Raw genomic sequence first — 140,237 nt, forward strand, 5'->3', positions numbered from 1 at the left:
ATGAATCCATACGAGAATGATCTTGAGCCACCTGAATCTGGGTTTCCGATAAAATAAGACTCTGCATCCGAGGCTGTTTGGGGACTCTGTGTTCCGGTTGATTTAATTTCCTGGTTTCATAAAAGCCAGGCTAAAATGTTGGTTTCAGCTCCTGTTGAGAATCTTCTAAAATGCAGTGTTTGGAAAGCACAGAGGATCCCCTCCTGAGGGAGAAAATGCGGTTCATTCCGGCAGCCCAGCACGTTTATCGGGCCGCAGGGAAGGCGCTCTGAGGACTTGGGTGCTAGGGCTGCCTGGGGTGTCTGCCCAGCTCAGGAGGGCCCCCGTGGACGGTCGCTCTCCGGTGCGCTCTGGCCGGGCTGTGCCGTAAGAACTGACCCTGCCCTCTGGCCACGTGGCGAGGGCCCCCTCCCAGGAGACCCGCTCAGAACCCAGGGGATCCGGAACAAGAACCAGCGGTGAGAGGTCAGCTTCTCCCAGGGGCGGCGCTGTAGCGCGTGAACTTGGGAGCCGGGGCAGCCCTTCCGTGTTCCGTGTGGACGAAGGCAGGGAGGGAGCCCGTCTGCTCAGGAGAAAGACGGAAACAAAGGTGAAAGTGGGTGTGTCCACCCGGCTCCCTGCCGGCTCTGCCTGAGGCCCACGTGCGTTCCTGCCCTTGGCTAACATGGTCCCCCCGACGGCCCTGGAGGAAGCCGCCCACCCCAAAGGAAGCTGGCTCCGCCCACCCCCAGGGAAGCTGGCCCCGCCCACCCCATGGAAGCTGGCTCCAGCCGCGGGGTGTCACCCGCTCTCCGAAGAAATGCACGCTCCCAGGTCCCGAGGCCCTTCACGCGGACCGTGGTCCCCTGGTCCGGCCCTCCAGGAGGACCCTACACGCCCTTCACACGCTCTCCCGAAGGGGGCGCCGTGCACACCCGGGGCACAGAGCCACAGCTGGGAAGCGGCGCTGATGCTCGCAGACCCAGAGACGGCTGAGGGAAGACGGGCGGGCAGCCGGCCCGATGGGGCTGCAGGGAGAGCCTCGCGGGCGGAGCGAGGACGGGCGCAGGGCAGAGACGGGAGGGCCAGCCCTGGGTGGGGGTGGCCGACGTGTCACCTGGAACACACCTGCCCCTGTCCGTGTCCCGTCACGCTGCTGCCGGGCAACAGAAGAACATCTGACACCACCCCAGTGGGGAGCTTCCCAGGAAAGCTTCCGACTGCCACTCTGTAAACCACAACATCCATTTTAACTTCAGTTAAACATGGTATTTCTGCCCTGGCTGGCGTAGCTCAGTGGATTGAGCTCGGGCTGCGAACCAAAGCATCGCAGGTTCGATTCCCAGTCAGGGTACATGCCTGGGTTGTAGGCCGTGACCCCCAGCAACTGCACATTGATGTTTCTCTCTCTCTATCTCCCTCCCTTCCCTCTCTAAAAATAAATAGATAAAATCTTTATAAAAAAGATGTGATTTATATAAAAACAAAAAACAAGGTATTTCTGCGTGGTGCGGGGTGCGGGTGGACTGGGCTTGGAGGAGGTGGCAGCCGGCCTTTCCACTGCTGCCCCCGGGAGCAGGACGGAGACTTCCCGGTCAGCCGCCCGGTTAATGAGGGCGAAGAGGGGTCTCAGAGGCAGGAGCGGGTCCTGAGACATGAGCGGGAACCAGCTGAGACAGGGCCAGCGCTGGCTGCGGGGGGGATGAAGCACCGGGCGACCTCCGTGGGGGCCAGGGAAATGGAAACCAGTGTCCACTGGAAAGTCAGACCTGCCGGACATTTTTCCGAGTGGCAACCGGGGGTGGCCACAACCGACAAGACAACTGGTCACAGTGAGGGCAGGCTGGCCCAAGACTTGGAGGGTGCGGGTCGTCCTCCACGGGGGCTAACCGGTCATCGCACTGCTTCCCCCGGGCGTGCAGCTGCCGTTCGATGTGCACGCCGTCCCGGCTGAAGCTGGGCAGCCCAGCGGGTCCTTGAAACCCGGACTCCCCGAAGTGTGGTTCACAATGTCAGCTAAAAATCCAGTTCTCGTGGGGCTCGCCTGTCCCCTACTGTCTGACCTCGGAGCGGTGTCTTAGATCGGGGTCCAGGGAAGACTGACCGAGGAGTCACCGTGTGGAAGCCTGACACGGTGTCAGGCAGCGACGCGAAGGGGTCAGATGTGAGTGGTATGCGCATGTCCGCCTTAGCACAGAGCCGGGCGCTCGCTGGCTGGGAGTCCAGATCCCTTCCCGGTGCCTCTTCCTGAAGCCACGGAGCACGGCTCCCTTCTGCAGCCTCGGTTTCCCTGGAAACCATTGATAAGATTTCAAAACATTCCAAAACAATGTAACCGTCCTCCCGAGATGTTTCCCGGGTTGCCGAGGAAACCCGCTCCATATTTTGGCTCCGCGGTGGAAGCCAGGGCGTTCCTGTGCCTGGAGCTGACCGGCACCTGAAATTCCCGGGAGGGAGGCCCCGCCCTGCGTCTGAGGGTCCTTGGAGGGTCCGTGCCCCTCCTGTGGGGGGGTCTCTCGCCCCAGGGCCAGAGCCCTCAGCCCTCAGCCTCCTCGGGCCCACTGGAGGCGTGGGCGTGGGAAGAGCGGCGTGTGGTGTCTCCCACCCAAATGACAAACTGCAGGTCGGGTCCCCCCTGGTCTATCTAGGTCCCACCTGGTCTTTCTGCTGCAGGCCCTCCCTGGCCGTGGGCACGGCGGTGGGGTGGGAGGCAGAGAGGTTAACACCACGGGGAGGAAGTGGACTCAGGGGTCCTGAGACCCACCCTCCTGGGCAGGTCGCTCCTGCCCGAGTGCCCTGGTTTGGTCAGACGGCGTGGTGGGGCTGCCGGGGCGGGGCTGGGACAAGGGCACCCGGGGGCGGGGGTGGGGATGGGAGTGGGGACTGGGACAAGGACGAGGGGTGAGCAGAAGGCAGGTGTGGAGACCCGCTGGGCGGTATGAGTCCCGGACCTGGCTTGGCTGGGTGAGCCCGGAGGGAGGGAGGGAGGGAGAGGGCCCTGTCCCCACGGGGGGTGGGGGGGTTCTACAGGGGAGGGAGGGGGAGGTGCTGAGCAGGGTGTTCCCAGGACTGCTCCAGAAGGAGCTGGGGGTGTCTGCGTCCAGCCGCAGGGTGATGCACCTGCCCACAGACGGGAAGCCCGCTTTTTGGAGACAGAGCGATTTTCGGGAAATGAGAGCAGGCATCGCTGGGCACGAGTCTGACTCAGCGTGAGGTGTGCTTCCCGGCTCCCCACCCCGCCCCCGCTGGCAGCCCCTCCCCCGCTGCTGCTGCGCAGGAAGGGGGGAGGGGTTTGGGGTCCAGCTGCCTTTGGGCACCCAAGACGACTGGGTCCTCAGGAGACAGCAGATGGTGCGGGGGCGGGGGAGGTGGGCAGCACTGGAGCTGAGCCCGACGCTGCACCTGGGGCTCCTTCCAGGGGGGCAGGAGGAAACCCCCTCCGGGAGCAGCAGGGTGGGAAAGCCCTGTGCTCTGCTGTCTGAGGCCAGCGTTGGGGACTGGAGACGGGGCAGGGGCGTCTGAGCAGGGTTGGGGGGTCCCGGGGCCCCTCCGCAGACAGGCGGCCGAGCCCACAAACCCACAAGCCCACAAACGGGGCGGTGGCTTAACCGATGCCACATGCACCCCCTCGGGAAACATGGGCATCTTCCCCTCCCAGGAGAGTGGGGACGAAGGCAGGGTGCTGGGGGATTTGGGGAGGGGGAGGGGGGTGGTTTGGGTCCGTGGGCTCTCAAATCCCTGCAGATGGGAAGGTGCCACTGAGTGCCGTGTGGGTGGGCTCGATTGAGGCTGCCCCGTGTGAGTGCAGGGCAGGAGTCTCAGCACCTGGCTCCCCTTGTGGGGGCAACACCTGGACGGTGAGGGCAAGGCTCCTCCGAGGGGACACTGGGCGGGGAAGAGAAGCACCTGTTCTCTACTTGGGCGCTGGCTCACGCTCCCCTGCCCCCTGCCCCCTGCCCCCTGCCCCCCATCCCAGGTGTCACCCCGAGGCTCCCTCTCCTGCATCATCAGATTTCCGGCTGCTGGGTCCTTCCTGCCCGCAACTACACTAAACACACGGATGCAAGCCTGCCTTGTGACCTCACTCCCTCGCCCCCCGCCCCTCGGCCTCGGTGGGGGGTGTGGGCGGGTGGGGCGCTGTCTCTTCTGCCTGCTCCCCCTTCTCTCCCCCACATGCACCCTCTCTCTTTGCTCTCGGGCCTCGCGACGCCCACAGAGCCCGGTGCCTCCCGACAGACGCTCACCGTGGCCCCGTGAGTGACCTACATTTGCTCATTTGCTCCTCTGGTTATTTTTAAGCACCTGAGACCTCACCATCCAGAGCACGAGCTCACGCTTTGCCGCGGCCCACCTGCAGCCGCGTGGGTTTCTGCCCCGCACCTCCCGCCTCCCGCCCCCCGCCCCGAGGCTGATCTTCCCCTGCTCGCCTCTCTGTGGTGCTCTTGGGCGCCGACGCAGCAACGACCGGCTCACTGGTCCACGCTTCCTTAAGTGCTTTTCCCCGGCCTTTGCCAGGGCCGCCAGGGTGGCCGTGGACACGCTGGTACACGAGTCTGGTTGCTCGTGAGCACTCTCAGCCGGCCTGCGGGCGGGAGCACGTCTGCGTGGCCTCCCGCGTGGCCCCGGCCTCCTCAGAGCGTGGCGGCCACGAAGCGATGGGACTTCTCACACGGCGGCGGGATTTCCAGAGCAAACGTGCCCGTGGACGTGGCAGAACTCCGCGGTCCCCTTGGTCCTGGCCTCAGACGTCACGTGGCATCTCTCTCTGCACCCCCGCCCCCCCCCCCCCCCCCCCGGCCCCAGTGGAGGCGGCCGCGGCCGTCCGGGCTCAGGCAGTGGGCGGAGAGTGCGGGTCTCACGGAGGGCGTGGTAGCCGGGCACCGAAGCGGAACTACGGAGGGGGAGGGGAGTGACCGGACTGCGCAGGAGAGGGAGTCCCAGCCAGGAGGGGTGGGGGCCGGGGCAGGGGGGGTGGCCCCACCTGGGAGCTCTGTAGACGGCGGGCCCAAGGCCCGCCGTCCCAGAGCACCAGAGCTGGGAGCCCCCGGAGAAGGGCCCGTCGCCCACACGCAGACCGCTCAGCGGCCCCCGGTCACTCTGCGCCCGGCCTCGCCCCTGTCATTGCGGCCTGGCGGCGCTTCCTGTGGTCTGACGGAGTGGGGTGGAGTCAAGCCCTGCAACGAATCCGTGCTAACAGAGGGGACAGGGTGTTCCCGAACACAGCGAGCCCGGGCTTGGGACCCACCGGCTTTTGGCCGGAGGGGAGAGCCGGAAGGAGCCCCGGGGAGCCAGCACTCGGTGGCAGATGGAGGCGGGAGGCGTCCTGGGGCATCGGTGGGGCGTGGGGTGGCGGCGGGGCAGTGACCGAACCGCAGGAGGGAGACCGAAGGCCTCTACAGTTTGTCCCAAAGGCAGAATGAAACGTCAGGTGATTAGCGAGGGAACCCTGTGTTCATCGTTTTGGTGGCTTTGACGGCATTCCCCTTTTCCCTCTGGGGACCGTTTGGGAGCCGTGCCTGGGGCCCAGGGCCAGTGGCGGGGACAGTCTCTGCGTCAGCGGCACTTGGGTCTCACCGTGACGCCCTCTGTGCTCCGTGAATCTTCACACCGTGACCGTGACCGTGACCTCCGGCTGGGGTCTGCCCCTGTCCCTGGCCACTCCAACTGCACCCTGGCTTTGGAATCCCTCAGATCCGCGGGCACCAAGCCCACCGCACGCCAAAGCTCGCCCTCGGTCTGGACCTGCCACCCGGGGAGTCTGTCGTGGGAGGGAGCAGGAACACCCGCCTTGTCGGCACCCCGCACAGTCCCCGGGGCTGGAGAGACGGCCGCCTGTCCTTCCTGAGGAACCCCTAGGGAGATTCTCAACATTTTTCACAAAGATACTTGGATTACAAAAATATTTTTCACATTGTTTTCGTTCGAATAAACATCGTTTGGGAGAACATCCTTTCGGGGCCTGGACAGGCGGCTCGTTGGCTGGCCCGTCGTCGGCCTGTGCCCCCAAGTGTCGTGGGCCCCAGCCCCGGGCTGGGCGCACACCTAGGATGTGGGGTCCGTCCCGGGTCAGGGCGTGTGCGGCCAAAGGCAACCGATGGGTGTTTCTCTCTCCCTCCTTCCCTCCCTTCCTCTCTCCCTAAAATCAATAACCCTTAGGAGAAGATTAGGAAAAGCAAAAGAAAAAGATCTTTTGGGGCACACCGCGCCTCTCTGAGGGTGTGACCTTGCCTCTCTGTGTCACTGTGTAGGCGGGGGCAGGGTCCCCCAGGCCGGGCTGACCTGTGTTGGTCCTGGGCAGCCCCTCCCCCTCCCTCCCTCCCCCCACCCTCTAATCCCCCGACCAGGAGTATTTGCTGAGAGCCTTCGGACCTCTCTGGGAAACAACTCACCGCAGAGGAGGGGGAGTGGACGGGCACAGGACGGCCCAAGGCCAACGGCCCGACTCGAGACCCGTGTGGCTGAGGAAGAGCATCTGGGAACTGGACAGTGGCTGGGCCTAAGCAGGCGTGCTCCTCACTGACCGCTCTGCAGTGCTGACCACGGTCGTGAAAGGACGTGCAGTGGGCGGTTCTGCGGCCTCTCCAGGGGTCCCTGCTGACCTCAGCGGCTTCCTAGGACAGCCGGTGGCCTCGGAGACATTGGCAGCCTCCACGTGCCCAGCAGTGGCCCCCGTGGGGAGCTGGACCAGGGCCCGGGTCTCATACCTCCCTGTGGCCTGGGATGCAGAGCGACTCCCGGGAGCTGTGAGTGGAAAGGTGGCTGCGTCAGCCGACCGCAGAGCGTGGTGAGCTGGGCAGGAGGCGGGCGAGCAGCCGGGCAGGACGCCGGAGACGCGCCAGCCCGGGGAGGAGGCCTGGCCAGGGGGTGGGCAGGTGCCTCGTGGAGGAATCAATCCCCCGACTCGAAAAACAAGTGCCAAATCACCCTGACCAGCAGAGACAGATGGGCCCCATTTCTAGCCATGGAGTTGGCGAAGATGTTTAGCAACGGCAGTTCCACGGGAGAGCTAACACCCTGAAATGCAGAGCTGGTGGGGGGGCCCTTTATCAGGACAGACCAGTCTGAAACGGGGGAGCCCTCTCATCTTCATGTCGCCGAAGGCGGGACCCCCAGACCCACACCCCCGGACGCCCCATGACGACGGGGAGCTGCAGCGCTGCCCAGGAAGTGTCATTGTCTGCACCTCGAGCCTGGACCTGACCGGCCTCTGGCTCTCACTGCGGGCTCGCGGGGAAGGGGAGGTTTAGGGGAAACTCCAGTGACGCCCCGGCGATCCTACCAGCCCAGTCCAGAAGTGAGACGACCTCTTGGGCAAATGACCTGGAGAGTCACCAGGCTGCTTCCAACGAGTACCGAGTGCCCGGCGCGGAGGACCCAGAGGAGGGCATGGGGCAGGACAGTCCCTGGAGTCAGAGCACTGGGTGAGGCCCAAGCCGGTGGGGCACGTGTCCAGCCGGGGAAGGGGAGAGGAGTCACCAACTCTGCCCGACAGGGAACCTGAGAGGAACAGGGCAGGGAGGGGCAGGCCTGTTGCTAAGCACCAACCTGCCTGTCAGTCCTGTGGCGTAGTTTGTATGGGAGAAGGCTCCCCCAAAACAATTGCCTGGGTTTTAATTAAAGTCCAGCAGGAAGGGACTGCGAGAGGGCCAATGAGCGGCGCTGTGGCTGCTGGAATATTGAGAGATCACAGAGCAGGATCCGCACCCACCCCTCCTGCCCAGACGGGGCAGGCATGCACGAAGCCCTAGTGTTTTACCGTGAGATGCGGCATCGAGCCGGCCATCACGCCCCAGGGCTCCTGAGAAGCAGGTGGGGACCCCGGTGAGGTGCCGATTCACACGAATCACGGCGGTTACATTTTAAAAGCGATCTCAGCTAGGCGGATCCTTTCATTTTCAGAACGTTACTAGGCTGGCACCCATTTTACCACCCCCAAGAGCTGTGGGCGGAAGAAAATATGTGGGAATCCAAAGAATAATGATTATTACAGCCAGAGCCCCATCGTGATCTGGTTGATCGACTTGCAACATACCCAAATGAGAGTGAATATTATATACATTCCAATGATGCAAACTAGAGTATTACATTTTAAAGGCATCTTGAAAATAACGAGACTAATAACCCGCCTTGTTTGCAGTGAAACACACCAGGCAAAGCCCTTCCGTTTCAGGAGAGACGGTTGCCTGGTGACAGCCAAAGTATCTAATAATATTTTAAACAGAAATTTTTTGATACGTTGCATGCCACACACAGAAAAGGGAGTTAAGCGGAGTTGCCTTTACTTGGGTAGGATGTGCATTTCTGCATGCAAAACAAATTTATTCGTGTTTGATGGCTCGAAATATCCTGGGCCTGACGTGGCGACGCCGGCCGCCAGGACAGCGCTGTGTGTCCGGCACAAACTTAATATCTGAGAAACGACAGCTCTCTCCCGCGTCCTGGGAAAACGTACAAGTTTCCGAGTGTGCACTGCTTCTAACTAGGTCGAGGGCCCTGAGGCCCTCTGCAGGCACTCGTCACCTTTTTCGTCTTTAATTTTTCAACTCGTCTGTCACATGCAAAACGTGATAATTAGGAACACAGGAGGGTGTTTCTGCAAAAACGCCTTGAGCACTGGACTCTGGATACTCAGAGATTTTGGACACACCGGGGTGTTCTTACACAGTCACCAGCCGCACGAGGAACGCACCTTCACGGGGCACGTCTGTCTGCACACGCGGGGCTGCATTTGCACGTGTCGGTGTTACGGTGGCCAGGTGACTCGTCAGCGTGCAATTTGCTATGAATTCTTCCTTCCATAGGTACAGACTCTGACCAGGCTCGGGGCAGAAACGGGAAGAGGCTGGATCCTGCAGACCCCTCTCTCCCGGACAAGGAGGACCGGGGCCCCTGATTGCCGCAGCTGCCAGGCAACCACCCTGCCTGCCTGGGGGGCCGGCACACCCTCTTGCCTCCTGCTTTGCTCAGGTGCCCAGGTGACTCTCCAGGGAGGCCTGTGACATAAAGACAACTCACCTGAGGCTATATCGATGCTCACCACGTCACCAGGTGTCTGCTGTTCCCACCCGGGCGCGAGCATCCACACCTGGGGTGTGAACTGATTTTGCACTTGAAGTGTAGAAAATATGTGACTATGTGAAAATACAGCAAACCCTTGTTATTCCAAAGGGTGAGCTAAACACGTATCATATTATCATGGGGAGACCACTGAACTAGAATGAGCAGACAGAACTTTCCAGAAAAAAAATCCAGCATGGACCCTCCCCCCCGCCCTGCCCCATCACACTTACATTTGTTTGCTAAAAGAAAAATCACTACAATTTCAAACAAAGCTGCCCAGGTAAGTAGCCTCCCTTCCCCGAAATAACTTGATCCGCCCTGGTCGCTGGGAAGATGCTCATTCAGTGTGTCAGCCACCCAAGAACTTCCTGAGTGTGCCTTGGAGCGTGGTGAGTGTCAGTGTGAATTTACTGCGTGTCTGTTGGGCACAGCGGCCTCTCCTTGTCCGGTGTCCAGTCTGGCCCCAGGTGAGCGCACGGCTCCTACAGAGAGACTCGGGTTACCTGCATGGTAAGGGCGGAGGGCTGCCCAGGTGGGACACCAAAAAGGTGCCCCAGAGGCGTCCGGCTATCAGCTCAGAATCCTGAAGGAATAAAAGTAGCCAGGAGTCAAGGTGCTGATCTGCAGGTAGCAGAAACTGGCAACGCCTAAATCTTCTGAGAAGGGATTTGTTCAAGGGTAAGCAGGGGTCGGGAGACCTCAGGACCTACGCTCTTGAACTTGGAACTTCCAGCACTGGCGTGCTCCTGCTGCTTAGCCCTTACCTCCACCTGACCTTGCAACGAACACCGATCCAGTTTGTCACCCGTGTCCCCACCCGTGTGGGCTCTGTGGGGACAGGAATCACACACACCCCGGGGCCTGGGGCAGGGCCGGGCACACACGCGGCGCTCAGGCGTGTCTGGCTGTCGGCAAACCCTCCCGGTGGTCCTCTCAGGGTGCTCGGGCTCCTACCTCCCCCACCCCCAACCTTGGGTGTCTCTTCTCCACACACCCAACCATCCCGCACCGGAAGCCTGTCACCCCGCAGGCTCCCCCCGTTTCTCAGGCTCTTTCTGGTGAGCTGACCAGAGCGCTTAGTCCCCTCGAGTTTCAGGAGTCGGCTCCTGGGTCTGGTCGCTCCTTCCGAGGGGTCCCCCTCCACACCAGCCGCAGGCCCTCCTGCCGGCCCGCCCCCTCCCACCGAGGTTTGTGCCGGCCCCTCAGTTCCGGGGGCTCTTCTGCTGCCCCCCGAGGGGGAAAATGACACTGAAATGGGAAATTAAGACAATTAAAAAGTGCATTTAAAAAGTCTTGGGCACAACCAACATCAATTAATTTTCTCAAGTGTCCCTTGTCCCCCATTAAGTAGAATATTAAAGAAGCCAGTCTTTAAAAAGACCATTCTTGCCTTGGCTGGTGTGGCTCAGTGGACTGAGTGCCGGCCCGCGTGCCCAGGTCGCGTCCCCGGTAGGGGGCGTGTGGGGGCAGCTGCATGTGGATGTCTCTCCCTCTCTCCTTCCCTTCCCCTTTCTCTAAAAATAAGTAAATAAAATCTTGTTTCAAAAGCCAATCACTTTTTAAAAAAAGAAAATAAAAATACCATTGGCTAATACCATTAGCCAACCTGGAGCAGAAAATAATAATAATGCAAGCAATTCAAAACAAGGGGGAGGAGAAAGCTGGGTGACTCGGTTTCCTTAGGAGGAGCTTTCTAAAAAAAATGGGGAGAACCCCATCGTTTTCATGACCCTCTGCCCGAACAGCAGCCTTCACTTCATGCACGCGTGCAGACCGGGAACACCGCAGTGTATTATAGAAACGCAACTCGGACAATCGCTAACCCTCAGGTACTTGTGTTTCCGTGCTGGGCTGCAGCTTTCACCACGCTCGGCCCGAGGCTCAGCTCACAGGGGACGCGCCACCTGCCCCAGACTGTGACTTCATGCACAGAAAGCACACGCCATTGAAACAGTCTTCTGGGGACCGTGCATGGACAGAATTGCTCCCGTTTGCGACCTCGGGTTCATGTGACGCATCTCTGTCGTTCTGGGGAGCCCACGGGCTCCATCGGGCTGTGACCAGGTCCCGGGCAGGAGCAGCGTGGAGTCGTGTGTGCCCCTCCCCCCTCGGACGCGGTCACGCAGCAGAGGGCCGGGAGCCGGGGACCAGGCATTTGTTCGTATTAAGAGAGATTGTGACAAAACACACCTAGCGAAGGGTGCCATCCTGTTTTCCTGCAGTTCACGACGGTTCAGCGGCGTCATCACACACACCCACCTAGTGCAAGCAGCCCCTGATGGGCTCCTCGCTGGGAGTGGCTGGGGCTCAGAGAGGGAAAACTTCGTCAGTTACACCTTGGTAAGGCCGATGTTTGGTTTGAAAAAGGAACGCTTTGATGAAGTGCCGATATTTTAAACACTAAGGGTTTCAGGAAGATGGCCACACAATAGCAGTGAGGCCTCTCCAGCGGCGCGCACCGGCCAGAAGCAGCCTGCAGGGTGGGCGTGGAGGGCAGGCAGCCCACCCCTCCCCCACCCGATGCGCAGGTGCCAGCGGGCTGCCCCTCGCTGGCTCCGGGCACGTGCGCCTCCTGCCCCGTCTCCAGCGCTCTGTTCCAGGGGACACGAGGGCGCACCTGCGGGTGGACAGGGCTCGGCATTGGCCTCTGTGCCAGCTGGGCCTCTCGGCCCTCCCTGAGTCTGTTTCCTCGTGTTTGAAGCCAAGGTCATGGTGAAGGTTGAACAGCACAAGCCCTTCACAGACCTGGCGATCACTGGGCACTTGGTGTCACTCCGCCTCCCCCCAAAATCCAGGTCATTTGTTACTGTTCAGGATGCGACCGCTTCCATCTACTTTATGTGAAAGGGAATTTTATTACAGCATAAATCATGGAGCAAACTGACAATGTTTCCCTCGCGCCGGGAGATGAGTCATTAGGAAATGTAATTGCTTTTGGTGTGCACACCATTGCGCTCCATCCCCGCCCGGGTTCCTCTTCGAACCCTTCTTCAAACTGAAGCTGGTGCTGAGGCATCTGCGGCTGGGCAGACTTTCATTTATTTTTATTATACATTGGCTGTAAACACAGCACGAAGCCCATTCTACCCCCTCCACCAGCCACAGCCATCCTCCAAGATGCATTTATATATATATTTTATTTATTTATTTATTTTTGGAGAGAGGGGAAGAGAGGGAGAAAGAGTGGGAGAGAAACACCAATGTGTGATTGTCTCTCACATGCCCCCAACTGGGGACCTGGCCTGCAACCCAGGCACGTGCCCTGACTGGGAATTGAACCAGCGACCCTTTGGTTCGCAGGCCGGTGCTCAGTCCACTGAGCCACACCAGCCAGTGCTGAGATGCATTTCCAGCCCAGACAGAGATAGGGTCCATTCCTTCACGCAAGAAGCACTACCGCGCCAGGCTCTGAGGATTCCGCCGGGGGTCTCCGTGGGCCGGCTGGTGGGAGACGGAAGGACAGGTGCCCCAGCGCCGGCACAGCTCAGAAAAAGACAGGGAGGCTGAGGACGCAAGGGGGTCCGGGGTGGGGTGCTCCGCAGGGCAGGACGGGAGCCTCCGCCCGGAGGAGACCCCACCGCCGGAAGCAAGTGGCTCTCCGGGTCTCACTCTTGCACCGCACGGATGCGGAGCCGAGAGACCGCGGGAAGGCGGCCTGGAGGGTGGAGTTAGAGCGGGTTGGACAGAAAGGAAAGGAGAGCCGAGGGAGGAGGTCGTAGGTCTGATCACGGCGGAGGGAACGGCAGCTGGGACCTGGGGACAGACACCGCGCGGAGGGTGGGGGCTGGGCGCTCTCAAAGGAAACGATTCCCCGCCCATGGGAGACAGCGGCAGGATTCACCCGGGACCAAACTGCCCTTTCCTCGGGAGACCGGGTTTTCTCCCAAGCTAAATCTTTCCCCTCGTGTTTGATCCTCAAAAACACCTACCAACACCAAAACTTCATGTGCCAGTTTTTATCATTATCGACGTCAAAATCAACGTCCATAAAGCACTGGACGCTTGAACTGACTCCTTGGACCGGCCCAGCGCATACTCAGTGAAAATAGAAAAGCCGTTCCTGTTCACACCGGCCCTGGCCGGTTCCGGACCTGCGGGGCCCGGAGAAGGGCCAGACTGGGCTCTTCTCACCTTTACCCGATGCCCTGCAGATGGGGTAGGGACGCCGCCCTCTGAACAGCAAGCCCCTCTCCCCTCCGGCTCTTCCATCGCGGCCACGATCCCACTGCGCTGTGCGTGGGGTTAAACTAACGGCCTGTAACTCACAGCCCTCCCGTCCTCAGCGCCTCGAGGGTGACGTCTCGTCCCGATCGACAGAGACGCCACTGCACAGAGCCTTCAGGGACTGGCCGTCCCTCGTCCTCAGGTCCTTAGGGATGTTTCCGTGCGGCTGGGGGAGTGGAGCAGCGCCTGGAGGCTGGCTTCTCTGGGCCCAGCGGGAGGGCGGCCTGCATCCCTTCTGCTCACATCCCATTGGCTACACGCAGTCAGTGGCCACGCCTACTTGAAGGGTGGTTGGCAAACAGCCTGCAGTAGTCCCGCCCCCAGCCCTCAACTGCAGGGGATACGTTCCTCCCAGACCCCCAGCGGTGCCTGAAACCAAACCCTCCGTGCACTGTTTCAACGTCTCCACCCACACCTGTGATAACGTTGCGCTTACGTGTCAGGCACCGACCAGAGTAGCAATCACTCAGAATAAAACAGAACCATTTGACCCCAGTAAAGTCTGCGAATGCGGCCTTACCAAGTAGAACACGGGCTGCCCGCACGCGTGTACTGAGACCACGTGTGCTCGCTCTCCCCTTGGCCAGGGCAGACGGGTGGGCAGCCTGCAGCCTGGACACCCGGCCAGGGGACGCTTCCCGTCCTGGGTGGGACGGCCAGATCTCATCACGCCATGCGGAACAGCTCGGAACTCGAACTCTAGGAATTATTTATTTCTGGAATTTTTCCATTTGATACTTTCAGATGGGGGCTGCCTGTGGATAACTGAAACCGCGGGAGGGGGCCCGTTTGAGAGGGACTAATGTCGTGGCCACTGTGGTTTCCCCGATGAATTGGGCAGAAGACTCAGAGATGGATCACCCTGGATGCCCCACCGCTTCTCCCGAGCGAGCCTCACCAGCAGGCCCTGGTGCTGGCGGCCTGTGCAGCGGGTGGGCGTGCGGAAGTCCCAGGCCCCCGACCTGGGACTGTGGCCCCAGGTGGACACCGGGTCTCCACAGACGATGCAGCGCCGACGAGGCCGTCTCAGCGCGGGGCCCTCGTGCAGCACTGCTGTCCTCACAGAGGGAAGACGGCTGCGGGACGCCTCCGTTTCCTACCGACTTCTGGCCTCATTGACGGGTGACAGAGCACATCTCTGTGTCAGGACAGCCCGGGCTCCAGGCCGCCGCTCTGCTGTTAGCTGTGATGAAGGATCGCATCAACCCTTTCCTTAAGTGCAAAACGCGTGCCCGCAGGCTGGAGTGAGTGGGCAGGGAGACGGGTGAGGCCGCCCCAATGCTGGGGGCGGGGCCAGCCTCTTGCGGCCCCTGTACCCTCGCTATGCTGCACACACACCCTGGTCCCCAGGACTGGCCTGGCCTTGGACCTTGGGTCACCTCCCAAAGAGGCTTTCCTGAACCCCACTACCCCACTGTTTCCACGCGGGGCGGGTCCCCATCAGTGGTGCCTCCACCCGGCTTTCTCCCTGCCAGCACGTGTCCCTGGGGCGCACGATGGGCCACGGGAGCCAGGGGTGCTGCGGTGGCTAGCCCCTAAGGGATGGCTCCAGAAACCTGGAAAGTGCTCAGCCCCAAACTGTGTCGTGGGACTGGGGCGAGGGCCAGGAACAAGAGCCACCCCACCCGACCCTTCGGGCACCACTGACTGCCAGTGGCCAGTGTTGGCGGAGACCCCAGTGTTCCAAGAGCAATGAAATCACTACCAACAAAACAGACACCTGGAAACCCACTTGTCACACTGACTGTCCTGGGGGTGGGGGTGGGGCACTGTTCCACGCACAGGTGCTAAGACGAGGTTCCACTGTTTTATTCAAAGTCTGGTGGGTATGAGGAAAAAAACACACACTCGCACACTTAACAGGTCAAAATATCCAAATAAAGTTTACTGCAACTTTTGTAGAATTTCGTTTGTGCTACAAGACATGTTGCATAGGAAACGATTTGAAGCCCCTGAGGAAAAATATCCATGGTTTAAGGTGCAACTGGTTCTGTGTCTTCTTTGGGGAGAAGGGGAGGGGGGTCTCTGGAGGGAAGGAGGGCGGGTCATTGGAAAGCGGGGTTTCAGGTCATCTCGTGGGATGACTAGGGAGTTGTGTGTCTTGATTCTTGCAGCATAAAATACATAGTGGTTTTTTTGTGTGTGTGTCGTTTTTCCTAGCCCGTTGATCTTCAGGACCCCAATCAATAGATGCCTAAGAGTGTTTCAGCCCAGTAAGGGATTCTTCATGGATTACACCCAGTAGTTCTCGTGATTCAAAGCCGCCGATTCAGAGAGTGAGGTTCTGGATCTGGGCGTGTCCAGGCACGTCCCCGGGGACCGACTCTGGGGGTTCGCCGGGTACTGGCGGCGTTTCTCCCGTCTCCCTCCGGGACGCCAGGACTACGGCGGCAGCGTGAGGCTCAGCACAGCCACTCCATCCGCAGCCGTAACGGTTGTTGGTGGGACGTGCGGCCAGGTCCCCCATTTGACGTGGGAAGCCTTCCCATTGTCCATACTGCTCAGACAGACAATCTCTATGTTGTCAAGGAAAAGGCTTCCCCACACCATTCATTTTCCAGGAGACGTGGGAACGCCAGGAAGGGAGAGGGGATCCATCTCGACAAAACGAGGCGGAGAGAGTTTGGCAGACGACAGCAGGCACCTGGCACAGGGTGTCCCGGGCGGCCGAGGCTCCTTCAGGACCCTGGGGTGGGGGAAGGGGCCGTTTTGTGGGGGCCGCCTCACTCGCGCCTGGGACTGCTCGCTGGGGCGAGCGGGGGCCCTGAGGACGCCCGGCCCCGCTGCTCCCTGGGCTCCAGGGCGCTGACGCCTCATGTGGGACTGAACTCTGCCCACAGGACGGTCCCCGAGCGCCGTGGCCCCTCCCTCACTGCACCACGAGGCGAAGGCGTGGAAGATAAAAAAAAAAAAGAAAAAAAAAAAAAAGAAAAAAGAGGGCCCAGAACGTTCTTGGAAAGGACGGGCCTGAGCTACACTCACTGACGGACAAATCACGGTTCCTCCCCAATTCACTGTTTTGTTTTGTTTTTTTTTACAAGTACAAAGTGAAAAAAGGCCCAACACGCGAACAAAAGTGGCTTCCCGTGCCAGGCGTGGAAACGCGTGTCTGAGAGTAGGAAATGCCCCCGAGGACGTTTAAATACCTATGTACACCTGTAACATAATTTAAAAAGGTCTGCAGAGAACGTAAAAACCTCCAGAGCGGCTGCCCCGTGACGTGGTTTTTTTTTTTGAACCTTTGTGGTCCATGAAAAAACTACGATTACCTTTCTCATACATCCCCTCCTCCCCACACTTTAAAAAGGGGATTTTAAATGTACGTTTATACTTAACACAGAGAAAGCTATCTGATTGGCAACGACCTGACGTGGGCGTTCCCCTCGGGCCTCCCCCGCGCTGGAGGCGGTGGGTGGAGCGTCCATCCGTCCGTCCGGTGTGCTTGGTCCTGGGGCGCGGGGCCGGCCCGGAGCCGCCGTCCTCTGGTGGGGCAGTCAGTCCCCCGCTCCCAGCAACGTGACTGCTCGGACCCTTCGGCAGCGGCAGCGACAGTGGCAGCAGCGGCGCGCTGGCGGGGGCGGGGAGTCCGCTCAGATCACGAAGTCGTCCTGGTCGGCCGGGCTGAAGGCGGCCGCGCGCAGCACGTCCAGGGAGTTCACCAGGATGAGCGTCCCCGTGAGGTGCTTCCAGCGCTTGGTGACGGGGTTCCTCATGCGGTCCAGGCCCGTGTGCAGCTCCTGGATGACGTCGCGGTAGCTGTCCCCGACCTGGTGGCTCCAGGTGAGCAGAAAGTCATACGCGGGTTTCCACATGGCCTGCAGGGGGCGCCGTCCACACAAAAGGAGGGAGAAGAGACACAGGTGAGGAACTGGAAGACAGTCTGCCCGGCCCCCTATCCCAGACCCCTGTCCAGCTCCTCTGTGTGTTAATGCTACTCTAGCTGCTGGGCTGACTCTGTCCCAGGCCGGCACACTGTGGAGGGAACAGTGCCTTTTGCTCGGGAGTGGGGACACAGCACTTCCTAGCGGGGCCGTTTATTTAGAAATGCGCCCTGCTAACAAAGGACACCCTTGTGCTTGGAACTTCCCGCCTCCTAGGCCTCCAGACGCGGGAAGCGGCCCCTGCATGGAACTGAGAAAACAGCGGCTGAGCGGGACCCCAGCCAGCTCTGGCCCACACACCACCACCTGCCAGGTGCCCGTGCAGCAGGGACCTGGGGAGAGACCCAGGTGGGACCGCAGAGCGCCAGGGAACCCGCGCCGTCCCTCTGACGGAAGGTCATTCAAGGTGGGGATTAGCCAGCGACGGGCAGTTCCACCAGTGCTGTTCCAGGGTCCCACGCCAGGGCAGTGGCCTTGCCCATGTCACAGAGGGAGTCACCACTAAATGCCCGGAGGAGGACAAGACCTGCCCCCCTCAGGGAGGACCTACTGTGTGCTAGGCAGGTGCTCGCACGCTCTCACTCATTTTGCCCTCCTAAAAACGCTAGGAAACAGACAAGGCTATGCCTGCATGCCGCAGGTCGAGGGGCACGCCGCCCGCCTCACCTCGCTGTCCACGACCCCGTTCCGGTCCCGGTGGGGAGACTCGTACGCGTCCATCTGCTGCTTGGACACCTTGGCCAGCTTCTCCGCCAGCTCCCTCCAGCGCTGCGCCACCTCGACGGCCGTGGTCAGGAGCACGAAGTCCTGGATGAGCCTGACCACCAGGCCCTGGCAGTCCATCTTCAGCAAGGCCTGGGCAGGAGGAGCAGAGCGTGAGTGGGGGCAGCTCCAACGGCCTGCGCCATGTGACGCACGGCGGGCGAGAGATCGCCGACGTGTGGGGCGGACGCCCCCCCAGCGCCTCCACCCGTGCCCGTGGTTGGAAGGAAGTAAGGCCTCTGCAGGTGCACTGGGGTGAAGCGAGGTCACCCTGGATCGGGGTGGCCTCCAACGACCGGGGCCTTACGAGGTGAGAAACAGAGGCACAGGGGCAGAGGGAAGAGGGAAGGGCAGAGACGGGGCGATGCAGCCACGTCACCGGAGCCCCGGAGCCAGGACAGAGGTGCAGACGGAGCCGCCCTCGCAGCCGCCAGGAGGAACCAGCCCTGCCGACAATGCCAGGAATACAAGAGAATACACTGGCAGTTTCTTTTTTTAATCCCCACCCGAGCACGTTTTCTCACTGCCTTCAGAGAGAGAAACATTGATGCGAGAGAGGAGAGAAGCATGAATTGGCTGCCTCCCACATGGGCCTGATGGAGAATTGAACCCACGACCTTTTGGCTTGGGGCGATGCTCCGACCCACCGAGCCGCCCGGCCAGGGCTCCGCCGGCAGGTTCGAGCCCCCGGTGTGTGGCACGTTGCTGTGGCAGCACCAGGACAGCGGCCCCCCAGGGAGGGTGCGGATGACAGCTGCTCCCACTCCCACTGGAGCAACCGAGAGAGGCGGTGCCCTCGGCCGAGACTGACAGTGTGGCCTGGGGCTCCGAGGGGGACGGGCCGGTGGGCTGGACGGCTCAGTGGGACCTGCCGGCGGCCCCAGCCGGAGGGAGGGCTCCGTGGGCAGCAGAGGTGTGGGGCTGGGGACTCGCATTGTCCAGACTTAGCAGGACCGGTCCTTGTCCAAGCTGAAGGGGCTTCCTGTGTGTCTTTAGGACAGAAGTGACTGATACGAGGGGACTCGGGGGGGAGAGGCACACCCAGCACCCCAGCAAGGAGGCGACGGGACAGAGCCCCATCCAAGTCCCTGCCGCGGTCTGGGCCTTGGTTCCCTCCTAGAAAGGGCCTGGCCCCGGCAGGCCCCCGACCCAGGGCTCAGCGGCCTGATGGGCTCCGTGCAACCCCAGCATTTCTGGCTTCAAGAAACGAAACCAAAACAGCAGGCTGGCTGGCCTGCGCCTGGCGGGACATACCAGGTCGGACCCACTCTGAACGCGGTGGGCAGACGGACCTGCTTCCTTCCCATCGCCCTGCAAGCCTGCTGTCCAAAACCTTCGCCCCGTCTGCTTTATGTCAGCAGGATCTCCAAACCGAGAGCACGTTAGTGAACAGAAAACCTTGGGGGCAGGCAGAGGGGGGGGCGGGGAGGGCGTGGCCCGGCAGGGAGAAAGGGCGGGGAGGGCGTGGCCTGGCAGGGAGACGGGGCGGGTCAGATCCCAGGAGGTGGCGCCGCAGGAACCTGACGGATCCGGGTTTCCACCTCCCTGTACATAAAACACCTGGCTCCCGGCAGCTCCTCCAACACGCCGGGATAAGCCCGTCTGTGGTTTCTGGAAGTCTGGCCAACCACTCAGAGGAGACGTGGCGAAGCCAGTTTCACTTCAGCACCGCTCCAACCTCCCCGGGGCACCTTCCTGCCAAGGCCTGAGTTTCACTTCCGCCTCCCTGGGACTCCGGAGCCCCGGGGGTGCGGGGGTGCAGGGCTGGGGGAGGGGCAGAGGTCCAACACGCAGGGAACCCCATCCTCACACCGACGAACCTAAGGAAGCCTGCCAGAAAAGCTTTCCTGCGTTCCCCAAGTTGCTGGATAAGCCCTGGGTTCCCCACGTTGAAAAAAAAAAAGAAGTGATCACTTAAGTTTTCTAAAAAGAAACGAGGAAATGAGATAAAAGCCAGCTCCTCAGATTTCTGCACAGTGGGGAGGGGGCTGCCCGGGCCGGCTCCCTGCTCACCTCTGCCCACTCACGGGAAGGCAAACCCACTTTGTGCTGGTGTGGAGGCAAAATCAGTGCCGTTTCTGCTCGCACGGCATTCCATCACCGGCGGAGAATTCCAGCCCGGGGCGGGCGCGAGGGAGGCCCAGCCCCTCGCCGTGTGAGGTCCGCCCAAGGGGACCAGCAGTGTGGGCGGGACCTGATTTTACAGGTGGGCTGGTGAGCTGTGCCCTGGAGGGACAGGAGGGATCACCGAGGGGACCACACCTGGTACCCAGGGGAGCTCCACTCACCCCCAGCCACAACAATCCCCTGTGCTCCCCACTGAACCTGCCCACGCCCCAGTGACCCCCTGGTGGCCAAGGCCACCCCTTGACCCACCACACCCAGTTCCTGGCTCCCTCCTCCAGGTGAGGCCAGCTTCCTGCTGTGCCCCACGTGTCCAGTGCTCACTCCTTTGTGTGCCACCGTCGGGGCCTTGCTTCAGGCCCCACCCCCTGCAGCAGAAGCCACGCCACAGCCGACCCCATCCCTTCCATCCCTGACTCAAGGGGGCGGTGGAGAGACAGAGGTGACGTGAATGAGCCTCGGGTGCACACCTGTGCCCACACAGGCCCCCCTGGACACACAGGGACACACCTGTTCCGAGAGGTGCGGACACAGAGTGGCAGGGGGGAGGAGCGGAGGGGGTGCAAGTGGCAGGAATGAATGCCAGGGTGCTGAGAGTCACCCCTCGCCCAGGTCAGGAGGCGAGAGAGGCTGTCTGGCGTTGGCGGAACACGGAAGGGAAGCGGGTGACCAAGTCACAAAGGCCTTCCCCCAGGAACCGCCCGGGAGGACGGGGCAGGGAGCTGAGCCGGCCTCTGCTGCAGAGCGAAGGCCAAGGCGAGGCCACCCCAGGGCTTAGCCAGCAGCTCAGAGCGGGGCTGCCTGCGGGCTTGGCGCTGGGGCGGAGCCCAGGCCTGCCGGAGCCGTGAACGGTCCGGTGAAGGCCTCCCGGCGGGCCGGTGGGCGGGGTGTACCCTACAGCAGTGTGCCACCAGCTCCCCCCTTTTCACTTCCTCGGGTCCCAGTTCCCGGCTGCGCTGGCGAAACAGGGTGTGCTCACCCTGACTCAAACACACGTGGAAAGGAGGAAGAGGAAACAACACAGAGGCCCGGTGGAACCTTGCAGTGAGACGTGGAGAGAAACACCCGTTAAAATAGAGCCAGACAAGGGGGCCGTGGTTCCTCACGTTTGTGAGCCCCAGAGGTGGTTGGGGAGCAGGTGAAACACAGGGTTTCTCCCGAGAGATCTGAAGGGAGGTGGCTGGAGCACAGGCCCCCGGGGTCCCAGAGACGCATTCCAAGACCTCGGAAGGGCCCCCAATTCTGCGGGGAAAGGGCCCCGAGTGAGCTTCACCGCAGTGGCTGCTGAGCTGTTTGGGGCACCCCCCCGCAGGTTCCACGTGAGTGCCTCTTCCCATGCTTCATTCAAACCCTGTCCCTGCCTCTCGGAGAGCAGGGAGGGTGTCAGCCTGCCCTCCCCCCGCACCAGCCCCAGCCCCAGCCCCAGCCCCGGGGGGACTCACCATCATGAGCTCCTTCTGGAAGGATTTCCGGTCCTTGTTCTCGGCGTTGTTGCAGTCCTCCTTCAGCTTCTCCAGCACGGACGCCACCCGCTCGGGCTCGCTGTCCAGCTCGGCGCGGCAGAAGAAGGTGAGCGGCAGGCTCCCGTAGCCCAGGGCGTCGGCGAAGGCGCGCCAGCTGCTGATGTTCTCCATGAGCAGCGTCCGGACGGAGGCGTAGATGTAGGTGAGGAACTTGCAGGGCCGCAGGATCTGCTCCAGCAGCACCGAGGTGCTCAGCTCGGGCCCCGGCAGGAGGCTGGGCCGCGCCCGGCCCACCACCAGCACGTTCTTGGCGTGCACGAGGCCCACCTTGCCCTGGTGGTAGCCGATGTACCACTCCTTGGTCCACAGCTGCCCCTTCAGCCGGATCTTCTCCTCGCTGAGCAGGGCGATGGCGTCCCCCTTCTTGTACTCCAGCAGGTAGTGGTTCTTGCTCTGCCGCACCACGGTCTTGAGCAACTTGCCGAACTTGAGGCTGGACACGGGGCGGTCCTGGAAGGTGGGGTACTTGGTGGTGGCGGCAAACGGGGACAGGATGATTTTGCCGACCTCGTTCTTCTTGAGGAACCGTCTCTGCCCGGACGGCTTGATGGCACTTTTGGGGGGCGGCTGGGGGGTCTGGACGCAGAACTGGGTCAGGATGGCCTGCTGGTCGTCCTTCACCTGCACCCTCAGGGTGAAGTCCGAGAGCTCGCCGGGGCTCTGGCAGGTGATGGGGAAGATGAGGCGGCTCACCTTGCCCAGCTTCATCTGGAAGCCCCTCACGACCTTGGCCTGCTCGCTGGCCTTGACCTCGTAGTGCGTCATGTTGGAGAACACGCAGACCTGGAGGTCCTGCGGCCGGGACAGGACGAACTGGTGCCTGCCCCAGAGCTGCAGGGCCACCGGGGCGGGGCTGGGGGCCTGGCGGGGGACCTCGCTGACCAGGAGGGTCTTGGGGGCGCAGTCGTGCCCGAAGATGGTCACCACCGTCTTGAAGGATGGGTGGACGTGTTTGGGGCCGTAGAGCCCCACGGTGACCTTCTTGTTGATGAAGTCCCACACGGTGGAAGGGTAGAGGATGTTGGGGCCGTGGGCCACGATGGCCAGGTACATGCAGGGCTCCAGGTTGTCCAGGTGCACCTGCACTGTGTCGCCGTAGCTGTAGGTGAGGGGGACGGGGACATAGGGCCCCTCCTTCAGGTCGCTCCGCAGGCACTGCAGGCCCACCGTGCTTTTGCTGAACATGTCGCTCTTCACCTCGGCCGACACCGTCATCTCCAGGACCAGGACGGTCCTCACCTCCAAGGTGCTCAGCTTCACCTCCAGCACCGGGCTGACGCTGCAGCACCTGTCGCTGTTGAGTTCCAGGGGCGGGTCCAGCAGCGCCCTCATGGAGATCTGCTGGGTGTCCCCCGGGGCCACGTGGCCCTCGGGCACGTGGATGCTGATGCCGGTGTCGGGGAGCTGCACGGAGCCCCCCGAGCTGTCCAGCTTGCACACGATGTTTGTCTCCACCGCCTGGGTCTGGCCCCACCCGGGGCTTTGGCCCAGCAAGTCCAAGTCGTGGCAGGACCGAGCCAGCTTCCGATGGCTCAGCCAGGCCGCCCGGAAGTCCTCCCGGCTCTGGAACTGCTCGGGGACCGGGGACTTCAGGCCCGTGAAGAACCCCGAGGAGGCGGGCGCGTCGGACTTGGCTTGGAGGACGGAGAGCTCCGACAGGCTGTAGGAGCGCTTGCTTCTGAAGAACGGGTTGTCCCGCCTGGCGGGCCCCTCGGCGAGCAGCTGATCGGCGGCCGGCGGCCCGTCCAAGCCGGGGCCGGGGCCGTTGGTGGCGGCCGAGCCGCCATTGGTGAAGGCGGACGGGCCCGTGTCAAAGAGCAGCAAGTCCACGGTGCTCTTGGGGGCCAGCTCCTCCACGCTGGGCCCCACCGGCAGGTGCCCGTTCAGGAACGGGTTGGTCTGGGCCCCGTTCCAGAAAGGGTTGTTGCTGTGGGTCCTGCCGGACCCTTTCTGGTCATCCGTCCACCCCCCGGGCGCGTCGAACTCCCTGGCCGCCTCGTCGGGGCTGTCGGGGAGCAGGTCGATCATCCCGCTGTCGCTCAGGGTGGAGTTCCGGCAGCTCAGGGGCCGCACGTGCGAGGAGGGGATGTAGCCCATCTCCGTGGTGTTGTGGGCGTACCACCACTCGCCGCCGCACGTGTCCAGCACGTACAGGTGGTCGCCCTTGGAGAACTTCAGGGTGGTGAAGTTGCTGGGCCGGTAGTCCTTGATGGCCACCACTTCCTTGGCGTTCCCGAAGGGCGTGGGGTTGTCTCCCAGCAAGGCACTGGGGGAAGGCACTGCAGGGGACACGGGACAGAGGGTGAGGGCCGGGCCCGGGGGGCCGCCCGCACCGGGGAGAGACTAGGGGCCCGAGAAACACCCAGCCACCTGTCCCGGTGTCAGACACCTGGTGTCCAGGGTTGACACACACCACCACCCACAGAAGTGCAAATCAGCACCAGGAACGGCCACCTGTCCCGGTGTCAGACACCTGGTGTCCAGGGTTGACACACGCCACCACCCACAGAAGTGCAAATCAGCACCAGGAACGGCCACCTGTCCCGGTGTCAGACACCTGGTGTCCAGGGTTGACACACGCCACCACCCACAGAAGTGCAAATCAGCACCAGGAACGGCCACCTGTCCCGGTGTCAAACATCCGGTTTGAGTGGAACTGTTCTTGATCCCACTGAGCGATCGGAAACTCGGCGAGGTGGTGAGGTGAAGGGCAGGCTGCCCCACAAGGCGCCCCCCTTTGGCGCGAGGATTAGGTCGACCAGGAGACCACCGAGGCCCCCACCACTCGGGAGGAGCTGTTTTCCGTCTTCCTCACTTGCTTACAAGAATTCAGACAGAGGGCTCGCTCCGGGAAGAGAGCCATCACCAGAGAGGACTACACCGACCTCCCAGGGGCCCTGAGACACAGACTCCTGCCCCAGTGTCTCCGCACGGCGGGGAAAACACTCGTTTGTCCGCCACGCTCTCCCCACCTCCTTGTGAGTCATCTCCCTCCCCTTGGAAGCCCCCACCCCCACCCCTCCTTACCTCAGCGGGGCACAAAAGCCTTTGTTTGCCTGACTGCCTGGCCTCCCAGTCTCAGGGGGCCCCCATACGCACGCAGTTAAATTCTCCTTCCGCTACTGTCCAACGTCTACCTACCTGTGAGTCTGGCCAGAGAGCCTGGGGGCGCAGAGGGGAAACTGCCCTCGGCCAGAGTAGGAGGGGACAGTGAGGGGGGGTTTCCTCGGGAGCCAGAGACGGTCTGTGCTCAGCGACCCCTCGGCCAGTGGCCTGGCCGTGGGAAAGCCCCGGGAGGGCCCCTCGTGGGCAGGAGCCGAGTCCACGCTCTGCCCGCCACACGGAAGGTGCCCCCCTCTTCCTTCCAAGGCGAACCCGTCCTTCATCTAACCCTTCCCGTGACAGAAGATGTCTCAGGCCCTCTCTCCCTTCCAACCCCCTCGAACCGACCCTTCGGAACGACACCACCGCTGCACGGTCCCTCCCGCACACACGGTGGAAAGAAGCTCAACGGTGTGTGGCTGGCAGGGGTCACATCGTCCCTGAGCAACGGTGGAAGCGGCCTGAAAAACCCCGACCCTGGGAAGGGTGACTCCGAGAATTCACGGCTCTAGGCATCCGACTTTGAGTGTCAGCACAGCGGACAGCAGTGGGAAGGGCAAACGAAGCCACCGAAACCAGTGGCTTTGAAAAAAAAAAACACGGATGGTTTCACATCTGCGTGGTTTATCCGCCTGCTCTACAGGGCGGAGTGCACTCAGGGCCCGAGGTTCCTTCCGATGGAAATCAGCCTCCCCCCCCACCCCCCGAACGGGCCTCGTTCTGCAGTCTGCTCACATTCTGCCTCCCCGAAACAGACAACGGGACAAAGGAAACTTGTTTCTACGCCGCGTCATAAACAAGCAAGGACCCCTGCACTCCCAGCTGGACTGCAGGGGCGTGTGATGAAGCCAACGGGCCTTCTCTTCTCCTGAGCCGGCCTCCAGAAAGCCGTCTCCCACCGCTCCCCTCCCCCTCCTGTGAAAGGAATAAGGAATAATCTGACTGCCTCTCCTGGGCGGAGTCCACGGCAGCAGGTGTGGGCTACCTGCAGGAACCAGGTGACAGGGGCAGGTGTGTCTGCCAGAAAGCGCAGCTGGCCTCCAGGACTGCCGCCCTCGGCCCTCCCCGCCTGGGGGCCGGGGGCTTCTGGCTGCGGGGCCACTCGGCCTGGGCTCTCCGTCCGGGCTTCTAGAAGCTCTCTGAGCCCCAGTGCCTGAGATGCGTCACGATGGAGACAGGTGTGTTTCTCCAGCGGGCCCCGGTGGGGATCACAGGAAATCGTGCCCCTGAAGGGCTCCTCAGTGGAACGAGGCTCAGCCACAGGACCAGGGCTTGTCGGACTTTTCCTTACAGCCAACCTCAGCGTTCCCTCGTCGCTGCGCTTCTCTCCACGGCCCTTGTCACCAACCGACACACCAGACACCCTGGGTATCTGTTTTGTTTGCTCCTGGTGGGGAGGAGGGCTCCAGGGCCCCTCCGGGTATAAGCCCCAGCACACAGCAGGTGCTCGACAAACACATATGTGCAGAATCACGGATCATCTTCTCCTGTCTGCTTACAACAGAGGCCTTGTCTAGGCCACTGGGTCAAGGTCAGGACCAAAGGCAGAGTCCGAATTCTGTCTGGGAGTGCCCTCTAGTATGAAACCACCCTGAACTCGGAAGGGAGGCGGCTGAAGGGGAGGTGGGGGGAGGGAGAAGGGTCGGTCTGGGGCCAGAGATAATATAAGACCGTCTCTCCCACTTTGCCGCTGTCCGGCCACGGGCTCCAGGAAAATAGAAACCATTTCTGTTTTTTTGACACACCTAATGAAAACGTCACATGAAAATGAAAACCAAATGAAAATTAAAGAAAGCCTGCGAGCTATTCAAGTCTTGTTAGAATCCCTCAAAGGTTACAACCCTATAATGTGCCCCCCCAGAATCGTTCCCTGACAGCCACATTTTTTAAATTAAAAAGCAAAGCGATTAGGGTGGCTTTGTGCATAGCCGAAGAAAACACATCAGAGCGAATGACCGCGTCAGCCTCACCAGACGGAAGAAGGACAACGGCTTTACTTGAAATTCTAAGCACTCTCCTCAGAGGGCTACAGTAATAGATCCCACCCGAGGGTCAGGCTCCTTCCCACGGGGCGCCTCGTGGGAGTGGGCAGTCGCGTGAGCCCCCTCTGGAAGGGGCCCTCCATCCGTCACCTGCCAGAGCGCCCCGGGACGCCCGGCTGGGGCCCCGCCCCATCGGGTGCAGGGACGTCCCCACTGAATTCCAGCTCGATGAGCTCAGGAAGTGCCGCCCAGGTCCTCAGCCACCTGGATTTTAACACTGAAAAGCTCCCGGGGCGTCGGGAGGTTCGGCACACTGGATAATGCATTTCCCACCCCCCTGCCCCGGGTCTTTGGCAGGTGAGGCATCCGCCGGGAGCCGCAGACTTCCCAGCACAGGTTTGGGCTGGAATCCCCTCCCACCTGGAGGCCTGTTTGCCACGTGCAGGTGTGTGCAGCTGCTGGGCTGTGGGATGCAGCCCGGGCCCCACACTACCCTGGAGAGTGAGTCCGGGGGGTCTCTGCCCCCCGCCGCCCAACACACACACACACACACACACGCACACGCCCCAGCCCCTACTCACATCTCAGCTGCCTTGCCTGTCATCCTCCCCGCATGCACTGCTGTTCTTTTACGAATAACAGCTCCTCCCAGATTCTCACTGGTGGTTAACAATCAGCTCCCTGCCCCTCAACCCTGACCGAAACCTCACACTTCCCAGCTTTCCCCGAGACGAGCTGGGCTCACGTGAAAAAGAACGCCCACTCCCAGCCCACGAGAAACGAATGTCCAGTGAGTCACAGCGCCGGCCGGCAACGCCGCTGCTCTCGTTAACGGCCCTCGCGATCCCCTCGGCCAGTCTCTGCTCAGAGGGCATTCAAAGCCAAGTCCGGGGCGTGGCAGGGAGCACGGAGAGGAGGAGGAGGAGGAGGAAGCAGCAGCGGAGAACACAGCAGGAGAGAGAGAAGGGAGTGGAAGGAGAAGCGATTCCGTGGTGTGGTTCTCTGCACATCGGGGGAGGACCAGGACTTTGTCTGGGAGAGGGGTCGGGGCGGGGATGGTGTGTTTGGCTGGGTCTGTGCCGCGGGCCACAGGTACACAGGCAAAGACACAGCTCCCTGCACGCCGAGCGATTTCAACAGAATGCGGCAAAGGCCGCGGGAGAGTCAGCTCTCGGCGGTGAGGGTGGGGGTGGAGGGGCGTGCGGCACCCGGAGAGCTCACAGCGACACTGACCGTGGCCCAGCGAGGTCGGGGCGGGCTTCTAGGGAGAAGACCACCCACCAGTATCACCCCTGGTGTCCAGAAGACAGGCGTTCTCATCAGCCCGGTTTCTGGGTGGAGGTTAGAGAGACCCATGTGCACACGGCGCTGGGACCCTGGGCCGCCTCTAAACCAGGGGCCGGCAAACTACGGCCCCTGGACCACATCCCCCGGCTGTTTTTGTCAATAAAGTTTTATTCAAACACAGCCATTTCCGTTTGTTTGCTCTCTTCAATGGCTGCTGTCAGCTACCCCGGCAGAGTCAGCAGCTGTGGCTGACGTCATGGGTCCTGCAAGACTTACAGCATTTCCTGGGTGACGCCATTGGACTGGACTGCTACCCCACCCCCCCCAACCCCCTTCCCTCCTCCAGAGCCTGCAGCAACCCAGCCCCCACCCCCCGTCCTCAGTGACACCAGCGTTCCGGTCCCAGCGTCACCAAAACGCACGACAAGAGAAAAGGAAGATATTCTGTACCAAGTCTCATTACTAACGGGAGCACTCAAACCAAACCAACTTCCCCACACGCCCAAGAAATGACAGGACACGCGGTCACTGTCCCCGGGCCGCACTGGTAACACGGCGACATGCTGACCGGAACGTGGCCAGGGCAGCCCCCGAGCCCTGGGCCCCAGGCCTGTCCCTGGGAGCTCACCTTTGACATCGTTAAAGCTCGCCTCCGAAAATCCTTCGCTCAGGTCGATCAGCGTCCCCTCGGACCTGCACCGGGGGAGGCCGCTGGCGTTGGCGGCGCGGATCCGCTGGGCTGCCATCCCGACGCTCTACGGCGCCATCGCTGTCCGCCGGTCGGTCTCGCCAGCAGCGGCTAAGGCCTCTGGCTCAGGCGGCCATGCCGCCCGCGCGGGGTGCCGACCGTGCCACGTGCTTCTCCCTGAAAGCAGAGGAAAAACAATGTCCTTGAGCAGGCGAAACGTGGGCGAAGGGGCAGCTTTGTGGGAGGGGCACCCTCTTCCTTCCAGAGGCCATGCCAGTGACGGTGGCCCCGGGGTGGGGAGCAGGCCCCCGCCACACACGGCCCAGCGGAGCGGCCGGCCGGCCACTGTGGCGCCCTCCGCTCTTGTGCACGGGGGTTCGAGCAGCTGGCCCCGCACCCCGCTCACCCTTCGCTCCAGCCACACAGGAGGGCAGCCCGGGGTCTGCGCAGGCCGCACTGCCGGCGCCCCCGCCGACCCAGGCAGTGGCTGGCTCCTCTGTGGGAACAGCCACCCCGGCCCCAGGGCCTCGCTTGCTCCCTGCCCGCACGCTCCTTACACCCTCCCCGGACCCCGAGCGCACACAAACACTCATAAACAAAATAGACACACGGGTCCATCTGCACACATGAGGTGTGTCTGTGAGACCCTCCCTTGACTGGGCCGGGGCGCCGTCGCTAAGCGAGCCGGGGCGTTCCTGTGGGAGGGAACACAGGACTCCCTCCCGGGGCCTCAGCTTGTCTTGGGAGGGACGCATGGCATTTGGGACTTCTGGGGACACAGACGAGGCTCCCACACAGGCACAGGTGGACACCCCAAGGCTGGCCCCGCCCAAGCACAGCTGGGCCCGCAGGGCAAACTGCGTGCAGGCGGGTTCCACCCCAATGGAACCGGGTTCCTGCAACCCAGCGTGAGGCCCCTTGTTGCTCCACCCCGAGACACCTCGAAATGAATGCAGCTTCTGACCCGTGTGTCACCGTCACCTATCAGGGGGACCTGGAGGCCCGTCTACCACCCCTTCCCCTAGGGCTGGGGGGGGCAGTGAGCAGCCGCAGGCCGGCACCCACGCTGAGGACGACCTTGTGTGAACAATGTGCCCCTCTAAGCCTCAGTTTCCCCATCTGTAACACGGGTGATGAGCGCCCTGTCCCAACTGGATCTGTGTGAGGAGTTCATGACCCACGAGGCGTGCTTGGAATGAGGAGTGGGCTCGATGGCTGCGGTCCCTGAAGCAGGGGCGTCCGCAGCCCTGGTCCTGGTGCGGGGTTTAGCCTCAGCCCTGGGGGCCCCGGGGAGGCTCCCGATGGCCAAGAAAGAGCGTGCTGGCTGCAGCGATGGCCTCAACTTCGAAAGTTACTGAGGCAGCTGAGGGCGGGGAACGTGGGTGGGCGGCAAGGAGAGGAGAGACATCGGGAAGAGCCCCACTGTCCTCAGAGTCCTGCACGGACAGCCACGTCCTCAGCAGGTGAAGTGGGCAGAGTCCGGGTGGGGCCTGGCCACCTGGGGCTGGGAGGGTGCCGGCCAGCGGCTCGCCGGGGCACGGACAGGACACTGAGACGGCTCCCCAGGGAGCACCCGGAGGGGCCGGGAGTCGGCAAGATGAAGGGAGGGAAACGCGTCAGAGGGACAAGATCCTTGGCCTCCGCCTCCCCTGGGTGCAGGCAGGACAAACCACAGACCCCAGAGTTTTTAGGGGCTGACCACCGTTTCTGTTCATTGTCGATGGGGGAACACGGCTACGGCCCAGGGCCAGTGGGGAGGCAGGAAGGGTCAGCGGTTGTGGGAGCTCTGCTGCGGTTGTGGGAGCTCTGCTGTCCTTGTGAAAACACAAAGGTGCCCTCACCGGGGCTGCCCGCCAAGAGCCAGGTGAGCCGCTAACTGCACCGCCAGGTGAGCCAGCTGTGCACCCAGTCTTCCGAGAGAGGGTTGCTTTGTCCCCCGTGGGAAGTCTGGAGTGGCGGCTGTGTCTCCGGTGGCCGTGGGAGACAGGCCGTAAACGACAGTGCCGGCGTCCACCCGCCCCTTCTCGGTGAGTGCAGGGCGCCGTCACCACTTGGAGATGTTATTTTACAGCAAGGAGGAGGGCAGCCGGCCCTGCGGGACCAAGCCTGGCGGGTCCCTTCCACGTAGCACCTCCTAGAGCAGATGCCGGCAGGTGAGCGTTCGCGGGGGGGGGGGAGCCCCGCACCTCCCCCAACGCCGGAGCCAGGTGTGGAGGGCGCCCGGAGTCCCCCGCCCCGCCGAGAGGGCAGCAGGCGCTGCCATGTTCTCCCGGGGTCTCTCCAAACGCGCAGGGGTCAGCAGGCCTCGCAGAGGCTGTCCTTTGCCCTCAGGCCACTCCCCCCGCCCCGCCCCGCAGCTGCTCTCAGACAGACTCCAGGCAACCTTTCCGGTTTGTTAAGCTCCACCCACAAGCTCCGCCCCCAGCAGGTCCAGGATCTCGCTCAGGCTCCGCCTCTCCGGCGGGCCCCACTCCAGCTCCTGCTGCCAGAACGCGCTCCCCGCCACCCCGGAAAACCTCTCCTGCCTCCCTCTGCTCCGCCCTGCTCCGCCCTGCTCCGCACGGCCCTGCACACCCGAGCGACTCGCCCGCGGGCCGCACACCCGCACGCAGTCACCGTCCCCGCCTCCAGCCTCAAATTCAAGCCTCGTGAGCTCACGTACCGCACCCTTCCAATCGGTCCTCGCTTTATTACCGAAGTAATGTCGGGGGGAATGACTGGGCGCTGTATTTTACAAAACACTGCACTATTGCCACAGACACACTTAGGCGCACTGATAAGTACGCAACTACATCAGTGTACTTACCATATATTGTTTCCCCAACTTATTTACGGTTTTCCTACTTCATTTATTATCTTTACCACTTCCCTATTTCTGCACACGGTTCACATGTCTGCAGTAAAACATTACAAGAATTAAGCACTATACCCGCCTTCCCAGACACGCGCCGGGGTGTGAGGGTGTGTCTCCCCGTGAATGGAAAGCCTGTTCGGAGCCTTAAACTCAGGCGCCCAGGCGCTCTGACCCCTCCCAGCACACGTGGGCACGGCCGGGTTCCTGCACAGTTGGCAAGTGGCCCCTGAACCCAGCACTCAGACTGACAAGGGCTCCCCTTCGGGAGCCCTGATGGGTGTCGAATCCCGGAGGAGGAAGAGCTGACCCCTCCAGGCCCTGGGCCCCCGGTGCACCCGCAGAGGCCGAGGTGCGAGGCACCGGGGTGGCTAGGGAAACAGGTCCACGCCCGCTGCCTGGCCCCGAAGCCCCTGCTGGCCGCTGAGGAGGCTAGCTCTGGCTTCTGTAAGATTCCGGGCGATCGTACCGTGGAGGAGCTCTGTGTTGTGGAGCTATCTAGGGTCAGGCCAGATCTCTCCAAACTCTGTAGTTACTACACCCAGTTATTTTCCACCTTGACCCACGAAACAGTCACATCAGACAGAAAGGAAAAGCCAACGCGTCTGAGACCCTTCGGGCGCCTGTGTCCTTGGGAGAGGGTGGCGGGGGTCCCTGTGCCACCAGACACGGATCCCAGAGGCCCCTCCCCCCAAGGCCATGTACGCCGCCAGGCTCTTAGGTGTCCACAGGAGTTTTCAGGACACTCCTGCGGAGACGACCTTCCAAAAAGCAGGCGGGTCTGAGACCCAGCTACGGAGACACACAGTCAGCCCTCAAGCGACGCCCCAGCCACCCCGGCCGAGTGTGACCGGGTGACCAAGGGGCCTCTGCAGGCAGTGACCGAGCAGCAGACACACTTTCGGGGTGAACCACTTCATGGGGTGGGGGGGGTGGCACTCAGACTGGCAGGCGGACTTCGGGTCGAAGGGCTCAAACGGAACTTGGGGTCCACTGCAAGGAAGACGACAGTAATCACCCCGGAGTCGCCACCGTCCGGCTAATCAGCCCCAAACCTCCGGATGTTTCTATGAGTCCAGATACTTGCCCCATGGACCTGAATCTTGCCGGCGCCTTTGCAGTGTGTGGAGGTGTCTTCCACACGGCAGATTTGGTCACACACCACGCAGTGCAGGGTGGACAGATGCGGGCCACCTGTGTGCCCTGGACAGTGGTGTCCCAGCGTGTCTCCCAAAGGCCCCGGGCCCCGACGGTGGCCACATCAGGGGCCCGAGTCTCCTTCCGCCGGGAGAAGGCTGTGCCCAGCGCAGCGGGTTGACGGGCTGTGTGTTTAAATCTCCCCAAGTGTCATGTGCCCCCCCCACTGCTGGAGGCTGATGTGACATGATCACACGCAGCAGGCTGACTTCAGTAATCCCACCCTCCGCCGGAACTGAGTTGCAGACATGCTGACACACGGGTGGGTTTCCCCGGGTGGCCCGGCCTCCGAGTCTGGGCGTGCCCACCAGAAAATGGACTTCCCTGCTGGCCCCAGGGGGTCGGCCACCCGTCCGGCACAGTGTGCAGTGCAGGCTCCCTTGGTCAGGGTGGCGGCCAGCGCTGGCTCTCAGGCCAGGCCAGAAGGCCACCCCATCCCCGCCCCCACAGCCCGGAGGGGGCAGGAACGCTGACCTGGGCCTGCTCACCGCCGATGAGTTTTCCTCTTCCGGCAGAAAAGCCGCTTCGTGGGGAGAGGAAAGAGCCTGCCCGCGGCTGCGCCCCAGGCACTGGAGACTGGCCCCTGCACGGAGAACACTGTCGGGCACACAGAGGGGGGGCCGCGTCCAGACCCCGGTGGCAAGGTGGGAACCGCACGCAGGCTCTCAGCATGATCGCCCCGCCTCCGGGTCCATCCAGGGTCCCACTGTGCCCCCTGAACAGTCATGTGGGGGGGCAGAAGCACAGAACAGTCTTGTGGGGGCCTGTCTGCCAACGTTTCGTCCCAGGCGCAATAGGAACACAGAAGATCACGGGCGTCTCTGGCGGGGAGAAGGCCCACCCCGGGGCCCTGGGGGGGTAGGGGGCGACCTGCAGGTCAGCTCCTGCGGCGGCCCCGCCCTGAGCCGGAGCGGACAGAGTTGGGCGTGCAGCCGGCTGGCGGGCTCTGTCTCTGCCTTGCTGGGGTGACTCACTCTCACGTGTGACTCTGGTCTCTGGAGCAGGAGGGTCATGTTCGTGCGTCACATGTCCCCCGGGGTTAAAAAAGAAAGTTCCAGTTTTGGCCGATTCTTGGTGATCTGAGTCACCAGCTCTGTCGGCAGAAATGCCATTGAGTCTGTTCCTCACTCGCTCCCCAAAGCCGGGTCCCAGGGGACCAGAGTCACCGAAAACACCTCTCCCCGGCTGATGTGTCCTCCGGCGGGCAGCCCCACTGAACAGAGCCCCCACGGCCCGGGCTCCTGACCGGCCAGGCAGCGGCTGTGGGGCCCACCTGGCCTTCACAGGGTCCCACCGAGACCAGGAGGAAGGAGGGTTGGGGGTCTCTAGACGCCAACGCCTCTTCCTCCACCCCCATCTGTACGCCCCTGCAGGGGTGCGGATCCCGCAGCCTCCACAGTGCCCCGGCTCTCTCCGCCTCTTGACCCTTGACCTGACCGGCCTGGGCAATAACCCAAGTGGAAAAGCCAGCACGTGACTGGTGTCCCCTTTCCAGGCTGTCCCTCCCTTGGCAGGGAAGGCACGGGCTCCGGTTACAAGAGAGGACCAGCGGGCACAGAGAGACTCAGCCCTTCCCCGCTGCCCCCCCCTGCCCCCGGGGGACTTTCCCTCCCAGCCACAGAAGCCTCTCCTCTAGAACCTTCCTGAGCCCACCTGGAGCACGAGACGAACTGGCCCCACTGTGGCCCGTGGGAGGGCTCAGGACTCGCTGGCCTCAGACACCAGTGGGTCTGGAGCGCACTCCACACCGGTGCAACAACTAAGTTCCGTTTGGGGGGGCAGCAGCGGCCGTGCGGAGTCCCCCAGTAGGCCATCTGGGTACAGCCCTGAGGTCCGAGTGCAGAGCCATGCGCCACATCAGCTCAGCCAGCAGCTGCTGAGCATGGATTTCTAGGAACAAGGCCTCTGTCCAGACAGCGGACAGCACGGAGGTGAGAGCACCTGTGTGTTCAAAGAAGGGCGCCTGAGAGAGAGACCCGAACGCCCAGAGGGTGAAGGGTCCGGGTGCCACACGCACACTGTCAAGCCCCCATCTGCTTGCCCCAGGCTGGCAGCTGGAAGCTGCCCGTGGGCTCTGTGAGGTCTGTGGGAGGGGCCCTGGGGCCGGGGCGTGCCCACACTTGGGGCGCTCCTCGCTCTCTGGTTTGACCGTGGGGACGGCGGTGGCTGGCAGGTGGCACAGTGACATGGGAGGTTTTCACCAGCCAGTGCCCGAGTCAGAAGCTCCGGGTCTGGAGAACCCGAGGGCTGGGGGGGGGGTCAGGGGGCACGGGGAGAGTCTCTGGGGCCCCGCCTCCTGCTCCCAGGCCTCCCTCCCGAGGGTGACTGGACGTCCAGCAGTGGGGGCATCCCCATGCCAGGCCCAGGCCATCGTCACCTCGGGTGAAGTCAACAGCCGTAGGAGACGCCCCTCAGACTGCAGAAGGCAACCTGGCGCATCCTGGCGTGTCTTCCCAGCCCCCCACATGCCGCCTCACGCCTTCTCCGGCATGCCCCATGCACGAGCCCGACACGGCTCTGGTGGCCTCGGCTTGGCCCCAGGGCACCCCCTGGCCACCTCCCAGACTTCTGTCTTCCTCCTTACCCTCCCTCCTGAAAACCCAGCAGGCCTCCACACCTCTGCTGCACTCAAACCCACCCATTCCAGAGGGACCCCGCCACGTGGTGCCTTTGCGCCCGGGGCCCCATCTCCTGCCCGAGCTCTCCCGGGACGCCCCGGTCAGCTGTCCTGGACGCTCACTGCTTTAACCCCAAGCATCACCACCGTGGTGGCTCTGCCGCGGCCGCCTCGGTCCCCTCACTACACCGTCTCCTTGGAATTGGGACACTGGGTGTCCCCATCTTGACCTTTCCCCAGAGCACACTCAGGGCCTGGCCCGCGCTGGTGTCTGGTGTCGCCGTTTCGTTCACACAGCGCACTCGGCGTCCCCCAGCGCACTGGGTGCCACCAAAGACACAGGGGGGTGCAGGTCCTGGGCCCTTCCCCCCACGGCTTGTCACTTGACTGGGACAACCACATGCAGGAAGCTGACGCCAAGAACAGCGAAAAGGGCGGGGTTTCCACCAGTCTGCTGGGTTTGTTGCACCACGTACACCGGGGGCGGAGGCCCCTCCCCTGCCCAGCGCCCTGCTGTTCAAAGGCTCCCCCACAATGGGTGGCATGTCACCTGCTCAGTTACCATGGGTTTGGCGGCTTGTGGTTATCTGCCCCCCCCCCCCCCCCCCCCCCCGCGCCCGAGTCACAGGGGAGGGCCAGCCCACCGGGAGAGAGACAGCTGGCCGCAGACAGGCTGGGAAGCAGGGCCTCGTGATCGGCCCTGACCTCAACCACTCCTGGCCCCCGGCCGGAGACGAGAAGGAGGGAGCGTGACTGTGCCCGCAGGAGTTCTGACAGTCACTCACCCGGGGCCGGGCCAGGCCGGGGCAGCCCCCGAGGGCTGAGCCGCCAGACGTGGTCCCTGAGGCTGCAAGACCTCAGCCCTCGAAGGACCTGTGATTGCCAAACATCAGTCACCGATTTCCTGTGGTTCTTAAGAGAAAAATAAATCCCGAATGATTTAGTGTTTCCTTTCAAGCCCAGTTCAGTGTGCTGCAGGCAGCTGGCTGTTTGGGAGGCAGCCTTTCATCCCTGTAAAGAGGGCGCCAGTCGGTCGGCCAGACAGACGGACACATGCTTCAACTAAAACTTCTTTTCAAAGTTTGGCTGAGATGCCACTCCGAGGCACAGGTCCGGCTGGCGCCACCCACTGTACAGATGGGGAAACTGAGGCTCGTTCGGTGTTTGTGAGAAGGGGTTCTCCCTGAGGCTCGCTCAGGAGACGCAGATAAAACACAGGCCTGCGCGGGGCCGGGCGGCTTCTAGGGCCCAGGGCAGCCCGATCCACGGACAATTCCCTATGACGATGTACACACGGGCCGTGTCTGGGGTCCAAGTTCGAGACGGGAATTTAATACCGTGGCAGGGTATTCGGCAGGGGCCGCTGAAACGTAAAGGCACGTGAGGCTGAGCACAGCCCATGCGAGGCCCCCAGCGGGACCGAGCCCACCCATGGGACAGCCGAGAACAGCCAACGTGTCCCTCGGACCCCGGACGCACCAAGCCACGCTGTCCACATGCCTCAGGCACCGCCTAGGACAGAAGACTGGGCAAGGGCCCGGTTCCTGGGCCGTCCTTCCCCACTTCCCAGGTTTGGGGCTGCCTCTCCACTGGCCGGCTTCACCGCCCGCTTTCGGAGGACCCGGTGGCGCCGCACAGAGCAAGTGACCAACAGGTTCGCGGAGCGAGGGAAGGCCTTCCTTTCCTCTCGACCAGGCCCACGAGCTGCTGGCCAGGATCTCCAGAGCAGGAAACCGGTCACAAACCTGTACACTCCATCGACACTGACCAAGGAGCCGAGAGAGGACAGCAGCTCCCGGCCGTGTGCTGCCGTCTGCAGGAGGCGGGGCGGTGGCCACAGGGATCGGGGTCGCTGTCTCAGGGGTTACCTTCTCGTGGGGCAGGAGGCAGGGCCAGACGGCCTCCTGGGACATGGTGGCAAGTTCTTGCCCTCCCCAGCAGCGCCCGCCCACTCCCCACAGTTCCCTAGCGGTTCACCCCAGGCTCTGCCGCCCTCCAGGGTGGGCAGCGGAACAGATTCACATTCCAGATCCACATTCCCCCGACCTGGGCCAGCAGCTGCCTCCCGTACCCGCCACTTCTCCTTCCCTGCCCTCTGGCCGTGGCTTGGGATGCTTTGCTCAACGACCGTCTCAAATCCAACCTTCTCAGTTACCAACACCTCCCAACCCTGCTGCCCCTACAAGCACTAATCCAGTCGCCAGGTCGATAAAGTCTCCCTGACGCAACGGCATCAACCTTCCTGTTGCGACTTCGCCCGGGAGCTCACGGGCCACCCCGAGAGAGAAACCCGATGAGCCGCCGCGTCGGCTTTCCCGGATTTCGGCAGCGCCTGGAGCACCGACGCCAGGGCGCAAAGGGTTTGCGCTGCCGCTCAGGGGAACGGCACAGAACCGGCGCAGAGCAGAGCGGCTCCTCCTGCGTCGTTCCGGAACAGTCTGTGCCCTCCTGGCTGAGGGGATGCTGTCTGGACACCTCTGTGCGGCCACCGGTGTGACTCTGGCCTCTGCTGTGCCTCCCGCTGACTGTTTACAGACCGGCGACAGCCCCTGTGTAACCACCACGGGGGTCTTTCCATGCCTGGCTCTGCGGAAGGACCAGTTCCCACGGACCATCCTCTTCTTCCAGATGAACTTCAGGGCAACTGAATAAAATGTCTTTCTACCGCGTCCTCCCTTTAAAAAAATAACCTCGCTAGAGCTTCGGTGACATGGCGCTGGTAAGAACTGACTTCTCCAAACTCTTTTTTTTCCTTCCAGAAAAACAGCGGCTCTCTGTCTGTTTAAGAGTGGGTTCCCAGGGCTGGGGAGGGGGGCGGCGAGGGGCAGGCCGACCCCTTCTGCGAAGGGAGCCCACACTTTCTGCCGAAGGGCCTCGCCTCTGCCCTCCCGGCAGGCAGCTGCGGAAGGCACAGGATTCCACCTCCACGGTTAAGTCCACACCTTGACCTTGGCCTCCTGGCCTGGAGACCGTGAGAACGAATTTCTGTTGTCTTAAGCCGCCCACTCTGTGGGACTTGGGTCTGGCCGCCCCAGAGACCAGAGTGGACAGGTGTGGACACAGGTCTGTCTTCTCGGAGCCCCCCTCTCCTCCTCGCTGCCCCCCCACCATCACGCGTGTCCCCAGCGCTCTCTCGTCGGCTGCATCTCACACCAGCAGGGCTCCCAGAAGCACAGGGAAGTGAGGCTCCCCACACACAGAGAGTCACAGCCTCTAACGTGAACTGCGGTCTCGCCTCCACGCTTCCGGAACATTCTCTCCTCAGATCCCCAACAAGCAGGGCACCGCCCATCGCGGCTGGCCACGTTCCCGCAGGCTGAGTCAGGTGTCGGCGGGCAGCAGGGAACCTCGCCCCTGCCGCCGTGCACCCAGACCGTCGCCGCCGCGGAGCTCTCGCCAGCCCTGCACGGGCGTTCCCCGGCGGCAACCACGTAATTGGGGCCTTCAAACAGCCACTTTCACTGAGCTGCCGGCACTGTCTGAACGCAGCGGCGAATCCAGGCCGTGCCGGGACCGTTGGAAAACCAGAGGGGAGGGGCAGGGTAGACGGCGAGGGCAGGGGCCCCCTCCTTGGCGGGCAGACCTGGGCAGGCGCCAGGCCCCCTCGGGCTGCAGCTCAGGGGGCACCCATGTCCAGGTCCTTCTGGAGGGGTGGGGGGGAGGGGTGGGCAGCCAGTCTGCAGCAGCACTGGCACCAAGGAAAGAAATACCTGGTAATTCAAACAGGAGGACGCAGAGGCGAAACCCCAGACGGAAATCCCAGCCGCTGGAGGAAGCTGAGGGCGAGGGGCGCGCCAGGGAGGCACTGGGGCTCCCCACAGACGCAGAGCCCCAGACACGAGGTTCCCGCGTGACAGCAGTGGGGATGCAGCAGGACCTTCTGCCGGGGAGGAGAGGGGGCTGGCCTTGGGGCGGGGGGGCATGAGGGACGGCCCAGGCCGGAGGCCACACAGTGGAGGCCAGATTGCCTGTTCCCGGCATTCAGCATTTTCATGTGCCTTCTTGCAGACACGGGATGTCACATTTACGGATTCATGAAGAGCCAGTAATTCTGGACACGGACCAGGAAAGAAAAGGCCATTTCCCCGTAGTGGGCCGAGCCTCTCTGCCGCCTGGGGGACCAGCGGGTGTCTGCTCACCGCTCACCACGGCGAAGACACCGCAGCTCCACCTGCTCAGCCTCCGGCCTCCAGCCCCACCGCCCGGGCCCGGGAAGGCCCGGCTCTGGTCCCCGAGGCCCCACTTGGTCCCCCGGCACGGCCCTCCGTGTCCGCACCCCATCCTTAGTGAAGTTTCACTAACGTGTCACCGATGTCCTCCGCCTCCTCCTCAGACTGCAGGGGGCACGAAACTGGGGAGAGGACGTGGCACAGAGAAGGAGACGCGGCGTTTTGGAGTCGGATGGAGGGCCACGCCGGCTGTGTGCTCTTGAACGAGTTACTGAGCCTCTCTGGGCCTCTGCTTCCAGCACCGGAGCCAGGAGGGCGGTCTGACCCGCCTGACCAGGCGAGCACGCGGCACGTGTCAAAGGGCCACCCCCTTCGCCGTCCCCACGCAGGAGGAGGACTCGCGGGCCCCGCAGCCTCGTGCTGGGCTCAGATGGGTGCGGCTCCGGCCAGCCGCAGGTCCTCTGCGCTTCTCCCTGGGGGAGTCCACCAATCCAGACCACAGCCACCCCCCTCACCTGGACGGCCCCCTCCCCTTAATCAACGGTCTCGCTCTGTCCCAAGTTTGAAACTCCTCAGTCTCGCAAGCCACTCAACTTCTCGGTGCCTCCACGTCCTCGTCTGTAAAATGGGGACGGTGACACGCTCTGCCTCTTCAGAGTGTGGGTGACACCAGCCCCCAGACAGGGCCCCCGGGCCTGGCACCACCGACAAACACCCTGGAGGAACAGTTTCGGGGTGGGGCCGCCCCGCACACGGCAGCCTCCCTGCCTCTGCCCGTTAGAGCCCCGTGGCATCCCTGTCCCCAAACCACCGGAGACGTCTCCTGTGCGGCCACGTGTCCCCCGAGGGACAGCGCCAGGGCTGTTGTCATTCACCCTTGAACTCTGAGCCCCCAGCTGGCACGTGCTGCTGTCTCCCCAGCTCCTTACCCTCCCGTTTCTGGGTCAAGGTCGGGTCTGTCTCTACTTCCCAGCCACACCGACACACCCATGCCCCGAAGGGCTTCCAAGGAACCGCTCTTCCTCAGCCCCGGTTCTGCCGGAACGGCCCAGGGAAGCTTCTAAGCGGCACCTCGCCTTTTGAAAAGCTCTCAGAACGTTCTCATTCACCGACAGGAGAATCAGCGCGCAGGGGGGACCCACTCACCCCCGCCCCCCGAGAAACCTACAGCGGTCCCTCCACTGAGCGCCCAGGCCCCACTCCCTAGCCTCAGTGCAGACGGGGGTCCGAGACATCCCCCCACCGGCCTCCACTGGGCCCAACCAAACCCCCTCCCCGTGAGGACTCGGCCTCCCCAAGGCCCTCTAACCCCCACTATTCGCATGGGTTCGTTCCTCGCTAAAAAAACAAAAATCCACTTTGCAGCCAACCTGCCGCCTGCTCCGTCACCCCAGGGTCTCCCACCCCCCGCAACCGCACAGTCTGTGTGTTTGGTCCCGTCGAAGGGTGGGACCCCAGCTTCGGCCCACCAGGTGCCACGGCACCCCCGACCCGTCTTGAGGAGCAGAGCTGATCTGCAGACACTGCCCCGTGTCCCCTGCGGACACCACGAGGCCAGCCAGTGACTATTTCAGGCTTTGCGGGCCATCTGGCCTCTTCCATCAGGCCAGTCTGCTGTGCCTCGAAGGACAGACGCAGCCGCAGCCGCAGCCGCAGCCAGCTCGGGGCCCAGCCAGGCTCTGCTAACACCTCACCTGCAAACGGGCTGTGCAGGCCGGCCCCACCACCCTCCGCCAGGGATGGGGGGCTCAGGGGAGCGCAGGCTGGCCCGGATGCTGGCCCGCGGGCCCCCAGGCCGACAGCCAGGTGGCAACGTGGGGGGAGGCGTACCCGGAGTCCAGAGACAGCGGCTCCCCGAGCCCCCGACGGCCCGGCTGCCCTCCCTGCTGCCCACCCCTCCCTGCTGGGGTGTCTTCCTAACGGTTAAAGTCTGTTACAAAGGGTCGTGACTACGTTTCCCATAAACACGTGACTCCACAGATTTCTGACCGATCCAGTTTTACCAAAGCCCAGGAATTTCAGTACAATAAATACCCTGAGGGAAGGAAGCAAGTGGCCCTTTTGTGATTTTCTGAACGGAAACATGTCCATTCCCTAAGAAGGCAGGCAGGGGGGGAAGGGGGCAGGGGGGAAGGGGGGAGGGAGGAGAGACCCTACTGGGACAAGGCAGGAAGAGCCACAGACACCAGGCTGGGCCCCCACCTGCCACCTGCCGCCCCCTTCCCAGGGCGTGCTGAGTGTTGGGGGGGGGCAGCTTTCTCGGGTTTCCCCTCCCCTGCCCGCAACCCGGAACAGGATCAGAGGCTGGAGCCAGAGCGCTGGGTGTGAGCAGCTGCAGGGACACCCAGCTGCAGGGACGCAGCCAGCTCTGGGCACTCACCCCACCCCCCTGGGGCACAGACCAGGGGGTGGGGAGGACACAGGCCCAGGACTCCACACCCTGGAAGGAAGCTGAGGGGCTGGGTGCGAGGGGACCCCAGGGTGGGTCCCCCTCCCAAAGCTAACAGGCCTCCTCCGCCCTCTCCCTTCCCGCCCTGGGAAGACGTGTGTTTCACCTGCAAACTGTGGGGTGGGAGGGTTCGGGAAACTCGGCTTCCGCTGATGGATGCCCCAAAAGGCAGAGGCGGGAGAGGAGAGTCCAGTCCGGGCTGTGGACACCAAGGAGCAGGGAACACCAGGGACCTGCTGGGCCGGGGGCCTCCAGCTCGGAGGAGCTGGAGGTCCGAGGGGTGAAGGCTCCTGGCCCCGCAGTGGCACTGTCACTGGGCAGGGACGGGCTGCACCGCCACATAAGAGGCATAACAAGAAAAGGCCCACGCACTCAGATTAGCATCACCTGGCGGAGGGGTGATACAGGGACAATGTACAGAGGCGGGGGAGTGGGGTGCAGGACAGCAGCAGGGGCAGCAGTTCCCGGACCCTGGAGAGACAGGGTGCCTCAGTCAGGGGATGCGGAGAGAGCGCCAGGCTGTGCCGCAGGGACAGGGACAGGCCACCCTGTCCTCTAGCTGCCCTGTCCTCTCCGCTGGCCGGTTCTAACAGGGGGCCTTGCACCCAGATCTACCCACGGGAGGGGCGGACAGGCCGGGAGGGACAGAGGGACAGATCAGCGGCAGCCAGCACAGAGGAGGCCCAGGAGGCTGTTTTCTCAAAACAAGCCTCCCCGTGTGTGGTCCCGACACAGGTGACCGGGGACCCCACCTGCAGAAACACCTGGCAGGTCTGCTGTCAACACCCCCCCCCCCCCCCGCGAGCAGCCCCTCCTGTGGTCACCTGCTGTCCCTGGCACTGCTGTGTCAACACACAGCTGAGTGACCGACCCCACAGGGACAACAGCACACCAGCCTTGGTGTGACGGTGACCCACGCCGGCCCACGCCGCGGGGGATTTCAACGGCAGGCCAGCGCTGGCTCCTGGAGAGTTGGAAAATACTGGGGATGCGCGTGGGGGGTGGCGCGGGGTGCAGCAGGAGTCCAAAGCTGGGGGTCTCTCCAAGAGCTCTTGGAATGACACAGGACACCAACATATACTGCACCCCAGCCACACTGCTCTCGGGGGCCAGAGGTCCTAAGAGGCCGGCCCAGCGCTGCCCGCCTCCCAGAGGGGCGTCCTCACAAAAAGGCAGGGGACTCCGAGACGCGCCACAGCAGGGGTGAGCCCTGGCGAGGGGACGGGATGGCGCCACCTACGGGAAGCACCCGGAGCAGGCGAACCCGGGCAGACGGGGGCCAGTCGGCATGTGCTGGGGGCTGCGCACGGGTCTCCCCTTGGTGGCAAAGTGTTTTGGAACCTCAAGGGCCGCCTTAGGTGCCACCCGAATGCCGGGCAGCCTGCACACACTGTTCCGAAGGGCCCCCGCCTCTAGTCAGCGCCCACCGGTGGCCCGGGGGTCGCCTGGGCCTTGGGTTTCCACAGAGCGCCTGGTGGGCCCCTTCGACTTCCAGGGGTCACTCAGAGGAGGCCCAAGCGCAGCCGAAGCCCTGAGGGCCCCCCCACCCCAGAAATGAGCAGACGGGGTCTGGGCGGGAGGACAAAAATATTAAGCAGATGGAGGAGGGAAAGAGTTTTCACCGGCAACTGTCGAGTTTCATTGTGGGGTGAGCTGCACACCCCGGCCATGGGGAGACGCTCAGTTACTGCCCCGGAGTAGCTCGTCCCCCAGCCACCCCGGCTCCCAGCGGGCCGGGGGCCTCCCTCCACGTCGGGGGCTGTGGACGTTGTGGAAGGCATGGACCCTCGGAGGAACGGGGCCAGGGCGAGGGGCTCTGTCTTTAGAAAACCACCCACACCTGCCCTGGCTGGCATAGCTCAGTGGATTGAGCGCGGGCTGCGAACCACAGGGTCGCCGGCTCGATTCCCAGTCAGGGCACATGCCTGGGTTGCAGGCCACGGCCCCCAGCAACCGCACATTGATGTTTCTCTCTCTCTCCCTCCCTCCCTTCCCTCTCTAAAAAATAAATAAAAATCTTTTTTTTTTTTAAAGAAAACCACCCACACCTGTCGAGCTTGCTGCAGACCCTCTAAAAGGACCCCGCTAAGAGCCCGTGAAGGTCAACATACTTCTTCTGCTGTTGATCTATGTTCGCCCTGGCCGGGTAGTGCAGCTGGTTACAGCATCATCCTGATACCTGTAGGAGGCGGGTTCAATCCCCAGTCAGGGCACGTACAAAAAAAAATCACCCAATGCATGCACAGATAAGTAACACATCGATGCTTCTCTCTCTCTTTCTTTCTCTTCCCACCCCCCTCTCTTTCTCACTCTAAAAAATAAATTTATTCTGTTTGACACACCAGGCTCCAGACTACTGTTCCCCCCACAGGACACCCCAGGCCAACCCAGAGCCTCGACGAACCCTGCTTAAACTTCAGCAGAGCCCACAGGCCGAGGGGAAGGTGTCCGTCCATCCCGGCCCATCTGCAGACACAGGAAGTGCAGACGGGGTTCGGGGGCCACGGCAGAGAAGGAAGAAGAATCGAGCTGTGTTTGTTGAGCTCAAAGTCCAGGGCTGCTGGAGCTGAGGAGCTGGGGGGGCGGGCAGGAGAGGGAGGGGTGCCCTGGGCATCAGGAACCGGGGCAAAGGCCCCACCACACAGGCGCAGCCGGGCAGCCCCTCCCGGCGCTGGTGGCAGAGGGGGCCGGCCTGGGTCTGGCAGACGGCAGACGGCAGACGGCGGTGGCAATAGGAAGACACTCTGTGACCTCGCACAGCCACCAGCCGGCGAAGTCTGCTTCCTCTGCCGAGGGCAGAGCCTGGCTCAGCGGCCTTTCGGGTCCCTCCCCAGCCCTGAGGGCGGTGGAGGGGGGCACTGGGTGCAGCTCCCGTGTGACTCCAGGCCCTGCGCCCCCCAACAGGGACAGCAGCACCTTGGCTGGCCGTCCACCCTGCAGACATCGGAGCACACGCACCGGAAGACCGGTGTCGGCCCAGCTCCGCTCCCCCGGGGCCGGCTAGAAGGGGACGGGGTGCGCAAGTGGTTCACTCTGGCCAGCCAGTCAGGTTAATCCCTCCTTGCACCGTTGGGACCCCTGGGGCAGCCTGGGGTCAGGAGGGCAATGCGCTTGAGAGATGGCAGGGCGGGCCCCCCCCAACTACACTCTCACAAAGAAGCCGCTGGACTAATGCTGGGGACCCTCAAGGACCCTCAGGAAGGGGGTCCCAGAGAGGCTACGGGGCGGGCCCAAAGGGGTGGGGCTGTGGCAGAACCAGAGACAAGGAGGGAAGGGGGGAGGGAGGGAGGGGGGGAGGGCGGAGGGGTGGGAAGCTTTCCTATAAGCCCAGGTGAGGGCAGGTGCACTGCCTCTTCCCTTTCCTGTGAGAACCAGTGGCCACAACTCCCTGGTCCAGAGGCGCCTGGCCTGGACACACCCATGGCCCTGCCCTCTCCCCGCCAGCGGGCCAGCCATGGACACAGATCCACAGCCTGCCGGCCGAGACGGAAAAGGAGCAGTCCGGGACTGCCGTGCTGGGCTGCAGGCCGCTCCCGGGCCAGATGCATGCTGGGTAAGCCGCAGGGCCCAGGTGACCCGGAGAAGCACACCTCTCAAAGAGCACCCCACGTCTCCCATGCCGGCGCCCAGGCCCCCCACGACCTGCTGCGCGCCGTCTCGGCGTCTCCCCAGCCCCCCTCCTGCGTTTCTTCCGGAGCAAGTCTGAGTGCCCGTCGACTTCTCTTTCTCTCGGAGAACCTTCTGAGGCTCCATTTCTGCAGATGAGGAAACCGAGGGCCAGGGAAACGGACTTCTGCCGCGTGGCTCAGGCGCTCATCACTGACGCTTGTTTACAAACAGGGCTGAGGCTCTGAGCTGTGCGCAGAGCCACGGGTCGGACCCGTGGCTCTGAGCTGTGCGCAGAGCCACGGGTCGGACCCAGGACCGAAAGGCCTTGCTTGCCGCGGCCCTCCCTGCAGAACAGAGCGGCCTGCCCAGTGGGTTCCGCAAAACGAGCTAACAAAGGGGGGAAACGCCAGCCCCAGGGACAGGAAGCCCGGGCTTTCAGATTAGGCTGGACGTTTCTTTGTGAGCCCGCGCAGGGCGCAGTCGGAGACTGGAAGGCTCCTACAGCAAACAACGGCAGGCTCTCGCTCCGCTCACACCTTTTATCTCCAAAGCCGCAAGTATGCTAAAAATTTCCCCTCGTCCGTCCTCACGAGGTCGCAGCCTGCTGGCAGCCAGCTTTCAGAAGCGTGAGAAGGCCAGGCCAGCAGCTCTGAGGCCCAAACACAAGGCTCTGAGGAATGCCAATGCCACTTGTAGTGTGGCGTGTGGCTGGGGGGCTGGGGGCTCAGGTTCCCCCTGGGGCGGTGAGGACGAAGAACCCCGAGACGGCGGGGGCCGCGCGGCGCTGTGAACTTGCTGACCACCGACGGTGCGCACGCCAGAACGGCTCCTTGGACGTCACGTGACGTTCGCACATTTGGGAGCGTGCGGAGACCCCCGTCTGGAAAACAGCCCCGGCAGAACGAAAACGTGTCGGCGACTCTCCGTGCAGTCCAGACGGAGGGCGTCTGCCGCCCGGCCACCCCTGCAGAGAGCAGAGCGGTCCAGGGAGTGGAAGGCTCCGCCCTCTGCGAGCACCCGACTCACCTCTCCACTGTACCCCCTGATGCTCACGTCCATGCACGGTTGTAAGAGAAAGGAAGTTAACTTCACCTGTTCATTTTTACTCGAGAAATCAGCTGAGTGGCTGACACTTGGGGCTCGAACTCTGTCTGTGCTGGCCAGTGCTGGCCTGGGGGTCACTGCCCACGGAGTGCCTGGGCCCTCCCAGGCGCGGGGGAAGGGAGGTGGCAAGGAAGGGGAGGCCTGGGGCTCACAGAGGCGGGCCTCGAGGGCCTGGTCTTCGCCTCTCGTTAGCAGCAGCCCTCCGGTCCTGAACCCTGCGAGCCTCTTTCCTCACGTGTGAGGTGGGCAGGACGGGCAGGGCCTCATGCAGAGGGCGCTCAGCGGAAGCATCCCGGGCTGGACAGCTGTGGGGACAAACAGGGCAGCCCCCAAGCCCCGGCCTTGGTTGGTATCCGGGGGGTGGGGGAGCATGCCGTAGGGCCAAGTTCCGTCACTCCCAGGTACGCTGGCCGCTCACACTGGTCTTCATGTGGAGGGTGCTGGGGTCCGCTCCTTCCCACCCCTCACTTGGCCCCCCCACCTGCAGCAGCAGCGTCCGTGGGCACCTGGTAAACTCCTTCTGACCGCTATGGACAGCGACCTCTCACAGGTTAGGTCCTGACCCCGCGCAGCAGGAGTCACATGCAAATCGAGAAACTAGGCTCCGGCAAAACTCCAGACCCTTGGGGAGCCCCACCTCCCCATGAACCTGAGACAGATCAGCCCTTGAACGTTAAGAAACAGCGAGAAAACACGCAGTTATGTTTCTGGGGGGGCAGCCACAAAAGGCGGTCGAATACGTTAAGACGCCGGTTTTGCCACAGCCAGTGACGGTCGCTTCAGACGCCAGGACACGGGTCCAGTCCGCCATCCCCGGGCAGGTAAAGGTGTACCATCCCCCTCCAGGCTCCCGGGAGCCCTTTCTGCAGGACGGAGGCGGAGGCGGCTTTGGCTCACCTCCAGGCAGCCAGGCCCGCCCCCCTCCCTCCTGTTTTCTCTTCCCAGAAGCCTCGCTGCTCTCCCAAGTCTGGCGCGGTGCCAGGAAAAGCAAACCACGTAAATGACACCCAGGGAACTGCTGGAGCCAGGGAGGGGCCCGAGGCAGGGCCCCGTGAACCCCCCTCTGTCCGGCCCAGGAGGGGCCTGCTGGTGGGTGGGGGCGGGGGGCGAGCCGTGGGGTCAGACAGGAAGCCGTGAGCACAGCCCACGGGCGTCTCCCAGGTTTACCCACAGAGCAGCACCGCGCGGGGCACACTTGTGTTTGATTTCAAAACCCCCAGCGCTCTGGCCAATGCTGGGCCCGAAGAATGCCAGGAATGTGCATGCCTTTCTCCGGGTTTCACCGCCACCCAAACCGCCCGCAGCCTCCCGGCCAGGGGGCTGCACTTATAAGGCAAGACCTGCCGTCCTCCCGCCCGCCGGCGCGTCCAGGGCAGAAGTATTTTAAGTCTTCGGGACCTCCCTGAGTGTGCTGGGGACTGGCCCTGGGGCCAGAACACGGCCTCCAACCCCCTGAATTCCTCACCCCCCTCCTCAGAGCCCCCAGGTCCCACCCCGAAGGCATCCGAACATTCCTTCCGTCCTAAAGCACCAGCGGCTCCCTCCCGGCGAACAGAGACGTGGAGAAAGTCGGGACCACATCCAACCTTCTCCCCACCCCGCCCCCACCCCTGAGCAGGGGGCCGCGCGAGGAAAGAAGAGCCCGAAATAACTCCAGCGGCTCCCACTCGATCTGGAGTGGCTTTTCGCACGCGAACGTGAGCCTCCGGGAAGCAGCCCCGAGCCGCTCCCTTCCCTCTCACATGTGCCTGTGCCCACTCCCCGGCCTCGTGCCAACGTCCACGTTAATTTTGCCCACGCCTCTTTCGCCGGGGGGTGGGGGGGATCTTTGTGGTCCCAGCCTTCCCGTGAGGGAGGGGGTCTGGCGTAACTGACTTCACAAAAGGCTTTGTGAAGTTTCCTTCCACTGCCAGGGAACAGCCAGGGCGGCCAAAAACACAGCCCAGAACGTTCTACCAGGATACCGTGTGCCCTCCTGCCCTCTCTCTGCCACGGGTGCCAACCGCCGCCAGGTGCTCCACAGGAGCCCTGCTGGGGCTTTTCTGTGTAGCAGTCTCTGCTGTTGTCCTCCCAGGGCGGATGCTGTCCTGGGGCCCGGGTGGGGTGAGGGGCAGGGGCGACCTGCAACGGCAGGGCCACCTGGAGCTCCCTCCGGTCCCACCTCCATGGTCACTGCGGGCCACCGTTCGGGAGCTCACGGCCTCTCAGGCTGTAAGAATAGTCCCTTGTGCACACACAACAGGACAGAGCCAACCTGGGCTCCGCCCGGCTCTGGGTAGAGCGAGAACACTCCAGGGGCGGCCGCAGAGGGGGCAGCCGCAGAGGGGGCAGCCGCAGAGGGGGGAGCCGCAGAGAGGCAACAGGGATGAGGGGCTGTTTGGGGAACGCTGCGGGGCCGGGTGCCCCGGTGACCTCTGACCTTCCCGTGAAGACGGGCGCGAGGGAGAGGGTTGGGGGCCACCAGAAGCTTCTGCAGGCTGCTTCTCCCCATTGTGCTGCTCTGCTCGTGCGTGGGGCTCACCTCCCCACAGGCGCCTGTGCACCTCGGGCAGGACACAGCAGCCGCCACCACGCAGCACGCCCAAGTGTGGACACTCGCTCATAAACACCCTGCGTGTGTCACTCACCTGCCACAGGCCACCAGCTCCCGACGTCAGAGGCAGCGTCCCGGGACCCGGCCTCCCGTCCCGCAGGGAAGGGGCGCGCTGCAAGACAGCAAGGGCACCATGACTGAGATTCAGGCTTGCCCCGAGCCCAACCGACCCCGCAGGTCCGCTTTCCCTCCACGGCTCGTCCACACCCAGGGCAGCCGCACCCACGGGGGCAGGCGAGGACGGGGCGGACACGGCTAGGCGGCACCCACGTGCCCCTTCCAGCCCGCCTGCAGGATCCCGTCCCATCCCCCGGGGCCCCACGCGGGGTGAAAGGGCAGCCGGACCCTCGTCGGCTCCCAGCTGCTGAGGACGGGTCTCCAGGGTGGGAGCTCCCGGGTCTCCAAGGGCTCTCCGCTGAGGCCGCAGGGCAGCCCCTCCCTTGCCGTGTGTCCCCTGGGATCCCCACAGACCTCCGGCACCATGACCGCCCACCACCCAGGGAGCCCGGTCAGAGACTCGGGCTTTTTCTGTCGTTCCTTCCCCGGGGGGCTGCCACCCCCCACCTGCTGTTCCCTCCGCTGGCTGCAGACACCGGTGGTGTGAGCTCAGCAGCAGAAGGGTCTCGTCCGCTGAACCCTAAACACACCCCCATGCCGCCTTCCAGCCGCAGGGCTTCCTCCCTGCGGGGCTTCCTCCCCGCGGGGCGGGGTCCTGAGGAGGCGGTCAGAGTCCCAGGGCACTAACGTGGCAAGCACAGAGCCCACGTCTGTGACAGATTCCCTAAACGAGTCTGACAATGACAAGAGAGGAGCGGCACTGCAGGCCACCCACCCCGTGTGTCCCCCCTACGCGCCCTGCGTTGGGGCTGGCGTTCTGCACAGGGTGGCAGAGGGGCCCCGGGCTGGCCAGGGACCCCAGACCCGGTCGGGCTGGGGAACGGAAATTCTGCTCTGGGCACCTTCCCCAGATCAAGGCCACCGGGGCTGCCACGGGGGCGTCCCCTCCACCAGCACAGCCCCGATGACAGCCCACCCTCCGAGTAAATACTTCACACGCAATGAGAACGAGCACCCCCAGGCGGCCAGGGTGCCCCCCCTCGATGCTGGGCTGGCTGGCTGGTTTCCAGGCCGCCGTGTCCCCCGGGGGTCTCAATAGTAAATGAATCCCAGATGCGCAGAGAGGGGGGAGGCGCGGGGGGGGGGGGAGGACACGCCCAGCGGGCAGGACCATCTCGCGTGGATATGGTTCGCCCCGTGGTCCACGCAGACCTCCCAAAGGTACGGCGACATGAGACGTCCCTCGAGCAGAGGAGAGGGGCTGCCTCCCGGCCAGGGAACCCCACAGAAAAGGCAGCGCCGCGAGGACACGCATCCCGGCATGACAAGACATCGGGTCCCGAGGGGGGCGGGGAAATGGGGGCCGGGGACAGGACGCTCCAGACACAGGACACGGGGGCCTGTCATCCACCCATCCCGTGTTTATTTTGGACTCGGCTGGCGGGCTGCTCACAGGTCCGCGGAAGACTCGGAGGGTTCTGCCGACTTCAGCATGCACTCTCTGTGCACCCCTCACTTGTCGGTGGCCCTGGGTCGGCGCCCTTCCTCCGCCCCCCGTCTGGAGCTGGTCCCCACTGCAGGGCCACGCCTCTCAGGGCAGGGCCCACATGGGTTCCTGACGTCAGCAGACACCCCGAACTCTGTTTTCGGTCCCCACAACCTCTGCACGGGCTCAGGGGCCTGATCCGCCCACCCGCCCGGCACAGCTCCTCATGGGGTGGAGGCGGACCGACTGCAGGCGAGTGGGAAGGGGGGGACCTGTTCCTTAGGTTTCCAAGCCGCCAGCGATGCCGCGCACGTAGCCCCCGGCCGAAGGGCCCCCACGTCCTGCGTCTGCTCACCTCAGGGCTGGGGTCTCTCCAGGGCAGGAAGGGGCTCGCCCCGCCCCCTGTGCATGTCCAAAAGCTCCACGGCAGAACGAGAGGGGAAAGCGGGACCCCATACATCAGCACCCTCTTCTGGAGGCGAACTTCGGCCCGTGTCCCATCCAGTGCGTCACCGTGTCTCCGTACAGGGCACCCCCAGCCCCCACACGGGACAAGGGTCGGTTCCCACGCACAGTGACACTCAGGACGAACCTGGATTTCACGTCTTGGCCTCGGGCCCTGGGTTGTTTGCGACTCACGAGGCAGAAACCCGAAGACACCCCGTCTACAAAGTCAGGGACGTTTTGGGGGTAAACGGTCAACAGTGCTTATGTTTAACTCGGAAACGGCTCGTGGAGACAGTATTTCGGGACGCGGTGGATGACACGGTCACAGGAGCGTGGCTGGCATCTCCCCCGGTGCAGGTGGTGAAATCCTCTGACGCACAACACAGAACCGGTTCCCTTATCTCTCCTCTGGTGACCCGGCATCTCAAACTGGACAGCAGATGCGATGAGGCGCAGCCTCCCCTCCCTCCGGCACCAAGCGGGGCGCACCGAGGGGAGGGGCCCACTGAGCCGGCCAACCGGACGCCCACAGTGGGCGGCCTCACTGTGTGCGTGTCCCTTCCCTCCCCACACCTGCGGGCTCCTTCCTGGGACCTGCCATGTACCTGGTCAGCGGTCTGGGTCCCTGTGGGGCCTGCGTGTCTGACCAAGTGTCCTCCCTGGGCGAGGTGTGAGCTGTGCCCTCTCGGGTATGCGGACGCCCACACCTGTGGCCCGAAGACTGCCGTCTCCTCCTCCTCCTCCTCCCCCCCGGGCCGTGCCTTGTCACAGCGATTGTTATGTATCTCATCTTGCACGAATGAGCGGCCCCAAGCCGCAAGGGAGACCAGAGCAGCTTCTACGACAAGCCGAGCGGAACATTTCAGGAAGAGGAACAGCGGGGAACCACGGGCACGCCCCGGAGCACGGGCCGTATTGAACCCCAGAGCGGGGGAGGAGTGGAACTGGGGAACTCCGAGCTCAGCGTCCACACAGGGTCCTCGTGCTGAGGCTGGAGGCGACCTGGAAGTCGGAGGACGCGGGGGTGCTTGTTCAGTCACGCAAGACGCCGCGTGGCCTTGCACGACACCCCGAAACGGCCTCCGCCCCATGTCAGGGAGACCGGGAGGTCAACACCCACTACGCTGTTTTCCTTTCTTGAAAAAACAAAATGAAACAACACACACACTGTTCTTCCCTCGGCCTTGACGGGCTGCCCGGGCCGGACCGGCTCCGGTTCTGGGCGCCAGCGGCAGGCGGGGCTGCGGGGCCAGGGTCCTGCCAATGGCCACTGCAGAGCCGACGAAGGAGACCTTCCCGGGGAAGTCCTCGGACCTCTGATTCTGACCCAGGACCCCGTCCCGTGACTACACGGGGGAGGGCCGTCGGTGGGAGCTGCGCGAGGGAGTCCGGGTTGGGGGAGGCAGCCCAGGAAGGCGGGGCTTCTGAGATGACCCCGAGTCACCCTGTCGGTTCCCAGGCAGCTCTGCCCTCGCCAGCTCCGTGCCCCGTGCAAAGTCCCTTACTGGTCTCTGGGCCTCGGTTTCCTCGAATGGAAAGCAGGGCCCCCCAGAGCATGCAAGAGTATCCCCACTTTACGTGGCTTTTTCCTCTTCTCTGTCCCACCAGCCTGAGGGTCACGGCGAGGGCAGGCACCCTGCCTTCTTCCTCTCCCACAGATGCGAGGCCAGACACAGGGTGCCAACACATAGCAGGAGCCCCCCAGAACCCCCTGCACCCGAGCACGGCAGCGGGTCTCGACATCTCGAGAAGAGACTCCTTGCCTGCCGGGCTCACTGAAATGTAGCGCCGGTCTCTACGCCCAGGGGCGGGGCGGGGCCTGAGAACGAGCATTTCCCACTCGCTCCCAGGCGATGGTGATGCTGTTGGCCCCCGGACCACGCGCTGGAAACCGCTGGTGGGGGCGCGTCAGCAAATGAGAGAACTCCAGCTCCGCGGTCTCAGGGTGGACCGGTACCAAGAGGTGGGGAGCTGGGATCACCCCCCTCCCCGACGTGGCAGGCAAAGCCGGAGCCGGAGACTCGGATACACAGAATCACGGTCAAGTGCAAGGCAAACAAAGGGCGGCCGAGCAGGTTGCGGTGAGACAGGAAGTCTCCGCGGGAGGGGGTGCGATGCTGGACAGGGTCCCAACGCCACCCTTCCATCCTCCTCTCCTCCTTCCGTGACCGGAGTTACGAAACCTCCTGGGTCTGTCGGAGCGGGAAGAAGGTCAAGATCCCGCCTGCACCTGACACAGGGAGTTTCTGGGTGAGTCTCGGGAGAAGGTACAGAGCCGATGGCCCCCCAACAATCCCGTCTGAACACGGACCCCAATGCCGGCCCTGCCGCTGGCTGCCGTGACCGCCCGCCTGCCTCCTCGTCGACAGACGGGGTGGGCGGCGGTCAATTGATGCTGTCACCCGAGTCCCCCCCACACACGTGCCGCCCTCAAGGGCGGGCGGGTGCCTCTCTTCCCAAACCCCCAGCTGACCCTTCCTCGGAGTGCCCTCGCAGGGAGAGCTGTCCCCGAGCCGGACCACCAGCCACCTGACCTCTTGGAATCTCCCTCCTGGGGGTCAACTCTTCACCCCGGCAACCTCTCACCCTGGAAACGGTGAAAGGGGCCAGAGAAGGAAAAACGCAACCCACCCAGGCTCACACGGGCCCTCCGAGCAGGTCCGGGTTCCCTCCCACGCCCGACTCGCGCCAGACTGAGGCCCCCAGGGGCCCCTCCCCGCCAGGCTGCGCAAAGGGGGAGCCCGGCCTCGGTCTGCGGTGCTGTCCGGACTGCGGAAACCGTCACTGCTCAGAAAGCCCGGCCGATGCGGTGCAGGGCAGCAGGGCAGGGCAGAACACCGACTTTATAAGATCCCCAGGTAAGTCCTGGTCCCTTCCTGCGGGTGCGTAGGGCAGCGTGGCCGCCCCGTCTTCAGACAGCCCGCCACGCCCCCACAGCGCGCACGGACGCCGGGGCGGAAACAGAGCAACATTTCCTGAGTCCTGAGACCCAAACATTCCATATTTCTAAATACGTCTCCCCAGTGCATCCTCCGTGTCTAATCTCTTCATCAAGACAAGCGCCGTGTTAGCCAGACATGCAAGGCAGTCCCCAACCCCAGGGAACATCCTACCTTTTAAACAAGATACTTTAGAAGATGCAATCTTCAAAAAAAAAATCATTGCTCTTTATTAACTTAGAGAATGCAGAGCTGAGCGAGGCCACCCCAAGCCAGCGGTGCACTGGCGTGGTGCGCGTTTGGGGAGGCCCTGCCACTGGTTGCCACAGGGGTGGGTGACCAGCAGCCTGGCCACCAGCAACGCGAGGCAAAGGGCATGGCCATGGGGAAAAGGCAGCCCCCACCCCCACCCCAGGTCCCCAGGCTCCTAGCACAGGCTGGAGCTGGAGTGGAACCGAGTCCCGGTCCGCACACAGCAGACCAGGCGGTCGCTATGAAGGGACAGGAGAGGTGGGCCCTGTCCACCGTCCCTCCTCCCCCCCAGGACAATCTATTGCCCTGCCAGGGACTGCTCCACATCCTGACCGGGTCCTCCCTTCATCATGAGCCACCGTCCCCTGACCACAAAGGCAGAGCCGACCGTCCGGGCTGGCGCCCCTCTGGCCCCGAGGGACACGAGGCTGGCGCGGCGCACCTCTCCGCCCTCTCTCGAGTCCTCCCTGGGCTCCGCTCCCCGTGAACCACAGACAGAGGGACCGGCGAGCTCACCCAGCCCGGGTGCCCCGCTCCCCGGGGTGGAGGGAAAAGCAGGCGCCTGGGTGGCAGGCAGGGCTGCGCACGCAGACGCCGAGACACAACGCTGCTCTCAGACAGCACGACAGGGAGAGGGTCTCCTGGGACCCGGGGAAGGGGCCCCTCCGCGGACGGGGCTCCCGAGAGGTGTCAGGAGAGGACACCACGCACAGGAGGTACCCCCCTTCTGTCCGTCTCTGTGCCCCACCCCCCAGCACACGCGCGCTTCCTCTTGACCTTCTGCGCACCTTCTGCCTCGCTGACGGCCGGCGATGTTGGGGCAGACTGGGAGGGGGCTGAAACAGCTGCCTTCCTCCGGGCCCCCAGGGACCCGTCAGGTCTGGGCTTGGGGAAGACCCCACGGCGCAGACACCAAGTGGGGCGTGGGGTCTGCGGCACCCCCTCCCCTGGCACCCAGGCCTCTGTGCCCCAGCCTGCCGTCCTGCAGAGAGACGGTTCCAGGAGGGTCCTCAGCAGTCACGGTAGCCATGAGCTCGGCCACCCGCCCGGCCTTTGCGTTCCCCGCTCCCCACCTCACTCCCCCCCGCTCCCCAGCTCCCTCCCCAGCTCCCCACTCCCAGCTCAGGAGGCCACCTCTCCCCACAACGCAGGCCCCCATGTCCCTGCCTGCGGCCCGGCATGGGGGGAAGTCCCAGCCCAGAACAGATGACCACGTGAAACTAGCCCTGGGCACTGGGCCTTGGGCCACGACACGGATGACACGGACGTGGCCGCGCGGTGTGAGCGCTCCTGGTCAGCTCCGCTGAGGCCGGCGGGCTCTCCGGCCGTGTGAGAAACTCCCAATTTAGAAGCCGAGGAAGCGTTTTGTTCCATCAAGAAGACGCACTTACACTCGACTAAATCCGGAGAAAAGCAAAGGGTATTTATTTATACCGCCACTGGCATTTTCGCATTAAAAATACACAAGTTCCCTGGGGCTGGCGGCCAGGCTGGGGGCCCTCGGAGCTCCGGGCTCCCGTGGGACGCCCGGTCCTTGGAGGGGCCCGGAGCCCACGCAGCAGGAGCCCCACCGGCCTCCTGGGGGCACCGCCGGCCAGTCGCTGACACGGAGGGGCTGTGCCCCAGTGGCACCTACCCCGACCCCTGTGTCACTTCCCAAGCGAGGGCTGCTCTGACACACTGCCGCCCACTCGGTGACTTGAAACACAGGCCGATTCTCTCCAGTCCGGAGGTCAGACATCGGAAGCCAGTTCTACGGGCCGAGGCCACGGCTCGGGCTCTGAAGGGAGGATCCATTTACCTGCCGTTTCCGGCGGCGCCGGAGCCCTGGCTCGTGGCCCCTCCCTCCGCCTTCAAAGTGCATCGCTCTGACCTCGGTCTCCGGTCTCCATCACCTCGTGGGCTTCTCCTCGGCAGTAAGGTCTTCTCTTGAAATGACATTTGTCACTGTGCTATAGTCAGGGGCCATCTGGGTGACCCAGGGTCACCTCTCCATCTCAAGACCCTTAAAGCAAACACACCTGCAAAGTCCTTTTTGCCGTAAAGAACAACGGCCACAGGTCGTCGGGCTCGGGACGTGCGTGTCTCTGGGGGCGGCTGGTCACCCGGCCGCACCCCAACCAGAACCGGCACGCCTCACGCCCCACCCCCTCCCCGGCCTCCTGGGTCACTCTCGACATTTCCTCGTCTAGCGTTTGTTCGTTTCCCTTCTTTTCCACCAGAATGAGTGTTCCGCGAGGCAGGCGGCGCACCTGGAGCACCTGGACCCCAGCAGGCACTCGGGAAGCGGCTACAGAGCCCCCTCAGGCAATCGGCGTGCTGGCTCTGCCCGGTGAGCCTCGCGGTCCGGGCACAGGAGCCCCCCTGTCTGGTTCGCTGCTGTACCCCAGCCCCCAGGCCCGCACCCAGCCCCCAGCCCGGGGCTCCATGACAGGGCCTGGCCCCTGACAGCCAGGACAGCTCCGGGACAGCCAGTGAGATTTGAATTTCAGATACACAACGCTTTATTATGAGTGCATGTGCGTCCTGTGTGGTCAAATGTACCTGGTGTCTTGCAGGTTTACTCGCTAACCCTGGTGCCCTGAGGTACGCCTGCCAGAAGGTGCCACTCCGAGGGGTTTCCCAAGACTCACGGTCTCAAGGGGACAGGTGGGAGATGGCCTGGGGTTGGGGGTCGGGACCAGGAGCCGAGTCCACCCCTCTCCTGTCCACCCTCCTCCGAGTTCACTAACAAAGGGGTGCTCCCAACCAGGTTCCCTTCCCACGACAGAGCCTTTTAAAAAAGAAAAATCTCTCCCGCTGGCTGTAAAAAGGAGTTTGTTTCAATAACACTCCTTTTCCTTTCCAGCGTAATTCTGCAGGAATTCACAAACAAAGCCTCGGCCCTCGACAACAAAGATCGCCATGGAAACAGATCACCTCCATCCCAAGGAAAAGCGTGACTTCACCTCCCGTTCTGGCAGCCCCGGCAGCAGAAGAATCCCTGTGAAAACAAACACCAACCAGCATCGGCAGGAAATGGAGCCGCGCTCTCTCTAATTTTAACTTTCTCCAGGAATGCACTGGCTCTGGTGCCTGGGCACCTTCTCCCCGGACCCTGCAGCATTCCTGCCTGCCTGCCTGGGGGGCAGAGCCGGCACCCCGCCGGGCGCCCACCACAGAATGCAGACTCGGAGCTGCAGGCGGGAGGGCGGGGCCTGAGGTGCAGAGCTGACTCACAGGTCCTCCGAAGCGCCGGAGAGACCCAACCTCGGCGTTTGAGCGGGAAAGCGCGCCCAGACCAGAGGGCGAGCCGCAGAGCGGGGTCAGAGGGAGCCGGCTCCGCCCCAGGAAGGCAACGTTGAATCACTACGATAAGCGATAAGCAGGAGCCCGTTTCCCAGGCAGGACGCCAAGGACCAGGGGGCCGTGGGCCAGGGCCGGGAACACCTGGAAAACAAGCCTGCAGAGGGTCCCCTGGGACAGGGGTGGGAACGGGCCTCGCCGGAGTTTTACGGCCCAAGTGGCCAGGAGACAGGCTGGGGGGCGGGGTGGTGGCGGTGAGGCAGTGTTCACGATGCCCGTGGCCGAGAAAGGCTTCTTTTCCGGAAGATTCAAAGAATTACAATTCAGTAAGAACAATGGGCCAGAACCATGAAAAAGATCTCTGCATCAGAAGAAACCAGCAGAGCCAGCAAGCGCTAGCCGAGGGCCAACAGTACAGAGAGCAGAGACCAGAAACCAGACCGTGGCTGCCTGCTCACGCCCCTCAGACCACACGTCCCCCCAGAACGCAGCGGCTGGGTGGGGGCCTCGGCTCCTGCCCCCGGGCGGCTCTCTGTGTGGCCGCCTGCTCCTTTGAAACCAGCGAGGCAGAAAATCCAGAAGAAGGTCACCCTCTCAAGCGAGTCCTGGAAGCGGCCTCCTTCCTGTTTGGTGGCTTCTGTCTGTTAGAAGCAGGTGGCCATGCCGGCCACTCCAGGGCAGGAACCCCACAGGGCATGGCTATGGGGAGGGGTACTAGGGGCCACAGGAGAGCTGGCCAGACACAGGCGGGACACAGTTCCACTCACGCAGAGATGACAAACACCAGAAACATGTGACATTGCATAGTGTCATACGTCTACTGCTCCGGGGTGAAACTGGAGGTAAATACAAGGAAAGGATAGCCACACAGTTCAAGGCAGGGAGGGTTACCTGGGTGCTTTGTGCACGCAGGACTCGACACATTTTGGGGAGGCGGGTGAGAAGGACATGGGGTAGGGCAAGGGCACCGGGAATCAAAGTTAAGGGTAAAGGTCCACTTCTTGGCTGGGGTAGTGGCTGTACCAGTCTAGAGGGTTGTTCACGGTTTTTGTGATTTTTCGGTTCATTCTGAATATTTTCAAGTATTGTTCACAGCTCGACTCAGGGACCCCGTGGCTTGGCGCCTTGGTACCCCACGGAACCGTCAGGACAGGTGCCCTGCGTATGGTGGGACCCCGGAAAATGCCCCCGCCTCCCGCGCACTGGCCTCGCCCCTCGAAGAACAGAGCGGCTCTGACCTCGAAGTGCGGCTCCCGGCCGAACCAAACTCACAGGCCTCCGGCTTTTACCTGGCAGCCCGCGCTCCGGAGTCCCACTCCAGCCCCGCCCAGGCTGGCAGCGGCTCCCAGAAACGGCCCCACCCCTCGCCCGCTCCCTTCCCGGTATTCAGGGCGTGGGCGGTGGGCGGGGCAAGCCTCAGCCCCTCCCCATCAGCCCTGCGCGCCCCGCCCCCCCAGGCCTCGAGGCACCCCGTGGTGGGCGATTTGTCCCTCCCGAGGCATCTGACAACCAGAGCCCTCGGCGGCTGGAAGTTGGGAGCCACCCGGGCCACATCCTGTTTGGCTGTGGCACCGATTCGGTCATGCCAGTGTTGCGGAACAAAAGAACTTTCTGCACGGGCTTCGGGGAAGGAGCCCGGCCAGAGCTCTCGGCGCCGCTCGGGGGCACGAACGGCCCGCGCAAGTCCGCGCAGCCTCAGGGGCGCTACGGGGGCCCACGGCGGGCGGCGGGTCGGTGCCCGGGACCCTGCGTTTTGCCCACCCCCCGACACCCCAGTGTCTCAGGTTCTCCAACGCTGGATGAACGAATGAGTGAGCGACCAAGCCTTGTGAGATGGAGGGAACGCAGGATGTCCACAGCCCACGAGTGACGTGGGCGAATGCACCCCCCCCGACGCCGTGCGGCCCCGGGGCCATGGCGGCCACCCTGCTCACTCTCTGCACCTCGGCTTTAAAAGGAACGAAGACACCCCGGAAGTCTAGCACCTGCTTTTCCTAGAAAGACCCTGTGCACGCCGCACAGCTGGTTCCGCCGGAGGAGCGGGGGAAGGGTTCCCTGGAGCGCTTTGCAGGGAACGCTGTGGGCTCTAAATGAGAGGTGCTACGACTCTAACTCGGGGACCAGGTCAGAAGGCCTGGGCTTGGGAAGCGGAGTGGCGAGGCGAAGAACCTTCTGGAAAGCCCAGACTGCCGGGCAGGGGCTCGTGAGTGATTCCAGGGGTGGTCTGGACACCAAAGTGGTCACCTGGCCCCCTGCCACATCACGGGAGAAGGGCCACACTGGATGCTCACGGCCTCTGAACTCTGGCCTGAAGGGTGAGCACCTCACCTGGGAGGTGCCACCTGCCCTGCCCGCAGGTGCGGAGCTTACGGGTGGTCTCCGGGCGGCCCAGGGTCAGGAGCCTGGCCCCCACCCTGACCTGCCTGCTCCTCTCCAGAAGGGGGGCGGCTGTGGGGCGTGAATAATTCACACGTAGCTCACGCAGCAGCTCCAGGCCCAGTCCCCACATGGGCACACGCAGACCCCCCCAGGACCCCTCCAGACACCGCCGCTCCCCCCACCGTCTCCCTTTCCGGCTGAGTCTCGTCCCTCTGCTCACAGCAGGCTCATCTCCCGATTTACCCGCCTGGTGAAACCTCAGACCCAGGCCCCAAGGCACGGAGCAGGGCACCCGTCTCCGGAAGGCCACCCCGGGCCGCGCCTCTGCGGACCAAGGGTCCCCTGGCTACCCAGAGTGCGGTCCCCCGACCAACGGCCCCCTCCCCCTGACGTACTGGGTCCGAACGGGCTTTCTAACTAGCCCCGGGGCGACACCCGTGCAGACCAATCTGAGACGGGCTGGGCGGGCCGAAGGCGGGTCTGTCCGCTCCCGGGAGCCGGGGCCTGTGAGAACCCTTCTTTCCAAAGATCACTCACTGGAGCACAGAGCCCGGGGCCATGTGCGTGGGTGTGTGCACTCTGGGACTCGCCGGGGGCCGCTGAGTGCCGGCACTGGCCGCCTGGCCGCCGTGCCAGTGCGTGGTGTAAGCAGGAGACAGCCAAAAGGGCAGACAGTTCCGTGTGGCTGTGTCCACCCCGCACTGGCTGTACTCAGCCGTCCTCGGGGGAGACGGTCTCACCTCTTTCCCATGCACTGACCCCCGACCCCCAGTGGATAACAGGACAGGCAGGGCCCCGGGCCGCCACCAGGAATACCTCCCCCCACCCCCAGCCCAAGCCTCGATCCCCGGCCCCGGCGTGGCAGAGCAGTGTATAAACGGGCCCATTGTCCCCACCGCGCTGTTCCCGTTTTCAAGTTCACCTGGCAGAGAGACGATCGTGTTCTCGCTTGGAAGCCAGCTCCCTCGCTGGCCGGGAGAGCAGCTCACCTCTGAGCACTGGGTCCGGGAGAACAAAGGAGGTGCTGTGGGCAGGAGATGGGCCCGGCCTGACCCAGAGGGGCTGGGCCCCCGACGCTGGGCTTTGAGGAACTGGGCGGCTGCAGGCCGGGGCGAGGGGGGCCCGGGCTTCTCCCTGGCAGAGGGCACCCGGATCCAGACCCCAGGCAGGGTTGCCGCGTGGGCAGGCATGGGTGCAGAGGGCAGGGGGTGTGAATCCCCTGCCACCCACCCACAGGCTGTCCCCAAATGCTTTTAAATACACTCCTCCTTTCAGAATAGACTCAGATCCCTAGAATGTGTGGGAAAGGCCCGCCGTACGTGTGAGACATTTTACAGAAACCCAAGGGCAATCACAGAACAAAAATCCAGAGCTGAGACACAGAACAAAGGGAGGAAACTGAGAAAAACCGCAGGAAAGTTTCGGGGAGAACACAGTGGGTCCCCAGCCCCGCTCCCCTACTGCCAATGTCGCACAGTAGGAGCGCGTGCCTGTCCAGTGAACGTGGCGGACACGTCATCACTGTCGCTAACGGACGTCCATTCTTTACCCAGATGGCCACCGTCTCCCCCAGCGCCCTTTTCCCACCCCAGGAGCCCTCCCGGGACGCCACCCGACAGGCAGCCCGGTCTCCTGAGGCTCCTCGCGGCCGTGACAGCCCCGGCCAGGACCCGCCAGAGCTTCTGTGCGTGCCCCTGCTGGGGTGTGCCTGACGTTCCGCTCACGGCCACGGCAGGGTCACGGGTTCTGGGGAGGACGACCACGCACGGAGGGGACATGCCCTTCTCCTCACTTTCTATCAGGGGCATGACTGTCAGCGCGGCTCCGCTGCTGACGCTGACCTTGCCCCACCTCCCCGGCCGGCGTGCGCGAAGCCCCGTCTGCAGGCCCCGCCCTCCTCCCTCTCTGCTGAAAGACTTCCCCGAGTCCACCGCCTGCCAGCGGGCGTGAACACAAACCCTTCTATTTTTAACAAAACAAGCAAAGCAAAGCACCCAGCGCACGTCCGGGGACCGGAGCCCGGCCTCGCTGCTCTGAGGGAACGGGAGGGTGGCCCCTCGGCCACAGACTCCCACTTTCGCTCGGCTCCCCCAACGAGGACCAAAGCCAGAGGCCTGGGTTTCTACAGAGGCAGCTTCTAGGGGGGCCCAGACACCAGCAGCCCCTGCTCAGGCCCTGGGCATGCACCTGGCCAGGTGGGCTGGCGCTGGAGGAAGGGGGCCACCCTGAAGGGATGGACGGGCTGCCTGGTGAAGTCCCTCAAGCTTGTGGTGTCCTTCCCAGGGGTCATCAGATGACGGCCCTTGACCCGAGGGGGCTCAGGCACATGGAGAGGACCCACAGGTCGCAGGCACCGCCCTCCACCAAGCGCCCCATGCTCCGCAGCCACCCCCCTTCAGAGAGCTGGGCTCCTGTGCAGGGGCCCAAACACACCGGGTGGGGGGCACCTGAGGATGCGGGGTGGGGGGAGAAGACACACACCCTCTCTCAAGTTCCCTTTGGGGGGATAAGCGGGGAGGGGGCTAGGGTGGCATGCTCCAGGTCAGACCACTTTTGTTCGGTTTTTGGCCTTCAAAGCTTGGGTGAAGTGCTCCGTGCCTCAGCTTCCCCACACGCTAAATGAAGAGGCTCACGGTGCCCGCCTCAGGGGGGTACTTCTAGAATGAGGCACGAGCTCCCTTGGGCAGCGGCAGACGAAAGCTCTTGTCACCCCACGGAATGCAGGTCCCCTGGCCTCGGCCGGTGCCCGAGCTCCCCTGGGGACGCTGTCCCACCTGTGCAGGGAGAGGGTGGCAGCACGGGCACGCTCAGCACCTCCTCGCACCTGCTGGTCCCCTGCTGATCGCCGCTGCCCTGGGAGCTGCTGTCACTGCCCCCCCCCCCACCACCCCTCGGAGGCCGAGGGCTTCCGTCTGGGGACAAGGAACTACTCAGCCCAAACCGCAGGCCCTGTCTGGCGTGGGGCCCCTGGCGCAGAGCGGCTGCCGCCACCGGGACCGAGGGCTCAGTTCCCCAGTCCACACCACCACCCCCCGTCCAAGTCCCCTCCAAGTCCCCAAGCCCCGCAAAGTCCCACGCAGCTGCTGGCTGGGCCCGCCTCGGCGGCTCCCGGGGACAGTGCTGGGAGAGGGGTGCTGGGCGCACGCCACACCCTGACGTCAGGGTGAGTTTACGACTACCCTCATTACAAATCGCCACGCGTCTCGGGGGACCCCGCACCTCCCAGTGTGGGCACACTGACTGGCTCAGAGCCACTCCCTCCTCCCTGTCCTCCCTCCTATGGGCTGAATAGCGCCTCACACCAGCTGTGAGTGGCTGGGAGCTGTGGGGAGGGGAGGGGAGGGGAGCAGGGGGCGCTGTGCGGAGATGAACCCCTTGCCGGCTCTCCACGCAGGGCCAGCCCATCACTAACGTGGAGCTAAAGGTTCCAGAAGCTGCTAGGCTCCAGGGAGGCCCAGCACACCCCGAGTCAACTCCGGACACCACTGTGAGCTTCCAGCTGAGTGGGTTGTCCGGGACAACCCACCCCACCGGCTCCACCAAACGCAGCATTTGCGGGCCAGCAAAGCAGGGTCAAGTTCAAGACCATCGCGAATCCTGAAGTGGGATGGTAAGGAGCTGACCCGCTGAGACAGGCGAAAACGTTCCTTCTGGAAGGTTCAGGCACACCTGTCAAACCAGACCCAGCGGAACATCTGGCAGTGGGCTCACGGCCGTGTGAACAGTGCCACCCGCTGCACCCCGAATCCAGGCTTCCGAAAAGGGGCGGGGCCTCAGGGCAGCCCACGGCGGAGGCATGCGGAGGCATCCGCTGGCCGCCGCCAAGGGTCTGCACCGAGGGTCTGCACGTGCACGCCTTCCCCACACTCTGGACGGCTCCCACCCACCCTGGTGCCGCCCCCTCACGCTCTTCGGCCAGACTCGGGCCGCAGGGAAGCTGTTCCCCTTGCGGGAGAGCCTGCTGAAACCCCCTCCCAGAAAGCGCGTCTGGGAGTGCACAGGAGTTGGGAACGACACGGACCTCCGACCTCCGTCCCCGTCAACGCGGGGGTGGGGACGCAGTGATGCCAACGACTCCCGGAAGGCGGCGCTGCCCCTAGATGTACGTGCGGCCTGCCCCCCGGACCTCCAGGGGAGCCGCGGGCTGCAGCAGTGGGTGTGAAGGACCCCACTTCTGAAACGACGTCCACGGGCCTCGTCTCCCAGGGGCCATCAGAGGGTTTTTTATTTCCTCCGCGGAGTCTTATTTTCTAAATCTATGACAAGCACGGAGTGCTCGTACACCAGCAGAAAACACATTCAATGGGCAATCTGCAGTCACTGGGTGGGTGGCTCTTGGGAGACTTCCCATCTGCGGGGCGACCAGCGCGTTTTCTCCGTGGTTTTCATGACAACGGACTTCAACTACAGGGGCCCTTTGAACAGTGTGCAGGGGCGTGGGGGGTGGGGGGTAAGGCGGCTTTTTGGGAGCATTGCCAGGGGAGGCTTGCTCCCAATTTCACGGAAGGAAATCCTTCTAAACGGTGTGCTCAGAAATAAGCTCCCCAGGCTCGTGTGAAACGGGAGGAACCTGTGCTATCGAAAACAATTCAACGGGGCTTTCATTCGTCCCACAAGCAGCGTTGGTACCAATCAAGTGAAGAAAAGGGACCGTCGGAAACACGTTACAGAAAACCTAAGTAAATACATGCCCTGGAAAAAGCGCAGGCCGGCCAACAAGGGGGTGAGAAGGTGCTCAGCCTCACTCGCCACTGGGGAATGCAAGTCAAAACCCCAGCCTCCCGGCTCAGCCCCGGGGATGAGGATGGTCAAAGCCAGAAAAGAAAGCCCTGGCTGGCGTAGCTCAGTGGATTGAGCACGGGCTGCGAAAGAAAGGGTCCCCGGTTCGATTCCCAGTCAGGGCACACGCCTGGGTTTTGGGCCGGGGGACCAGGTGAGAGGCAACCACCCATTGATGTTTCTCTCCCTCTCTTTCTCCTTCCCTTCCCCTCTCTCTAAAAATATATAAAATCTCTTTTTTTTAAGACCAAAACAGAAAAGAAGGCGTGTTGGCGAGACTGGAGAACCCGGAACCGTGAGCACTGCTGGCGAGCGTCAAGTTATACGGCCACTGTGGAAAACCATGTGGAAAACCGTATGGAGGCTCCAAAAATAAAAAGGAAAACAGAACTGTCACACGACGTCGCGATCCCACTTCCGGGTATACATCCAAAAGAACGGAAAACAGGGTCTCCAAGAGATAGCTGCCCACCCGTGTTCACAGCTGCGCTACTCACCATTGCCAAGAAGTGGTCCCTCTTATATGTTGCTTTTAACCACAATGAAAAGTGAATAAATAAAACTTCTTAAAAAGAGGGAGGCCCTAAACATTAACCTATTCTGTGCTCTCCACGCCGTTTCTGAAGACGATGGTGCCCGGTGACCCACTACAGCGACTCACACCTAATTCTGTGCAGGTCGGGCCTCGAGCCCCGCCAGACAGCCGCGAAGCAGTTTAAAAATCGAGCAGCCCTGACCTGATTAAGGCCCAGCGCAACCCGAGTTGTAACTGCGGACACCACTGTGAGCTTGGCCCAGTGGGTTGGGTGTCGTCCCGTAAAGTGAAAGGTCATGGGTTCGATTCCCGGTCACCACAGGTGCCTGGGTTGCAGGTTCCGTCCCCACCCCAGCTCCCTGGCTCCTGGTAACCACAATTCTGCTTTCTGTTTCTGTGAATTCGACTACTCTAGGTAGCCTGTAAATGCAGGGTCACATGGTACTTGTCTTTCTGTGACTGGTTTGTTTCACTTAGCAAGACGCCCTGGGCGTCTGTCCCCCCCACAGCCCACTGGGCTCCCTCCCTCTCCAGGCTGTGCCCGCTTCCCGCGCCCGCAGACACGCCCTTCGTCCGTCTGTCCGTCTATCCGTCAAGGGCCTGTGGCCCGTGCCTCTTCCTCTCTTTCCCTCTCTCCAAACATAAATTCACAAAATTTACGAAGTGTTTGAAAAACCAGACGAACCCTCTGCAGCTGCCTGGAGGGGCAAGAAGGGATCCCGCTCCGAAAGCCAGCGATTCCCAGCCGTTCCCCTCTCGGGGCACACACACTCATTACCAAACTCTGCGGCACGCCAAAAATATATATATTTTGCTTGTCTGAAAAAAATACGTATAATTTTGATTGATTCACAAAAAAATAAATAGTAGTAATTACCTACCCTTGCTGCTCCAAAGTGACTTTCTAAACAACCTGGTGCATGGACTGGCATACAAGGGTTGCCGGTACCAAGAATTCACCAATCAGACGCAGCCTTACTGTGCAGCACGACGTGAGACGCAGCTCCATTATGTCACCTATATATTATTTATGGCTCAAGACGGGGCGCTCCCACCCCATGGCTGTTGTCGTGTTGGCCGCTGTCATTTCTTTCGCTTGACAATCTAAGGGAAAAGAGGCCAGTGCCCCGAAATAGTCGGGCAGAGCATGCTTTAAAGGTCCCTGCAGCATGCTGGTGGAACACCGCTGCCCAGAGCTGAGGGACAGAAAAGGAACCACGGGGGCCCTCATGGCATCCGCACGAGAAGGCTCACAAAACTCAAATCACCCAACAACGCAAAGAGCAACAAAAACCACGCAGCAGGATTAGCAGAAGCGACAGCACGCCAGGCAACGGTCTCAGAGGGAACCTTGCCCTCGGACGCTGGGAGGGGCCACACGGGGCACGTCACCGGTGAGACGGCTACTTCATCCAGGGAGCAGCCCCCGTGAGTGCTAGCTAATGCAACACACCTTCGTGGCCCCACCAAGTTGTTTCAGCGGAATTGCTTCCTTTTCTTTCTTTTTTAAAAAAGATTTTATTTATTTATTTTTAGAGAGGGAAGGGAGGAAGAAAGAGAAAGAGAGAGAAACATCAATGTGCAGTTGCTGGGGGCCATGGCCTGCAACCCAGACATATGCCCTGAATGGGAATTGAACCTGCGATGCTTTGGTTGCTTCCTTCTCTCACAGGTGACAGCTGGCCAGACTGCAGCCCTGAGACTTGCTGTGACCCCCAAACCACAGAGGAAGACAGCTCGCCAGGCCCGAGAAGCAAACTCGTCTAGGAAGAGGCAGGCCGGGGCCACACCAACCCCAGGGGTCACTGCCGCAAATACGAAATATCTCGACAGGGCGCTTTAACCCGGAGAAGAGGGCCGCTTACACACCGAGTGAGGGGAACCCACAACAAACTGACCCAGATGGGGTGACGGTGCAGGAGGGTCGGAAAAGGTGACATTCGGGACCGGGGACGTCGCACACACACAGAGGAACAGAAGACTTCGAGACGGGCCAGACTGCCAAAGGACAGAGAGACCCAACCGCCTCACGGAAGGAGCGCACACAAAGAAACCCGTGAGTGCTGCTCCGGAGAAAACGACAAAACCAGGCGTGTCGGAACCACGCGCCCAGCTCCCAAAATATGACCACCCGACAGACGGAGCATATGGCACACGGCAACGAACAGAACCTAATCAATGAGCTCACTCTCATCAGTCCGAACCACACTCCACGTCCCCCAGGAAATGCTGTGCGGGGGTCCAGGGGTCCTCCCCAGCCAGCACGAGAAGATTCTGGAAGCCTCAGTGAAGTCGGAAGTAGGAAGTAGGAATCCGGACGGACACCCACCAGCCCCGATGCGATGGCTCCAGAGGTTAAGCAGAAAATGAGAGGGAAGAAAGGGGGAAAGACAGAAAAGGAAAAAATTAAACACTCAAAAAAAAGCCCTCGTGGGTTAAAGGAATATTAAATAAGCCCTGGGGTCTCCCCAGAAAGGACAAGGACGCCAGGGCGCTCACCAGGCGGCCCCAGGATCACCCGGTCAGGGAAACATGACTGCAGCCCCCACCCCTCGCCCATGCACGGCTCCAGGGACGCTGCCGCTTCCCAACAGCCCCTCTGAGCTCAAACATCCAGAGAGGCAATTCCGGAACTTTCCCTCGGTTAGCACGCAGCCGGCCTGAGTGCAGGGCACAGACGGTCCCGCCCACCACTCATTCCACGGGCTGCGACAGGCAGGCCGGAGCAGAGCCAGCGGCCCAGGGCCAGGCCACCCTCACCACAAGGAGGCAAGGCCCCGGGGGGCTGCTCCGTGGGTGGCAGGAATGCCATCGGAGGCACCTGGACCCCTCCGAGTGCAGCTTCCCATACTGCACTGCTGCTCCCTTTAACTCGAAATGGCCAGTCGGGACAGCATCACAAAGCAGACCCGCCTGAGGGCAAGCTTCCTGAGAATACAGGTTTCTCCCTGCCACCCCCACCTCCCCCACGGTGGTGAGGGTGTGACTCTAGATTACCCTGACCGAGTGTCCCTCCCGACCCGCCCCCCCCACCCCAGGCGTGGCACAGACCATGAGAGCCAACAGTTCTGTAGAGATGAGGGGAGGTCACGGCCACAGCGCTGCCCACCACAACGGCAGGCTCCCAGGTGCACGCCACGTGGGAAGGTACAGTACAGAGACGACGGAGCCCCTCCTGCCCAGCCCCCCACTCACTCCCACACCAGTCCCTCCTCCCTGGTCCTCGAGCCCTGGCTTCGCTGGTAGACTGGGGTCAGCCCCCTCAGACGGGGACCCGCCTGGCTACTGCCTGAGCCTCCTCCTGTCACCTGGGACCGTGCCCTGCTCCCTCCGCCACCCCCAGCACCGCCCCGAGCTGTTCTCTGGTCCGGTGGGAAGCACCCTGTCCACCCCAGGGTGTGGGGGGGTGTCCCTGCCCCGGGGGAGACATGGCACCCAGCATCACATGGACAGCCTGGACGCAAATCTGGCGCTATACTGCCGGCTCCGACAAGTCCCTTACCCTACTCCTCTGGATAGGCGCCCTGTAGGTGACACCTGCATCACAAAAGCCCCTCACTGCTGGGAGCCACCCTGCCTCATTTCAAGAGCTGGAACCCCCCCAGGGCTAAGGCTGAGTGAGCGACCCTGGGACCCTAAGCCACTAAGGAGACAAAGCTTAAGCTCCCTGGGAGGGGTGCTGCCTCTGCCTCTTGTGCTTCACCCTGCCTGGCCCCCAGTGCTCGGTCAGTCAGCCAATGACAGGGAAGATTCCTGGGGCGGGGGGGGGGGGGAGCGGGGACCTAAGACAGGCATGATCACGAGGGGGCCCTCAGGGAAGGACTTGGGGGGCTGTAGCAAAAGGGTATGATGGACCCTCGCCCCTTGGCTTTGACATAGCCTGAGTCCTCATTCTGTCTGCGAGAAGTCTCCTAATCTCTTGGCTGCCTGACTTCCCCTGCCTGACTTAAGCCTGAAACAATGACAGAGGGCGGTGCAGCCCTGTGCTGGAAAGGGCGGGTCCCCTAGGGCGATCAGGCCTGAGAAAGAATTCGTAAAATCCTGTGAAACCTGCTTTGTTTAGGAAGCTCTCAAAAAAAATGATAAGGGCCCAAGCAGGAAGTAACTTTGTTCCCCAAAGCTTTAAGGCCCTTTAGCTGTCTGACCCTGACTCAGAATAGGCCCTCAGAGTTCTTTGTATGTTATCTATTGTTTGATCCTCACTGCCTGCTAATGATTAATGAGCTTTACGTATACACCCGGTATTCCTCTGCCAACTGAATGCAACGAAAGCTTCTCCAGGCAAGGGCTGGGGCGTTCTCCCCTTGAAAGGGTGGCCCAGGTGCTCTGAGGCTTGCTGTCCCCTTGAGAGAGAAGTCATGCCGTCCCTTTCCTTGCACGAGACTCGGTAGTCCACGTGAATTTACTGCGTCTCACCCATGATGCCGCCGCGGACACTGCGGGCCGGTGCCAGCGTCACCTCGCCTCACAGGGCCTGTGCGGACGAAGCGTTCACAGGTGAGGTGCAAACGCAGAGCCTGGCTCAGAGCAAAGGCTGCTGGCGTCCTGACTCTCATCCTCGAACGCACGGTGCCCCCGAGCTCCGTAAGGACGCCCACGAGGACAGGGGGGTCGATGGGGTGGTGGAGGGTGGGGGGTTGGGGTGGTGGAGAAACTCCGCCGTTAGCGCAGCGGGATTCCGAGTGTCCAGTGCATCCGTCACCAGGCACCGTGTCGACCCGGTTACGTGCTCACACTCCGCGCCACAACGTTTGCATTCTCAGTGTGACCCCAGGACTCTCTGCCCTCAGTGAACCCGACGTTCGCTCCGAAGTTTCTGAGCGTCCCCCTCATTCGCAGGAAGCCGAGGGGGGCAGAGGCACAGACCCCTCCAGCGCCCGAAACACAGGTCACCAGGACGGAGTGGGAGCTTCTCGCCGAGGGGCGGATCCCAGAAACGCTCACAAGTGATGTCACCTGGTGTCGTGGTGTCCCTGTTCGTGACTCAACAGTCCCACTCCCTTGGCCTGTGTGCCTGCAGCGGCGCCAGCGCACCCAGGTGAGGGGTGGACGCCCCTCCGTTCACGTCCGGGCACCAGCGCCACCTAAGCTCCCTCCCTGGTACTTCCTTGGCCCACCGTGTCCCTGGGCCCACCGCCCGGTCCTCCGGCTTCAGCGTCATCGTCAGTGAGACGCGGGCAGTGGCACCGAGCCCCCGGGTTTCCTTGGCCATCACAGAACTCAGGGACTGTGGGGGGGTGCCCGCCTGCAGGCACTTTACAAATACTGGCTGCCGTCTCTCCCCGAACATTTAAAATGTGGTCTGTTTCCTTACAGACAACAGAGGGAGCTGGGGTGCGGGGGCAGGAGACCGCCCCCCCCACCTCGCCTGCCAGCTCGCACACCCAGACCACAGTGCTGCTTCTCGGGCCCCTGTCTGCAGCTCCCGCAGTCAAGCCCGAGGTGAAGGACAGCCGATCGCAGCCCGACACATTTCAAGTCACGCACTCACGCCTCCCCATGGAGCCTCCTGTGCAGCCGTCTCCGTAAATCAGCAGTCGGTCCGTCCCCGCCGCCTCGCCCCCGTGTCCCTGCAGCCTCCACACCACCCGCCCCACCCCGTCCCCAAGGAGCCCCTGCCATCCGCGCCACTTTCCTGCCCGTCACACGGCCCGCTTCTCCCCAGAGTCCTCCTCGGACTCCCAAGTTAGCAAGCGCTTTCTCGACAGTGTCACGGATGACAACACAGCGGTGTCGATGACGTCGTTTTCCAGCTCTTCGTCCTGTCCCTTTACGGGGGCAGTGGTTTCCTCTGAGCCCGTTGAGGACGGCTGGGTGTCCCACTGGAGCGGAAGGCCGTGCTGAAGTGTCCCCAGAAGCAGACCCAGGAGTCGCCAGGCTCACGTGGGTTAAACACACAGCCAGCCATCCGCCGGCCCGGCCAGTGCCGCCGCTGCAGCTGCCTCTCAGCAGCTCACGTGGGGCCAGGAGGGGGCCGTCCAGAGGGAGCCACCGGCCAGCCTGTGGGCGGGGGTGTGTGGCACCGGACGAGGGACGCCAGGACTCACCAGCCTGGTGCCCCGGGGGCTGCGGCCTGGGGGGCAGCCTGGAAGACAGTGAGGGACCCATATCGCCGGGTCCCTCCGAGGCCGTTTCACTGGGAGTCCCTGTGTCCCCATACACCTTCCCCTTTCTGGAATACAAAAATGCTGTGACTCCCTTAATGACTGACGGGAAGCTTCGTTTCCTAAGTTTCTTTTTTTTTTAAATAAAGGTAACTCTTAAAAGTGGATGGAGGGGTCAATTAATCAGAATGTCTCACAATAGCCCATGAGGGAGAGGTGCCGTTGTGGGTCACCGAGTGGGGTCCCGGGAGCCCGCGAGGAGGGGACCCCACATGAAGTGTGGAGTGCCGGGTCCCCTCCCTGGCCCCGTTCCAATCCTGCGGGCACATCTCATCGAGGCCCCTCGGTGCCCTGAGACAGAGCTCAGAGCTGACCACACCCCCTCGGCCTGTCCACCCGGCCACCAGCTCCCCCATCACCCTCAGGTGCTCCCAGAGAGCGGCCGCCTCTCGTGGTTCCCTGCACTTACCCAATCACTCGCCGCCCCCAAGGCCCCTGCCTGCACCCACACAGTTCCTTCATGGCCCCTGCTTAGTGGGGCTTCTTGGGGGAGACTGCCCTGCCACCCCCCAAACACGCCCAGTGAACCCTGACCCCCGCAGTCAGGGCCGGGCCGTCTCTGGTGGTTTCTCCATCCCCCCACCTGGCACACCGCCCGCGGCTCAGCCCAGGGGGACGAAGTGCAAGAGGTCAGGTCACACGAGGGCTAATCGGGAGGAGGGGAGGAGGGCCAGGGCAGTGTCCCCGAGAGTTACCCAAGGGTGCGGCATCAGGCCCCATGTAGGGGCTCCAGCCCCCCAAACGCTGTGCCCCCCAGAATAAATCAGAATGAGCTGAACCAGAGTGAGCAGGCAGATCCCCTGGTTTCCGGGCAGCCCCCAGCAGCGGCCTCAGGCTCTGGCCGGTGGACGATGACTCAGGACACGTCGGGTGCCAAGGCCAGAGGCGGCGGCCAGGCCCCCCTGCAGAACCGTGCGCAGGGCACAGGCCGAAGTCTGCTGCCACAGCTCGGCCTCCTCTCCGGCCAGGAGGAGGCGGCCCTGGAGAAACAGCAGTCACAGCCTCGTGGTGTGGTCGTCAGGGGACAGCTCGGGGCACTCTCCTCTGCAGGAACCCAGGGCTCCCGACAATCACGGCAGTGCCGCTGCCCCAGGCCAGATCGGCCCGCCGTGCTTCCTGGGCAGTCTGCAGGGAGTGGCCGTTTCTGAAGCCGATCACGTGGAAATCACTCCTGCCTTCCCAGGAGGCCGTGGGCCCTGCACACCTCCCAGGAGAACCGTTTCTCGAGTTCTAACACACACAGGTTCCCCCATAGTTTTACCGTTCCTGAAACCGGTGTGCCTGTGTGCATCCTAAAATTGGGATACACTTCCCAGTTTTGTGTGGGGTACACTTCCAGGCCCACCCAAAAACTCACAGTGTAAGGCATGTGAGGATTTGGACAATCAGAAATACGTCCCCCCAGGAGGGGTGCCGGCAACTCAAAGGCTGATGGACAAGTTCACCAAATTGTACTCAAGACATGAAGAAGCCGTCCCCCCTGTGTCTCCCTGTAGGGGTGCTGTCCTGAGTAGCCAGTGCACACTCACCCAGCAATTCGCAGAATTCGTTCTGTGTAGGTTTTCAGCACAACAAAAGCAAAAAAAAAAAAAAAAAATCATTCCAACGACAAACTTCCAGACACGCTAAGATCATCTCAAGACGGTCACTGCAGCCTCATGTCTAACACCCCAGCAACGGGAAACCGCCAGGAACAAGGACTTGTCAAGTAAGGAGGGCGCACCCCCCGCCCCCACACACGTCTGACCCAAGCCTGTGCCCATGCCTCTGAAAACGCGTCCGCCGCGGTCTGCGACAGAGAGCACAGGACGCAAGGGGCACACGCTGACTGGCCGAAGGGTACCTGCCGGCCCGGGCAGGCCGGAAGCTCGCTGCCACCCCCGCCGCCTCCGGGACGTCTAGGCTGACTGGCCCCAAAGCCAGAGGGTCACCCTGGGTGGCAGAGTCTCACCGATGGGAACGTTTTCTCCTGTTGCTTTTTCTACTGTTTCTAAAGTGACCTTACTTGAATAATTAAAAAAAAAAAAACCTTGACTAGACAGGGTTTAAAGAAAAAAGAGTCCTAAGAAACTGGTCCCCAAACATCTCCTAGATCCAGGAAGTGCTTGGATTGAGGGCAGGATGCTTCTCACGCCCTCTGCAGCCCCCGAGGAGTCAGGGTCGGCGGGGCACCCTGCAAGCAGAGGCCCCAGCAAGGGGCCGCCAGCCCCCCACGCCACCAGGCAGAGCCACACCCGGGCCCAGGTCAGGGGCCGGGGCTCACCCTGCTGCCCCCACACCTGTCTGACTCCCAGGGCTCTGAGAAACGGGCTGGGCCTGGGGCCCGGACCCCTACGTAGCACACCCCCTGCTAGTGCGTGCCAAACACTTCCCAAAGGTCGGTGGGACCCCAGGAAACGCCCACGTGCCGCACTCTCGCCTGGCTCGGACGGTGCAGCGTGAAAAGGAGAAACCTCTGTGCACTCAGCCCTGAAGGGTAACCTGCAGCCCGCCCACGGGGCACAGGGGAGCCACGGTGACGCAGGGCCCCCGCCCTGGCAGCGGGTGGTGCGGCAGGTCCCTGTCTCCCCAGGTCCGCCCCCACCTGCCCCCCTGGGGGGAAGCGGCACCATCACCCCTGACTGAGCAGAAAGCTGAGGCTAGAGGGAGTCCAAAGACTTGCCCAAGGTCAAACCAGGAAGGGAACAGAAGCCAAGGATCCGAAGCGCAAAGACAAGTGGTGGGGCTGAGAAGCCCCCATGTCACGGGAAATAAGACGGGTCCGAAGGACGGGCCCCCGGAGACCCCACTAAGGACAGGAACTTCCCGGAGTCCAGCCGAGAAAACGGGGCTCCAGCCGTCTCTGCTCCCTGACCGCGGCCCGGATACGCAACACAGCGTTGGCATGACACGAGAAATGATGAGTCACTTCATTCTTAATAAAGAATTTTCCTTGAATCAGATGTGATGACTTGCAGTTATGCACACGGGGCTGTTTCGTACCTGACTGGCCGAAAGGAGACAGTCACCTACGGGAAACTCGGGCACAGGGACACAGGCGGAACGCCCAGTGAGCAGGCGACACCAAGGCAACTCCTGCCCAAAGGGGGATTCGGGTTTCCAAGTGTGTGTGGGTCCCCAACAGCAACCGGACGGGAGAGATGAGCATCTATCTAAATGTCGAATTACCTGAAACACGAACTTCTCAGGCTCCTAAAGTACTTAGGATTAAAACGTGTATGAGCGAGGAGGCCATCCCCGGTCCCACCCGGAGAAGATGAGCTCCTGGCGGCCGCAGCCCTGACCGCGGAGCCCAGAAGCTTCTACACTAACCAGACCCCCGGTCCGTCTCTGTGAACGCATACTAACTGAACAGTCCCAAGATCATGGGTGGTGCTAATAAAATATAAGGGGGGGAAAAAACCAGTAGTCTCCAGGGAATTCATTGTCGATGTCCAGCAAGTGACAGATCTGCCACCGTGTCACCCTGAGTCCTGACATGTGACCAAAATTTGAAACGCCGGCACTGCCAAGGTGAGCTTTCAGCGGCTGCCGACCGGCCGACCAGGCGGAGAGCAGACAACTTCCTGCCGTCCAATGCAGGGTCCGGCGCGCCCGGCCCCAAACTACCTCCTGTGGACGACAACGGAGGAGCTCCGTCACGGAGTGCCGACATCACAGGGTGAGCTCTGTCCCAGCGCTCTGACACCCGGCCGGCCGGAGCGGCACCGCCCAGGGTGCTCTGGTCTTACATCAACTCTTCCCCGGGCAGGTCACGGGGGCAGTCCCTAACCGGCCCGCTCACGGTAGGCAGTCACAGGCCAGGCCCACAGCAAGGCTGACCTTTGTCTCAGGCCAGCCCGGGCCCTGGTTCCTGGGCGTCCAGGTTAACGCGCCATCGACCGATGGTCATGGGCACCAATTCACCGCCGACGGGAATCTCCGATCCGGGGTGCGGTGACGAGGGAAGCTCACGAAGCCTCGGTTTCACGGGTGGAAACCGGACTCCAGGAAACCTCTGAGGGCGGCTCACAGGGGGGTTTGTGGGGAGCGCCCGTGGGCAGAAACGGCTGCTTTTTCCAACGTGAGCCCAGTGAGCACCAGGAGCCCTCCTTAGGAGGGGGTCCGTCCCACCCACCCCGCTTTGGGTCCACGACGCCTCTGAAACGCCGGTCCCTGGGAGAACGACCCCTCCAGAGAGCAGATGCTCCTGTGAACGGCCTGGGGGGTCCCGTCCCCGCCTCGCTGCCGCCCGCGGCCTCGGCGGGTGGGTGCTCCCTCACATTCCCTCCCGAGTTCCGAGTGTGCAAAAGGAACCGCCAACTTCTCCTGCAGAGCACGGAGACCCCGGTCCCTGGCGACACCATTGCTCTGGCTGCAGTGAACTCTTATAAAAATGTTGCACGGTGTGGACGTTGCTTACACGGGCACTTTCCAAATTTCCTCTTCCACACTCTTCCCTGCGCTAGTGACGTTCAACCCCGGGGAGTCATGGTGATTCCGCCGGGAGCCTTGAACTGCGACAGCTGCGCCCCTCCCTCAGAATCCTGATTCAGCAGCAGAAGGGGGCGGCGGGGACTTTGACGTGAAATTGTTTAAGCTCCAAGGTAACTGTAATGTGTGGTCGGTCTGAGTCTGGAAGCACTGTCCGCCCTCTGGCCAGTGCAGGCAGGCAAATGACACCCAGATCCTCCCTCCTCCCCCACAGCTGGGCCGACGGGGTCCGAGCAGAAGCCAGCCAACCCTCTCACCCACTCAGGAGCAGGCTGGGCAGGCGGGGTCTGTCTGAGAAAGGTAAGCCCGAGTGGCTCGTACTGGCTCCCACGGGTTGTTACGTAGTAACATGCAGCTCTGACACTGGTAGCTTGCGGTCGGCCACAGTGGAAGGTATTTATACCTGGCAGTTGGCAGATGCTACAATCCAGGTTCTTGGCTTCTCCCCCCCCACCCCCCCTCCACAGCAGGTTTCTCTACTGTGGGGCTCAGGACCTGCTACCTTGGAGAAGCTAGAAACAGAAACCTCTGTCTTCCATTCGGGCCTGCAGACTTGAGGAGGTGTCCGAGTTCCGAAGCGAGGGGGCAGGCTTTTCCTAGACTGCACAGACTAGGGCGAGGGGGAAGAGGGAGAGAGAGGACAGGATGATGTGTAAGAACCCGGAACCACAAAATCGGTTTTGCAGAAAGTATCCTTTTCGCTCAGTTCAGAAGAGCCAGGCTAACCGGCTTCCGCAGAGTTCCAGGACACCCGTCTTTATCAGGTAGATAAGAATAATCCCCCAGACGTCAGCTCTGAGGCTGCGGAGGGGGGAGGTGGAAACCTTATCTTACTTTTACTGAACCGCCTTCCCACAATTTTAATCTTATTCCAGTGACCTCATCTGCCCAGAATACCTTCCCTGGTGCCTGGGGCTGGGTTATCTCCACTTCCAAACCACAGCCTCCCCAATAAATCCACGTGCGCCCCGAGGACAGGACAAGGGTACCAGCCCCGGCCGGGGACACAGGTGCACACCAGCTGGCTTCCCTACGGGCTGAAAAGATTTCATGGATGTTAAAGATTTCCGAAGCTTTTTTATCACGGTGTAAGGAGGCAGGCAGCTTCCAGCTTCCTGCCTTGATGCTCCCAAAATGTGAGCCCGAGGCCATTTGTTTAATTTCTGCTCCCTGGGAGACGTCAGGGCGGAGATCAAGGTGGGCACGGGCACGACCAGGTTCGAGTCCCAGCTCAAGCGCTAAGTGCCCGAGCTGTCACACTGGAGAAGCGACTTCAATTCTCATAGTTTTGGGGAGGATTTTCAAGTGCGCACGCAGGGCCTGGTACGTGGTGAGCCCTCAGCCAGTGTCTCCGATTTCTTCCCCCGAAACACCCCAAATCTTCACTCACATTAGGCTACCTCAGCCCACCACTCTCTCCCTTGAATCTGCAGGCGCCTACTGCTGGTTCCGGAAGGTCTTGGTTCGCCCGACGGCCCCAAGGCTGTGGGCCCATGGTATGGGACCCCACCTTTCCCTCCCTGAAACACACCGCACACACCCTCAATTTCTCAGACAGCGATCCTGCACCCCCTTATCTTCTCCTAAAGGCTGAAGGGCAGCATCCTTCCCCCGTGAGCCGCCCTCCAGTCCTGCCCCACCGGGTGCTGCTGTGCAAGGAACAGGGCTGTCCTCGGGCCCAGGGAAGATCCCGAGTAAGTAGATCCTGGGTTGCTCCCTGGGTGTGTGGGGGCTTGAATTACTGTCCTGTCACTGCTCCAGAGGGTAGTGGCTGAACATGGGGCTCCTGCTGTGCGAACAGCCAAGGAACCAGGAGACCTGGCCCCGGCAGGCAGCCGGGTGTGAACCCCGTCCGGCCTGCGCATAGTCTGCGGAGTCGATCTCGCAGCTTGGACGGCCACCTCTCCCAACCCCTGGTGGTCAGGCGGCGCCCTGCAGACAGAGAAGTCCTAGTGCCCATCTCCAGGGCCTTCGGAAATAAAATATCCCGGGGCCCGACTCCAGTTCTCAGAAGAAAAATGGCAACGTGGCCCAATTCAGGTGTCAAATTTGAACATAACAAAGCTAAGGGAAACCCACATGGCTGGCCCCAGGCCCACTGGCTGAACAGCCTCTTCTACTCCCCCAAAACAAGGCTAGCGCCTCCAACAGGGAGGCAGGGAGGCCTGCCCCCAGCCGGGGTGAGGTCACCAGAGGTGAGCCTGAGGCTCTTCCTCCTGTTTGAGTCCATGGCTCCCTAAGAAGCTGGGGGGAGGCGGGGCCTGCTCCCCAGGAGGCTCCCACACCTAACTGGCTGGCATCCAAGGCTTAAAACCCCACGCACATTAGCATATCTTATTATCAGGCTGGAAACCCACATTAGAATAAGAAAGAAGCCTGTTCCAGCAGCCCGCAGGAAAACAGTTCCCGGCGGCCGGGAACCGGCAGGCAAGTTCACAAACAAGAGCGAAGGAGAAAAGGCAGCCGGCGGCCCCCGCCTCCCCACACCCGGCTCAGGAAGAGCGCCACACCAGACAGGGAGCCCGCCAAGGCCCCTTATCAGCGACTCGTCCAGTCCCCTTTCAGGGGCCCCCCGAAACCCCCCCTGCCCCGTGTCTGGGCTGGGACCAGCTACTGGACCTGGGGCAGATCAAAGTGTTGGTGGGAGCGACAATAAAAAAAAATGAAACTATCGGATGACAGACCGGAGCAGGGAGAGGGAGCGGCGAGGCTCAAAGAAAGAGGATCTTCCCCCCCTCGCGGTGGTTTCGGTTCTGGGGGAACAAAGGCCAACCTGTGCGGCCCGGCCCCCCGCTCGGGCCTTTCGGAGCTGAAATCAACTCAGGGGCCTCGAGTCTTTTCATTGTTTTTCGAAGGTTCTTAAGGTGGGGTGCCGAGGACTTGGGACAACAGGAAACACACTGGCGCTGGCAGAAGCTTCTCCCGCGAGGCCCACCGAGCCGGTCATTGTTCCCGTGGTAAACAAGGGAGCCGGCACGCGGACCCCCTGCGAGCCAGGTCTGTGCGCCTCGCCCCTCTCCTGGAACTCGCTGTTCCCTCCCGGGTCAGTGTGGCCTGGGTGTCTGCAGCGGCAGGCCGCGGCTGGACACGCATCAGGCCTGTGCAACTTGGGGCCTGCGTTAATATCAGTGCCCCCTGACCCCTGCCCCCTCTGCCCAGACACGGAAGGCGGAGCAGAGGAGGGTTTGGGCACGCTGACTCTGTCCACAGCCCCCGGTTTCTGGGGGACGTGGCCTGGACAGGCTGTCCTGAGCAGGGGACCAGAACTGTCCCCCAGGCAGGCTGCACCAGACATTCCTGGGGCCTGTCTCCCGGTCGGGGTGGCCAGGTGGGAGGCCACCTGTTTTGCTGGGTGACCACAGAAACAGCAAGCACAGCGAGCACAGTGCTCCCTCGTCCCTTAAAGTACAGCCGCTGTCCGCCCAAGGTGGCAGTACGCCTTGCAAACCACCCATTAATTTTTATGGTGGCCTGAAAAGCATATTGAGAATCATTGCCTTCATTTTTACAAGGCAAGGGGCCAAAACCACAGGGGAGGGGGGAGAGGCACGGAGCCAGCCCTGCCTGAGCCAGGGTCCAGGCTGACCGCTCCCCGCTTTCTCTCTCTCCACCTCGGGCCTACAGAAGGCACGGAACACACCACCCACCGGAAAGGGGGCTGGCACCTGCTGAGAGGGAAACCAGGCCCAGAAGCCCAAACTCAGGTGCTCAGAGATGATCCCACTTTGATGGGTGGGGAGGGGAGAGTGGCATAAAGAGATTACTTTTGCTTCAGGCTAGAGGCTCTGGCGGCCACTTAACGAAATTTGCAAGCGTGGGGCCCCACGAAAGATGAATAAATATCAAAGGCCGTAGGAATTGCAGGATCAGTGATGGCTGGTTTCTGTTTTATGTCTCTACTTCCACGTTTTCCGCCCAAAGCACAGATTATTGTTTTGGCGATCAGAACAAAAGTTACACTAACTTATTACTGCTGATAAGCAGACAGCCCCGGGCTGCTGCCCTAACTTGGAAACAATCGCCCCAATAAAAGCCTGCCCAGCGTGCAGGGAGAGAGCGAGCCGGCTGCTCCTCGCCCAACCGACACCCCGGGGGAAGGGCCAGGACAGCCGGGACCCCAGGCTACAGGGCCAGCCCCCTGCAGGTGGGAGCCACAGGACCCCAAGGCTGGGACCCTACCGACCACGGATCGCGCCGCGGAGCGGGCTCCCGGGGAAACATCCCTTAGAGAACAACGTGCCTCTCACCGCCGTCCCCACCCGCCGGCCGGCCGCTGGCACTGTCACCTCGCGGCTGCTCGGTCACCGCACGACTAAGCCAGAAACCCGGGTTTTCATTTCCATCCAAAAAAGAGGGATCTCCTAAACGGAAATATGCATTGTCACCAACAAGTTTAACCCGGGACCACGCGCCCTTCCCTGCACCCGGGGGCCGCGCGAGGGGGCGCCCCGGACCCTCCAGCCCTCCGGGCGCCCCACGGCCGCGGGAGGCGAGTGATCTCCCCCATACTCGTGCCCCGTGGTCGATGTGGGCCACCCCACACGGCCGCCCCGGGAAGCGCCAGGGCCGGGAGAGCGGGGATCTGCCGGGCTCAGGCAAGGGCTCTGAGTACGGCTCGACACCGGAACCCCTACCCTCCCGCCTGCGCGGGTGACCGGGGAGACTGGGGAAGTCGCAAGGGGCGCGCGAGGTTTCCAGAAGCCGCCGGACGCCAGCCGCGCCGAGGCACCCCGGACCCCGAACTCAGGCGGCGGGGAAACAAACGATCGGCGTGTGAGAGGTGCCGAGCCCGAGCAGGCACCGCGGGAGCGAGGCCGGGCACCGGGCTGGAGCGCTTGCAGGGGACCGGCCGGCGCGCCGACTACCTACCTGGCTCGCATCGCGTCCCACCGGCTCCTGCGACTCTCCCTTTCGGTCTGGGAACTCTCCCGGCCGGGGGCGCGCGCGGCTCCGCGGGAATCACCGCGCGGCGGCGACGAGGGGCCGGGACTCGGAGAGTGCCCTGAGCGCTCGGCCCCCGCGTCGGCGGGTGGAAGGAGGTCCCCTCGCTGGGGCGGGGCTCGGGGGCGGGGGCAGACCTCTCTAGGCGGCGACCGGAGCGGGAATCGCGGGAGCCAGCGGCAGGGGTGGTCTCCGCGCCTGGGCGGGGTCTAAGGGGCGGGCCGGAGCGGGGGCCTCGCTGGAGCTGGGTGTGGACGGAGCCGAGCGCGGGGGCGGGGCGATCGCAGAGGGGCGGGCGGAGCCCAGGCTGCCCGGAGGCCGGGGGCGGGGTCGAGCTGCTGTCGCCGGGAGGCCGGAGGCGGGGCGTGTTACCAGGAGCTAAGCGGTGGCACTTTGCCGAGGGGTGGGGGCGGGGGAGCGGTTGGCGCCGGGTCTCCAGAGTCCCGCGGGATCCCGCCTCGGCGCCTCATTCTTTTCCCTTCCCGGCGCCGGCCATGGAGCGGGCTCCGGGACGCAGGGCGTCCCCGGGATCGTTGTCCCTGGTACTGGGCGCGTCTAGATGCGGCTGTTTCATGGAGACCTTTTGGCCGAGCTCCTGTGCCTATGGCATCCCCATCCACTCACCTCTTCTCCGGGGTCCCCTGGGTGAGGTTCGGGTCCCGGAGCGGGCGTCAGCCGGGCCCCGGAGGGTAGAGTCTAATGAAAAGAACACTTACAACACTCTTGTGGAGAACCCTGCAAGGCAAACGCAAAGTTGAAAAGTCAGAACAAGAAAAAAGGCAGACACGGTGAATATTACAAAGGAGAACTTCCTGCCGAGCAAGATGCAAATGGCATACCTAGCCTCACGACCTTTTACACTTGGTATGGCCCCTGCCCCACTGGGTCCCCCCTGGGAACTTGCCTAGCACGTAGCAGGCGTGCAATAAATGCTGGGTAAATGAATTCAGTTACTGTGTGGTAGGCGCTCTCCGTGGACGGGCCCGCTTTATCCTCAGCAAATCCCGCCCTCGGTGAGTCCCATTAGGCCGTTCACACAGGAGTAGACTGAGGTTTGGAGGGTTGGTTTTGACCCAGCAAAGTGGTGGGCAGAATTTGACCCCAGGCCACCTGGAGGGCTGAGCTCTGACTACCGCACACTGAGTGGCCCCCCCAACCCCCACCCCAGGACTGCGGCCCCCCTGCGAGGCAGAAACCAGAAGACGACTCAGGTGTTCAGGGGGAAGAAAAGCTAACAGTTATTTCCAGTCCAGAGCTAGACGCCCTTTGAACCATTCCGCACCTTACCTCGCGAGACAGATATTATTACTCACGTTTGATATGTGACTTTAGACCTTAGGTGCCGTATCAGGATCGCAGGGGATGCAGGAATCTAAACTCAAACCCATACTTTGGGTTCCCTCTGCCTGGGAGACAGGCCTCCCTTTGCCTAGGGAATCCGGCTCCTGCCTCTGGACCTGAAGTCCGCGTGATTTTCAGGAGACACGGGGACTGGAGGGGTGGAGATCCGTGTTCTGATTTCGGTGTTATCGGTGTGTGGGCCTTTGAATTCCTGCAAATGGATATAATGAGCCCTGCTACCCTAAAAATAAAAGGACCTTTCAAAGTGACATGCAGCAAGCATGTCTTTGAGATCAATAAGAACAGCCATGTGGGGCCGGGCTGCGTCAGACGGAAGCCCAGACGGCACTCTGCTCAGGAGCCAAAGACAAGGGGTGTTCACGAGAAAAGGAGGGGGAGCAGTTCCATCCGCAGAGGGAAGGCATTTTTAGGGGTGCACGTAACAGAACACGGCGATGTGAATTCTCCACAGTTTTTTTTTTTAATTTGTCAGCCCAGCAGCCATCAGCCCCAGAGTCGTAACAACTACTTCCTTTGTATCTTTGCCAACAATTCACTGGGACATGGCGTTGCCTCCAGCCCCGTGCAAAGGTTATTTCGCCCTGTTCTCACCTCCGAAGATGTGAGACAGGAGCCAGGGGAGGCCGTTCCCCTGCCCTGGCAGCTCCGCTCCGTTTTGCAGCGGCTCCGGTGCCATTGTTTGCACAGCCCTCCAGTGCCTGCTGCAGATTCTTAAAGGGGGCGGGGGGCAGGTGGATAAGCAGGTGGAGGAGGAGAGTGTCTAGGGACATGCGGAGGCCCGGGGGGTCCTCGGTGGCCCAGGGACCCATGAGGAACACTGAGGAGGAAGCCAGCTCGCTGGGCCGGCCTCTCTGGCATGCTCTCCTGCCTCTCTGTGACTCGGTTTCCTACGGGGGTGGGGGGCAGGCTGAAGAATGAGTGCGGCATGCAGCATGCGAGGCGTTGAGCAGAGGGCCGGGTGCAGACCGGTGTTCAATAAGTTTGAGCTGCTCACATGGCTGCTGATCCCAATGACGAATATGCTCCCTGTGTGATTTTTTTAAAATGCCGATAACGCGTGGCAGAAGATAAGCTGGTAGAAAACGGACAAAGGGATGAAAAAGCAACCCCCAGGGGCACCGCGTGTGGCCCAGCACACAGCAGCGCTGCGGCAGGCGCCTGCTGCAGGGAGCAAGGGCAAAGCTCAGAGACAGTCCAGGAGAGACAGAGCCCCGTGCGGGGAAAGCTGCGTCCACAGAGACAGGGAGGAAGAGACCCGAAAATCACAAGCGGCCCAGTGTGTGCAGGAGTGCAGGGCCCGGGGAACAGACGGGCTGCTGCCGGTGTGAAGGGGGCAGGTGGGCAGAGAGCGTGCTTTGTGATGTCCGCAGTCACGCCAGCAGCGCCAGGTGTGGAGGTGCCCTGGGCCCTCCTCGCAGCACAGGAGGTGACGGAGGTCAGAAGGTTTAAAGAGAGCAGCAAAAAGGGGGCACCAACCTCTACCTTATTCTCTTGCTGGGACAGCTCGGGGACCCCGGGGGCTGGGGAGGCAGGGGGACACCCGGCCGGTTGAGGTGAAAGTCGTTCATGGTCTGTTCTGCCTTCCATGCCCTGGAAGGCAAGGAGGCCTCGAGACGATGCCCCTGCTGAATTCACCTTTCTCGTCGTCCCACCAGTTTCCACCACTTCCCCTTCCAAAGACAGGAGAGAAGGAAAAACATGTGCTCCTCAGAACATTCGGTTACTCAGGAAGCACGCCTGCTGGCAACGTGCACCTTGGTTTCTTAGGTACAAAAACAATGCAGACTCTTTCCAAATGATTCAAACGGTGGGAGAACTGTGCAGAGGATAAGCAAGCATCCGCCCCCCATCTCATACCCTCTCACAAGATCCTGTGCTTAACAGTGTGTTATATGTCCGTCTGAACCCTTTTTCTTAGCGTTTAGGTTTAGCGTATGTGGGCATGTATACATGTATCACACACACATACACACACACATATGCACAGATCAATAGAGAAAGACAGAGCGTGGGGGGGTCTGAAACCAGGCTGCCTGGGTGCAAGCCTGGCCCTACCGCTAAAGGCCGGGCGTTTTCTCACCTGGAGACGGGCGCCATATTTGCGAGGACGGCGTGAGATGACGCATGCAGATTGCTCGGTGTGGTGTGGAGCACGCAGTGCATGCATCGTTTATAAGTATGAACTGTGGTCACTATTATTTATATACACACCCCCCCGATAAGTTACTCTTCGGTTCACCTAAAACCCAAGAGAACGGTCCTCGTTTCATATGAGCTATACACCAACATGCCTGCTCACCAGCCACTGCAGCTGGCCAGAGGCTGAGCACGTGGCCCAGGGGAACGGGGTTGGCGAGGCCGACGAGGAGCGTGGACCGCCGACGTCATGGTTCCACTCGCCCCATCTCGCCGTCAGCGTGGGCTCCCCTCCAGCGGCTCTACCCCACGCACAGGAAAGAGTGACATCTTCAGAAGTCCCCCCATGCTCAGGAAGTAAAAACAACCGGGAAGTCAGAGGAAAGGGGGGCGGGTTTGGACTGCCAACGTGTTACCTCTGTTATAAAAATCGGCAGTCGTTGAAGTGTAATCTGCACCACTCGTGATTCATTCTAGAAGCTTCTCAGAATAGACACAACACTCCCAGAAATAGCCGCTCCGACGGGAATCTGTCTCCACGGACCGTACACTATCCAAAGCTGCTAATGTGTTATAGCATTTTGGACACCTACAAGATACATTCCGCATCGGGGAGTAACTACTCAGAAACCTCACGCGGGCCTCTCATAAAGGGATCTCTCGACATGCAAGGGCATCCTCAGCAAGAAAATAGAAAGAAAAATGTTCCTTTGGTCAAGTGAAATCAGTAACGGCTAAAATGCTCACATGGGGGCGGGGCGGGCAATAGAAGAAGATAAAAAACACAGCTAAGGGAGAAGGGGGGAGCTAAGTTTGGGCCGAACAAGCAGACGGGCTGGATCATCTGTGAAGGCCTCCCAAGTCCCAGGATTCCAGAGCCACTGGTTCACAGAACACGTCCTGTGCAAGCGCTGGCAGGGTCTGCACGGTGTCCCCGCAGTCCTGGGTTGAAGCCCTCACCCCCAGTGCCACCGCATTTGGAGGCGGGCCTTTAGAGAGGTGCTTCGGGTTAAATGAGGTCATAAGGAGGGGGCCCTCTTGCCGTGGGATTGGTGCCCTCGGGTCGCCAGAGAGCTCTCTCTGCACCAACAGAGGGCTGGCCACATGGGGGCGCTGTGGGAGGATGCTGCCTGCTGTCTGCAAGCCAGGAGGAGAGCTCTCTCCAGAAACCCAGCGTTCTGGTCCCTTGGTCTTGGACTTGCAAGCCCTGCAACAGTGAGAAAACCCGCGTGCTCCGGTTAAGCCCCCCGGTCTACAGCAGCCCTAGAACACGTCGACGTGTCCGGCAGTGTCACAGCCCCAAGAAACAGAGGACTGTTCCCGCAGAATTCAAAACCAGGCAGAAGACACAGACATTAACGGAGCCTGTAAAAAAGTCCGGATTGGTCATTCTCCTTTTGACTTCCCGCTGACTTGACCGCCGCCTCGAAAGATGACTGCCCAGGGCTCCGAAGGAGGCGGAGCCGAGCAGGAGGGGGCGTGGCCATAAACAGAGACGCTCCCGCTGCAGGCTCACTGCAGGGAGAGGTGGGCCACGCGTGGAAAGGTGTGTGGGAGAGAAGGGAGGCCTCCCTCCACGCTCATTTTTCATGCCCACGTGGTTCCAAAAGGGTTTAGACAGTTACGAGCCATGAAGTCATTATAGGGAAAACAAAGGTTTAAGAGCCTCATAATAGGAATTAAGGACGGGAGGAGTTATGGGTAAGTGCATCATCTGCTAGCAGGGACTTTACCACCTCATCCAGAGCCTGTCCCCATGTGCTGGGCACAGCTCGGCCCTCTCCGTGGACAGAAAACTTCTCTTGGTTCCCAGGGCCCTGAAATTTCTGGAGCTATTTCTCCATATGGCTCTATTTTCACTTGTTGTGATTCATGATGGACAACCAAACCGCCCTTGCAATCTGGAAGCACCTATCTTGCAACAGTGGGGAATTTTCCCGACATTTTAAAAAATAAATGGAGAGGTACCTTGTCCCTCCCTTTTCTCCTTCTGAAACTTCTGTTATTTGCGTATTTGACCCCTTGGACTGGTGCCCCATTTTCCTCACCCATTTGCTTGTTGTCCTTCTGCTCTGAAGTGTCAGAGTTTTCTACTGAGTTTTTAATTTCTGCCATTGTATTTGGTGTCTATGTACACAAATGGTAACATCCTCTTCAGCCCCCCCCCCCCCCCCCCCCCCCCACAAACAACTCTGCAGCCTGCTGGCTCGGCTTTGCATCACCATGCCGCCCTGGCAACAGCCCTGCAACTTTGCAGAGCCCTGCCCCTTCTCCGTGGACAGAGTGTCTGGCTCGTCGTGTGGGTGTGCCAGAACTGGCCTCACCGGCGGGGGTCATATTTTGGAGGACGACAGGCATACCTTGATTGAGGTTCTGGGCACTACGAGCAAAGGGACAGGCAAGGGGAAAGGTATGGGGACCTGGAACAGCAAGACACAGGGAAGGCTGCCTGTGGTGACTTGGGGTGGGTGGAAGGGTGTGTGAGCACGTGTGTGAATGTGTGTGCGTGCCTGTGTGTGCATGAATGTGTGTGCGTGCCTGTGTGTGTGCGTGCCTGTGCGTGTGTGTGCAATGGGGAGGAAGGCATTTACAGTCAAATGACGGACAGATCCCTTGCCACGTGGTCTGGACTGAAGACTCTGGATTCCGAGCACAGTGGGAGCATAAGGAAGTCTGCTCTTCGAAAGTACCCGCTCAGGGGTACGGAGGGGGGGCCCAGAGGGGGCGGGACTCGGGCCAGGGAGGACAGTTAACCGGGTGTTGCAGACGTTGGGACAAGGAGGATGGAGAGCCCGGACCAGGGCTGTGATGGTGGGAAGGAAGGGGGACACGGGCAGAGACAGCGATGTTTGGGAGGCAGCAGCGGCATTCGGGGGCTGCGAGGAGGGGACCGGCGGGCACTAGCCTAGAACGGTATACCGTGACTCCAGCCGGCGGACGCGGTGGACCCGCCTGCAGAGTCTGTCCCGCAGTCTGAGCCGACGGAGGCCGGCAAGGGACGGACCGTCCATGCAGGGCCCGCTCTCGGGACCCTGCACGGCGGCGCCGCAGAAAGGGGGCTTGGGACGGAGAGGGAGCAGACCCCCCCGGAGACCGCAGACATGGTGCTGACTGAGTGCAGATGGTCCCCACGCTGGCGCTCAGCACTGAGGAGAACTTACCTGCTGGAGGGAGCAGATAAAATATACTGAGGCCATGCCGCACAGTTTTCAAAGCACTACTTTAAAAAGGATTCTTTTTTTTTTTTCATTGAAAGAACTAGTTTGCAGGGAAAAATAGAAAGGATGGTGTTTCAAGTTCCAGGCGGACTTGCCCTGGCCGTGGAGGCGGGGCGGGAGAGGCCGGAGGAAACGGCGGGAGGGGACGTCCCGGGCAAACCCGCTGTCTTCCCCCCGGAGCAGAGTCCCGCCCGCATCCCCGCCGGCTTGGGTCGCTGCTTTGCCGCCAGTTCAAAGTGCACTTTAAAGTGGATTTAAAAACCTGTGATGTAATAACAGAATTCAAAGGCGTTTTGCATGGACGGCAGTGTGGCGATGGCGGAGGGGGAGCCGGGTAGAAGAGAACTACGTGTTAATGGGAGAAAATACAATAAAAAAGAGAATTTTAAAAAAATAATAATAAAAGCTGTTTTGTTCTGCACATCATTACAGAACCCCATACAGCCCAAGCAAAAGGGGGGTGGGGTCACGCAAACAAACTGGAACAGGAAGCAAACAAAAGAACAGTAAAGAAGACGCCAGCAAGCAAGACTGCATGTAAATGATGATGATGAGCCCGAGCAGGTCAATTTTCTCAGCAAATGGAACGAGAATCAAATTAAAGAAACAAAAGCTGGTGACACGCTGCTTGTAGACGTCAGACCTGAGACCTGAGGACTAGGAGGACGAGCTGGGGAGGGGGAGCGGACACGTGCCAGGGAGGGAGGGAGGGGGACCTGAGGGGCAGCTTGGACCCTGGAGTCCGAGCCAAAGCAGCCCCAGGAGCACGCGCTCAGCTCGCGGGGAGAACAGAGGCATCGGGCACGCTGCCCAGGGGTCCGCCTCCCTGCTCCCGCCGTTGGTTATCGTCTGTTATCACGGACCCACTGACGATGCCAGTCTCCCCTGCCCGCCTCATCTGTCCGTCCGTCCGTCCTTCTGTTGTCACCTCCGCATACCCCACTGCAGGCGTCCGCTGACCTCCCTGCCTAGCATCAGCCACTCCAGGGCGCCCAGGACGGTCAGCGTCCAGGGGCTCTTGGAACTAAGGTGGGACGGTCCCAGTCACATGGGGTGGTTGGCCAGCTTGAGCCCCCTGCCACAGAGATGCCCAGTTGCTTCCCCCCAGATGTTCATCCCAGATTGTAATGATAGGGTTATGTTTGGGTTTGGGGTTTGTTTGTTTGTTTGTTCTTTTGTCACAGAGGACAGGAGGGCAAAGCCTGCGCGTGGAACGAGAGGTGCGGAGGGCCGGGGTGAGGGCAGTGGCCCTGGGGGCGGAGGGGGGCGCTCAGGTGCGGTGTGGTACACGGTGGGTCCCACGGTGCCCGATGCTCAGTCAGTGCTGGTCGAAGGGATAGGTGCATGAGCAATGGTGAGTCGGCACCTTTTCGTGCTGCAGGACGGCATTAGGTGTGCAAGGCAGCTGACGAATAACTGGCTCTTTCAAATATACTGTGTTAGCTGGCTGGTGTGGCTCAGTGGATTGCGCACCAGCCTGTGAACCATAGGGTGTCCAGTTCGATTCCCAGTCAAGGTACACGCCTGTTTTCCAGGCCAGGTCCCCAGTAGGGGGCACACGAGAGGCAACCACACATTGGTGTTTCTCTCCCTCCTTCTCTCTCTCTCTAAAAATAAATAAATACAAATTTTTGAAAATAAGCACATTTTTTAAAAAAAATATAAAATGAAATGTATCTCTATGTGCGTGCGTGTGTGTGTGTGTGTGTGTGTGTTCCGTCCGGCCACCCTCTCTCACGGAAACCCTCCAAAAACACCGTCAAAGCCTCACACCCTCCGACCGCCTTCCCGTGGTCTGTATCCCCGGGTTTGCTTCCCGAAGACTCAACTTCTGCATGCTGTTCCGTCTCCAAAAACGTTGACATCTTTTCAGCTTCGTTGAATAAGTCTGGATTCCGCAAACAAAGAATTAAGATGATAGATTCACCATCTATTACTCACGGAAGATGTTTCTCCTCGTGGCGGAAGAATGGCTCATCTTGGTACCATTTACAGAAGCACTTCGGCTCCCCTAAATATTTATTAGTGCAATACTTTTATCGGCGAGCAGGCCTCCTAAGTGTTTATTTCTAAGGAATCCCCTGGCAACGTTCTGTTTCCGAGGCTGCCCGGAGAAAGTGAGAGCGGACCTACTTCACAGGACTGGAAGGGCTGGAGTGATTTCGGCAACGACGGGGAAGGGTGCTTGGCTGTCGGCCTCGCCGCTATTTTATGATGAATAGATTCAGTTCTGTTACGTGCAGAAATGCTTGCCCCCACATAGACGCGTGCAAACTCCTCTCTGCGGGAGGGGCTCCTCCCCAAGTTCCCAGAAGAGCCAGAGTGGAAGGGCGGGAGTGGGGAGCCCTGTGTCGGTCCCTGGCACTGCAGCCCGAAGCCCCCCGGCTGGGCACCAGGACATACACACCTCGCACACCACACCGCTCACACTCTCCAGGGAGGGGCGGCCGCTCAGGCTCCCTCCGCCTGTCCAGAACGTCTCCCGTTTCCGCCGCCCATCTTTGTCCCCTCCGGGAGCGAGCAGGGCCGTCTTCCCTGGCTGGACTCCATGTCAGCTCTCAGATGTGGTCCTCCATCCACAACGGGGGGGGGGGGCGCCTCTCTGCACTTGAGCTGGTGAGAGAGGATGGGTTTTCTCAAGTCTGTCCGCACCCGACTCTCCAAGCAGGCTTGGGGCTTGCATTTGTGGTCTGTAGTTGCTGGCAAAACAAACGCCACTTTTCTCCCTGCCCTTGGAGTGTGTCCTTTAAAACGACAGGGCTGGTTTTGTTCTCTTCTCTATGTCAGCGCTTTTTTGGGGTGCTGGGACACTCGGGGTCTCCTGTGCACTCGGAGGAACTTGGGACCGGCCACAGGTGAAGACCACCGTCAGCACCTGGCTTACTTTAAAGGGTATCGGAGGGGGTCTCCCCACTCACGGGCATCCGCCCTGCTTTCCTGGAGGGGGCGGAGCGACACCAGCGCACAGGTGCCAGCCCCCGGGGCCCGGGAAGGTGTCACGCTTGTTGGCGTCATCTGTTCCAGGGGAGTTTGGAGCAGTCAAGCCTGAGGATGCCCGCATGATGTCACTTGTTTTCCAGAAACACTGCCCGCCCCTTTCTTTCTCTCGGAGGGGAAGGAGGCAGTTCTGGGAAAGGCACTTGGTGTCTGGCTGGAGATGAGGGCCTGCAAGCAGAACTAAGGAAAGGGGTTTGTTACAAGATCCGCACTTGCGTGCAGCTTCGGTGTACGTGAAGAAACTAAATTATTTGTGCTAATGGAGGCCGTGATGAGAAGATAATGCCAAATGTACATAAAGGCTAATGGTCTTTATTCGTAGCTTCAGAGCGGGTCTCTGTGCCTCCCGTCAATTGTCCCGGCGATTGTTTTCTTAGGCGGGCACCCATCCCCTCCCCCGAGCGCACGTCGCCCCTTGCGATGAGCAAGCCCCCGTTCCTCACAGAAAACGCTTCCAAGACAACTGTGGAAGGAAACCTGCAACTTACTATTTACTCTGAAAATGCACAAACTGGGGAATCGGCGGCACACTCCCGTAGCTGGGTGCTGATTAAAAGCAAGCAGAAACCGGCACGGTGCGCAAGTAGGCAGAAATGCAATAATCGATCAATAATAATGAGCGAGGTCACCAGGACTTAGTGAGACGGGCCCCTTTACAAACTGGCCCTTCGTGCGGCTCCTCCTGCCGCAAGGAACGCGTCCAGGATGCCCGTGGGAGTTTGTCTACAACTCAGCATTCTCCAAACAGCAGCTTCATCTTCCAAGTTTACCTAGCAACTGTTCGGGAACGGCCATCTGGTATCCTCCAACTGTTATCTGTAGCTGTTATTTAGCATTTCAACCATCCACGTGTTTGCAGGCTTATTTTTCATCTTTTTAATTGCACGGCCTCTGACCTTTCCTAGCTGGGGCGCTGCGATGCGGCGGCCACCAGGAAACGGTGACGCGATCTGCTTCTCTCCGGCCAGAGCGACCCAGCGGATTTTAAATCTACGAGTTCATAGACCTCGAGGGGGTCGCCCTCCCATTCTGAGGTGGGGGATTGGGACCTCAGCACGTGAATTTCGAGTGGACACAGTCTGACCCGGAACAGTCCGGAATGCCGCCCGGCACGCTGAGAGCTCGGTCGACGTTAACGCCATCGCTGCCGTCGCACAGACCGGGCTCCCCCCCGGGGCCCGGCCTCTGCACACACCTCCCCAGGAGCGGACGGCTGAGCCCTGGGCAGTGCTGGGTGGACGGAGGTGCAGGGTCGTTGCCGTGGTTTTCAGCTCCAGCCGCTTGGACAGAGCTGTGGAGGGACCTGGTGTGTCCGGGCCTCGTGGACCAGCATGGGGCCGAGCCCCACCGTGCTGTCCCCTGCCTCGGCTCAGCGCTCCTTCGTCACTGGTCCATCTCTGGCCAAGGGTGAGCCTCGGGGGTTCACTGTGAAATGCACGGTTGCCGTGCCGACCTCTTGCCATGCCCTCAGCCGCGGGTCTTGGTTTGCTATGAGCAGGCCCAGCGAGACGGGGCCACTTTCGGCCAAATCCTCAGGTGAAGGCGCTGGTTTTTCCGGAGCAGGCCCTTCTGTGGCCTCACGCTCTCCTGGGCTCTGTCGTGGTTTCTGAAGAGAAGGGCAAATCATGTTGATCACTTTTTCCCCCCAGAATGGCCTCGAAAATCTGGCACAAGACTCTCAAACCTGCTCCTCAGTGCCCGGCTCCGTCATGGGGCGGGAGAGCTCGGGAGGCCGCCAGCAGCAGACGCCCGAGATCCGCACGGCCCGCTCTCCCTGGTCTTCTTTCAGTCCCCCAGGCCGAAGGTCACACAGAGGAGCGCTCCTCCCGGAGGAAATGCAGAGCAGGCACACGGGACAAAGGGCCCGCGATTCCTTTTACTCCGCGTCCCCAGATAGGCCGGGTGTGAAGCTGTGCTCACTGACGCGGTGCTGCTGAAGCCACAGACTTTATGATCGGGATTATGTTTGGAAGCACGTTTGAAACATTGCCGCGGAGCAGGTCGTAAATACGCTCCCAGGAATCTGCCTCCGAAAGGGACGTGGACACGGAGGGCTGGGTGTCCCCACCCCGCTCCCCCACGGGCGGCTCTGAGGGAGCTCTGAGGAGCAGCGACACCCAGCTCCCGTCTCTGAACGTTCAGCACCCTGCAGAGGTGTCGGATGCGCGGTCCGAGAGCACGGCCGTTTGTAGGTTGCGGAGATGCATCGTCAAAGCGACGTGCTATTCGCTCAGCTGTGCACGCAGGGTTGGATATCAGAGGTCGTGGTCCAAGTTCAAGGGATCTCAGCAAAGGCAGGGATGGCTGGAGGCGCGGCACGGCCGTAGAAACCAGGAGCATCCGGCTACTGGAGTGAAGTGGCCGGAATCGCGTTAGCCTGCAGGCCTGGCAGTGCTGCGCTCTTCAGGAGCACCTACCTCTCCGTCACAACTCCACTCCCTTAATGGCTAGGACCAGAACTGTTCTTAGACAGGGAGCTATTTAAGAAAAGACCGTGATGAGCTACTCGATAAAAATCTAAATCCCGAGGGTGTAAGGAAACGAAAAGGAGCTAATCCCCGTTGCAAAGAAATGACACGGGGAAGCCGGTGGAGTGAGGAGAGGAGGTGGAGGCCGTGGAGCCCACTGCTGGACCCCGAGGTGTGGAAACAGGGGAAGGACTTACTAGGGCTGGACTGCAGCACTGGCAGGAGGCCCGGTCCCTCTCAGCCGTCCTTGGCCTGTGGACCACCCAGGGGTGACCCCGGACACGCCGCACTTGAGGTTCTTTACCGCTGGACGGAGTTGAGCTCCGTGATAAGGAGCCAACCGTCTGTACACGCCAGGGCTTATGCAAGAGGGCTTCTGGCTCTGGCGATACCTCTCAGCCCAACCTCGTTCAGGAGTCAGCACCTGGGAGCCACGGCCAGGCACGGGGGGCGCTCCCGGGGAGCACCACGAAGGCGGCCGGCTTACCAGCCCACCCCTCCAGGCAGCAAGGGGTCCAGGGCTAGGCGATAGATGAGCATTTGCAAAGACGACAAAGTCCGGCTTGGGGGCAGGAAACAGGTTGGTCCTCAGCTTGAGTCTGAGCTTCGCTGGCCCGCAGAGCCGGCCACTCAGCTGCAGATGGCCAGAGGAACCAGCGTCTGCCTGCGGTCTCTGAGGGATTTCCCGGGGGACCCCCAGGCCCGACGGGGGCTGACGGGGGTTGGGGGGAGGAAGGGATGGTAGCTGGCATGGCAGACGGTGGCCGAAACCAAACTAAAAAATCCTGCGAGTGATCATTTGTGTGGCCGTGAACTCCTCTGCAGGGTGGTGCCACCTGGACCACTTGCCACGTGTGTGCCACTGAGGCCACTGAAAGGGCACCTCCACGTGTCACGCTGCGTCGTCAGCCGCGTCCCAGTGTGTGCGCGGCAGGAGGCAGGCGCTGGCTCGTCTGGACATTGCTGCCTCGACGAAGAGCCCAGTGAGGGCGCATCGTGAGCCAGGGACCAAACCCGACTTCGGGAGCAGTTCAGAGTGTTGCCGAGGGGACCGACGTGCTGGTCAAGGCCAGGCTCCCGCGGGTGTGGCGGTCGGTTCATTTCAGAGGGGACTGGGAAGACAGCCCCCGAGCTGGGGGGGCCACCATGGGCCCAAGCGAAACATGGGTGCCACAGACTCGGGAAACACGGGACACACGGCTTGGTCCTCCGCCTGCCAATGCCGTCCTTATGGAAGATTCCGGGCCCGTTCACGGGAAGGGGCTGTAAACTACTCACAGGGCCTGGGTCTGGGGATTTCGGTGGCTCTGGGGACAGTCCCAACTTATGACAGTGACCGTCCCCATGGAAGAGGTGATTTTCCTGAGGCCAGTGACCGTGCCGAGGACGTGGCTCTCCCTCAAGGAGCCGATTAAAACCCATGTCCTACGGATCCACGGAACCAAGCGGGTGGGGCAGGGACATGCAGGCTTCTCGTGGGCACCGCCCGTGCAGGAGTCACCGGGCGTCGTTTCTCGTGGAAAAGGCAGTGAGAGGAGCTAAGACAGGATCGTGGGTAAAGACCACGGGGACGTCAGCGTGGTTTGTGCTCCCCCCCACAGGGGTGTGCTCACCTCGGTTTCCGACCAGAGTGGCCCTGGCGGCGATGGGGGTCCAAGCCACGGTCCCCCTGGGGACACGCCGGGGTGGCTGTGCTAGTTCCCTGAGCGGCTCCAGGGCGGGCTCTCGAGGAGCCCTTCCTCCCACCCACACGCACACCACACGTCTCTCGTGTCTTGTCTCGGAACATCCCTGTTGCACCGAGCACCGACCAGGTCGGACCCGCCAGATCCGAGCACACCCCAGCCGAGGGCTCAGGCCCCCGATGCCCCGCCCGCCTCTGACTGGCAGGAGTGGAAGCCAAAGGGTCCATTCTTCCTCGCGCGCCCCTCCGGGTGGGTGGCTAGGGTCTGCGGTCACTTCCGAGGGTCTCTCCACAGCTCTCCTGCAAGACAAGAGGCAGCGTGTTCCCGAGTGGCGGCCAGCGGGTAGCACAGTCTTGACACTTACAGCCTCTTCTCCCTGCTGAGTTAAAGCTGGGCCTACGAAACACCCAACAAGATTTACAAATGACTGGCTTTTAAACATTCCATAGGCATTTGGAACATGTCACTGTTAGCAGCTCTGACTGCTTATCCACAGGTATGACAAGCCCATTCTGAATACATACGCACATACGCATCAGTGTATAATCAGAATGAATGGACTTCGGTTTGTCGATTCAGTTATACCTTCTCCTGTATTGCAAATCGAAACTCGCAAGGGGGGGGGGGGCAGAGCAGCTGCTCGTTTGTAATTATTGATTGGTAGTCATCTGCGGGGCAGGATGGCCGGTCCCTCTGTTCCAGCACCGCCACATTGACACCTCTCATCCGCACATCGCCACTGCTGACCACGGAACCTGGGTCCGTCAGCCACGCCCCTCCTCCCCGCACGCCCCTTTTGAGTGGCCCAGGTCCTGGTGCTCATCCCGGCATTTTTATGCGCAAGACTAATTTGCAATAGTGTCAACTTTGCACAACTCCCAGAATGGTAAAGCAGCTCAGAGACAGTGGTCAGGGAACCCGGAAAGGGGTGTTAGACACAACACAGTAATGTTTTTATTTTGTTTTGTTTTCCACTTCAAAGTCTTCCACAACTCTTCCTCCGAGTGGAAGGAACGGAGGGTGTGATTTCAGAATGGAGAGTCCGCAGTAACAGTTTTTAGACAGAAGCTTCTTTGTGACCGTCCCCCTTGGGACACGTGCTAGTCATCCCTGCCGGAGGTCTGGTTTTAAGCGCAGTTAAGTGTGGGAACAAATCCTGATTGATACCCTCTTCTCCCTGTTTTGTTTTGTTTTGTTTTTACAAGAGGAGACTTTTACAGTCACGTGGGGTCACATCAAATGACTCTGGAGCCTTGGGGGAGCGCCTTCATCCCGACTGCATGCCCCATGTTGGCTCCCGCCTCCTCTGTCACGAAGTCCCGTGGACGCTCTTCTTCCCCCAGCGGGGTTCTCGGGGACACTCCGTCCCCCCTTGCCTTCTTGGACAGATATTTAACTCAGCAGACCAGACCTGAGGGGCTGGGCAAGGGTCCCCCTTTGCAACTGACCCGGCTCCGTCGGGTAGGTCCTGCTCCATTGCTGAGCCCCGGGGCACCGTGCCCACCGCAGGTTATAGAGTGATTCCGCCCAAGCCTTGGAGTTTTGGTCCTTATTTTCATTTCTGGAAGGAATCTGGTGTGTGTCCCACCTCCCTCCTGGCCCTGCTCTGCAGGGGCTGGGCGAGTCCCTCCCAGGGCCCGAACTCTGACACCTCACTGTGCTCAGTGCCCTCCAACCAGACTGGTGTCACCTGCCCACCTGGTGACCGAGCACTGCTGTCCTACACCACCAAGCCCCCCTCTGGGACCGTGCTGTAGATTTGACCCGAGTCACGTCTGGGCGGCTCCATGTCCCTTCCACGTGGCGGTTTCCCTCGGACGGAGCATCTCAGTACGTTCGCCCAGCAGCTGCCCCGGCACGGGGTCCGGTGCCAAAGCCAAGGGCTCCCCGCCCGCGGATGTGGTCGTGAGGCGTCAGCAGCTCAGGGTCTCAGACAGACTGTACCATCTGTCAGAAGCAGTCGGGAACACAGAGAAGCCTCGTGAACACCTTCCTTTAGCACTCATTAAACAGATCCTTCACAAGCACCTACTGTGCGCCTGCACTCTCAGGCTTGTTCTCCTTAACCCCCAGAACACAGATGTGGTGAGCGTGATGCAGATTTCCACCGAGTGCCCGAGTCCAGCCACACCTGAACGCCAGCGGTGTCACCCACGGTGACACAGCGTCTCCGGGCTGTTTCTTTCAATTTTAGCAAAACTCACACAATTAAAATGACTCGCTTGTCTAAGTATGGGTAGTCTGGCTATTTCCGTCCAGCGTCAGCTCTTTCTATAACAATTCTTCAGTCCTTCTATCTAAGCAATTTTCAACCGCCGTGTCACAAGAATATTTTTTTAAAAATGTAATACTTGGCTGTTTAGTCAAGGATGCTGACCTCTTTTCCCTCAGATTGTCAAATAAAAAAATGACAACAGCCAACACAGCGATAGCCGGCCGGTGTGCGTGAATCAAAATTACATCTATTTTTTTTTGTCAGGTCAGCAAAAAATACTTATTTCGGCACGCCGCAGAACTCCAGCGATCGGCCTCTGTGTGCCGGGAGCCGGCAGAGGCTGGGACCTGCAGCTCTGTCGTGACGGCAGAACCGAGCAGCGCAAACAGGAGCTGGAGAAACACAGCAAAACAGCCTCAGTGACACCACCTCGGGTGGGTGGTCTGGGACGAACCAGGTGGGGGGGGCGACATCGGTCTTCTGGTGCCTCGGAAGCTGCGTGGCTTCGAAGGGGACGCTGACCTTCTGTCTCGGCAATTTCGGGGGGTGGGAGAAAATGTCCTTGGCCGGAGTTAGCTGCTCCGAGGGGTCTTTAGATAGACACCCCCCTCCCCCTCGCTCTCCCTGACTCAAGGAGGGCGCACACTCGCAGCCTCCCTGGTCCTCCCGGACGGCACTTGCCCGGTGAAAGCAGACACATGTCCGACGTGACCCAGAAATTCTGCCTTAGAGGTCACACCGTTGTAGGTGTGTATGTGTGTGTTTGGGGGTCCGTACTCTTCTTTTGTGAGTCCTTTGGTGTCGTTATCGCTACGCACTTTGCTTTGGGGGCACTTGTGAGTGTATTTGTAAAGGTTTCTGTGTTCTTCCACGGGGAGGCTGCTGTTTGCCCTTGGTTGGCCGTGTAGATTGCACAGGTGCCTTCTAGCTTGCTTTTTATTGTGTTCCCAGAGTTTTGTCTGGTTCTGTTTGTTTCATGAGAAGGTGGAGTTTGAATGTCCCAGCCAACGCCCCATGGACGGGATGTGTGGCACTGGTGCAGCCGGGGGAGGGGCGGGGGGGGGGTCCTCACCCTGAAGAGCACCTGCCTCAGGTGAGCTTCCCAGAAAGGGTGCCTCGCCTCTCGTGCCTGTCCTCGGGGCAAAAGATGACGGCCTTCGCACACGAGGGGGTGTGTCTGTCGCTGTGACGATGACAACGTTGGAAGAGCCGCTGCTCCCGAGTGGGCGGTGCTGGGTGACACAAGTGATCTCTGGGGGAAAAGTGCAGATCGGTCGCACCTGTCCCTTGGGCAGCGTGACCTGCCTGCACCCCAGCGCCGTAAAGTACTATTTCCTGGTTGGACTGAGGGTCTGTTTTCTCGTTTCTCGGTGGACATGTTCTTGAGTCTGGAGGTCTTTCAGATGAGTGTGACCTTCCCGGCCACATGTGGTGGCCCAGGAGGTGTTCCAGGGCTGCTTAATTCAGAGTCTCTCCGTCTCCGTGTGTATGCACACGCGCACACGCTACTCTCTGTAGGATTCCTGTCACACTCACACGTGCACACACGTGTAAATGTGACGGGTGTGAAACAGGCTTCCCAGTCTTCACATCAGCAACAAGGGCAGTGGGTGTTAGACTTGCAGATAGAGTTATTTTTATTGAAATACTTAGTGAGGTTTAATAAAAATAAATGCAAATTTCAGCACTGCATAAGTATTAGATTTAAAATTATGATGCCATTAATTAAAACCTTGTTTTTTTTTCATTTTAGTAGCTAATCTTGGATACTGTACAAGAAAAGTATGATTTAAAACCTTATGAAAACAATTTTAGATTTCTCATCTTCATTCAATTTATATTTTTGAGGAAAATAATTCAAATTTTATACATTTGGAATGCAATTAAATTGTACTTTTCAGCCCTTTAAGTCATTAGTATCAACGGGATACAAATTACATGGAAAAATTTTTAAAAATACAGTGATTTTTGTAGCAGTGAAGGCAAGACAGTGATTTTTACAGAGCAAACATGACACATTCTGTCAGTTACATACACGTGTGTTGTGTGACTTACCACCAAACGTGGCTGACTCGGCAACAGAGCACCCCGACACAATGCCATGATTATTCAATTGACTCTCTGACACGTTGCCAGCTTCCAATTGTGTAAAAACCACAGCTTCAGGCGAACTTTTTGTTTGTGTTGTTCGTGGTGATGGTGTGTTTGTCCAGTGAGGAGGGTGAGACGGAGCCACTTTAACAACGGGTCAGCTTGACTCACAGCTTGGGGGCGTTTGCCCACGCAGCCGGGAGGTCCCCACCCCCCGTTTCCGGCCTTCCCAGTGTCTGGCGTCCCCAGCCAAACCTTCGCAGGGACAGGTCTGTCTTTGGTGGCCAGCTGGTAAGTCCCGATTTCACCTTGAAATCGGTTATATAATTGAAAATATGAGTTTTTCACCCGTATTTTTCTATTATACAAACATGTGTTTGTTTTATTAGAAATCCTTAATCTGTCTGGAATTCCTTTTGGTTTAAAATGAAAAGTAAGGATTTAATTCTGTCTCCCAAGTCTTTAGTCAATGCATAGACATGAGTTGCCGGGAAAAAAGTCTTCCATTCTCTCACTAAATTGTCATTTTGCCCCAAGAACCTGCTCCACTCACCTCTGGCACAGGGGTGCGTCTCTTCTGCCCGGGCGGACTGTTCTGGGCCGTCGCCGCGCTAGTTTAATTCTTTGTCTTTGCTTCTTGTTTTTTTTCTTTGTTTGACTTTGTAATAGTTTTCATTCCTACTTGGTTATCTTTATTTTTCAAGGATCTATTTGGTATTCTTAAGAATTTACTTTCCAGATAAACTTAAAATATCTGGCAAGTAAAACACAGTTTTCTTCTTTGTTAAGACAAACAAAATATTTATAACACTTTGGGGCTAAAGGAGAAAGTCAAGCCATCTGCTCACGATAGCATGGTTTAAAAATGCTTTTTCTTTCAGGCTCTGGAGACGACGAAACCACATTTTGCACACTGAGGCCTTCTGCTCTGCTCTGCTTTGCAGAAGAGCCCGCTGGGCATGGTGGGCGTGCGTGTTGGGGGGCAAGCCCCCTGCAGGGCCCAGGCACCCTTGTCCGCTGGGAGAAAGGCAAGAGAGAAGCTGGCGAGGGGCAGCTCCAGGGCCCTCACAGAGCGACGGGAGCTCCTCCCAGAAACCACCAGCCACAGTGGGTGACACTGTGTCTCAGGGGTCTAGCCTGCCACAGCGGCATCGCAGAGAGAAGGCATGTGGAAAGAGGGAGGAGGGAGGGGGCGATCCCACCAGAGGGTGAAGGTGGGCCCCGACCCTGGGAGGCTCCTTGGGCAGGAGATGAGCCACGGTGGACTCCAGCCTGTGTCTCTGGGCAGAAATGTGGGGGGAGGGAGGGAGGTGCTGCCGTGTGGGGTACCCAGGGGACGGGGCGGCCGTGAGGACTGGGCCCGGAGTTCACCGTGTCTGCAGACCCAGCGAATCTTTCCTCGTCCCCAGTAAGAGCTGGAAGGGCACCCAGCACCCCCCTAGGGAACTGCTTTTTGTTCAGTCTTCTCTTTCCGGCGTCGGAAATTAAAACAACATATGTGTGCACACGGATGCATTCCGGGCCTCCTGGAAACGCCCCTTCGGAGGCAGGCTGCCTAGAAACGCTCTCTCGGAGGCCGACGACGGAAGCTCTCGTGGGCTCCCTTCCATGAAAACCGGGAGGGAAACTCAGCGACACCTGCCGGAGCCTCCCGCGGGCGCCCCTTCTTGGTGGACCTGCCCTCCCCCACAGCACAAAGTGCGTGCAACCGTCTCCGCACCCAGCGGCAAAGGCATGAGGGCATGAGTTTTAGAAAATGCTGCTCCCCTGATGGAACCAGCTGCGGAACTTGCAGGGCCTGGAGCAGAGCATGAAGCCCAGCCCGGCGTCTGCAGGCCGGACCCCCTGTGGCTGCAAGGGTCGCAGGCCCGTAGCGTGGAGAGGGGCTCAGTGGGGTACAGCATGCAGAAGCGCCATCGTCTGACAATTGCATGTCTAGTCGGTGCAGGGGGGGGAATCGTAATTGTCTCAGGGGAATGTTTTTGCCTTGAGAGCTGCCAGATTAACAAGTCAAAAATAGTTAGAGAATCAGCGTTGGAGGAGACGAGAGGTCTGTGAAGGGGTGTTGGTGAGCAGAGGGAAAGGGACAGGCGGACCCGACGCCCGGGTGCAGGGGGTGCGTGCCACGACCGCCACAAACTGCCGCGGGAGGAGAAACCACGTGGACGACAAGGACAAAGTTAGGAAAACCCACCTGGTGCATTAGTGACAGGGCCAGAGGCACAAGAGGACATGCGACCCAAAGAATAAAATAAACAGAGTTAAGGGAGTGAGAGAGCCACCGTCGAAGTAATAAAAAACTCCCTTTTTCAGATAAAAATCGCCCGTAGGAAATAGAAGTGATGTAATCATGACAAGTCTAAATGTAACAGTAAAATCGAGGAAAAATCGAAAGAAAAACGACATAAATTATCCTTCAGTGCTTGCATCAGTGCGCTGGGCCTGCTATGATAGAGAACCACCCACTGGGGGCGAAGAACAGGCAGTTACCATCCTCGGTGCTGGCGGCTGAAGTCGGACAAGGGGTGTCGGCAGGGCCAGGAAAGTTTCCTTCCGAGGCTGCGAGGGAGAGTCTGTCCCGGCCCCGCCCAGCTTCTGCTGGTCTGCTGTCCCGCTGCGGGGCTCCCTGGATTATGGAAACATCACCCAGACCTCGGTCTCCATTGTCCCACGGCGTCCTCCCTCTGTGTGCCCCCTCTTCATAAAGTTACCTGTCACGTTGAATTAGGGCCCCCCGACTCCAGTATGATGTCATTCTAACCAATTATATCTGCAAGGACCCTGCTTCCAGATGACAACACATTCCGACACACCTGGGGCTCAACTTTTTTTGGTGGGGGGGAATCCACCCTGTACGAATGATAAACGAGACGAAGATAACCCCAGGGCGGTGAGGAGATAATTTAAAAGATAAACATTGAGAGCTTCATCTCGTAGACGTAGGCCACACCGCAGCAGGCAAACGTAAGACTTTCAACGTCGGGATGTTGCACGGAAGTCGTTTACTCAGACAAAACCACGAACGGAAACGAAGCCTTGCTGGGAAACAAAACGGACAACTCCACCAAACAAGGGGCGTACCTAACAGCCTGAAACACCTTCTTCGGGCTGAGACCCCCGACACTGCTGCTCAGGGTGGAGGGCCGAGAGTGGGCGGGCTGACCTGGGACAGAACAGCGTGGGCACGTCAGGTGCACCGTCGGACCCCCGCCCCCCTGTAGGGGAAAATCATCACTGTGCCTGCCGCTTCCTTCTTTCCAGCTTGGCTAGTGTGTGTGCTTGTGTGTGCTGTGTGTGTGTTTGTATGTGTTCTTACATGTGCACCTGTAGGCGTGCGCACGTGTATCCACAGCCTGGCGCACTGAGAAAAGCGGTCACGGTTTGGAGAGAGGACCATGTGTCTGATGAGCTGGGAGGACAGAGCTCTGCAGGGGGCTCCGGAGGGCGGGGAGCGGGCACTACAGGGAGCAGGGGCCGGGCGCGGAGTGACAGGGGGACAGCGCAGGGGAAAAGGAAGTTCGCTTCTCGGCGTTTGTCTGTTTTTCCTTCCGCATCTCTGAGACGCTGAGTTCCTTTCCGTGTTTGGTCCCTGGGCGGTGACATCACACAGCCAGGGCCGCGTGAGCGTTTGTACAGATGGCAGCTTGCTGTGGGTCATGTACCGGGCGCCGACCGGGTGCTGGGGCGGCCCATCAGTAGGAGTTATGGGCAGAACCGCTCTCGGGGAAGGTGTTTCTGGAAAGCAGGCTAAGCAGCCTGGGCATGTTACGGACAAAAGCTGAGTCCACCCATGTCCTAGCTTTTCCTCTCCTCCCCTGTGTGACTTCCAGAAAGTCCCCCGGACTTCTCACCTTCTTCTGCCTCATTGGTCCTGCAGGGGAAATGGGTACTATTACAATGGTAGTAGAACATCAATCATTAAAATCATTACTAAATAATAGCTTTCTGGCGGGCTTCTGGTCAGCACACGGCAGATGGTCCAACTGAAACGTCAGGGGTCATTACCTGGTTAAAGTGCAGGTGTGAGGCGCATGGTGAGTCCCGAGCCCGTCCGCACTGGCGGTGCCCAGGCCCAGGCCCCCCTGTTCTGCCTGTGTGTGCATGTGTGCGCGTGTCCGACGCTCTGTTCACGGGGGCGCCTTCTCCTGGCGACCCCTGTCCTGGGTTCCACGTGAGCTGATTCAGCTGGGAAATGCCACGCATTTAGTCTCGGTTCATTGTTATTCGCCTCCCAATCTCAAAGTTCCAGACATCAGCGAGGAGGCACCAAAGGCAGCAGCAGGACAGATGCGGGGCAGGATAGATGGCGTGTGGTCTCTGCGTCGGTAGGGCCTGTGTCGATGGCGGGAGACCCGGGAGTCAATGTCACCCGGAAAGGTGACTTCTGCCTTCCCCGCCCCTTCTCCCTGCGGCCACTCCAGCTCCAGGCGCTCTCCAGGGCCTTTCGAAGGAGAAGGAAGAAATACTGTGGGGAGCGGAGTGAGTCAGCACGGGGTGGGTAATAATTAACCACGAACAAAAGGAAGAGAATCTATCTGAATGAATAATGGGGAAAAGAGATCCATTTTGGTCCTATTAGAATACTGGGAATTCAGGGTAACTGAGGTTTTTGCATATTTATAGCATCTGTTATATGTCTTACTCACCCTTTCCTTCCATGTGGAGGACGAGTTATGTAACCAGAGACAAGCTCACGGTGGTTTACGATGGACCTGCAGTCCCACCTCTGCTCCCACCCCCCAGCCCCGCCCAGGTGGGGGACCCGCTGTCCCCGCTGTCCCCGCTGTCCCCGCTGTCCCCGCCTTCCCAGCCTTCCCAGCCGTGCCCATCTGCCCACTGGGAGCCGAACTTGCACTTGACCACACTTGTGCGGGGTGGCCAGGGCAAGTCCTCAGCGGGCCACAATTCGGCCACGGCCAGCCCGCAAAGTTGAGAAAACACCCATAAATAATGCCCCTCAGGGGTGCGCGCTGAGAGCCTATCTGTTAAGCAGTAAGGACCATTCTTTCCAACTCGTATTTTTACCCTTAAAAACAAATTTATTTCTGTTATGACAGTGCCAACATTTTTTATAGCTTCTTGTGGCAGCCACTGAAAGAGAATGTATTTTATGTGAGTGTACTTGTGCTGGTTGGACAACCTATAAAAAATAAGGCGATTTCCCCTCCCCCAGCGAATTCATTCAACCCTTTGCAACCCCCACAGGTTTCCCACCCGTGATTTGTGGAGAACCGCGGCGATTTTCATCTTTTTATACGCCGGAGAGGAGAAGAGTGTGTTCAGAAAATAACCGTATTTAACACACCACTTTCCCAGCACATAACTTAATAGGCTGCACGCACGTCCTCCCCTACGGATCCCAGACCTGCGGTTAGGGACCGCCGTTCCCGCAGCGGAAGCCGGGCCCATATCACTACATTCCAAGGCCCAGTGCCGGCGGCACCCATTTCTGAATGGTTTTTCTGTCCTCACCCGAGGGTGTATTTTTTATTGAGTTTTTTTTAGAGAAAGAGGAAGGGGAAGAGAGAGAGACATGGGTGTGAGCGAGAGTTGTTGATCAATCTGTTGCCCCTACAAGAGGCCCCGGCCAGGGACCGAACCCCTGACCTTCTGGTGAACAGGACCTTGCTCTAAACAACTGAGCCACCTGGCCAGGGCTAAGTATTTTTTTTCAAACAGCGTCCCCAGGTCAAGGCCACGGCTCAGGTCAGTGACCTTCAGCAGGTCAGGCCCCCACGCCAAACCTGTTTTTCTCATTAGAAACAAAGATAACGAGCGCAGACCCCTCGCACCCTGGCCGCTGCACTGAGGGCCTCGGCCGGGCACCCAGGAGACACTCGCCAAGAGTGGACTTGCAGGAAATCAAGGCGTGTTCTTTTTTTTTCTTCTAGATTTCATTTATTTATTTTTAGAGAGAGGGGAAGGGAGGGAGAGAGAAAAGGAGAGAAATGCTGATGCGAGAAACATGGGTCAGTTGCCTCTTGCAGACCCCAACCAGGGACCGGGCCCGCAACCCAGGCCTGTGCCCTGACCAGGAATAGAACCGGCGACCTTTTGGTCCACCAGCAGGTGCTCAGCCCACTGAGCCACATCGGCCAGGGCTCAAAGCGTGCTCTTTATCCCCCTGTGACGCCGGAGTCCTCGGGGCTTTCCTTCCCACCCACCCCTGTCTGGGGGAGGAGGCCAGCAAGGAGGTCATCAGTCCCCGAGTATGTCCTGCAGGAGCTCCGAGGTTAGGACGTCACCGGCTCTTAATCAGACAGGACCCACTGACAGCTTGTCCCTGCAGGGCTCCCGAGGGCACAGAGCTGCCTCCTGGCTAATTTGTCCACTGTCAGCGATGCGCTGGTACTGCTACGGGCCAAATTATGTCCCCACAAGTTCCACCCGCAGTACCTCAGACTGCGACGGTGCTTAGGGTGGGGTCTTGGTAAGATTTACCTCCATGCAGTATAGAAACAGCAGTTAATGAATCAGTTTCCCAATGAGCATGTGTACAAATATGACACCAGTGTTTACAATAAATGCACGCTCCTGTATGTCCATATAAATACAGAATAGGGTATACAGACACACGCCAACAGAAAGGTGTATTGCACACATAAACAAACGTGCACAACTACGGCTTTTACAGATGGAAACTGCCTCGGCCCCATGTTGGGACGGGAAGGACCTGGGATGCTGTCTGTGTGTTACGGCAGGTTTCCGCACGCACACGTGTCTGCTCCTGAGTCCTCTGTTCTGTTCTGTTCTGTTCTGTGAACACGTGTCCTTTCTTATGCCGACGTCACACTGTCTTAATTACTGCCCTGTACTATGTCTCGGTACACGGTAAGAAAATTTCCTTCTCGTTCACTTGGTTTTTAAAATGTCATTGCCATTCTCGAACATTTTCTTTTCTGAGTGAAGTTGAGAACCGAGTCCCAATAAGTTTTTGCTGAAAGTGTTGCTGGAATCACATTGAACGTGCAGGTGAATGAGGGCGGAAATCAGTGGCGTTCTGATGATAAAGACTCCCACTCCGTCTGGGTGTCTAGGTTTTTCAGCGGGTGCTGCAGATTCTTTGCGGAGGTACACGGCACTTTTCTCGGGAGGCTTAATGTAACGCATTTGATGGTTTTTGTTATTTTAAATGGGATACTTCCTTGGCTGGCATAGCTCAGTGGATTGAGCGCGGGCTGGGAACCAAAGCATCGCAGGTTCGATTCCCAGCTAGGGCACATGCCTGGGTTGCAGGCCACGGCCCCCAGCAACCACACATGGATGTTTCTCTCTCTCTCTCTCTCTCCCTCCCTTCCCTCTCTAAAAATAAATAAATAAAATCTTTGAAAAAAAATAAATGGGATACTTGAGGAAAAAAATTTTTATGGTGAAAATTTTCAAAAGTATATACAACTTGGGAGAGTCAGGGACCCTCACCCACCCAAACCCAAATTTCAACAGCCACGGACTCCTGGCTAGGGTGCTCTTCTCTCTGTCCCACCTAATACCCCCTTCCTGCCCAATTGTTTTGAAGTAAATCCTGGATTTCGTATCATTTTCACCTTTGCCCTTTTCATATTGATTTTGGGGCTGACAATGCATTTACTTTTCTTACTAGTTTTACTAACATGTAGTGAATTCATGTTGTTTTTTTTAGGTGGAAACTGCTTTTGTTTTATCTCTCCAGTCCTGAGACGGAACACGAGGTAGGTCGTTATTTCTCAGTTGATCGAACAGCAATTCGTTCCTGACGTCGTGATTACATCTCAGGGCGGCTGTGTGCCCCAGGGAGGTCACTCCGCCCCCAGTGTCACGTGACCCAGCCCGGGGCAGCCTTGACCGCACGCTCTGGTTCAGCAGGGCCCTGCCAGCCTCCCACGCTGTTTACCGTTCCAGGGACCTTGGCCGTCGCGACAAACATCCTGTACTTCAGCCCCGCCGCCCCCAGCCCCCAGCCCCCCCAGGTCTCGGCGCTCACAGGTGTGTGTGTGCCTCGGGTTCATTGTCGAAGGTCCGCAGTGGTGCAGGGGGAGCGCGGCCTGGCCGGGCAGCCGCCGATGAGGAGGTTCTACTGCTCAGACCTGAGCCCCGGCTCGGCCTTAACCAGGAACGGCACACATCAGGCTCCAAACCGCGAAAACCCTGAAGGAAGACGGAGGCAGCAAAACCTCGGACATTTCTCAGAGCAATAATTTTCCTGATATATCGCCTCAGGCAAGGAACACAAAAGAAAAAATAAACAAATGGGGACCCCTCCAGTGAAAAAGTGTTTGCACGGCCACGGAAACCATCCACGAAATGAAAACCAACTCACTGAACGGGAGAACATACCCACCGATGATACCTCGGGTCGGGGGTTAACATCCGAAGGTTACAGAGAACTTGTAACACTGGACACCAGTAAAACAAGTGATGCAATCGAAAAGTGGGCAAAGGACCTGGACAGACGCGTCTCCAAAGAGGACATCTGGGCGGCCGACGGACACGTGAGAGGGTGCTCAGCATCAGTGACCATCAGGGAGACGCAAATTCAGACCACAAGGAGCAGCCACCTCACACCTGCCGGGATGGCGGTCGTCCACAAACCAGTAAAACACAGGTGCTGGCGAGGACGTGGAGAGAAGGGGACCCCCGGGCGCTGCTGGTGGGAGTGCAGGCTGGCGCAGCCGCCGTGCAAAGCAGCACGGAGTTTCCTCAGAAAATTAAAAACGGAACTGCTGTAAGACCCAGCGACCCCACTTCTGGAAACAGAAACGAAGAAACCCTAACCACTAATTAGAAAGAACATGAGCACCCCTATGCTCACTGCGGTGTTACTTCCACCGGCCAAGACGTGGAGGCAGCCCGAGGGCCCAGCGGTGAGCGAGTGGACGGAAAAGCCGGGGCACGCCCACGCAGCGGGCTGCTGCTCGGCCGGGAAGCAGGAGGGAATCCCGCCCTCTGCGACCGCGTGGGCGGGCCTGGCGGACACTGCGCCAGGTGGAATACACCAGCCGGAGGAAGGCGGGTGCCATAGGGTTTCACTCGCGTGCGGAGTCTCAGGAACAAACTGAACTAACGCACAACAGAGACAGACTCGTGGACACAGAGGGCAGACTGACCACTGTCGGAGGGGAGGGGGTTGGGGGGCTGGGTGAAAAGGGCGAAGGGATTAAGCAAAAAAAAAAACAAACCCCACCAAAACCAAAACCCCAGACTCCCAGACGCAGACAACAGTATGGCGACGACCAGAGGAAAGGGGGTGGGGCAGGCAGAGGCGGGTACGTTTGCGGGGCGGGGGGGAGTGGCGAGGGGAGGGGACCGGACCTGGGGTGGCGAGCACACCACACAGTGCACAGCTGACGTGTGACAGACCTGGACACTCGAACCCTGTATCATTTTATTACCAAGGCCACCCTAATAAATACACTGAGCTAAACAATAAATTAAAAAGCGGAACACGAGAAGAAACAGGAACGAGGTACGCACGTGCAGCACGCAGACTGCCAGGCCCGGGACTTTCAGAGAGACAAGCTCCGTTTCCTCTTCCTGCAAACAAACAGAGGGATGGAGCCTCCTCCTGCGGGGGGGAGGGGGGGCAGTGCTCGGACAACAGCGCAGACCGGTGGGCTCTTGGCGGCCCTGACGGGCAGGTGCCCTCCCTCCCCAGCACTCAGCCCCAGGTCACAAGAGCTGCGTCCCCCCCCAGAGGCCTGGGGTCCACCCAGCCCAGCCTGGAGGTGCCCCCGAAAGAGGAAACTGCTCTTTGAGGTCAGTTTCAAACGCAAGAGCGCGCCCTTCTCAATACTGTTTTCTGTGAAGCGGCTCTGACCGACGTCACCCGTGTGTTGGCAGATCCCCCTGGGAAATTCTCTGACATTTTGGGTTACAGCCTTCTGCGTGTGTGTGCTGGGTAGGGGGGGCACGCGTGTCCTCTCCTGCACCAGGCGAGTTCGCCGGCAAGTGCCGCAGCCTCGCCTCATCGGCACCCGCCCGGATTTCCCGGCCGCATCCAGAGCACAGCCTGCTCAGTTCTTCCTCTGAGAAGCTGGTGCTCACGCCGGCTCTGCGCATCCTCGAAGGCCCCCGGTCCCTCCCGTTCTCAGCTCTGGGGCAACTCCGCTCTCGCATCCGAAATGGAGCCCACGAGGGCGTGTGCCCGCGCTGCGGAGATGCACCGTCGTCGTCTCCAGAGCAGCGGCGGTGTCACGGAAAGAGCGCGACTCTGGGGTCACGGGCGCTGCAGGACCCCAGTGGAGTCCGTTCTACTCCGGAGCCCTCAGTGGCGGCGTCTGTGAAATGGGATGGCAGCTACCTCAGTTTTGGGGTGGAGCTGGACAGGATGGTGAATGGGGGTGTATTCTGCAAGGCGTCTCGTTGATGCTGACGTCACGGGGGCTGTGTCCCCGCTTGCTTGCACCCAGAGGCCCTGCGGGTTGTCAAAGTGGTGAAGGACTTGGGCCCCAGAGTGCAAAGAGGCCCCCTCCCGAGTCCCCAGGGCCCCCCTGTGCTCTGCCTGCCCCGCCTCCCTTGTCCCCTCCCTTACCCAGTTCTACTGTCCAGCAAGGAGAAGGTCAAGCCTGGCCCCAGTCATGAGACCCCCGGGGTTCTTTCTGCCTTTGGCTTCAAGTGACTTCCATTTATTTTCAGCCTTAACTAGACCGTCGTCCCAGTGTCGAAAATTAGAAAAGGCAGACATTACAACTGGCTGCTTAGGCACATTCCCTCTCCCCTCTTCGAGAGGACAAATTACTACCTCTCCCTTCGGGGGGAGTGGAGGGAGTGTAAGGGCGCCGGCCTTGTGCGCTCCAGAGGAACATTTCCACGGCAGAGGAAAGCCAAATTGCGTGTTCTGGAATTCCCCAAGGCTGCAATTCAAGAAGCTATAATTAAGCCCTGGTATCATCAAAGAATCAAAAATATTTTCCTTCCAACTTTCCTGGGGCTTAAAAACTACTCGGGGCTTTGACTTCTGACGGCGGTGTGGAGCGCTCATCAGAACTCTCAGAGCAGCTGTAAGGTAGTGAACGGAAGTCAGTGCACAGTCTTCCTTTGTGTGTGTGTCGTTGTTAGTTTCCCGGGGTCTCTGCGGCAAACCGCCAACGCCCGGGGGGCTCCTGACCGGCAGACATTCGTGACTTCACCCTCCGGGAGGTCAGAGACCGCAGTCAGGGTGCGGGTGTGGGTCTGGGGAGGTCCCTCCTGCCTCGTCCCCTCCTGATGACTCCAGGTGTCCCTGGCAGGTGGGTGGCTCCATCACTGCGGTCTCTGCCTGCTCGTCACATGATCATTTTCTTTGTGACTCCCTGTTCCAATTCTTCCTCCACCTTTTTTGTCTCTTAAGAGGTCCTCTGTCTTTGGATCTGGGGTCCCCCTGAATCCCAGATAACCTCATCTTGAGATGCTTAGCTTGATTACATCTCCAAGACCCCTCTTTTCCAATCAGGTCACATTTGTAGGGGCTGTGGGGTGTGTAGGACTTGGGCGTGTCTTGGGGGCCACGATTTAATCGACTGTAGATATAACCCCAGGGAAATGCCAGCGGCATCAACAACAGTGGTTATGTCCCTGGAGAAGAGGTGGGATTTGGAGAGAAGGCCTCTGTGACACCCAAGCACAGAATTCCGTGGACGCGTGGTGTGTGGGAGTCCCACGAGACTCCGAGGTGAAGGGGAGGGAGTCGATGCCGCTGTCACCTGGGCTTCACCTCTCACCGGACCTTGGGTTGCTGTGATTCTCCTCAGTTTTGGACGATGCCTTTTAACCTTCTTGTCACCTCGCCACCTCTAGAATACACCACGGATGCCACCTTGTCCCGCAACGACGTCCTCTGGACATCGCGTCCGCCGCCCCCCAGGCACAGCCCACCGACCTGGACTTTGCAGAATCCCCTTCCCTGCTGAGGCCTCCCATCCTTTATGCGTCTTTCTCCCTCGGGCGGACGGGAGGGCGCCGGGCCTGGGGACAGGCGGGCTGCGCCTCTGTGACAGCGGGGAGCAGCTGCAGAGGACGAGACCTTCGTCCGCCTACCCCTGTAAGATCCCAAGGCTAAAGGAAGGTCTTTATGGGGCGCGAGGGAATGGTACCGGAGGCGGGTAACTAGTCAGTGATAAGACGGAGCCAAGGGAATGAGACACCGAGTTCGACGGACTGGGGAGCGGGAGCCTGTGGGTCTCACCAGGCAGCTGCAGCTTCATGCCCCCCCTCCACCCCGGGGACCACCACGCTGCTCCTCCGAGGGGATTAGCACCCCTCCCTGCCCCTCTGGTACCGGGCTGTTGGGGGGCACAGGGGAGGTTGCTTGACCACAGAGCCCTGTCAGTCTAACGGAGGGTGAGGGGGTGCCTATCAAAAAGCCTGAAAAAGATGAGGAAGTTGACTATTGGCTGTTTAGAAAAAGCACCCGGTCCTTCCCAGGCTCAGGCTACTATAACCCCAGGGGAACAGGGACGCTCTCCCTCTTTCTCCCTCTTTCTCTCCCCTATACTCCGCCCCCTGCCCCACGGAGAACCGCAGTCTCAAAGGCTTGTAAGCCAACGGAAGGCCCAACGCTTGCGGGAATGTGGGGTTTCTTCCTCCTTGAAGCCCTCCGGTGCAGAGTTTCTGGAAGATTCACTGTCCTAGAGGCTCCACGGCTGCTGACATCCCTCTCTTCTCTTGGTGGAGACGTGAAGGCCCGGACTCACGATTTTCCCCACCGGGTTCCCTGAGAGTCACACCAGGGGCGTGGGAGGGGGAGAGGGAGACTGGGTGACTTCCCCGGACTCCCGAGGTTCACTCGCTTTTCCTGGATTTCATAACTCGTCCTCAGCTCTTCGAATGACATCGAAGCACCGAGTGTGTGACGTCGTGACGGCTCCCCGGAGATGAGGGCAGAGATCTGATTTTGTATCACGGGGCGCCCTGCACCCAGGGGCCACACTGACAGCTCTGCCGTGACACCTGTCCCAGCAGCTCCGGTTCCTCCCTGTGGCCTGGTTCTAGGCCAGCGTCCGAGAGCACCGACCGGATGCCTCACTGAGATGCTCTAGTGTGCAAAACAGAACACACCTTTGCTTTTCCTTCTGACTTCAGTCTTAACCACACACACACACACACACACATGCACACACACACACTCGCGCACGCACACACACATATTCTAAACACTCCATATGGCTTTTAAACAACAATAACAATGCTGATGAGAAAGCCAAACAGAAAACCCCTCCCAGGCCCTCAGGGGACCAGAATCTAGGCTGCAATCACCGTGCTGAACCTACATGGACCTCAGGGTCATTAGCCGGCGAGCTGAGCCCTGACGCACGTGAGGCAAGTGACTCAGACTCTCTGGGGTGGAGTCTCCCTAAGGAGGGCAGCGCCTGGCTTAAATACTGTTGTGGGGGTGAAAATACATAGTGAAGACTCCAGTACACAATCTGGCCGTGGACTCGATGGCCTTTTCCTCCTTCCGCACCTCGGAGACTTCCACTGTGGTACTCGGGGAAGGGTTCCCGCCGCCGGGCCTGGCCAGCTCTCTCGCGGGCAGCAGCCAGGCTTGGGTGAGATTGACTCTTCGAGGGCTCTGGGGGTGTGTCTTGACTGACCTCAGCCAATCACAGTTGCCCATTCCTCCTGCTTCCTGTGTGATTGGCTCTGAAGATGGTGACTTGAAGCCAAGCAGCATGTGCCACCTGCCTGGCCATGGGGGTTTGTTCAGGGGTGGCCAATCAGCCTCTGAATGTGGGCAAAACTGCTGAAGCCCTAGTGGCCGTGGTAGCCACCTTGTGACCTTGCCAGAAGAAGCCAGCAGGAGGACAGAGCCAGGGACAGAAAAAGGGGGAGCAGGAGGAATCGGGTTCCACAAAGCCCACATGGACTTACCATTCTGCCACCCTTCCGTGCACCAGCTCCCTCGCTGTGCTTGTGTAGGAAGAAGAAGTCATCGGCGCTCACCATGGGGTTTTGGTCCAGCACTCCCCCCAGGCCAGGGGGCGGCCGAGTCGTGCAGGACCTGTCCCAGCACTTCCTCCCGGTGAGTCCTCCTCAGGGGAGTCTGAGCCCGAGTCCTCCACGCCAGCCGTGAGTGGAGCCTCTAGTTCATTCCATTGTCCCCGATGCCGGGGGCCATCTGCAGAAGGCCGGCCCTCTGCTGATCACTCTGGACCGAGAAGGCGGTGTCGGGAGCACCCGTTTAACTAGCCCGGTCTCCAGCTCCCACATGCATCCCCCGAGACAGCGTCCTAAGGAAGAGGACCAGTGCAGGTGGCTGTGTTGCAGCGTCACATATTTCAGTGTTTTCATTCAAACTAGGAGAGCATTGCATGTAGTTGGGGAAGCTCCGGTAGCAGAAAAGATATGAAGTGAGACATGTTAGTGCGTTCCTGCCACAGGGCCTTCTCCGATCTGCTCAGAGGTAGCCACTGTTACCAGTGTTATCCTAATTTTTTTTTACATAAATGAGTGTATTGGAGACATTTTCATCAAAGCCCTAACTTGCGTTTTGAAAAGATTTAAGGGAATGCCGAAATAAAGAGGGGATCTGTGAAACCATACTGCAGGCACGCACCAACCAACCAAACTAACCAACGACTCCTGAAGCCACCGAAACCCCTCGGTGTGGACTGCATAGGTGACGGTGACATCATCGGGTGGTGGATGATGGCGACATCAATGGATGGAATGCTGTGCGTACACGAGAAAGAATGAAGGACACCCAGGTGCACTGAATTTAGAAGATGTCTGAGGTATGCCGTTGAGTGAAAAAAAAACAAGCTATAAAATAATAGGTACAGTTTATCCTTCTTCAGGGTAATAACACAGTATTGTGTACTATTCTAGTACTTAATCTCCTATCCTGAAAACTTGCTATGAGCGATCATTAGTGCTGGGAGCTTTTTGGTCTATCTTTCAGATTTTCTACACAAACCATCACATCACCTATGAACAAAGACAGGTTGATGTCTTCCCTCCCCATCTGCGTACCTTTGATTTCCTTTTCTTGCCTTATTGCCTTAGCACAGACTTCCAGTGTGGCATTGGAGGAAGTGGTGAAGGAGGACATACCTGCCTGGTGGGAATCTTAGCTGGAAAACTCCTAGTTTTCTAACCTTGAAGTGTGCTGTCAGCTGCAGGTTTTTGGTAGATAGTTTTTATCGAGTTGAGAAAGCTCCCCTGTTTCTAGGGTACTGAGAGTTGTTTTTTTTTTTAAATCGTGGCTGTGTATGGGAGTTTGTCAAATGCCTTTTCTGCATCTGCTGACGTGACCATGTGATTTTCTTGTTTAGTCTGCTGATGCCCTGGATGAAAGGGGGCTCTGTAACAAATCTGCCGGAAGAAGGCTCCCAGGACCATCCGATCACGCATTTCTAACTGGGGTGGGCATCGTGGGGAGTCCCTTCCCAGGCCTGTGAAAGGTTTGTCTTTGTCTTAAGTATCAGAAGACAGAAAAAAAAATAAGGCAAAATGAGGAAAATAGTGTTTGTGCCTGAGACAGCAGAGAGAGAAGCCAACAGTGTTTCTGCATAGCAACTCAGGGAAGAGCTCTTCCTTCCGGGACACCCCAGAAGCATCCTCGCCCAATCCGCGAGGCAACGGCGGATGCTGACGTGCGGGCTTTGCATCCCGTCTAGAAATGGTCTCGGGAAGCGCCCAGTGCACCGCCCCTGCCCCCCTTTCCACAGTCCCCGGGCACTAGGTGCTGCCGGGGCAGCAGCGGCTGCACTTCTGCTGGGAGGGAGGTGGGGCTGCTGACTCAGCAGATGGGATGATGCTCAGTTGGGAAGCGGCCGTCTCGGTGTCAGAGAGAGTGAGAAGTCCCGTTCGGCTCCCCTTGCCGAGGGCGTTGCCCTGCGGTGCTGCAGAGTGAGGCAGCCTGCCCAGCCCCCGCTCTCGGGCCCTCTCTGCGCACCCACCCACTCCCACCCCCTCGCACCCTTTGGACACGCCGCCTGCACCCGAGAAGCTGGTTGGCTCCCTGTCACTCGAACACCCACTGTGTTTTCTGACCTTTTCATTTCTGTTCATTTTCCTTCCACACCTGGAACCCACTCCATCCCCTCAGTTTGCAGCACCGAGATTCTTCCCACGCTTCAGGCCCCTGCTGTGCGTGGTGGCTGCGCTGGACAGGGCGGGGGGTGGGGGCAGCCGGAAACGGCGTCCTCCCCAGCCTTGTGCTAACTGCTGCTCGAGAAACCAGGCCAGCGCTGGGACATCTTTTCTGAAGGGAAGGGGCTCAGCCTCCATCCTCAGACTCCTGGTTTGCGTCTTAGTTGCTTCTTTCCGAATCTCCCCTCCCGTGGACAGTGGAGGCATTTTGAGCTGGCTTCCAGGGCTTTCCGCCTCCATCCAGAGGGTTCTGTCAGCCCGGGTCCTCAGAGCCTGAGGGCTTCGTCCTACTAAGGTTCCAGGAGATGCCGGCCGTGCTGGGGTCCCAGGACAGAGGCTCGCCACCACGCACCCCCACCCACCCTTCCACCTCAGCCCAGCCACTGGGCACCCCTCACCCTCACCAGCTGTCTGGGCCGCCTCTGGTTTTCCCGCTGCCGTTGGCTTTCCCTGAGTCCAGGACCCTCATCTGACCCCCTTCTCTGCGCCCTCCCAGAGAGGCCTCCTGCTGGGCTCTGTCCCTGGGTCCAGTGTGACCCCAGTGTGACCCCACCACACCCCACAGCTGAGTTCGGATCAGCCCAAGGATAAGTCAGCTCCCCACTCCAGTGTGACCCTTCCTCTCCCGCCCTGGACATGTCTGCAAGCCCCCGTGCCCCCGTCTGTCCTATAGGGCCACCAAAGCCCACTCAGATGTCCTCTGAGGACCAAGTTAACTCATATCTGAAGATAATTCTTCACCTCTGTTTCCTGGAGGGTTCTTTGCCCCTCTGACCACTTAATAACCCCATTTCTAGGCCACACGCCATTGAGCAGGAAGTCGGCCCACTGCTCCAGGTTTCGGGCCCCCACGGATGACTCTTCACCCCTCAGCTGGGGACACAGACTCATAGGGAGCCGGGTCTGGGTTCGAATCCAGACTCGGGCGGCTGGAATGGCCTGGGTCCGGAACAGAAGTTCTCCAAGTCTCGGCGTCATCATTTGTGACAGGAAAGCAACAATGCTAACTTCTGGGGCTGCCGTGAGAATGCAATGGGCACGAAGGCGGGAGGGACTCAGGGAACCTCGCTGCTCTTTCTGCTCCCACCGAGGGCCGAGAGCCCACCTCTGGCTCCGCAGACAGCGGCCCGGGGACGTGGGCCCCGCCTGGGAAACGCAGGCGGGTCAGCGTGGACGTGAAGCTGCTTTCTATTCGTAAAACACTGCTATGCGTCAGGCAGGAGTAATGACCTTCGCGTGTCTGGCGAATAGTATTGCTTTCGCATTTCCTGGAACACACTGTGGGGGCCATCGTGGGTGATCCCACACTGAAAACGGCCTAGTTGGGGATTTGTGCAACCGGATTCAGAAAGCCAGCAAACGCTGCTGCGGCCTGTTCCACCACTGAAAATAGGGTGCTGTGAGGTTTATTGGCTCGGAAGCATTCTGTAGTTAAGGAAGACACAGAAATCGGATATATTTGATGGGACGACACACGGAGGGCCGTTGCGAGGCAGGGAACCAGAGGGCTTGTGACATTCCCTGGAGAGGAGACGTGTGACCGCGTACAGGAGAAGCAGATGTGGCAAACGCAGCTGGACGCCGGCCTCTCGGCCCCCAGCAGCCAGAGGACGCCCCACGTGGCCTGGGAATGAAGAGAACAGCCTCATCGAGACTCCAGGAGACTTTTCTGCATCGTCTACTGATCAGGCCACAGCTCTCCAACCTGCAGACCGTTCTCAGAGCGCAGCTGCACCCTCGGGCGTGGACTCCGCGGCTCTGGAGACTGCGCTGGCGCTGGACCCAGAGCCCGGAGGAGGGTCCGGGTTGGGCTCCCACCAGCTCCTCCGCCCACGGCAGGGAAGTCCTGCTGTGATTCTAGTCTGCCTCCTTCTCTTCTTTATTTTCTTCTCTTCTCTTCTCTTCTCTTCTCTTCCCTTCCCTTCCCTTCCCTTCCCTTCCCTTCCCTTCCCTTCCTTCCTTCCCTTCTTCCTCTTTCCTCTTTCTTTCTTTCTTCTTTCTTTCTTTCTTTCTTTCTTTCTTTTCTTTCTTTTCTTTCTTTCTTTCTTTCTTTCTTTCTTTCTTCTTTCTCTCTCTCTCTCTTTCTTTCTTTCTGAAGGCTGGGTAAAGCCAGCAAAGGCAAAGCTACTGACCTAAAATGGAGCAGATTCCCGAGGGTTTAAGGCAGAGCCCCCAGGGACGCCCGCCGCTGGGCGTCGATGCCCTAGCCCACCCAACTCCGGGGCAGAAACGAGGGTCACACTGCTTCACCCGGGGGCACTTTCTTCACGGGGCAGAGACAGCGGTGTTCTCCGCAGCGACACGTCGTTGGGACAGGCGGCCGTGCTCCGTTGTCCTGGGCACACGCCGGGCGGGGCCGTGACACGGAGGACGCGGGCTGCTCTGGAAGGCCCACGCCCATGCCATCTATACACCTGGGACCCAGGGTGTATAGCTTCGCTGTGGGTGGAGGGAACCGCAGACACTCCCCAGAGAGGAGCCAGGACCGCCAGTCGCAGCGGGCAGTCTCTGAGTGGGCTCCGCCAGCAGGGGGCGCACTCCGCAGGGTCCCAGGGGTGGGGGTGGGGGGCCCACTGAGAGCAGCCACACCCCCAGACTGCCCTCGTTACCAGGTCTAACGAGCTGACTGGATCCTCTCGTACAGACTCGTTCTATCCGAGTTTACAGGGAGATTGGAATGTCATAGAATCTGGAATCAGTTCTAGAAAATGACTCTGGATTCTGATTTGACAGAGACGGATACCTGTCTCTGTCAAACAGGCATACAAAGGCAGCTCTTACGTTTGCTACGACACAGAATGAGCTGATTTTATTTATCGGCCACACACGGGTGGGGGGCGGGCAGGGGGAACTCACTTCTGGCGCCGGAATGTGAAAATAGCAGAAGGTCACCAGGAAAGTGTTCACCCTTTTAATCTCACCAGTCGAATCAGGAGCGGGGGTGCCACCTGGGTCCATCATGCAAAGGCCTGGGTGAAGGGGAACAGGAGTGGGGTACTCGAGGAACCATCTAGGATGGTGGCCACCGAGGAGGGACCACCCAGGAGGGACCACCCAGGAGAGACCACCCACACCATGGTGGGGGGGGGGGGCGGGCGGCTGAGCCACACAGAGTCGAGTGGCCACGGGCTGCTTCTGTTTATGTAAAAAGCGAGTGAGGAGACCAGGTGAGCACGTCTGTCTGCAGAATAAACGCCCGGAGGAAAGCTGCCCCCTGACTCAGATACATTTGATGGGACCTTACCTGAGGCCTCAGGTAACCCCTCTGAGAATGTGATGCATGCTGGGAACAATTTCCCACGAGACACAGATATGCACCCCAAAACACAAAACTGGCTTCCGACCACTTCAGGGGGTCCCCATGGGCCCCCCAGCAATTCTAACGCTCTGCGTGAACGTGACTGACAGCAGTACGATGACAGGAGCGTCCCCACGTGGCGAGCAGGCCAGAAGGACCTGGGGTATACCTGCACGAAGAGGCGAATGGACAAAATCCACGGGACAATGAATGAAAGCTCTGACGTCAGTGTGCAGGCCACGGGCCGGGCGACGTCTCCCGTGGCTTTGCTGACCGTGCTTTGGGAGACGTGAGTCTGGGGCGCAGCTTCCAAACCGCGGCCACCGTGACGCCTCTGGGGAGGCCTGTGGGGCGTGTGCTGAAGGGAGAAACACCAGAATCTGAAGCTGTTCCCCGAGAAAGCACAGCAACAGTCATAAAAAAACGCACACGTGCATTTTAGGTCGGGCAGAGAATCGGGTGCAGACCACGGAGATAAAACTGCGGCAGGGCTGGCGCTCGGAACGCGCCATCAGAGAGTCATCAATCACCGCGGACACGGCGGTGTCCGGAGAGCCAGGCGGCGGTGACGGGGCAGATCTCTCCGATAGCTCAGAGGGTGCTGGGAATGACTCAGCCCTCTGTTCCATGTGCCTCTGCAGAAAAGGGCCCCACCCGCGCCCTCCGGAAGCAGTCTGTGCTGGGACCGGAAAGATGTGACTCGTTACCACCAAACCGACCTTGCAAACACCCCGTGGGTTACGTTTAGTGACAAATTCCACGGCAGGCGGGGTGTCCACTGGCCGTGGCAGCCTGGCTGAGGCCTCTGTCCCTGTGTAATTAGCAAGAGTGTCCTGTTAGTTCTGAAAAGAGTCCCAGGTGGAGGACCAGTGATGTGGGTTTTTAATTAATGAAGCAGGAAAGCCTGTTTCTAAATGGGTGGAAAGTATAACTAAAAGGGATTTCTGTAGCTACAATTTGGCGATGGATTTATGCTCTAAATTTATCAAGCCTGGTAATTTTGAAGGGACCCATAAAGAATAGTAACATCCAAGAACGGCCACCACGGATGCCTTTTGACCCAATTATAATAACATGTATGTGGGTTTTTTTTTTTTGTATCAGATTGCTCATGCTTAAAACCTCACGTAGTTAGCAGCCCTTGAGAAAAGGCATATTTCATATGAAATCAGTCCTATGGCAAGCTTTTTCCACTAAACGTGCCCCAGACTTTGGTCCTTAGCACACTGGCGTGATGAATACATAGCAACGTAGTTCATTTACTCGGGCATTAAGATTCTGACTCTCTCTCTCTCTCTGTTTGGTCAGAAAAGAATCAGACAAAATAAACCTGGAAAACCAACAGCACATCTGGGTTATGTCTCAACACCACAGCTGAGATGCGTTTCACTTAGAACAGAGGTTAGACGAACATTATTCAAACTACGCCCCCGATCGCCCCCCCCACACCCCCACCCCTTACAGTGAGTTTCCCCGGCCGATACTGTGCATGGGGAGGGAAACACTTGCCTCCTTACCTTCCCATCATGCTCCTGGACCTGCCCAGGACACAGCTAGGGTCTGCGGTTCGGAACATCGAACACTTTAATGATGACATAGTGCCTTGTATTTAGTGAAAATGCAGCAAGCACAATGCACGCACAGACACGGCGGTCAGGGAGGGGCGCCTGCAGCTCCCGCCACACGCTGGGGCCCGTTGCCCGGCTCACTGCCACACCCCACGCGCCTTTTCAGAGACTCTCCACGCACACGCACAAGCCACCGTCGGGTGGAACTTCCTGCCCCCTCTTCTTTACCCAAACGGTGGCGTCCCATGCACGTGGCCCTCCTTCTGGATCTTTCCCCCTCAGCAGCACATCTGGGAGACGGTCCCACGGCGCACCCAGAGAGTTTATGGTTCTCTGGCTACCGCTGTGTACTGCTCCGCAAACGGACGCGTCAGCCAGCCCCCAGGGGTGCACGCTGGGGCTCTCTCCGGTACTCCGCTACCGCCAACAAAGCTGCCGTGTCTCCCTTCATTTCTCCGCGGGCGGGTCTGCGGGTGGACTCCCCAAGTGGCATGGGTGGGCACAGGCGGCGGATTTGTTATTTTGATAGATACTGTCCACTTATTCCCCAACGGAGCTGTGCACACTTCCGCTCCCGTCCGTGGTGGACGAAAAGAGTTTGTTCCTCAAGACACCTGCCAGGAGGTTGTTGTGACCCATTTCACTTCCCGTGTAGCCGCGATGGGCTCTTCCCTCGTCACGCGTGAAGCTCTGTCTGTCTCCATCGCACCCCACAGCCCTGCGTGTTTTCTCTTCCACCCAGTCTCTGTTCATATCCTTGGCGTCAGGTGTCCTTGTTTCTGGGAGGGGGGGTGCAGTCTTGTTTTTAACACTTTCCAGGAGCTCTCTCCGTATTAGGGAGGTTGGCCCTTTGCCTGTCGTTTGACTTGTAAATATCTGTTGTGCATTTGAATACATTTCCATTCCTTTGATTGTACAAATTGGAGGCAATTACAGAACCGGATGAGCTCGATGCAGACGGCTGGTCCAATGTTTACCCGAAGGCTCCCCGTGAACCTCAAAACCCCTCAATTCCCTCACTCTGCACGCTCTCCAAAGTCCTCTCGCGTTCACTACTCTCCTACGGTCGTAGAACGGAGCGCGTATTTGAAAGAACTGGGAGGTGAGAGCGAAGCGAACAGAGAAGCACTCCGGGCCTTTATCACACCCTTTATCGCACCCCTACTACGTGCCAGACAGCGTGTTGTCTTTTTTTTCCGGCATGGCCAGTGAACGGCGCTAAAACACGGGGCACGTTCTAATTTCGTCTGCGACCTCGGGCCCCCTCCTGCGGCAGGTGACCGGTCCAGGAGAGGAGTCCAGGGAGCAGGGCGTGGGCGTCCTCTGGAAGCAGCACCACTCTCCTGACCACAACACCTGTCGCCACGTGGTGCTTTCGAAGGAAGGTTCACAGAGCCCCATGGGGGCCCATGTCACCTTCCTCCCCGGCTTTCTGTCCCCGAGTCCAGGAGACCCCCGGGGCCTCCACGGTGGCTGGGTGGCAGGCACTGCCCGTCACTCAGAGCCTCCTCCGTAGGTCCCGGGAGCGCAGCTGGGTCTAGAAGCGCCTTGACATGATCTCTCGGGGCCCCGTTGGGCCGTGGCTGCCGCCACTCCCAGGTGGCAGAAGGACACCGGCTCCAATGGCTGCACCAGGATGACCTGGGGTAGTTGTCAAAAATACCGCGGGCCTACAGGTTCGAGTGTAAGGCAGGGTTTGACAAATCTCGTGTCCGTATCTGTTTGAAATGAGCTCTCCAGGTGCTTGTTTTTGAGTAAACCAACGTGCTAGGTTACCATGGTCCAGATGTGAGTTCCTGACACTTGGAGGGACCAGACTGTGTCCTGACTGGATGGAAATCCTGGATTCTGGGGCTGTTGGCAGAGCCCGGCACATGCCATCAGGGTCCAGGAGCCACGTTTCGGAGGCCATCTCGGGCAGGAGTCAGCTCTGCACTCATGGGCGGTTGGTTGAAGCAGCTTTTGCTGTTGGTTTGCGTCAGATGAAAGCTCCCGTGTCTCCTGGCGCTCCTGCCGACTGCATTTCCCAAAGACACCCCTAATCTCCCCTACCTAGCTGAGGAGACGAACCCTCGAACCTAGACTCGCTCGTCACCCACAGAAGGTGGCAGAGGTGGCTGTGTCACTTCCGAAGCCGGGTCAGGAGAGGCCATGCCGCCTCCTGCTTGTTCTCTTAGGGTCCCCACTGTGGGGGAAGCCAGCCAGCCAGCACCTGGGAGGTCCAGCTGCCCCAAGGCCACTGTGCTGGAGAGGCCACACGTGCACGCCCCAGTGGATGGTCGTGGTCAAGTCCAGCTGTCCAGCCCTCCTGCAAAAACACCAGCTAGGGTCCACCCTCTTTCCTCACACACCCTGAATGTGCAAGTTCTCCTGCGCACTGGCATGGGTCCACAACTCCAAAGTCAAGGCTTGCGCCATCTTTGCGGTCACCCGTGGATGTGCGTTCACACTCAGACAGGAACTTTCTCGGCCCTGGACATTCTCTAATGGCACGGCGACCCCTCCCCCCGGCGACTCTGGGAATCTCTGCCCGTCCCGTTTGTACTTAAGGACATGCGGCTCTGGCTCCTCCTTGGGGACCCAGCTGCTTCCTCAGCTCCGACCACTCTGCCAGCCCCTTCCGCTGACCCGTGGCTCCTTCCCAGGGGTACCGCCCCTCCGGGTGCCCGGCTGGGGCTGCTCTGGGGACAAGAGTGGATGAAGCTCTCTCCTCCGCTGGTGCCCCCAGGCCCTGCTGGCTAGCGGGGAGGGCCTCCCCGTCCTGTGGGCTCCAAGCTCATCTCCCGGGATCTCTGCTAACACCTATGGGCTGGTCCGGGGAGCGGACGACCGAGGCTTCGCTCGTCGGGTGTTGCCTCCCGGCTCCCTGTTGGGAGAATTCTCCCAAGAGGCTCCTCTGTCCACCTCTTCTCAGAATGGGCTTCTCCCGGGGCTCCGGCCCATTCTGCAGACAGCCCTGACCGCCCCCCACCTGTGCCTGGCCCCCTCCCCCTCCCACACCAGGCTCCCGCCCTCACGCGAGTCAGGAGCTGCTCTCCCAGCCCCCACGTGGCCTCCGAGACCCCGAATGGCACTGTCGTTTGTAAGACAGTCACCAGAAGGAACCACTGGGCAAGACCCAGAGACTTAAACGCTGTAAAAAGTGCCCCGAACCCTGCAGACGGCGGTGGGCACGCCTCACCTGCCGCCCCCCCCCCCCCCATCCCTAGAGCAGAAAGCATTTCCACGTGGGAACTGGACTAAGCCCCAGCCCCACCCGCCAACCTCATCGTGAGGAGGCCTGATTACGTTCACCTACACAGCGCGGTGTCCTGGAGCCCTTCCAGGGATCCCCCGAGCCTGCTGGAGAGCAGCGAGGACACCGCTCGACCTCCAAGAAAGCCCTGGGTCCCCTCAACTCCAGGACATGGCAGTGACCCCTTCTAGCCCTGCCCACCCCCATCGTGTCCCGGGCCTGCCTGTGGGGGGGCCCCCCCACCGGGACCAGGAGGGTGAGGGAACACAGCGGCCGGAAGTGCTCACCTGCTCACCCGCTGTGCCAGGCGCATTGTCCTTCTCATCCTTGAGGGTGGAGGGTCCCCACCCCTACCGCCCCTCCCTCTGCGTTCCCTCCCCCCTCCACACCATGCGGAAGGTACTTTTCTCTGCCGCTCCTGCCACGACAGTTTGAGAAGGACAGGTGTGAGTGGCCACGGCGGCAGAGCTGGTGTGTCCTGGCCGTGCATGGACCCCCCGGCCCTCCCTCGCTGCTTATCACCCTCACCAGGGCCGGGCTGGGGGCTGCTCAGAGCGGGTCACGCGCTGTCAGCTCCTGAGGCAGCTGGCTAAAGATTTTAACTACATTTAAAAACAGTGCATTTCACATAAAGACACTGTCTGGCTGGTCCTGGGAAGCTGGACAGCGGGGTCACGGTGGGTCCCGGGGGAGCTGTCGGCCCGCCGGCCGCTTCCTGGGGACGGGCGGGTCCCCTGCCGTTCACACAGCCCGCCCGGCTCACTTCTGTCTTCCTGTCCGGCCCCGGGGGCTCCCGAGCGGTCCAGCGCCGGCGCTCCGGGAGCGCCGTTGTCGTGGCCGAGTTATTTATAGAGCACACGCTCATTTCCTCCAGGCCACACACGCGGGGGCCCGGGCGAGAGCCGTGACCCCCGCTACGGAGAGGAGGGGCGGGACGCGGCTTCTTTGTAACGACAAGAGGAAGGAAAGGGCAAATGAAGGTCACCGACGGCCGTCTCACGCTGTCCTTCCCAGTGTCGGGCCGAGTCAGGGAGACCGCTCCAGGCGGGCTCCTTCCTCAGGGCAGGCGTGGCTGGCGATGCGAGCAGCGCCTGGCCCCTCTCGGACCCGGACCCAGCTGCCCTGGCCCGAGTTCTGTGTGGTTCAGAGAAGGGAGCCCCTCTCCTGTCACCACCGGGGAGCCAGGACGGAATTCAAGGGCACAGTTCTGAGTTGCGTGGTGAGGAGAGGGCCCCGGGGGCCTGCTGTGACGGGGAGAGGGAGACATGGACCCCAACTGGAAGTCTGGAGGCTCAGGGCCGAACTCGGCGTGATGGCGGGGTCCCTCAGCGAGCCTGGGCTCAGCCCACCCAGCTCTGCAGGGGGGATGCCCCAGAGAAGGTGCGAGTGAGGACCAAGGGGTGGTCATGGCGGTGGGCCTGACGGCCCGTGGGAGAGCCTGGTGGGAGAGACCAGAGCTGCTGTGAGGGGAGTGAGGGTGGGGAAGGCGGGAGCCGGATATGAACCCCCCTCCCAGGGGGCCAGGCCTCCCAGGGTGGGGCTGCTCCCAGGACCCTCCGCAGCACAGGGCATGAGTTCACGTTCGTTCCGGTGTGTCCACAATGGGTGCCTTCCACTTTTCCTGGGTGCGTCCGGGTTTCAGGGAGGACACCCCGTGGGTCCTCTGGGCCGGGGTTGGCCCTTTTCTGGCCTGCACTCCTGAGGGGCGTCTGCAGAGCCTTTCAGATCCTACCCGTCCCCCTTCTCCGCTTCTGGGGGCGCTCAGGTCTGCACCCCATCTCGGAGCAGAGCCTCACATGGGGAGAGGACACCCCCCTGCGGGCCCTGAGCAGGCGCACCCAGGGGCCTTCCAGTGGGTCCCCAGTGCGGGATGTCCCGGGGCGGGCGAGGCCGGGCACCGCATGGTCTGCCACAGTGGAGGCATCGTCCTTCTCCGGCCACCGGAACAAGGCTCCTGGCGGGGAAGTGAGTCGCCGGGTGTGTACCACTGGGACGGAGCTTCGCTCTTCCCAGCCCACAGGCATCTATTTAGAATGCAAACCGTCTGGAGCCCAATTCAGATACCACCAGGGGCAGGGGGGATTAAACTATGTTAAACTCCGTGGGAAGCAGTCTGTAGCCTTTGCCAATGGCCGTGGTGTAAATACTCCCACCGCGGTCCATTTCAGGGCGCCGACACGCTAGCAAGCTGGTGAAATCCGTGTGCGTTTGATCATCTGCTCTGACAGACACGCCACCCGGCACAGGCCTGTGCGTGCGGCGCGTCTCAGGGCTACTTTGCTTCTGGGCGCGATCTGGATAAGCAAGAACGTCGCCAGCTGTGAGCTCACACGACAACTCAGAGCTTCTGCAGCCACCCCCTGGGCTTGGGTTCCGGGACGACGTTGGGAGCTTTGCGTGAGGGTTTCGTCGGTGTCGCTGCCGCGGTGCAGTGGACCGGTCTTTTCACACGTCGCTAGGAGCCCTGCCTGGACTGGGCCCAAAGAGCTCTAGTCTGGGGGGAGCACCAGGACGCCAGGGCCGGCTCTCTAGAATGATGACAGCTTTACCGACTGACTCCTTGCATGGAAAAGAGGGAGGCGTGGCTCTCGGCGTCCCTTGGTTCTCTTGACCCTCACACACTCTTCTGGAGGCTCCTCTCCGAGTTCCGTGATTGACCAATTGAAACTGTGTTTATTTCTTTGAAAAAAGCTGGGTGTTTGGAGCTGAAGAGGGCCATTTCCTGCTGACGGTTGCTCCCTCCAGGAATCTACATTAGCCATGCTCCTGGGGGAAGTGAAACTTGATCCTCACCCCAGGTTTTCAGCCTCCAGAAGAATAAACAGCCGCCCTGCTCACCCTCCCGGGGTAGCAGCCACATCTGCGCTGGGTGAGGGACTGGCGCTCCTGCCCCTCCCAGCCCGGGGGACGGCGCTGTGGCCCCCCCAGAGAGATGCCAGATGATGTGGATGCGGGGCTCCCTTCTGAATTGGCCGGTGGTCCTCCGGGTCAAGGGAAGAGTTCCCTGAGCATGCGTCATCCGCCCCCACCCCACGGGCGGTCCATGGCCAGGACCTCCAGGAGAAGACACGAAGGGAGAGAAAGGCCAGAGCCTTTCGCGGCTCAGGGGCTCTGAGCAGGGCCCCCTCTTGCTGCCCCTCTCCCCCAGTCCCTGCCCACTGTCTTTCCCCGGGCGCGGGCGTGTCCAGAGTCAGGCTGACGGACATGGGGCCACACGCAGGAGCGGCCCTGCAGCGCCCAGGACCGGCAGGCGGCCCGGGAGAAGAGGGCGGCATCTGCTCCCGGGCTTTGCTCAGGGGCCCCGGGCCGAGGGCCATGTCCCTCACAGGACACGGGATGCAGGGGCGCAGCGGGGGTGACCCCTGCCCTTCTCTCCGCAGGCCAGGCCAGAGGTTCCAGAAACACGACTCCCAGAGGGGACACGAGGAAGTTCTGGCAAACACCCCCTGTCGGTAAGAAGCGCGCATTTCGAGGGCACGTCTCCGGCCTGCTGAGCCGTGAGCTGGAGACCCTTCTTTGGGGTCACCAGGCGGCAGCTCCGCCGTCCGGTTTCAGAGCCAGTCTGTAATTCAAGACGCAAACATGTCTACTACCAAAGGCCCCTGCGTTTTGCCACGCGATTCTTCACATAGAATCACACGGGGCCTTTGAGGGTCGGCTGCCCGTTTGCTGACGGCCAACAAGGCCGGAAACGCCTACGATGTCACGGCCACAGCCACCTGCGGTGGAGCAGGGACGCAGGCCCAGGGCCCCTGGGGCCCCCGCCCGAATCTCCATCCTGGGTGGCCTGGCCACACCAAGCTCCCCAGCCCCCGACGCCCTAGGACTGAATGTAGGATGCAGTGAGGCGGGTTTCCTCCCCAAGGGTCTTTGCGTGTCAGTGAGCCGAGGGGGGGGTGCGTGGGACTGTGTAGCCCCGTGGGTGTGCGCTCGCCGAGCTCCCCCCGAGGGACAGGGGGAATCAGGGGAGAGCCCGCCTGCCGGCCCTGCCCCACAAGAGCAGGACGTGCTCTTCTTCTGCGGAGCGTGCTTGCTCAGGTCTACTCGGACCCTGGATCTGGTGAATAAGGCGCTGATCCGCCCCAGCCCCCCCCCCCGGGCAGCTGGGGGACCCCGAGAGAGGATCGTGTACCCCGAGCTCTGCTGTCCCACCCAGGCCCCGCTCACCCGGCCCGAGGGGCAGCAGGTCAGGACTGGCGGGCGGCCCGGCCTCCCTCGGGGCACAGCGTCCTGTTGGACCGCGACCCCACCCACCGCTGCCACCCTTCGTGAAGGAGACACCCCACCACACAGCCCGGTGCCGCGCTGGCCTGGGTCCGGCCAGACAGCTCGGCGGAACGAGGACTTCGTTGTACCAACAGGGGCCGTGGTGCACCGGCTGTGCCGGTGGGCATCTCAGGGAACAGTGTGCCGATGATGCCAGTGACCAGATGACCGAGTCAGCACCTGGGCTTTGGTTCTTCCCCACAAACGGCCGCCTGCCACCTGAGGTCCCAGCCCCTCCCGGCTCTGACCCTCTCATGGGTTTTTCTTCTCCCAGGGGGCCGGGCGCGACAGGAGACAAGCCCTGCGGTGTGGGTCCCACAGCAGCCATCTGTCCGCCGGGGGAGGGTCGGCCCCCGTGGGTCACGTGGCAGAAGGGCCGTGCCACCTTCTCCCCTCCTGCCGTCCTGGGAAGGCATCCCCCGAAGGTGGTTTTGACGAACGTGATTCCAGAGCGCATTTAAACACAGCTCACCAAGGGGCCTGCAGCGTCAGAACCCACTTGCATCTGTAATCCTAGTGGATTCTCAGAAATACGCATAAAGTCAAACACTAGAATACGGTATTTAAATGGCTGTTTAGCTCTCCAGATGTCAGACTCCAGAGACGGGGTGTTTATCGGCAGAATTCTCCAGCCCTCCTTTCTTCCGTCAGGAGTATTCAGAGAGAGTGTGTGTGTTAATCAAAGAATAGCACCTCCGGGGGATATATCATAGTGATTCGCCTTTAATTATTTGGCTTGGAATTAACTTAAATATAAATTCCTCTGCTGAACAGGTGATTTCCTGCCGCAGGTGAAGGATGACTCTCCTTAGAAAGGTTTGCCTAAAACCAGTGTAACAGGCAGTGTCGGGGGGCAGAAAGTACCCCAGCTGCTGATGTGGGGGTCGTAAGGATCACAGCAGGATGGTGGGGAGGCCAGGGGCTGGGCCCTGGCCCCGAGTCCCGGCCGCCCTGGTCACCAGCTCTGTGACCTTGGCCTCCGTGTGGAGTTGACAGTCCTGGGGCCCCACCTCCCGCCCTGAGGATTCTTGCACTCGCTCACTCAGCAGACAGTTGCGCACCAGGCAGCGTCCACGGCTCAGGGAACTGGCGGGGGGAGTGCAGCCGCAGCGCTGGGGACCCGGAGAATACTTAACAAATGTTGGGTTTTGATCTCTCAGATTGGGAAAAGAAGGGGAGAGGTGAACTTGCCTCGCATACACCCCTCCCCGCCCCTCGGGTTCTCTCAGGCCACGGCGGTGACTCTGCTGCGAGGAATTTCCGACTCCACAGGGAGGAAGGCTCCCCAGGGAGCTGTTCCCCAAACAAAGGGCTGGCGAGCTCCTTCCTGCAACAGCGCTTCGAGGCCGGGTGTTGGGGCCACGTGCCGACCCCAGGCCCCAGCGCCCCCGCAAAGCACCCAGCGGCCCTCCCTTCCCGGGGCGCACTCCGTGCCCTGCGCTCTAGGAGCACCTCGGACACACCCACTCGAGACGCCAGGCCGGGGATGCGTGCGGGTCGGGGAGGCGCACCCCTCCATGGGCGGCCGGTACAGATGACTCCGATTCCAGAACTCACCGCTGCCGAGGCTGCTAGATGCTCTGCCACACCTTAACGTGTTTTGGACAACGCAAAGGTAGGTGTGTGAAGCGATTTGAGGGGTGTGTGTGTGTGTGTGTGTGTGCACACCCATGTGCCAACAGAAATCCAGGAGGTGGGGGGCCAGCCTGGGGTGGGGGCAGGGGGCGGGGACAGGGAGCGAGGGGCCAGGGCACGGAAGGCACTTGGCAGAGGCCGGGACTTCACAGGAAACGGCGGCCGCCAGACACCGTTTCTAGGTCGGGGCCTGGCACGCCTTCCCTCTCTCCCTCGGGCACCAATTCCCCCATGGGAGCCCCACCCTCCTGTCTTCATCCAAACCTAACCCCCTCCCAAAGGCCCCGCCTGCCCACACCCGCACACGGGGTCACGGTTTGGGGGCGCAGGCGTGCAGCCTGCCACAGAAGAGCCACGGGCGCTTCGGCATTTCTGGAGAGGAGAGCCGCCAGCCCCTGCCTCGCTCGGGCTTCCCTGCTTTTGCACTGCAGGTCCACATCCTGGAAACCCCCTCAGTGTCGGGGAAACCGGAGCAGATGGCCCCCCAGGGGGCAGGGCGTGGGTCAGAAGGACAGGCATCGTCTCTTCAGGCTGCGCCAGTCACGGGGCTGCCCGGGGTCCCAGCGACGCTGTCCTTGTGCGGCAGGCAGATGTGTCAGCTCGGCTTTGGGGGACGGAGGCCTCAGGAGTCCCAGCACCCCAGCGGTTGAGGGACCACCCCAGCATTTCTCCGGGCTCTGTGGCTGCCTTGGCTTGAGTTCTGTCATGGGCAGGGGCTGGGCTGACTCTCAGCTGTCCCCAACCCTCCTGGCCACGACCTTTCTCCCACCAGCACCGTGCGACCCTCATGTGGCAGCTGCAGGGGACAGACAGGGTCTAATGCAAACCAGCTTAGGTCTAGACGGAGACGGTCAGAAGGGCCACACACACCTGGCCCGCACCTCCGGGGAGCGCCGCGGGGACACGCTGCTTCTCAGGGTGCACGTTGGCCTCAGTACTTCACCTGGCGGGGCCCGAGGCTGCTGACAGCGGGCAGCGGTCCCACCCTGCTCATCTCGGCACCAGCAAGCCACTGACCACCGTCTCCTCTGGCGGCAAGTTCAGAAGTCCCCTGGACGGGCTGTCCTCCCAGCGGGGCCGTGGGGCCACCCTGCGGCCGGGTCTGTGAGAGGAGGACAGGTCCCCCCTGTGTCCCCTGGTGGAGGGTCTAGGAAGACCTCCCCCAAGAGGGGAGGAGAGGTGCTGGCCGGCGGCATTCTAGGCGTGTCGGGGTCTTTACAGATAAGGGGCTGCATCTGCAAAGTGGTCGCTGTGCTGGGGACTGGGCAGGGCAGCCAGTGACCACCGCTAAGTGGGTGAGGCTGGGGAGCAGGGCGTGCGAGGGGCTGGGGCAGTGCGGACGGGGCTGGGCAGGCCAGCAGAGGCCAGACAACAGAGGCCTTTGGCCGTTACGCCAAGGACGCCATATTTTGTTCTACTGGTGACTCTGAATTTTGGAAAAGCGGGGAGCACGGGAGGGGCGTGATTGGGTCCCCTTGCTCCAGACGGGTATGCAGGATGGATTAGGAAGGGCAGAAACTGGGAGTCACTGTTTGACACCAGGGTGGCAGGCTCCCTGCTGATTAAGGGGGAAGAGGGTGGTGCTGGGAGGCAGAGGGAACGCAGGGAGAGAGAAGGGGGTGTCTAAGATTTTTAAGTGGGTGGATGCAGCCCAAGGCTGCAGGGCCTGCTAGAGGGTGGAGACGGCCAGATTGGGTTTGCACCCTGGGGCAGGCGAGTGAATTTAACTGCTGGCTTATCATCTCAGGGTGGGCAATGCACACCTGAAACCCAGCACAGCCCTCCCACACCCCAAACCTCTTCCCATTCTGGTTTTCTCCCTTCTCGGTAGAAGGCACCTGTTCCTTTCCTTTGTTAACACCCATCCACCACAAGTTTCTTCTGGTTGCCGAAACGGGCCATCTCCCCAACCCCAGGGCCTTTGCTCGTGCTGTCCTCTCTGCTTGGGAGGCTGTGGTCCTCACACTTCCCTTCCCTCCAGCTCCTGCCGAGAGAGGCCGTCCCCGCTCCCATCTGTCTTCGTGCTTTTCCACCACGGCGCCGCCGCAGCTGAGGTTTCTGCACTTACCTGTGCATGTAAAGGATGGATACCTGCCGGCTCCTCTGCCGGGCTGGGCGCTCCGGGAGGACAGGGGCCCTCCACGTTACTCATCATTGTAGAGGTTCTTAAAACCATGGATCGCAAGCGTGGTTGAATGTTGCAATCAGCTGGAAAATTTTTTAAAGATTCTGATGCCTGTGTGCTTCCCCCAGCATTTCTGATTCGATTGGTCGGGTGTGGTCTAGACTCTGGGTTTTTCTAAAGTTTCCTGGGAGATTCTAATGTACCCCCAAGTTCAAGGTCATTAAAACCTCATATTCCTGGACCTACCCCAGATGTACAGACTCTCTCTCTGTGGGTAAGGCCCAGGAAACTTGCCCTTGGACAGACTTTCTGGGAAATTCTCAGGCAACCTCAGACCAGAGGCTCATGGGTACAGGGAGTCCCATCTGTGTGGCTGTGGGGCAGACCTGGGTGGTGGTATATGGGGTGGTGGGGTGGGTGCCAGGGACCTGCCAGCTGGAGGCCCCATGGTCCCTGCACTTGGGCTACCTGTCACCTGCACTGCAGGATGTTAAAAAATTCGAGTTTTCAGGCCTACTCCCCACTCACCCACACCACACTCTTATTCAGTTGACCTTCGAACTTTGGTGGGGCCCCAGCCTCTGCACTGTTTAGAAACTCCCCCCGTGGTTCTGACGCAGCCACAGTGGCTCAGCACTGTGAGCAGGAGAAGCCGAGCACAAGAGGCCTGGATGGGAGGTGTGGACCGGGGTCTGGGGTCTGGGTGAGGCTGGGGAGGACCCACTCCGTCCTCTGTCCTCGCTTCTGGTGTTGCCAGCCGCCCTTGGCCGTCCTTGGCTTGCAGACCGCCACTCCCATCTCTGCCTCCATCTCCACTGCTCGCTCCCTGCGCTTCTCCCCTGCGTCCGCAGCTCGGGTCCCGTCTTCTGTCTCGCGAGGACCCTGGCCACAGGGGCTAGGGCCCCAGCGCAATCCAGGTTGGGCCTGTCTTCAGGTCCTTAACTTTTTAAAAAATATATATTTTTTATTTATTTTTAGAGAGGGAAGGGAGGGAGAAAGAGAGAGAGAGAAACATCCATGTGAGGTTGCTAGGGGCCGTGGCCTGCAACCCAGGCATGTGCCCTGACTGGGAATCGAACCTGCGATGCTTTGGTTTGCAGCCCGCGCTCAATCCACTAGATCCTCAACTGGATCCCATCGACAAAGACGCTATTTCCCAGTGAGGTCACATTCACAGGCCCTGGGAGTGAGGGCTTGGACATGTCTTTTTTGGGACACAGTTTGATCCACTAGAGACGGTAATGGACTTCACCCTTCCCCCCACCGGGTGTGGCTGACAGGCAGGAACACACCTGGCAGGAAGAGCTCGTGCTGAGGTGCCTGCCAGGGACCACGCGCCTCCTTCTCCTGCTCCAGAAACTGAGCCACAAAGATGCAGCTCGTGGTAAGAGTTAAGGGTGGTGGGGAAGCAACAAGACCCTTCAAATTAAAACCAACAACTTTAAGATTTTACACACACACACACCCTACTCTGCTAACCGAGGTGCCTGTGGGTGACGAGGTGGGCCCCCAGGTCCTGCTGGGACCCCCGCGGAGCCCTCCTGGGAGCAGACGCGCAGAGAGAGGCCAGTCTCGCCCTTCATCTCACGTCGAAGCTTTATCACGATGATCGTCGCCATTATTAATGTGGCTCGTTTTCTCACGTGCAACGTGCTTTATTCCCATGGATGCTTGGGACATCTGAGAAAATCCGCGTGTTTCCAGGTGTTAAAGCAAACTTACATGCCCGGTGGAGAGAAAGGGGCTTTTTCTCTTCTCAGTGCAGTGCACGGAGGCGGGCTGCGGGAGTCTGGCTGCGGGTGAGGCCGGCATCCTGTTTGCAGTGCACTGGAGGGAGCCTGCCTTCCCCAGCAGAGAAACACGCCACGCAGAACCGTCTCCATGGAAGAGGTACGTCATTCTGTGGCTCTCCCCGGGGCGTCGGGATTGATGAAGGAACTCTCATGGTCCTTGGGGGACCTGCCCGCCCAGAGGGGCTGTGACGTTATTTGTCACAGGAAGTATCCCAGAGTTTAGGGGCACTTCCGAGTATAAAACAGAGGCCAGCACCCCCCTTCTCCACCCAGTGCCTTTCGGGGTGTATTTAAACACTGATTTCCAAAACATGAGTTTCCCTGCATTTGGTTGAGTGGACTGAAGACGGTGACTGTGGATAAAGTGAATGTTTTTAGCCATTCCAGTAAAGCACTGGGGAACGAGCTAAGGACAGAGCCACCTGGGCGAACTGGTCCCTGTCCCCAGAGAAAAGGGTGACCAGGAGAGTGACGTCAGGACCCTGTGTGGAGCCAGAAAACCATTCCCACAGTTGACAGGTTTTAAAACATGCTGAAAATGTTGTGAGAATGCCTGAAGATATAAAAGAAATGGCCCTTTTTACAAAGGCTCAGCCAAACATGTTTGCTTTGCCTTGCGCATTGTGTGAATTAAAACGATGTTGAAAAGTAAGGCTTTTAAAACATTTTGAACAGAACGTCTTTTGCAGTGTATAATGCACACTTTTTAGGCCAAACTTTTGAGGCAAAAATAAGGGTGTGCATTATACATGGGTACAGCCATTGCATACCGTGGGCGTAATGTTATACACACGGAAACGTGGGGGTGCAGTATACATGGCAAAATACGGTAATCCCTATCTACTGAGGGAAATAGCTGAAGATCAGAATGCAGTTGTGCGGCAGAAAAGGAAATCAGCGGATATCTCAGGGCTCCATGAGAATTTGTTTCCTCGTGGGGCTGGTTTCTAGGCCCTCCCGGGGGAGCCACCCATGGGTGCATTGATGGGCCAGAGCAGGACCCCGGCGGGCTCTTCCCACCCCCTGCGGACCCAGCACCCTTCTGGTTCCTCCTCACTGCCAGCCCTGCAGACTGTCCTCCCCAAACCGTTTGCTGGGCATTCCCCTGGGACCAGACCTTTTCTGTGCCCCCATAGGGGTTGCGCGCCCTGAGTCGCAGACTTAATTTTAATATCTGAATTTAAATGTCACGCAGCTAACTGTACTGGGGGTCAGAGACTAGGGGGCTGGTTGGAGAGATGGATGCAAGATGCAGGCCAGTAGCCCGATTCTCAGCTGCAGGCGCTGGGCCCGGGGGAGAGGGAGTCTCGCCGGTGGTGACGCCTCACCCGGCGGCAGAGTGGCCACACTGAACTCTTTCCGGGCTGAAAGGATGCCGTTCACTCCATGACTCCTGCCGGGTGTGTTGATACGCCGTGCCTCCAGAAAGTTCCAGCGCCACAGGAAACAAACGAAAACCACACCATGTCGGCTAGGGGCGCCTCACTCCTGTGTTCCTGCCCCACCCTCATCAACATGAGTTCCACCGTCGTCTCTGGAGTGGAGCTGCCACCAGACTGGCTCTTTCGTGCTGCTGTTCGGGTACAGACTTTCTCCACGGGACAGCAAAGCAGTGTCTCGCCCTCTGGGAATTCAAGGGAACGTTTTCTGGCACACCGTATTTTCCTTCTCCAAGTGGAGAAGGAAATGAAAGGTGGCAACGATGGTTGCAAAGAGTCCTGCTGCTACCTGGCGCCTCAGAAAGATCTTCCATGGTCAGGAACCCGGAGGGCGGGATGTGCTGGACGTGATGCGGCAGATGCCAGGTCCTCATTGCTCTGTGTCTCTGTGCCTGGCCCCCCAGGCTGCTGGGTGGGAGCCCAGCCTGCCCCCCGGGGTCACAGGGCAGCCGCGGCATGACTGCCCTTCACTGCCGTGCACGGTCGCAGAGCACACCTGCTCCTTATCGGCTCTCCCCCCCCCCCTCCCGCAGTACAATGCACACGACACAAAATTCATCATCTGAACCACTTTAAAGTGCACGAGTCGGTGACATTTAGAACAATCACAGTGTTGCATGAGCATCACCTCTATTTAGTGCTAGAATGTTTTCATCCCTCGGTCCCCATCAGCAGTCACTGCGAGACCCCCACCCCTCCAGACCTGGAGTCCACTCATCTGTGCCTCCGTCTCCACAGGCTGGCTCCTTCTGGAACTTTCGCGTGAGTGGAGTGGTGCAGCAGGCGGGCTCTGGTGCCTGGCTCCTTTTGCTTAGTGCGATGTTCTTAGGTTCATCCCCGTCACGGGCATGTGTCATTCCACCTTAGCGCCAAATGACAGTCCGCCGTGTGGGCGGAGCACACCGTCCCTCCCGCGTGTCTGCCCTGAAGAGCAAGGGAGGTCTTCCCTGCAGCCCGCGGTAGCGTTCTGCTCCGTCTCGCCGACCAGACCGGCATGCACGGCTCGGGTCAGATTCAAGGACAGAGGGATCGCGGGGCGCTGGTCACTTTCCTGTCGGGGAGTAGGTCCCTTCCCGGGCTCTCAGCCACCTGCAGAGGGCTCCCTGGATAAAACGGGGCCTCCCATTTTCGTGCATGCATTTTTTGTGCATGAATGCACAAAGCTGGCCTACTCCGAGTATTTTTAAACCTTGCTCTGCCGGCATTTCAAAGGCTCAGACATCAGTGAAGGCCGGACCGTTTGCTGTGATTAAGACACAGATTTGCCAGGAGGGTAAGCAGTGGCCGAGGCGTGGCAGGGGGGTGAGCTGGTGCTGGGCCAGCGCTGGCTGCCACCTCCTCCTGGGATTGAGGCCTGGAATACGTTAGGGTGTGCGTGTGTGTGTGTGCATGCAGGGTGCGTACATGGGTAAAAATCTCCTGGGTGTGGGGTGCTTCCATGGCTAATGGGTTAATGTAGTGGGCAGAGTAGCAACCCCAAAGATGTGCATGTCCCAACCCTGACCCGAGACCCTGTCGCATCCCAGGGGACAGGAATGAAGGTTGTACGTGGAACCTAAGATGCTGATCAGCCAACCTCAACACAGGGACATTCTCCTGAGTGACCCTGAGGGCCCCGACGTGATCACAAAGACTCTTAACACTGGGCGAGGGAGACGGGGCGGGTCAAAGTCAGAGGGGATGGGACCGAGAAGCAGGTCAGAGGGACGAACCGCCGACCGGCTGACTCTCCGAGCCCCGGGGGCCGGGGGCCGGGGAACGCAGGCGGCCGCCCGAACCGGGAATCGGCGAGGAGCGAGTTCTCCGGAGAGGCTGCAGAAAGAAGTGCGGCCTTGTGGGCAGTGCGGTTTCATCCGGCGAGGCCGGTGTGGACTTCCACCCTGCGCACCGGAAGGTGATAACAAACAGGTCCGTATTGTCTTAGGCCCCTAAGTGCAGCTGATTTGTTCCGGAAGACATGGAAAGTGAGCCCGGCCCACCGGGCCTGAGGCTAGAGCACACCTCTGCAGCCCACAGACATAAACGCCAGATTCGTTAAAGCCAAACAGCAAGCCGGCTGTGTGCACGCCCAGAGCCTGGAAGTTTCTGGAACAGAGCTGCCTTTCAGGCAGAGTCACGGCCTGCCTTCTTGTTCTGGCCCTGGAAGTGACAAGATCCTCTGGTTCCGTCAGTCAGACCTTCTCAGAAGCGTGAGCTGGGAACCTGACATGTCTCCCGCGTGACACCGTGTAAGTGGCCTGTGTCACTGCTGATGACACTCGTAAAAGATGGAGCTGGTGGCATGTGACGCTGGCGTGCTCTGTGCTTTGGGAGCGTGTGATGTCCTTTGTCAGGGGCTCCGTTGATACCTAAGAGGCTTCCTCATTTCACTCCCCGTTGCCCTCGGTTACCGGGAAAGGACAAGCGAACCCCGGCGCCAGGTCAGTGGGATTCCCCCACGCCGGGGCGCAACCCTCCAGCGAGAATGAAAGAAACCCTTGTTCCTCCCTAAGCGGGACACGCGTTGGTTGCCGGAGCCCATCACTGTGTACCAGGCGCCAGAAAGGATCTGTGCGGAACTGACGTTTTGCAAACATATAATGTGTCAGATTTTCCATTTTAATTTAATGAATTTAATGACCCATTTGAAGCGTGCTTAGTTGGCTTTGAAGCTTTAAGTGGAGCTTGTTGCGAACATGGGGCCAGTTTCTGCGAGCTTTATTAATATGGACAGCGAGGCCACCTTCCAGCTAAAGGTCTTGCCCTCGGCAGAGAGAGAAATATTTTATCGGCCGAGTCTCCTGGTTGCTTAGGAACTGGGAGCCTTTAGTCAGATAAACACCAGCTTCTCCGGGATCTCCCTGTGCATCATTCCTGATGCCGGGCCCCGGGCAGGGAAGAGAGCTTCGGGGCTGCCTCCCGGTCACGGAACTGTCCCATTTCTCAGACGTCCTGAAAGCTGGGGAGAAGAGCAAATGGACCGCGTGATGAGATAGGTCTCTTCCCCTTAGCGCGCATCCCAGGGATGAACTCTGACTAACCCCCGGCTGTGCTGATTGGCAAGGTCTCCCTGGGGATGCCGCCACGTGTCGGTCACGCTCGAGCACGCCAGAGCCCGTGAAACCCGGTGGCTGTCCTGAAGTCGAGTGAGGCCGAGCAGTGGGCTGTCCCCGTGGTTCCTCTTGCATCGTGAGCGTGGTCCCTCTCCTCCTCCATGGGGGTGGGGTTTTGAGAGATGGGGGGGGCGGTGTTCGCACAGGCCCCTGGGAACCGGCCCAGTGTCCCCCCCACTGACACATTCTGTTGACCAAAGCTAGTCACGTGGCCAGCGCAGATTTGCGGGCAGGAGAACAGACCCCGATTCAATGGGGGGGGGGGGGCTGCCAAGCCACATTACAAAGGACGTGGATGCAGAGACCGAATCTGCGTAAACAGACCCCAGTTTACACAGATACAGAGCCAATGTCCAGAACAGATGGGCTTGATTTCGTTGTTTTTTTTTTTAAAGATTTTATTTCTTTATTTTCAGAGAGGGAAGGGAGGGAGAAAGAGAGGGAGAGAAATATCAATGTGCAGTTGCTGGGGGTTATGGCCTGCAACCCAGGCATGTACCCTGACTGGGAATTGAACCTGCGACACTTTGGTTCGCAGCCCGCGCTCAATCCACTGAGCTACACCAGCCAGGGTGATTTCGGTTTTGAACACAGGAATGTGTTTTCTCAATGGGCAGTGGAGAGAATTATTCAGAGTTTTGAGGAGTCTTTAAAAAAACCCATTACATTTCAGATTTCATTAAACTGGAAATCTCTGTGCACCAAGATATTTCATAAATCCGTCTCACTCAAGCGACGTGCGGTAAAATGGAATGTCAGCCGCTGACAACAGAATGATTGGAAACGTCACTTGGAGTCGGCTGGATTGTAACCTCTGCTGCCTGTTGACAAACGTCAGCATGGTCTCGGCACCGCCGACTGCACGGGGCGCTCCGGAACGGGGTCTGGAATAATGAAGGGGGAGGGGCGGGGCGGCGAGGGCGGGGCGGGCGGGGGGGTTGCCACCGCCTCCCGGGCTCTCAGGAGGAGGGTCTGGCTAGGACCTGCGGACACGTGACAGGTGTCTCTTCACGTTGGTGACACGGCTAATAATGGTGAGCCCATCGCGGCCAGGAGACGTTGAGCCCTGCCGGGTTGGGGGGCAGGAGGGGGAGGCCTCTTAAGGCAGAGTCAGGGGGCGGGGTTGTCATGCGGACCCCGCCCATTTGCGCTGGCCCGGACTTGGGAGAATAACGAGCCCCCGGGGAAGCTGGTGAGGATGGGGACCCTGCCTGCGCCCCGTTTGCCCACTGGCACGTAGGAGATCATCTGAGGCATGTTTCACAACTTAAGAGTTCATGTGAACGACATTCACTTTGAACCGGGCGGCACGCCGTCTCGCAGACAGAAAGGGCCCCGAGGAGCTGCAGGCACGACAGACGTTTACAGCAGAGAAGGGAGCGGGGACGGAGACCCTGACCTGCAAACCAGCCGCGGGGTGGTGGCAGGGTCATGCTCCCTTTCGAGGCAGCAGGGGGCAGGGGTCCCCCAGCCAGGCGGCGCCACTAGGCCTGATCTGGTGGCTCCTGGCCGACTGGTTTAAGATTCCCCTTCTGGGAGAGCAGAAGCTAAAATGAAGTTAAGCCTCCATTTGGTGTTGGGAGACCCTGTGTCCGTCCCCTTGCCTTGTTTTTGACAGCAGACAACACCTCTCGGCAGCCCAGCTGTCTGGGGTCCGGTACCGTCTGAGGGGTGGGACGGAGGGAGGGGGCACAGAAGCGCCGCTGGGGGGCAGCAACCATGAAAAGATTAGGGGGTTACGCAGGGGGACCTTTCAGACCAAGCTCAGAGTCTCCAACAGCCAGACAGCCCATCTGGGGGGGGACCCCGTTGGTGGAAATGGCCAATGTTCCCCCACAGGGCGCCAGCCCTGCCCCCAGATGCCTGCGGAGGACCCCCGGAATGGGGCACAGGCCCCTGAACAGGAGGGACGCCTGGGGGGTCCGCGGAGTTAGCGGGGGAGTTTGGAGGGTCTCGGTCCCGGGGTCAGAGGGCTCTCAGGAGAAGCGGGGGTGGGGGGTGGGGGGGAGGAGTTCCCCGCAGCCTCCCGGCGCTAGCTGGACTGCACTTCTGCTGCGGCCCGGGGAGGCTTCGGCGTTCGGGCCGCGTGGCAGCGGGAGGCCCCGCCCGCGCTCCCGGAGGAAAGAGACACGCGGGGGAAGGACACTGTCCACTGCCATTCGCCGAGAGCATCTGACCACCCCCTCATCTCGGCAAAGGGGGAGGGAGCCGCTGCCCTGGGGAAAGGGGTGCCAGGCTTCTGGGGGAGAAGGAAGTTCTCCCCTCCTGTCTTCATCTCATTTCCGACTCGAAAGGCCCTCCGTAGCCGGCTCCTGGCGGATTCCGGCTGCCCTGGGGGCCCTGTCTTCATGGTCTGACCTCCCTTCGTTCTGCATGACCTGTCAATCAGCAGAGGGGGCGGGCCCAGAGGGGCTTCCTTCACAGGAAGCGGTGGCTCTGGCCCCGCCCCCTGTAGAGCAGGGGGCACCTGCCTCCAGCATTTGAAGTCTCCGGTGGGTCCTTCCTTCTTATGAGTCCGACTTTATGTCCCGTGTCTTAATTTAATCTTTTCACGCCTCAGTGGGCTTATTCTCAGTCACGTGACGGCTGGGGCGGGAGGTAACACCAGCTTCGTGATGAGCTCACCCGG

General features: G+C 60.5%; 1 protein-coding gene across 1 annotated transcript; it reads right to left on the reverse strand.

Annotated features, from left to right (window-relative positions):
• Positions 1–15,057: 15,057 nt before the first annotated feature.
• SH3BP4 (SH3 domain binding protein 4) lies at positions 15,058–81,138 on the reverse strand. Its single transcript, XM_028510033.2, has 6 exons — positions 80,867–81,138; positions 49,236–49,313; positions 28,553–28,789; positions 21,473–23,832; positions 17,811–17,999; positions 15,058–17,078 (listed from the first exon to the last, which is right to left on the reverse strand). Exons 3-6 carry the CDS (start codon positions 28,668–28,670, stop codon positions 16,854–16,856), a joined length of 2,892 nt encoding a protein of 963 aa, XP_028365834.1. The 5' UTR covers positions 28,671–28,789; positions 49,236–49,313; positions 80,867–81,138; the 3' UTR covers positions 15,058–16,853.
• Positions 81,139–140,237: the final 59,099 nt, after the last annotated feature.

The sequence above is a fragment of the Phyllostomus discolor genome, chromosome 4 (assembly GCF_004126475.2).
Source record: "Phyllostomus discolor isolate MPI-MPIP mPhyDis1 chromosome 4, mPhyDis1.pri.v3, whole genome shotgun sequence".
Lineage (NCBI taxonomy): Eukaryota > Metazoa > Chordata > Mammalia > Chiroptera > Phyllostomidae > Phyllostomus > Phyllostomus discolor.

What these genes read in the sequence shown, in the direction of transcription:
- SH3BP4 (XM_028510033.2), bottom strand. Translation starts at nt 28,670, where the DNA reads ATGGCAGCCCAGCGGATCCGCGCCGCCAACGCCAGCGGCCTCCCCCGG. An exon ending in GAGCTTTAACGATGTCAAAG is followed by an intron (nt 23,833 to 28,552) that starts GTGAGCTCCCAG and finishes TGTCCCCTGCAG; the next exon opens with TGCCTTCCCCCAGTGCCTTG. An exon ending in ACGGGGTCGTGGACAGCGAG is followed by an intron (nt 17,079 to 17,810) that starts GTGAGGCGGGCG and finishes CGCCCCCTGCAG; the next exon opens with GCCATGTGGAAACCCGCGTA.